Below are 144179 nucleotides of genomic sequence, written 5' to 3'. Positions count from 1 at the left end.
AATACTTTAACGTAATAAATATAACCACTTGTGTTTAAACATTGGACTTACAAATGATAAGGACACTGGGGGCAATTCTCAAAGGTAAATGTATACATGCAGATTAACTCCCATTTAAATGTACTACTAAATCTAAGAGTAACTTAACTACTTTTTGCTATTCACTATTCCCGAGGTGAAAATTAGCTTGTCTCCACCCTGGAGCCTCTTTCACCCGGATTTATATGTGTAAATTTACTACTCAGAATTTTTCACATGTCTGTGGAAGTCCCGAACACCACAGTGGAAATCTCTCTATGTTAAAGCATTAAAAAAATCAATAAAAAAATTGAAAAATACTAATATTTTTATATAAAATAAAAGAGTAAATTAACTTAAAACAATTATCACTAATCTAGAACTGAAATGCAAAATGTTACAACACATGATGTCATTAAATACATGTTTAACAAACAATAGAATACTTAAAATGCATTAATTTAATTTAAATGCGTTAGTGTATTTTTTAAAACGTACTTGTTATTTAATTTTAATGAATTATATTTTTTGACGTAAAGTGTTTTTTCAATTATTTTGCACAAAAAGTTAATATTAAAGTATTTAAGTTATAAAAAGTTTCTCATTTATAAATATATGTATATATAGATTTAAATGCAAAATAATTGTTTTCACTTAACATTAGTTCCTACCGGGTGTTATTTAAAGTCCCTATCTCCACTGTTTTCAATGGGAGTGTGTTGCAGTATCTGTATGTGGCCTTGTGTAGTTGCTTATTTCGAGGCTAGGCTGGAGCATTTTGTATTTTGTGAATAGTACTAGTGTAGTACTATTAAACGTACTACATAGTGCAGTTTATTAATAGGCCTTATTTAAATTACCCCCGCTCGATTTGCTGATTTCGGGGGTAAATCATCTTAAAAAGAGTGTATTCCCTGTATTTTATGCACTTGCACATAGACTTCACAGACTAGGCGTACTTACCTCTACCGACAGAGAAATGTCCAGATTTCTCATGGCACAATGACAAGTGGTTTCCTTAGTAACAAGAACAGACTTGTGGGAAAACAAGCTTTTACCGAATTGCTTTCTTTGCAGAACCTTGATTTCCTCTATGAGATTAAATGAATAATGCAGAGACACATAGAATGTATTACAAATGTGTGAATTCCCTGTCATATTCAATAGTTAGGGTAATCCGCTATTGTATGGTACAGGATGAATGATAAAGGAGCATGTTGATCAGCACTGTACATGACAGGAAGGGTTTGGAAAACGACATTCATAATTCTTTCTAGCCAGGCTTGTTATTTCCAGTTCTACGAGAAGCATCCCACTGTCTACCTTGCTTTCATTCGCTGTCTTATTTTTCCTTGTTTTCTTTTTTTTTGTGAATCAAAGGAATATCGTCCAGTGTTTTAGTTTCCATGTGCCTCTATTGGAATAGCTATTCTTTTATGGAGAATAAACGTACATTTCTCCTCATATTTTACATTTTGAGAAACGAAATCATGACAATCTTTTTCGAGAAAGATGATCTTACAATATATAACAAAAAAAAATCGGGTAACGTATTCCTACAGACACGCCCACTTTGGGAAGCAATATTTGTGTTTTTTTTGGTAAAATATCAGAGTGAAAAACAACACCTCAGACGTTAAGATCTCATTCACAAACACGGTTATGAGTTGTGTCCCGCTTGGAAAAAAAGTGTGGTTTAATCTTATATTTTTGGGAGCAATACCTAAGTCTACAGTATGGCACAGCAACTCACAGGGAATGCTTTGTGACTCAAGCCTCGATATTCATCTACATTTCACACGTAAGACGAGAATAAGGCGCAGCTACTTCATGGACGTCGATTAGGGGTCCCCAGGGGTCGCAGATGCGACCCCTGGCTTGCCCCTTTCGACCCCTGGCACTGACTTTGCGACCCCTAGCCTCAGAGGTGGCAAAATGACAGCCTAGATCACAAGGGCAGCTCTTCCTCTTGGAAGTCGGTTTGGGACCCACTTCCCTGATTTCCTGTCAATTTGTTACTACCCAAATAGTGAACAATAACATTCACTATTTGTGTATTAAAAAATGGAGTTTAATTAGCTGGAATAAGACCCTATCTGGCAGGTAAGTTAAGTAAAAAATGCTTTTAAATGTATCTTGTATGCATGCATGTGGGTGAGTGTTTTTATATGAAAGAGTGTGTGAATATGTGTGTATGGAAAGTATGTTCCAGTATGTGTGTGAGTCAAATTAAAGATAACATGGGATGGCGTGTGATCTCACTTCCGCTAACCCTGGCATTTTGGTGAATTGACTCCCATGAGCTACTTATAGAAAAATGAGTGACATACCTTACAATTAAGTTTCAACATATATTTTATGTAACGCTTCAGTAGGCAGAAGGGAAGAAGAACAAATGAATTAGCAATCTTCCTGTTAGTCTGTCATTGTTTGTTTTTTCAATTCTTTAAAAAAAACAAGGTCAATAAATAAGTTAATTCAAAACAGTTTTAACCAATTACCACACAGAGAGAATGAAACCGTTTGAAGAGTTCGGATACATTGCATATCGTCTCCTGGTCAGACGTTGATATTAAATGCCTTAACTCACACCTTTAAATGGAACTTTTTATTGAAAAGCACGTTTAAATAAATCGAGGCAACACTTTAAAATGATGTCCAAGTACAAGGATGGGTTTTCTTCTGGTGGAGGCCATGGGTAGTGGGGCACGCCTATAGCATTCACAAACAAGATGTTCTTTGAAAGGATAGATTGTGAACTAATTCTTTCCATTCTGAAAAGTTGGAAAGAAGGAATAATTCTGAACAGGATTTAGAATTTCTCAAATCCTCATCTGGGATGCATACCTCGGGAACGTTTGTAAGTAGTATAGAATGATACCTTTCATCACCATTCAATTTTGACAGGTGCTAGGCCCCCCGGAAGTGACGTAGGAGCCCGGCCCGGAAGTCCCTGCCCCGGAAGTCCCTGTCCCGGAAGTCCCTGCCCCGGAAGTTCCGGGCTAAGTGTGAGCAGAGACTTACGTGCCATGTTGGTTAGGCAAGTAGGGACATGTCTGGGCATGTTCAGCGAGTGGATAGTTGCGGCTATAGGCTGGTGTTGCTCCAGCAGTGGCGAGGTGCGACTGTGGAATGGGAGCCCTATAGGGGCCCTGGGGTCTTTTTGGAGGTAGACCAAGCCCCCTAGGAGGCGTGCCTAAGGCATATAGGTATAGGGCCTAGCCATAGCCAACCAAGGGCGGGAAGCCCAATACAGCAACTTTACTTCCTAATTTTAAAAGTCTTTTATATAAAGCTGCCTGACACTAATTATGAAAAAAGATAAAAATAAATAAATGTTAAGTCACACCGGGGGACTGGTAACATGCTCATACATAGTTCTGTAACAGGGTAAAGTGTGCTGCCCCAGCCCTAGACTGTAAGTTTGCTGGTGCAACATTTTTACCACCTAATTTTAAGGTCTCTCATGTAAAATGATAATGGTTATTAAATAAATAAATGAATAAATAAAAAAGACATGTGTTGTTTAACTGTGGTTTCTTTCTGTGTGGGAGTGATGGGTCAGGGCTGATAAACATGGCAGCTTTTGTAAAGTGCTCCGGGGGTCTGGTAACATGCCCATGCATCGTTCAGTAAAGGTAAAATGTGCTGCCACAGCCCAGAAAGGGCTGGAGGCGCAAGTTCCACATAAGAGGTGTCAAACCAAGCAGTCATAGTTTTGTAACTGGGTAAAGCCTGCTGCCGCAGCCCCAGAATGGGTAGGATGGACCAGGGCTCCATAAGAGGCGGCAGACTAAAATTCATGTAAAATAGTGCTAAGACACGACAAGGCTTCTACATAGGGAACAGGTGTCAGGGAGTGATATGCATGGACGTCTTGTAAAGAGTGGCGCCGAATACGCACATGGTGCTCTTATGCGGGGATAGTGTGTGTGAGTGTCAGTGAAAGTATGACATTTTTAAGGCACACTTTTTACACCTTGGGAGGGTGCAGAGAAAAAATGTAAGTGCAACACGTAAGCTCTTTCGCCACAAATTTCCCGCCTGTCTAGAGGGCGCCCCCAAGGCCTATTTATCACATTGTAACAGATGTGAAAGTGTAGGAGGCTGGCTTGGTTTGTAGTGGCTACCTTGGGTACTTAAACCTTATACCAGGTCCAGTTATCCCTTATTGGTGAAGTAGTAGTGTTCTAGCAGCTTAGGCTGATAGAGGTAGCTATAGCAGAGCAGCTTAGGCTGAACCAGGAGACATGCAAAGCTCATGCAATACCACTTATAGTCACACAGTACTTATTCAAAAGTAAAGACAATACTCAGTGTTAGCAAAAATAAAGGTATTCATTTGGGTGACACAGTACCAAAAATATGTTAGAGACAATACTCCTTCTGGAGGTAAGTATTATACACAATATATGCACTAGACACCAAAATTAGACAAGTAAATAGTCATAGAACAATGCAAACAGTAGGAAATACTATAGGATGCAATGGGAAAAAATAGGTCTAGAGGCAACACAAACCATATACTAAAAAAGTGGAATGTGAGTCACAAATTCCCCCCTAATCAAGTGTAGTGTGTGCAGAATTGCTGGGAGAGTAAGAATACAGTTACGGTAAGTAAATCACCCCGCACCAGAGGCCAGAAAAGCAGCAGTTAAGTACTGCAAGTTTCCTTAGGACACACTACACCTCGTTTTGGGGATTTTGCAGCAGCCAACCAAGTCTACAAAGAACAACTGCTGAATTATTGGACCTGGAGACCTGCAAAGGAAGGTGACCAAGTCCAGAAGTCGAAAGAAGTTCCAGGAAGGACAGGAGCCCGTGCCAACCCAGAAAAGGATGCAAAAGAAGAGTCCCTGGTTAGTTAAAGACTGCAGAAATGCACCCTAGGAAGATGCCAGTGGGTTCCAGTATGATGCAAAAGATGTCCCACGGCGTGAAGATTGTTGCAGATGAGATTTCATGTTGGAAGATGCTAACAGGCCTTGGCTACGACAAAAGTGAATTTTTCATCAAAATGGTGCTGGATGGACCCAGGAGGGACCTGGGCCCTCAACTCTGTGTGAAGAGGAAGAAGGGGCTCTCAGCACTTTAGAGAGCCCTCAGGATGCCAGCCAGCACCCCCAGAAACTGCAGGATCTAGGTTCAAAGGAAGTGCCAAATGCAGTTGATGCAGCACAACAAAAGAAAGTCCCACACCGCCGGTGAACAACTCAGTGAGTTGAGCATCACATGATGGAGTGCTGGGGACTTGGGCCAGGCTGTGCATGAAGGAATTTTGCAAAGAGTGCACAGAGGCCTCAGGAGACGAAGAAGACACGATACACAGGGGTACCGTTGTTCTCGGGGAAGGCAAAGTCTTACCTCCTCCAAATTACGTCAGCAGGACCTCAGGACATTCTATGATGATGATGTCCACCTCTGTGTCCTTAGGAGCATGCTTGTCACTGTGAGAGGAGTCCCAGGGTACCAGCCGTCATCTTGGAAGGTGCCTGCTTGGAGCATGGGAGTGACTCTGTCACTCCACAGGAGATTTCTTTGGTACTTCGGGTGCAGGATGAAGAGAGGGAGTCTCCAGAGCGTGCACACCATGAAAACTGTTGCAGTTGCTGACATGGAGCTGAGGTTGCTGAAGAAAAGTGTCACTTGCAGACACTTTGTTGCAGTTACAGCATTTCTTGGAGAAAGTTGCGGCTGATCCGAGGTCAGAAGAGTCTGAAGTTGTTGCAGAGGATTCCTGAAGGAAACTTGTAAGCAGAATCTGAAGAGAACCCAGAGGAGAGACCCTAAATAGCCTTGAGATGGGGATTGGCTACCTTATCAGGTATGGACCTATCAGGAGGGGTCTCTGACGTCACTTGCTGGTACTGGCCACTCAGAGCCCTCCAGAGTGCCCCCACACCTTGCAAAGCAAGATGGCTGAAGTCTGGGACACACTGGAGGAGGTTTGGGCACCATCCCTGGGGTGGTGATGGACCGGGGAGTGGTCACTCCCCTTTCCTTTGTCCAGTTTCCCACCAGAGCAGGGGACAAGGGGTCCCTGAACCGGTGTAGACCGGTTTATGCAAGGAGGGCACCATCTGTGCCCTTCAAAGCATTTCCAGAGTCTGGGGGAGGCTACCCCTCCCCTGCCTGTAACACCGATTTCCAAAGTGAGAGGGTGTAACACCCAGCTCTCAGAGGAAATGCTTTGTTCTGCCTTCCTGGGACTGGGCTGCCCAGACCCCAGGAGGGCAGAACCCTGTCTGTGAGGTGGCAGCAGCTGTAGCTGCAGTGCAAGCCTCAGAGAGTTGGTTTGGCAGTACTGGGGGTCCATGTTGGAGCTCCCAGGATGCATGGAATTGGCTCCCCAATACCAGATTTGGAATGGGGTACAATTCCATGATCTCAGACATGTTAAATGGCCATATTGGGAGTTACCATTGTTAAGCTACATATAGGTATTGACCTATATGTAGTGCACATGTGTAATGGTGTCCCCACACTCACAAAGTCCTGGGAAATGGCCCTGAACAATGTTGGGGCACCTTTGCTAGTGCAAGGGTGCACTCACACTTAGTAACTTTGCACCTAACCTTCAGCAAGTGAAGGTTAGACATATAGGTGACTTATAAGTTACTTAAGTGCAGTGAAAATGGCTGTGAAATAACATGTGTGTTATTTCACGCAGGCTGCAATAGCAGGCCTGTGTATGGGTTTGTCTGAGCTCCCTATGGGTGGCAAAAGAAATGCTGCAGTCCATATGGATGTCCTGGAACCCCAATGCCCTGGGAACCTAGGTACCATATACTAGGGACTTATAAGGGGTATCCGGTATGCCAATTGAAATTGGTAAATGAAGTCACTGGCTTACAGTGACAAATTTAAAAGCAGAGAGAGCATAAGCACTGAGGTTCTGGTTAGCAGAGCCTCAGTGACACCGTTAGGCACCTACACAGGCATACACATTAGGCCAAAAACTATGAGCACTGGGGTCCTGGCTACCAGGATCCCAGTGAGACAGGCAAAACACACTGACATATAGGTTTTTATCTATGAGCTCTGGGGTGCTGGCTAGCGGAACCCCAGTGACACAGTAAAAACACACTGACACACACTCACAACCAGGCCAAAAGTGGGGGTAACCATGCTAGAAAGAGGCTACTTTCTCACAGAAAGTATGGCATTTTTCAAGGTGCACTTTTTTATATTGGGAGGTTGCAGAGAAAAAAAAATGAATTGCAACACGTAAACTCTAAGGGTTTCCGCTTGTCTAGAGGACGACACCCATGCCCTTCATCAAATTGTAACAGGTATAAAAATAGGGACGTAACTTAAACACACATCTCCACTCTGAAAAGTTTCTGAAGCACCTAATTGCATCTTGGCGGGGTGAACAGGCTTTGGCAGAAGACTACAGAGTTGACATGGCGTAGAGGGGTAGCAGCCACGCTGATGAAACAAACTCTATACTTAATGAAAGTAGCTATGGATTTAAAAAAAAAAGAATTATAAGGCATTTCTGGTATTTGTTAAAAACTTCAGACAAGGAATAACTGTAAAATAAGCATGCATAAAGGGCTTAGTGTAGTACTATGTCATAGAGACCTAGCAGTATTAAGAGGGTAAACAATGGCAAGATAAAACAAGGCCTTTTATACACATACCTTAAGTGTTGGTGGTCTTCAGGATATGTCGGTGATAGCTTGGGCTCCCCAAAATCAGGCGTCTGCTGCATTACAAGGGGCCAGTTGTGATGGCTGCACTGGCTGGTGCTTTGCGCTGTCCAAAGCCCTGGTGTTTAAAAAAATATATACATATATATATATATATATATATATATATATATATATATATATATATATATATATATATATATATATATATATATATATATTCCCCTTTTGTGGGTCGCCTCCATCCCTGAGGGGTCCTAAAAAGAGATGGTGTGGGCTCAGAAGGCTGGCCCCCTGGGGTCTCCATTCAGGGGAGATGATGAGGGCTGTGAAGGCTGGCCCCCGGGGTCTCCATTCAGGGGAGATGATGAGGGCTGTGAAGGCTGGCCCCCGGGGTCTCCATTCAGGGGAGACAGTGAGGGCTTTGAAGGCTGGCCCCCAGGGATCTCAATCATGGGGATATGATGAGGGCTGTGAAGGCTGACCCCCAGGTTCCTAGCCGACCACGAGATTTGTTTTTTATAAAAAATATGCCCACAAGGGGGCTGTGGTGCAGGTGGGTCACCAGGGGGATGTTTTTAATGCCATTCCCGCCTGTCATACATGTTCTGTAGTGGGGGTGATGGGGGCTGACCCCCCTAGGCCCGTCGCCACCACAAATGTTGCGTCCGGCCACCAGCAGCCCCCGGGAGGGAGTCCATTAAGGACTGCTGGTGGCATGCTGAATCATCCGTGGGATACCATGTTATGAGGAGGGCGAGGCTCGGAAACGGCTTGAAAAGCTGTCCGAGCCTGGCCCCGTGACCTGGTAGCCATGATTGGGGCTAAAGCACTGTTTAAGCACTTCCGCCACTCTCAGCATGGCCGGGCTGTACACTTTTTTCCCGGGTGCAAGGATCTATTAAGCCCCGGCCATTATAATTAAAGTCAGGGCTTAATAGATCCTTGCACCGGGAAATGTGTACCGCGCCACTGTGCTGGCTATTCACCTTCCCCATGCAAAGGGTCTATTAAGCCTCGACTTTAATTATACTGGTCGGGGCTTAATAGACCCTTGCACCGGGAAGGGTGTACAGCAAGCAACTGTGCTGGTAATACATCTTTCCCGGTGCAAGGATCTATTAAGCCCCGGCCATTGTAATTAAAGTCGGGACTTAATAGACCCTTGCACAGGGAAGGGTGTACAGCGCAACAGTGCTGTACATCCTTTGTAACCCCTGACTTTAATTACACTGGCCTGGGGGGCCCGGCGTGCATATGGCACACCGGTCCCCCCAGGCCAGCGTAATTCAAGGCAGTGCAAGAGTATATTAAGCCCAAACTTTAATTACACAGGCCGTATTATTGTTATCATTTTTTTTTTAGGATTTTAAAATGTTGGGGTCTATTAAGCCCCAGGCTTTATTTATGTTGGCCGTGGTGCCCGGAGCGCCATATGCACGCCGTGCCCCCCTGGCTTTAATTACAATATAGGACTTAGAAATGTGCAGATAGATTTCTCATGAGGAGAAATGTAGCTGCATGATTAGAGTCGGCGCCGTAAATCCATTTTGTTCCCCAAGGGGTCCCAGACGTTAGTTCTGATCATGCAACTACATATTTCATGAGGAGAGGCTGTAGCTGCATGATCAGAGCTAACGCGTGAGACCCCTTGGGGGAACAAAATGGAGTCACGGCGCCGGCTCAATCACCCCATAGTTGTGAAAAACACCATCCTCTGATTATTGACACATCACTTAAGCTCTGGGCAGCTAAAAATGCTACTCTGTAACGAAATGGCTTTCATGAAAAAATATATATTTTTATTGAGTTTTTTTTGTTGTTTTTTTGTACGCAGGATCTCCAGGAGCTAACATTGTCTGATGAGGAAACTGCTGCATTTGAACAAGGTACATGTATAAGAGCCTTCACTTAAGAAACTTATAGAAAAAAAAAAGTTATGTGCCATAGTATAGGCATGTATATTTTTTTTTTTTTTCTTTTTTTTTACAGGTTTTTACAGACTATGACACGGAGATGCAATTAGCCTTCGACTCAATACAACAACAAATGGATACTGAGGAGGCAGAGAAGCGTCACTCTTATAATATGCCAATTATAGGTAAGTGTTTGTGTGTGTTTGCCTGTGTGTGTGTGCGTTGTGTGTGTGTATATATATATATATATATATATATATATATATATATTTTTTCTTGGCAGTTCCTATCGATGTCTACAAGGGTACTACAGAAAACGGTGTTAAAAGGAGAGCCCTGAAAAGGACAGCAGCAGCGCTTAAAAGAGGGTTGCCTTCTGAACAATGCACTCGACAAATGATGCCTGCGCATAAAAATGGCCCGTCCACCAAGAGAGGGGCTCTACAACAAATGTCAATGCTTAAAAGCGGACCCCCCCACCAAGAAAAGGGCTCTACAAGCACTGCCAGTGCTTAAAAGTGGACCGCCTACTAAGAAAGGGGCTCTACAAAACTAACAATCAGGTGAGCTTTTAACAGATGGGACTACGTTTTTTTTTTGTTTTAAATAAATTGAAAAAAAGGTCATAGTTACCTTACCCCTCAAGGGGGTCTAGTAGTCATTCCCGACGGTGTATTGAGAGGTAGTGTAAAAGTAGAAATGCAGAGAATTCACCATCGCTGTTTGTAAGAAACCTTACTATGGTTTATTGTTACTAGTTTATGCTTTTCTAGTTTTTAGCACACACACATATATATATATATATATATATATATATATATATATATATATATATATATTATTATTTTTTTGTTTACATTTGTAGAACCAGTACAAACGTTTGTAGGAAAAGAAGCGTTGTGCGAGGTGGGGCGAATGTCAGTACATCTAAAGGACATCACCAAGGCGGTGCAAAATGAACCAAAGTCCGCAACTGTTGAGAGTGGGGGTGCCCGGCGAGACACCATTTACCATGGTGTTAAAGACACGGGGTTCGTACATTTAACCGCACATCCGCAGCAGCAGATTTTTTGTAAACCTGTTGAAGAGACTGTTGGAAGTTGTAAAGCACCTAAAGTAACGCCTTCATATGTGAAATAGTTAAAGATGGATCTAGCAGCTGCCCACGATGTTCAAAATGGCCCCTTAGATTTATCTCTAAAAAAATGCTACACAGATGTCGAGGCCCCCCCTTTTTTTCACAGGTGCTTAAAAGTCTAGCTGCAGGGCAGATCCCAGTAGCAACACCTTCCAAGACCCATCCACACAGCTTTTGACATGTAATAAACAGAGGGTTAGAGGTGTGAACGCTAAACGTGACAAGAAGTCAGTGACAAACCAAGACCGGGGTAATCTACCAGCAGGTGATCAAGGATATAGGAACCCTCTAACAAGTAATGACCCTGGGTTCAGTGGGGAAGTTGTTGAAAGCAGTGAGGCCGAGCAGGCGCATGCAGATTGTATTCAGCTTCTTCAGGAGATGTCAGGGTTAACGGGCAGTTCTGAAATAACACCAACAGAGGCAGCCGACAGTCTTTCGAATGTAAACTTTGTGGAATACACAGTCCCATCCCCGTCCAATTGCATCTCATGCCATTGAGGCCCTGGATTACTATGATCAACATTTAAATTTTGTTCAGCAAGTGTTACCCTCTACACCCAATGAGGCCTATAACCCCAGTAGCCCCTCCTCATGTTTAATAATATTGCCACCATCCTCCCCAGACCTTGAAAATTTGTATTTTGAATTATCATCTAACCCCACTGCAGCCGCACCCGCCTGATCCCATAGGGAGACTCTTAACAATAATATTGAAAATCCCAGAACGGCTCTAACATCAGCAATAAGGGGTAATGCACAGGTGTGTTCTCTGGGGAACCCATCTTTAGAAGATAGCTGCACAGACACCCATAATAGATCTGTTAACAGTGATCAGGGAGCAAGCCTAATGAGCCCCAGCAGCAATATAAGCCCTAAACTAATGGGCCAACCTAACAACAGCGACAATTCTGAAATAGCTCTTAAAACAGCTTTACTAACAGACCTCAAAGAAATGCAACAGGCTACTAAACAAGTAAAAGCCAAGGTGAGCTCTATAATCTTTAAGCCGGGGAAAGCAAAAAACAAGAACAGGCCTTTAAATGACGTTCTGCCTGAAATAAATTGTAGGAAAGTACCATCTTGCCTGGCATGTTACCCACATTTTTACATGTATAAGTTTGTTTTTGCCTGTCTCACTGGGATCCTGCTAGCCAGGACACCAGTGCTCATAGTTTGTGGCCTGAATGTATGTACCTGTGTAGTGACTAACTGTGTCACTAAGGCACTGCTAACCAGAACCTCAGTGCTTATGCTCTCTCTGCCTTTTAAATTGTCACTATAGGCTAGTGACCATTTTTACCAATTCTAATTGTCACACTGGAACACCCTTATAATTCCCTAGTATATGGTACCTAGGTATCCAGGGTATTGGGGTTCCAGGAGATCCCTATGGGCTGCAGCATTTCTTTTGCCACCCATAGGGAGCTCAGAAAACCTTAAACAGGACTGCCACTGCAGCCTGAGTGAAATAACGCACATGTTATTTCACAGCCATTTTCACTGTACTTAAGTAACTTATAAGCCACCTATATGTCTAGCCTTCACTTGTTGAAGGTAAGTGCAAAGTTTCTAAGGGCGAGGGCACCCTTGCACTAGCAAAGGTACTCCCACATAGTTCAGGGCCATTTCCCCGGACTTTGTGAGTGTGGGGACACCATTACATGCGTGCACTAGACATAGGTCAATACCTATATGTAGCTTCACAATGGTAACTCTGAATATGGCCATGTAACATGTCTAAGGTCATGGAATTGTCCCCCATGCCAAATCTGGTATTCGGGTGCATATTCCATGCATCCCCAGGGCTCCACTCTGGACCCCGGGTACTGCCAAACCAGCTCTCTGGGGTTTTCTCTGCTGCCACTGCTGCAGCCACCCCACAGACAGTGTTCTGCCCTCCTGGGGTCAGCCCAGTCCCAGGAAGGCAGAACAAAGAATTTCCTCTGAGAGAGGGTGTTACACCCTCTCCCTTTGGAAATAGGTGTTAGGGGCTGTATAGGAGTAGCCTCCCCCAGCCTCTGGAAATGCTTTGAAGGGCACACATGGCGCCCTCCATGCATAAGCTAGTCTACACCGGTTCAGGGAACCTCCAGTCCCTGCTCTGGCACGAAACTGGAAAAAGGAAAGGGGAGTGACTACTCCCCTGTCCATCACCACCCCAGGGGTGGTGCCCAGAGCTCCTCCAGTGTGCCCCAGACCTCTGCCATCTTGGATCCAGAGGTGTGAGGGCATTCTGGAGGCCTCTGAGTGGCCAGTGCCAGCAGGTAACGACAGAGACCCCTCCTAATAGGTGCTTACCTGACTAGGTGGCCAATCTTCCTCTGAGGGCTATTTAGGGTCTCTCCAGTGGGCTATTCCTCAGATAACGATCTGCAAGAATTCATCAGAGTTCCTCTGCATCTCCCTCTTCGACTTATGCCAAGGATCGAACGATGACTGCTCCAGGACACCTGCAAAACTGCAACAAAGTAGCAAGAAGACAACCAGCGACATTGTAGCGCCTAATCCTGTCTTTCTTGACTGTTTTCTGGTGGTGCATGCTTTGGGTGCTGCCTGCCTTCATCCTGCACTAAAAGTCACAAAGAAATCTCCTGTGGGTCGATGGAATCTCCCCCCTGCTTTAGCAGGCACCAAACTTCAGCATCACCAGTTCTCTGGGACTTCTCTCATCCAGAGGAGCATGGCCCCTGGAACACAGGTGTTGGACCCAAGTGATTCAGACTGTCCAGTGATCCAACTGTCCAAAGTTGGAGAAGGTAAGTCCTTGCCTCCCATCTCCAGACAGTAATCCTGTGCACTGCGTGAACTTCAGCGGCTATGGCTTCTGTGCACCTTTCCAAGTAATCCTTCATGCACAGCCAAGCCCAGGTCCCCAGCACTCTGTTCTGCGCTGCTCAACTTCCTGAGTTGACCTCCAGCTTCGTGGGATCCTCTTTTGTAGTGTTGAGATGACGCCATGCTCAGTCTTCTTGAACCTGTGTTCAAGGATTTTTGCGGGTGCTACCTTCTTGTGCGTGGACTCTCTACATTGCTGAGGGTCCCCTCTGTCTCCTCTCCCAAGTGGCGATATCCTGGTCCTTCCTGGGCCGGGGCAGCACCCTTTTTCCTCAACTGCAACTCTTGCAGCTAGCAAGGCTTGTTTGTGGCCTTTTGCTAAAGAAACAACTCTGCATCCTCCAGCACTCTGTGGGACATCTTTTGCATGAAGGAGAAGTTCCTAGCTCCTTCGTTGTTACAGAATCTTTAGCTTCTTCCATCCAGAGGCAGCCATTTTGCACCTTCATCCAGGGTTTGTTGGGCTCCTGCCCTCCCTGGACACTTTCATAACTGTTGGACTTGGTCCTCTTCCTTTGCAGCTCCTCATGTCCAGGAATCTGTCTTCAGTGCCTTGCAGTCTGCTGTAGTCTTTGCAAAGTCCTCTATCGTGACTTTAGTGTGTTTCTGGGGAAATAGTAGTACTTTACTCATACTTTCCAGGGTCTTGGTGTGGGGTATCTTGGACACCCTTAGTGTTTTCTTTCACTCCCAGCGACCCTCTACACACTACACTAGCCTAGGGGTCCATTTGTGGTTCGCATTTCACTTCCTTAGTATATGGTTTGTGTTGCCCCTAGGCTTATTGCATCCTATTGTATTCTACAGTGTTTGCACTACTTTCTGAATGTTTTACTTACCTGATTTTGGTTTGTGTGTATATTTTGTGTATTACCTCCTAAGGGAGTATATCCTCTGAGATATTTTTGGCACATTGTCACTAAAATAAAGCACCTATATGATATAAGTGTTATAGTAGGAGCTTTGAATGTCTTCTACTTCAGCCTAATCTGGTCTGCTATAGCTACCTCTATCAGCCTAAGCTGCTAGAACACTACTAATCTACTAATGAGTGATAACTTAACCTGGCACAAGATGTAAGTACCATCAGGTGCCCACTATAAACCAGGCCAGCCTCCTACATAAATCAGGAATTGAAAAGTTGTAAAAGCTATGTTGTATCAGCCTGTGAATCAACAGTTACCAACCTAGGGCTTATACCGTTGTGACTAGGACTACAGACCGCTCAAAATATTAAAAAATTATTCATAAGATAGTTAATAAAGCTCTGCGATTCCTACGGAAGCTTAAGAACACAAGACAGTTAGAACAGCCCAGCACTGGTTTAACAACACCCGAGGTACAGGCAATAAAGTGTAAACGGGACCCTGATGAACCCGAAACCATATATTTAAAAGAGGGCCCTCTGAACCCTCCTGTATGTAGACACACTACATATGAAGTTGCGAAAAGTGGACAACCTCATCGCCCAAGAGGTACTGACAGGTTGTCTGTAGTGCAGGACAGTGAAGGAACAACCTTCACAGATACAAATGTTCCCATTCACTCAGGATGTGGAAGGATTCCTCAAGACACACGGGTTGATAACAAGCAAAAATGGTTAAAGAGCGCTAGGCTTCGCCGATGTTTAATAAGTAGCTTAAAAAAAGCCTGACGCTACGCCACAAGACGGTTTAAGAAAGTGTCTGCTCAAGACCCAAGACAGGCTGCCCCGGAGGCTTCCTATTTGAGATCTCCACCTAGCACCAGCCCCCGATCCAAAGACTTAGAGACGGTGTTTTTAGAGAGCATTAGAAAGTGCAAGCGCCCTGTAGAGAAATTTCACGCTACAGATCATGACGAGGAATTTGGATTTGTTAACCTCGAGCGCATAAACTCAGCAGATCAAGGCGTTTTAGCTATCCATTAAGCTATACAGACACTTATAGAGAGCTTGTTAGAAGAGGTGGGGCCTAATGATTTCTTTCAACTACGGTTCCAAGGACAAGGCCTCAATAATCCTTTATTCACAAGAAGAAAATCCCGGGATGTTTTTGATGCTGTAGATTTTTTTAGAAAACCTCTCTAGTCTTTTGCAGAGTAAGAACAAGATAATAGCTTACGGTACCTTTAGAATCACAGCTCTAGTTGTTGCAGGGGGTGGTTCCAGACCTTTAAAGACTATTCTTTTCAGTAAAATCATAGGGAAGAATGGCTGCTTGATTTTAACAACCCGACATCTAATACATGCCCGGCAGCTAGTATAGCAGGGCTATTGATGGACTGTGACACTACAAATGCTGTCATTTTGTCTAGAGCTAATGAAGCCCATACAGCTCTTTAAATTCCTACAGATAACCTGGTTGTTTTTGGGGACTTGGAGCTTTTTGAGAACTATTTTGACGTTACGGTGAAAATTCTGTACAAAATGGCACTTGGCGGTGCTTCACTACAAGGGAGCCGCCGAAAAACAAGACCGTTTATGTTCTCCACCATGAAAAGAAGTTTTATGGCATCCTGAACTTAAAAGGGTTTTTAGGAGCTAGATATGTGTGTCCATGCTGCGATCTTATTTAGAGCAATCAGATAACTGTGAAATGCATTGTAAAATGTGTCAGAGGGCTGGATGCAACGTTGTTGCAGAGCAAAAGGTTCGCTGTTGCACCTGTAATCTATTCTGTCGCCCACGAAAATGCCTGAGCATACATAACAGGGTTGTTAGGTGCATCGTTAAAACAGACTGCGTCGGTGTCGTCTTTTCAGGAGGGTACGGAACACATATGTTACATGCGTAAGGAAAATGAGCCTCCTAAAACAGAAGATTATATAATATTTGACATACAGTGCACCCAAGAAACATCTGTACACAAGCCCAATTATATCTATGCTCTTCATCTAAACTCGGATGAGAACTGGGAGTTGGAAGGCCGATCATGTGTGAATGATTTCCTAACCACCTTCATGGAACCCAAATATAAGGGGTATACTATGACGGCTCATAACTCAAAGGGGTATGACTCATTTTTTATTTTACAGAAGATGATTCATGAAAAGGTGACTGAGAAACGTATCACCCAGGGCTCAAAGCTGATGTTGGTAATGGCTCTACCCTTACAAATCTGTTTTATAGACATCTTATATTTTTTACCCACAAAGTTAAGTAAGCTACCAAAAGCTTTTGGGTTTCCTGGGTGTAAAGGTTGTTTCCCACATTTTTTTAACACCAGGGCTAATCAGAATTATAAGGGCCCCATGCCACCGCCGCACAGCTATTGCGTGGAGTATATGATGCCTGATGAGAAAAATTACTTTTTACAATGGTATGCTGAAAACCGTGACAAAAAGTTACATTTTCCAACCAAGTTAGAAGCCTACTGTCAGGCAGATGTCATGATATTGTGCAAGGCTTGTAGTCTTTTCAGAGACGCCATTGTAGACATGACTAAACAAGTGGAAGTGACCAACCCCAACACACCCCGGGTGACCGCATCTATAGAGTACATTGACCCTTTTCAAAACATTACGCTAGCTTCCATGTGTATGTTTATCCATAAACACATGGTTTTACAGCCTCAAAGCAAAGCTTTCATACCACCAGACCTCTTTAACCATAAACAAAAATGTTGTTCCATGCCCTCAATACAATGGCTCATGTACATTTCTAACAGAGAAAACATTTACATTCAACACGCCTTACAGGGTAGTGAATACTGTGTGTGTCCTTATTACCTAGACGGGTACACAGTAATCAAGGGCATGCCAACAGCCTTTGAATACAATGGTTGTTTTTACCATGGGTGCCCCCGGTGCTACAAGCTTCACGAGGTTAATGAACTGTTGGGCACCAAGTTTGAGCACCTTCATAGGCGCACACTGTTGAAAACAGGGGTTTCCTTATGAGAGCCCTCTGGGAACATGAGTGGATTGACATGCTAACATCAGACGCCAAGCTGGGTCCCTTCTTTAAGCGTCATCAGCTACCTGAACCACTTGAACCCCGCAACGCCTTGTTTGGGGGCCATACAAATGCAATACATCTGTACAGAGCAGTGGGTTTTGCGGAAAAAAACACTACTACACCTGGGTCAGGGCTGGTGTTAGGGGACCTGTGGGCCTATTTCCATGGTGGAACACCATGGAATAAGCCCGCAGTTGTCCTCCCCAGTCCCCAGGGGCACCCCCATCCACACCAGAGGAACTGTGGAGGATGAGGGACCCCATCCCAGGTAAGTACAGATAAGTACAGGTAAGTATTGCATTTTATTTTTTAAAGTGCCCTAGGGGGCCCTGTAATGTGCCCCCATACATGGCACAGGGTGCAATGGCTATGCCCAGGGGACCCTTGTCCCCTGTGCTTGCCATTGGGGTGGTGGGCATGACTCCTGCCTTTTCTAAGGCAGGAGTCATGTGGCATGGTAGGTTTAGCACCATAAATGACGCTGATATGGTTAGTCATTTTTTTTTTTTTATTCCAACCAGCCTAAAGTAATTTTTTTGTGCTAAACCCCCTTCTTCTATACCACCAGTCCCACCTGACTAATGTAAATTTTTTTTACTCTACCCTACCCTTTGCATCGGCTTGCAACATTCCATAAATATGGTGCCCGGCTGGTGCACAGAAATGGTGTAAGCCGGTGCTAAACTTTTTGGTGCAAAACTGCTTTAGTGTAGTTTTGCACCAAAAAGAATAAATAGGGGCCTACATTTTTAGACACATACTTTGGGTTAGTTAAATGTGAAATCTATCCACCCCAAGGACTTTACTTCCCAGTGTTACCCTACAGAGTCGATAGTAAGCTCATTTTTCCCCTCTGTTGAACCTGCACTGAAAGTAAAGAGACCACCTTATGCCTACATAATGAAACACAAAGGATGCTGCGGGGTACCTGGTGCAGTATAGAGGTTCAAGAGGCCCTAAAGAAAGGATACCGGCTCGGTAAAATATTGAAAATTTGGCAATTTGTAAGGACTACAACACAGCCTTTTTTCTCAGTATGTTAATTTATTTCTCAGAGACAAACAGGAGGCATCGGGTTTTCCAGAATGGTGCACTGATGCTGCCTCCAAGCAGCAGTACATCGATGAATACTATGCTCATGAGGGTAGAAACCTGAGAACCAATTTTATAGAGGTCAACCCTGCCAAATGGCAGTTGGCCAAGTTATGTCTCAACTCCTTATGGGGAAAATGTGCACAATGCACAAACTTGTCAAACACAACTATTGTTTTATTACCTTTTTGCACTCTTTATGATGTATCCAGCTAAGAGTTTATTAATGATGATACCGCCATGCTATGTTGGAAACATGCTAAGGAGTCCCCCACAACGTCTAACAAAATAAGCATCTTTATAGCTTGTTTAACACCCACACACTCTCGTTTAGAGCTTTACAGGTTGTTAGATAAACTACAGGAGAGGTGCTTGCATCATGACACAGACTCCGTTATTTTTGTGAGCAAAGTAGGGGACAAAGACCTGGGAGATTATTTGGGGGATTTAACTAGCGAACTAGAAAAGGATGAACACATAGTAGAGTTTGCTTCAACAGGCCCTAAGACCTACTGCTACAAGACTTCTAACAATAAAGTCTGTATGAAAGTCAAAGGAATAACATTGCATTTTGACAGTCTAAATAATCTAGTGAATGAGTATGCCACAAAGACCGATCGTTCAAATCAGCCTTCTATAGTAAGGACCAAAAAAAAATGGGAAATCACAACCCAGCCGCTGCATAAAAAACAGCGCGAGTGGTGTTCGATAAATGGGTCTTAATGTCAGCTACAAAACAATCCTATACGGATATTAAAGATGCATTAGTGTTGGGAACCTATATCAGCATGGATACTAGGTTGCAACATCCGTTTTCCTGTATTATAGCGGGTCAATCAATTGTGTGGAAAAGCTATTTTATAAAAAAACTATTAGAAAATGCTCCGGGCGTTTTATCCCAAACTCCTAACAATATTTTATGGCTTTATTCCTGCTAGCAAGAGTTCTATATACGGATCTCACACGCCAGTTCCCACACATTAGATTTATAGAAGGAATACCTAGTAGTCTTAACAACGACGATTTGTTACCCAAGGACCGTGTAAATATGGTAATTGTTGATGATCTTCTACAGGAAGGAGGGGACCATCCTGAGATAGAGAGAGCTTTTACCCAGTATTCCCACCATCGTAATCTAAGTATATGTTACATCATACAGAGCCTGTTTTACAAGAGTAAGTAAGAGTAAGTAATGCCTCTTACCTACTTTTATTTAAAAACCCCCGGGATAAACAGCAAATAGCCATTTTAGCTAAACAAATGTATCCTGGAAAAATTCATTTTTTTATGGAAACCTTTAACGATGCTACCACTAAACCCCAGGGCTACTTACTTATAGACTTAAAACCCCGTACTCTAGAAGACTACAGACTACGGGCTGATATTGCACCACCCGAGATACCTGTTACCTACACCCCTTAACCGAGACCCAAAGTTTATAAAACGAATTGCTAAAACGCATTGGACCCATTTACCAGCAAAAATTCATGCCATACGGTATTAAAAATGTCTGCCCGTTTATGCCGTAATATGGCTCACCTAAAAATGTTGGTTACACCTAGTCTGCTGCAAAGAAAAGCCATACTATGCGCTGCTTCGGATGACTTAGTTGATGCCATTTCAGAAATTGCTCTAAATACCCTAAAAGGTAATGTTCCTATATCAACGAGCCAGTACAGGGTGCTGAAGAAGAAGTGTCAACTCACCAAGAAGCTTAGTAATAAAAGGGTTTCCCTTACTCCTAAGAAGAAGCTGGTAAAACAGTTGGGGGGCTTTATAGGTTCACTGCTGTGTATAGCTATACCTCAAATTACAAGCCTCCTATCGACAAACTGATGGATTACGTGCAGAAACTGTATCTAGTACCACATCAGCAGCTTGAACAGCTGACACCTACTACAAGTGATGCATGGGACATAAGGAGGGCAGAAACACTCCGTCTGGATGCTGAAATTAAATATATTTTGACCCACACAGACTTAAAGCCTGAAGCTAAAGCAGGGCTTTACTCCCGCGCTCTTCAAAATTTCTTGCAATATTACAAGCAGAAAAAAACAAACTGACTTTATATACGGCCGATGATGAACAACCCCTGATAACCGCTGCAACACCTCAAGGACCCTCAGCGCTAGCTCAGCAGCTGGCACCCTCTGACGATTTTGTTGAAAGCTTGTTACATAACATAAGTCAGCGATATAGAGGGGCAGCGCAGATGCTATTAAGTAAAATGGCTGATTCTAAAGAACTAACATTGGGGAATGACCGTGGTGAGTTCATCTACAAAGGGCAGCCAATTGTTGGGTCACACATGTACAATTTGATGAAAAGTTTTACGCATCCCAAAACGCTTGCACGACAGACAGCACCTAGAGGGTGGGAGCAGTTTCTAAGTACAGCGGCTGAACTCAACATTCCATCGTCGCTTGTAGGTAGCACAGGCCACTGCTACCAACTTGAGCTTCTTAAACACCCTAGGGATGCCGGTTCTACATCCACCCCGCTACCAACGGCCTTTCACACCCCTTCAAAATTACCCACATCGCCTTTCTTTCCACAGTTAACCCCCTGAAGTAACCCTGAAGATGTGCCTCTTGAGGTTAAAAAGTCTCTATTTAAAATGAAGGGGTGGCTACCATATTATAAATGTTGCTTGTGTAATGTTACTCTTTGATTGTATATTATGTATACAAAAAAGGGTGTGCAGAGCTGTGTTTACCCTTACAGTCTTTACTATGTGCTGCTTTATTATCTCTGCAGTAGCTTTTATGTGTGTATGATTCCTTGAATATTTAAAAATGCTTGTAATAAACACTTATAACTTTTCAACACTCTGCTGGCTTTTTTTTCTCTTATCACTGAATAAAAAATGCGGAGTCAGGGTGAGTGCTTGATTAAAGGCTTGTATTTATTTATTTATTTTATTTTGAACATGAGCATTGCACAGCCATGCATTACAAAACTTAAAATTTTTGACAAATATTGTATTCGGTTGTAACGATAATGGGGATAGGCTTCAAGCCTTCTTTCATATAGCGGGTAACACGCCTATCATTGTTTACTTTATCACTTGAATACAGATTTAAAACATTTCTAAAAGTTAGACCCTCTGACTTTTTACAGATAAAGGGGGTCATTCCGACCCTGGCGGTAAATACCGCCAGGGCCGGGGACCGCGGGAGCACCGCCAACAGGCTGGCGGTGCTCCCTTGGGCATTCTGACCGCGGCGGTTCGGCCGCGGTCAGAAGAGGAAAACCGGCGGTCTCCCGCCGGTTTTCCGCTGCCCTGGGAATCCCCCATGGCGGCGCAGCATTCCGACCCCCTCACCGCCATCCTGTTCCTGGCGGTTCCGCCCGCCAGGAACAGGATGGCGGTGAGGGGTGTCGTGGGGCCCCCGTAAGAGGGCCCCACTTTGTATTTCAGTGTCTGCATTGCAGACACTGAAATACGCGATGGGTGCCACTGCACCCGTCGCACACCCTCCACTCCGCCGGCTCCATTCGGAGCCGGCATCCTCATGGAGGGCTGTTTCCCACTGGGCTGGCGGGCGGCCTTTTGGCGGTCACCAGCCAGCCCAGTGGGAAACCCAGAATGACCGCCGCGGTCTTTTGACAGCGGTACAGTCTTCTGGCGGTTCCCTCCAGGCGGGCGGCTCCCGCCGCCCGCCGGGGTCAGAATGACCCCCAAAGTATATACAACGTTCCCCACACTTAATAGATAGAGAATCTTTTACCGGCAACTTGTTATATTCCACCCTAAAAGCCACTTTTTTTTAAATACTTGAATATCAGCTTTGTATAGATGCTGTGCTCAGGAAATCCCGCAAACTCCAAAAACATAGCAGTCCAGTGTGTTCCTGCATTATGATGTGGATTGATGTTAAAGGCCAAAGACCGAGGCCTTTCATGACTGATTTCAGCCGGCAAACCGTCGCTCAGAAAAACACCTAAAAAGTATTTCTTAGCGTATTTATGCTGGTTTAAGAAATCTCATATTTGAATAGTGTCCATTTACATTTTTTTTTTTAAAGATAATCAAACAGAATCTGTTGTGTGTGATTAGCTTGTATTGCACTATCAAATACCCCAAATACCACCATGTTCACATTCACAGTCAGAGCGGCGCTAAAGCGGAATTCAGCTTTTAGATTTCCATTATGACCAGACTAGAGTGGTCACCATCTTCCATGTCAGGGGTTAGATCAAAGGCAAATATCCTTCACATGATACAATGACCCCTGAATCATGCAGGTGTTTCCCAGTTATCGATACTAAACCAAGATATTCTCTAATAAAATTTGCAGATCCAAAATTGGGTGTGTATGGTTTTGCAGGTATGACAGCTCCCTTGTGGATTAGAGCAGCGTAGTTGATACCGTAGTGCTTGAAATTAAAAGGGTTTGAGGTGTGTACCCTGCTGAAAGCTGCGCTGTCAACAGACCCTATAATAACAAGTTTCGGTAGCTGCAACAGAAATACATTTTGCTGTTGTGTAATCAGGTGCCGACTGGTATGCTGTAGACTTTCATAGAGACTCTTTCAATGGCATATTTAGCATTCATCAGTTGTAAAGCTTCAGCATGAGCAAATCTGACCGTTGGTTACAGATTCACTCTCTTTACATACAGGCTGGCAGACTGTATGAGCAGTTTATCCTGTTCAGCACCCTCAGCAATGAGGCAGAAGGCATCTTTGTTGTGGTTGAGTTTGATCTTCAGGTTGATGCCATTAACGATTAGTTTATCTTGGAAGAAAAGGTCTGAATGTATTTGCCCCAGGAGGTCAAACTCCCTACTTTCGGTGGTGAAGCTTGCTCTTTTTACCAAGCCCCTATTAGACCCACCTAGAGCAGTGTTTTCAAACTGAAAGTATCTTTGTAGAAAGGCCCAGCTGAAAGCTGTGTGTCCAAGGCTTTGCTGCTGTAGTTCAGAATACTTTCCATATACGCCCTGTAGGCGTACATGTTGTCATTTTGCGTGATGAGTCTGTCACCCAGGGTAATGTCTACCTGATTAAACATCGTCATGATGGGGTAAGCAATCATTACCACTCTAACCATCGCAGCAATATTGGATCCATCTGTGTTGTAATTTAGTAGTGATTAGATTAGATTAAGCATTAGCAGAAGACATCTTGTATATAGCAACTATTGTGAACATTTCGCGGAATCCATTTTGTATTCATGGCGGCCATTATCTCTGCCACATGCTGCCATGTGCTCGCCATGTGCTCTGTCCTCCCTTCCTGTTAAGTACTCTTGAAAATCTGTCTAGTGACAAGTTGTATTTAGCATCTCCACTTTACACATGCCCAGTAAGGTCTGCAGCTGTTAGTAATTAGTAACCGACAGTAATGTGTCTACTAGTCCTTGAAAACTGTTAGCCCCTCCTACCTGTCGACTGTGTATTTCCATATGACCTTATATGTATATAAGTCTTGCTTCTATAATCGTACCACCTTCTTTTAGCCCCTGCGTGGGTATTTAAGGACCATGCTCTCTTAGTTCAGTGTGCTACTTCAAACATTACCAAAGGGTGCTGTTTGAACTGTGGTACCACCTCATGAGGTTTAATAAACTTTGGGCCAGATGTAGCAAAGGTTTGCGACTCGCAAACGGGCAGAATCGCAATTTGCGACAGTGCAAAATCGGAAATGGGATGCAAAAAGCCCATTTCCGACTCGCAAAAAGCGATGGGACCCGTTTGCGAGTCGCATCCGTTGCGACCCCATTTAGCGACCCGCAAATAGCAAGTCGCAATTTGCGAGTCGCAAACCTTATGCAATTGCAACTCGCAAATTGCGACTAGTCGCAAAAAGCCCAGTTTGCATGTCCCATTTACCACTAACTCAGAGCAGGTGGTAACCATTACCAAAGTATAAAAGGGGACCCAGAAGCCATCTGGGTTACTCAAGATGGCAGAGATATACCTGATAGCAGTGAGGAGGAGAGTCTACGCAGCCCAGCAGAGGAGGAGGAGGGGCCACAGACAGGAGAAGATATATAGAACCAGGCAGACTCTTTTTCAGCAAACTGAAGAGGAGATCTATGACAAATACCGCCTTAGCAGCGCAGCCATTCTAGAATTAATAGATTTACTCAAACCACAGCTAGAACACCAGACTCTGCGTGGCTGCGCCATTCCTACGCATGTGCAAGTACTATGCTCACTGCACCTCTTGGCCTCAGGGAGCTATCAGGGGGTCATTGCTGTGGCAGGTGGGGTATCCCAAAGTGCAGTGTCAAGGTTCCTCAGGGCCTTCCTAGATGCCTTAGTCACGCACATGTCTCACTTCATATACTTACCAAGGAATGAGGCAGAAATTAACAGCACCAAGCTGGACTTTTACAGGATTGCCCACTTTCCCCATGTCATAGAGTGTGTAGATGGGACACACATTCAAATATGCCCCCCTGCAAATCTGGAACACATTTTCCGCAACAGAAAGTGTACCCACTCACTCAACATACAGGTTGTTTGTGATGCCCATTATGTCATCACGGACATCGTAGCTAAGTTTCCAGGCAGTACCCATGACTCATACATGTTTAGGCATAGTGGGATACATCAACGCCTGGAACGTGGGGAATTCGGAGATGGTTACCTCCTAGGTAGAGCTACAGACACTTGCAGACATACACACAGGTCACTGTGCACGACTATCTGGACTTCCTAACAGTGTACTTTTGTGCCCAACAGGTGACAGTGCCTATGCTCTCAGGCCTTGGATCATGACTCCGTTTTTAACACCCAGCACTGAATCAGAGAGGCAATACAACAGTGCGCATAAGAGGACCAGGAACCTGATAGAGCGCACCTTCGGACTCCTGAAGGCAAGATTCAGATGCCTCCACCGCAGTGGAGGCGCCCTCCAATACACCCCCATTACCGCATTCAAAATTGTGGTCGCATGCGCCATCCTCAACAACATAGCCACCCGACGTGGTCTACCTCTCACCCCTGCAGACCCAGATCCGGATGATGAAGAGCAAGAACAACCACATCGCCATCATGGGGATAGGAGTATAGCTAATCAAGGCAGACTGATACGGGACCACATTGCTACACAATATTTTGGACAGTACGTGTCAACTCCCACCATACCCACCTATTGACCAAAAACTCCATTTGTTAAGTGGAACAAAAATAACTGTTTTATTACTGTAATTAAGAAACTATATACAAGTCGAAATTGTCTATGGGCAGGAAAATGCCAACCAGTCATGTGGCACATTAACGCCATGTGCCACATTTAATGGTCCTGGGTGTTATCTATGATCTCCTGCCCCTCCTGCCAGCCTGGCTGGTCCCTGCTGCGTCCGTGGTGCTCTGCCTACCACTCCTGAGCACCCTGCTGTCAGTGGCAGATACACTGCTCACTGTTGAGCCCTCCTCACTGTCTTGGGGTGTTTCCCCTGTGGCCCTCGACATTTCCCGTGTCTCCATAAGTTCGATTATGTGGGTGAGACGTCCCAGGCCCCTGGCAACATCCCCAGCAAAATGGCCCATCTCTACTTGCAGCCCAACTGTCCTCCTCGACAGGCCTGTTGTATTAATGGCGAGCCTGACGATCGATGTGGCCATCCTGTCCAGTCGGTGCATTATCTGCCGATCTCTGCGCCGCCCAGCCTCTGCCTGGGCCAGCAGTCCTCCCACCAGTTCCCTAATGGCAAGGGCAAGGTCCCCAGTGTTCTGGCACATCATGTCCATGCGTCTGTTGAGGTGCTGCATGCTTGCATGGTTGTTTCGCACAAAGCGGTGCAGCACACCACTGATCCTGCCCAAAATTCTGTTCTGCAGGCGCTGACCACACAGCAGATGTGCCTCACTGGTGGTTGGAGGAAGTATCCCGGATGCAGACTGCAGCTCAGATGGTCTTGTCCTGCGACGCCTGCGCAGCGGTGGCTGCCCTGTGCTCCCACCTGTGTCCTCCCTGCCTGTTGCTGGGGCAGCTTCTGGCGTGATTGTTGCAGCAGGTGTAGCTACTGCAGGGATGCTGCTGACCGTGCAGGTGGGGGTGCTGGCGGGTCCTGGGGTGTCCTCCTGGGCCTGGGTGCTTGGGGTGTTGGGGGTGTCTTCCTGGAGACCTGTGGGACATGGGGAACAGACTGTCAGTGTCTACTATCTATTGCACACATCCTAATAAACATTTGCCTATGAACTGCCTATTTGACTACATTTCCCATAATGCATCATTCTGGCAATTTCTACCCTGCAATGGAGCTATTTTGGTTGTGCATGCACCTGTGTACATGGTGGGTGGGGGTATGGCATTGATAGGGATACAGGCTTATCACATGGTACTCACTGGTTGATGTGCCGGGCTCTGAGTTGTCCAGGTCCCCAAATCCACACACTGCCTCCTGGTCCAATTTTCCTTCCACCCTTTCTTCCAGGGGTGTGGGTGGTGTCACAGATGATGGTCCCCCTCCTGTGCCTCTCATCTCTCGGAGCCTTTCTGCCACCCTCTCCTTGGCCCGGGAGCGGAGGTCATACCACCTCTTCTTAATGTCCTCGATTGTCCTGTGGCTCACACCCAGGGAATTGATTTTATCCTGTATGTCCTGCCAGAGTAGTTTTTTTGTGGCCTCAGGGACATTGAGGGCTGCTCTCCCAAAAAGCTCATCATGGTGCTGACAGCATTCCTCTGTCAGCACCTCCAGCTCCCTCTCAGAAAATTTGAGCTTCCTCTTTCTTGGGGTTCCCTCCATGGCAGCTGCTGTTTGTTCTGTGTGAAGACTGGCAGTTATAAAAGGGTGTGGTCCTCCCTCCTCCCAGGTGTATTTCTAAACTTCCTGGCTGTGATGTCATCATTATGTGCCAGGAAGTGTTTCCAGAGTGTTCTGGTGTGGTTTCTGGAGTGTTCTGCTGCACCTGCAAGCAATTTTCAAGGAAATCGCAATTTGCGACACCTACTCGCTAATTGCGAGTTCGTTTTTTGCACACTCGCAAAAAGCGACCTCGCAATCTGCGGACTCGCACACTGCGTTGCGAGTCCGGCTGCGAGTTGCAAAATCGGATCGGTTTTTTTTCTGGCATTACATATTGCGACTTGCATTTTGCGAATCACATCAACTCGCAAAATGCGAGTCGCAATTTTTATTTTTGCTACATCTGGCCCTTTGTCTTTTATTTCAGTTTCTGTGCCAACTTCTTCCTATATGGTCTGAGGACTTTGTGCAGAGAAGGGCGAACCCCTTGCACTAGTAGGCCTTGCTGAGGCTTACTTCGACAAATTGGCGCCCGAACAGGGACTCCTCGGCGACTCGGACACCCGAAGGATTGGTCGCGACGAAGGATTGGGATCTCGCTGCAGACGATCAATGCCTGAGGAGACCCGAGTCTTGGCAACCACAGCGTTTTTCCCTTCTTTCTGATTTGACCATCCAGGTCGCGCCGGTCCTAGACTGAGATCCTTTTTGTTCATTCGTCGTGCAGTGACCATTTGGTTGATTTTAGAACTTGGCAGTTGGAACCTGGACACCCTGTGATTGGTAAGAGATGTTTTACGGCACTTGCTGTGGGTTTTGATGCCTTTTTTTCACCACTTACTGTGGCTCTGGTGTTTTGGGTGACTAGTCAATTTGTGTCCTTTGAATTGATATATAAATTGCAATTTATATAGGCTGGTAATGAGGAGAATTTTCTCCAATTTAGTTTTGATTTGAACAACACCTTAAGTGCTACTTTGATTATATTACTGCATATTCTGCACTATTTTTGGCATGCCTGTTTTTAGCGCACTTCGTAGGATGTGTTGCTTTTGTAATGGTACCAGTTTGAGACTGGAAGAATCGCAACCGGCACCCCCAGAGGGGACGCCCAATAGAGATATGTATGTTAAACATGGTCTTTCTTCTATAATGTACAGAACATTATGGAATAAATACACTTGTGCGGATCCTGAGTTACGTTGGCCTATGCATGGGTCATTTGATTTGCGAAAGATTGAGTATGTGGAACAATGTATGTGTAAGCGAAGGTCTAGGCAAGATATGTTTGACTGTGTACGAATGTGGGAGAAAGAAGTGCGTGGACGAGTGAAGCGTGAGCAAGCCTTGCTTGAGAGAGAGCAGCGGAAGAATGTATATGTGAAAGCATTGGAAATGAGAAATAAATAAATAAATGACTTAAAGGAGATAGAAGAGAAAGAACGTAAATTACAGGTAACTGGCCAATACACTGTTCGGCCACCTCTATATCCTATCCTTAATAAACCGCATGATGATTTTCTGTTACTAGATCGCCCTCCACCTCCGTATGTCGTTCCTTCTGCCCCTCATGAGTTAGCTGAGGTCTCCGGTACAGAGCAACAGAAGATACGAGACAGCCGCTCTATGTTGCCTGCTGACCGTGCGTCTGAGCTTAGATCTACTGCTCGTAAAACAATTTGTAGCTTTGTCTCTGCTTCTGAACTTTTAGACAACATGAAAGGGTGGACGGAAAAGGAGCAGCTATATTTTACTGAGGCATTTGGCACAGAAGTTATTGAACTATTTCGGAAATATTCTGATGAGTTAGAGCCCGATGATGTAGCAGCTGATCATAAGCAAATGCGTGATGGTCTTTTTGTTTTCTCCCAGGTGGCTGATGCAATCAGGCGTTTGGTGAAATTATGTGTTGCTGCAGTCCGTTTGCAAGAGGAGAAAAGGGCCGTGGACGTAGTTGCACGGAAATCTTAGACCGGCGGGATACAAGCTTCCATCTTCGGAACAGATAAGACTATGATAGTTCACGCGAAAACAATGAGGGAGGCCGCGCCTTTGTTTGTTCCTCCTAACGGATCGGGTACAAGTGATGATAAAACTTCTGTTGATGCTAAGGGTTATCTTATTTATAATTTGGTGTATACTCCTTGGAATAGGGCAGATGTAATGGCACTTAAAACAGCATTACCTGACCCGCTGAAAAATCCAGCCGCCTTTTATGAGGAAGTTGAGGGAGCAATTAGTTCTTGTTCTATGACTTTGGCTGACATTGATTTATTTTTCGGATTTATATTAGTGCCAGATATGTGGACAACTGTTCTTAAAGTTGATGATCATGTAGTTTTTGGGGCATCATGGAAAGAATTAGAACAGATGGACGTGGATAGGGAACCTGCAAAAAAGCCGTATCAGTTGATTCTAGATCTTCCCGCAGCCATATTAGTTAAGTTAAAAACGATTATTCCCCCTAAAAAGATAGATTGGACTGTTTTAGCGTCTTGTAAGCAAAAGGCAGATGAATCGCTCTCTGATTTCTATACACGCTTTGAAGAAGCATTTCATGATTTTAGCGGCCAGTTATTGTCAGATGATACGGGCAGACATTTGTTTGTCGATAAATATGTTGCAAATCTGTTACCAGGAATAGCTAGTCGTCTAAAAGCTAGTGAAAGTTCATGGACTACCTCTACTCCGGTTTCTCTTTTGACTATGGCTCAGTATTATGAACGTCAGGAATTAGAAGCAAATGGTAGCGAGGATAAAAAGATTAAAGAATTAAAGACGAAGGTTATGTTGGCTCAAGCTTATGGTCTGCCTTTTAGAGGTAGTGATAGAGGTGGACGTGGATCTTTGTCTGTTGATCAGTGTGCGTAATGTAAGAAATTTGGGCATTGGGCTGCCGATTGTCCAGCACTACGTGTTCAGCAGTGTTCATGTGGTCGGGGATAAATGAGAAATCGCTCAGGATATTAGGGGCCTAGAAGAAGCACGAATGATCATGCTAGGTTTGATGCTAATGTACGAAGGCAGGATGGGTTTAACACTTTTGATAGATGGAACCAATACCAGATGTCTAACTATGTGCAGCCTGATTTCCAAGATTCTGCTTATGCATAGGATTGCCTGGGATGGGGTAAGGAATCAGTTGAAGTTCCAGTAGATCAGAGTGGTCCCTATGTTACAGCACATGTTTTGGGTTCTACTGATCAGTTTCTGGTTGATACAGGAGCTACTCATAGCGCCTTGTCTTAACAATTGGTTCCAAGGGCTCCCCTGTCTGGCTTAACCATTACATCGATAGGTTTCGATGGAACACCTTCCCCTAGCCCATTGTCACAACCACTTGCATTCCATGTTGATAAATGTACTGCCCCATGTCCGTTTTTGCTTTCTCCAAATACACCAGACAATATTGTGGGTCTTGATATGCTCAAGTATTTCAGGGCTGCAATACAATGCTCTCCTACAGGGGTGCGTGTTATTTTGAATGATAATCATCCTGTGATGGAAAGAGTTTGTCTTGTTAAAGATGATATTGCATTGGCTTCACTCTCTAGTACTTTGTGGGCTACATCAGATACTGATGTGGGACAAATAATTATTCCACCGGTACATATTAGTGTCAAGGAGTGAGCTGTATTGCTACGTTTGCCTCAATACAAAATTTCACAGGAGGAGTTGTTTAGGAAGTTCCATATAATGTTTGTAACAGTCCGATACTTCCTATTCTGAAAAAGGATACTGATACTAGGATTTACCGATTCATTATTGATTTACGAGAAGTGAATAAGATTGTGGTACCACAATATCCTGTGGTATCTGACATCACGACACTCCTTACTTTGTTTCCCCCGACAGCAACTACGTTCTCTGTGATAGACTTGAAGAATGCTTTCTTTTGATCCCTATTCATCCTGACAGCCGATAGTTGTTTGGTTTTACTTTGAATAAACAATCATGTAGATTTTGCAGAGTTCCTCAAGGCTATCCTGAGAGTCCTAGTATTTATAGTCAAGCGTTAAAACAACAACTTGATTCTTTTGTTTTGCCTGAAGGTGTGGCTCTCATGCAATATCTACATATTTTGTTGGCAGCTGATACCCCCGAGCAATGTGAAAAGTGCACTTTTTCCTCACTTTCTTTTCTTGCTTTACACCATCATAAAGTGTCACGAAAGAAATTGCAATATTGTAGACCAAAGGTAATCTATTTAGATCACCTTTTGTCTAAGGAGGGCTGTGCACTTATATCAGATCGTATTCAAGCAATTTTAGACACACCAGTACCCTCTACTCAGAAAGATGTTTGTGCATTCCTTGGTCTTACTTCTTTTTGTAGGCAATGGATATTAGGGTTTTCACACATTGTCAAACCTTTGCTAGTACTTTTGACTAAAGATACTCCAACGTCCCTCCCATGGACAGATGAATGTGAGACTGCTCTCCGGCAGCTACGATAAGCGCTTTGTTCAGCACCAGTGTTAGGTACTCGAGATTACACTAAGCCTTTTCCACTTTACGTACATGAGAAAGATGGATATGCATTGTCAGTTTTAGTACAGACACATGGCGATAAGCAGCATCTCTGTGCATATTTTTTAGCAGTACTTGATCCTGTCACTCGAGCGTTGCCTGGGTGTTTTCGTTTAGTTGCGGCAACAGCTGTGTCAATACGTCAGAGTGAAGGGATACCTTTGTCACATAAGCTGTTGGTGTTAGTACCCCTTGTGGTTGATGCGCTTTTAAATCAAACAAAGACGCAACATTTACCTAGCACTTGCCTGACAGGATATGAATTGACATTGCTCTCTCCTCACATTACACTGAAGAGATGTGCAACACTAAATCCAGCCACTTTGTTGCCATATCCGGTGACTCAGCCTCAGTCACAAGAAACACATGATTGTATATTCCTTACCGAAGAACAGACAAAGGGTCGTATTGATTTGCAAGATACGCCCCTTCCAGATGTAGACGGGGAATTGTGGGTTGATGGGTCTTGTTTGAAGTTGCCAGACGGTACGACCTCAGCTGCATATGCAATCACCACAATACACACGGTAGTGGAGACAGCTCGTATACCACAGAAGTCAGCTCAAGCAGCTGAACTAATAGCTTTGACACGAGCATGTGAGCGTAGTACTGACATGTGTGAATATTTATACAGACAGCCGCTATGATTTTGGAGTGGCTCATGATTTTGGTTTGCTTTGGAAGGAGAGAGGCTTTCTCACATCCCATGGGATGCAGATAATGCACGGAGAATTAGTGCATAACTTCTTGACTACATTGACATATCCAAAGAAAATAGCTATTGTGAAATGTAGTGCACACAAGAGAGTGACCGATAAGACAGGGCAAGGTAATGCCCTTGCGGACCGCGTAGCACGTGAGACTGCGATGCAGCGAAGTACTACTTCTATGTATGTAGTGAAGTCATAAGCTGAACATTGGCATAATGCTAGACAAGACGTATTAGACAAATATAAATCTGCTTCTGTGAAAGAACGTGAGCAATGGTCTGAAGAAGGAGAATTGGATGATGTGGGCTGTTGGCGGAATAAGCAGATGGATAAATGGAAGTTGCCTATAGCTTTTGTACAACCTATGGTTCAGATGGCACATGGGCTGGCACATGTTGGAGCTTCAACAATAACGAAGTTGCTTACGCAAGTTTGGGAGCATCCAGAAATTTCCAGTACAGCTAAGAGAGTAATACAGTCTTGTTTGATCTGTTTACAATACAATCCTGGAAAAGGGACACAAACTCCTGCGGGAGGGTTTGCTACACCAACTGCACCTTTCGAACTTCTACAAATGGATTATATTCAGCTTGAATGCTGCAACAATTTAAACTATGTCTTGGTGGTAGTATGTGCCTTCAGTAAATGGATAGAGACGTACCCCACAAAGGATAATACTGCCATTACCACAGCGAAGGTGCTTTTGAAATCATTTTTCCCTAGGTTTGGTGTTTGCAGACTTTTATGGAATGATAATGGACCTCATTTTGTTGGGGGAAGTTATTAAGTATGTCCTGAAAAGATTAGGGATCAAACAGAAGTTCCATGCGGTTTTCCACAATCAGCAGGGTTGGTGGAAAGGTATAATGCTACTTTGAAGATGAAGTTAGCGAAGATACAGGCTTCCACATCTTTAACTTGGCCGAATGCATTACCGTTGGCATTATTGTCTATTAGGTCAGTGCCACGCTCTCGAACAGGCCTTACCCCGTATGAAATAGTATTTGGAAGGGCAATGAACATTCCTAAGCCAAATTCTGTATATGATGTACCTTGTGTCCTGATGAATGATTATTTGACACAGTTAACCGACAATTTGGTTTCTATTCATCAACAGGTTCAGGAAGCACTTCCTGACAGATCTATAGGTGAAGGCCATGAACTCCGACTTTGTGACCAGCTGATGATTAAGTCCTTTCAAAGATCAAGCAGCTTGGAACCAAGGTGGCGAGGCCCAGAGCAGGTGCGCCTTGCAAAAAGGACAGCAGTTCGAGTGACGAACCAAAAGAATTGGGTCCATAGTACTCATTGCAAGAGAGTGCTACCTACCTTGGTGGAACCTACTGTGCTAACCGATCATCGAGAGATCTTGACTATGGAGAAAGGCCGTGCTATATCACCTGACGAATCTGCGGAGTTCTTCCCGGACCATACGATTTCTGGAGTATCGCGATATAATTTGAGACCGAGGAAAGAATATGTAGTGCTGAAAAAAACTGGTTGAGCTACCGCCCTGGATTAGTGAAAAGGAGAGCCAATGTGGCAAGGGGGGGGGATCAGCCATGCATTAGAGTAGTGACACCCGTATTGGCCCGTGGTGAAGAAATCAGCGGCTGCCCAGGGATAAGAGCTCCAACGATTGTTTTTAATACATTTCTGGAAGGGTCGATTATCACTGTTGCTAAAATGAATAACAAAGTGATCATTAGTACTATGGGGTTTGTTGTTGTTTTGGTGGTTATAGCAATAATCACCTGGTTTGTTGAAAAGATGGCTCCTGCTTGTGAGTTTTTTGTTGCCACTACTCCAGTACCAGAGGTTCACTATTACTTTACGCTTCCCTATCAGGAGCAGAAGCACCGTCAATCGTACTTCAATAATACTTTCATTCAGATGTTGCATGATACTCATAATGCTACAAATACTACTAACTGTTGGGTATGTGGAATGATACCTGCGCATCAAAAGAAAGGAGGAACTCCTTTCATTCCTCTTCCTTTTTCACACAATGGTTCTTGTCAAGCTTGGTATATGCTTTTGTTTGCATCTGGAAAACGTACAGAGGGCGGACTTCTTTTTCACCTTAATAAAGTATGCTACCAAGACAAATATGGGTATCCCCAAGCCAAAGGAACTAAATGGGAATGGGAAGAGTATCAACCAGACAATGTTTCAATACCATTTATCTTCACAAATATAAGAGACTCTGACAAGAAAGAACAATTTGTGATTTCTGTTACCAAAACTAAAGCAGATTTATGTATGCGGAGCATTCGGCGAATTCCAGTGGGGATAAGCTATTGTACCTTGATTTTAACTATTGAGGGTGTAAATAATAGTAGTTTTACAGCTTCACATAATACATATTTTGTTTGTGGTAACTATGGATATTACCAACTACCTGTTGGGTGGTCAGGTGTGTGTTATGTATCTTTTCTATTACCCCCTGTGTTTTTGGCACCTGCATCATATCACCATGATTTTAAACTGTTCAATGACATCATTAAAAATAGATATAAAAGGACAATAAGTACAAATGAGGTAGACCAAATGGACACTAGCCTGCAACAATATGTTGATTTTAATTTAGGGTTGTTCTCCTTTGTGGGTGCTACGTTAAACAGTAGTAAAGTGAGACGATTGACTAGGGTTGTGGAAATGTTACCATTCAGGCAGCTCTGGCACTTGGGAATATTACTGAGGAGCTCCAAATTGTGAGGATTGTAGCGCTCCAAAATCGTATGGTACTAGATGTGATATTAGCTGATCGAGGTGGTGCATGTCGCATCATCGGTAATAGTTGCTGCGTTTTCATTCCAGATCACTCACCTTCAGTATATGATGCAATATCTAAATTGCATAAAATTGCTGCAGAAATTCACACAGAGACTGGTACCTGGACTTTTTCTGGATGGTTTTGGGCTCTTGTTTCCACTTGGGGCTGGAAACTACTGACTATTCTGTGTGTAATGATTGCAATATTTTTCACATGCTGTGTCTGTATTCAGTGTGGTCAAATGTTCTGCTCCAGGTGTATTACTGCTTGTATGCCTACCAAAAGAAATATTACAGAAATGAAAGCACAACACATGTTAGATAAGGAGATAGCTGAAATGATGAGCATAAATATACAAGATGAATATTTAGATTATCCCAGAAAGACGAATGTCTTCAGCTAATGCTGAAAGGGTCATCTGTTGTAATTTAGTAGCGATTATATTAAGCATTAGCAGAAGACATCTTGTATATAGCAACTATTGTGAACATTTCGCGGAATCCATGTTGTATTCATAGCAGCCATTATCTCTGCCACATGCTGCCATGTGCTCTCCATGTGCTCTGTCCTACCTTCCTGTTAACTACTCTTGAAAATCTGTCTAGTTACAAGTTATATTTAGCATCTCCCACTTTGCACATGCCCAGTAAGGTCTGCAGCTGTTAGTAATTAGTAACCGACAGAAATGTGTCTACTAGTCCTTGAAAACTGTTAGCCCCTCCTACCTGTTGACTGTGCATTTCCATATGACCCTATATGTATATAAGTCTTGCTTCTATAATTGTAACACCTTCTTTTAACCCCTGCGTGGGTATAAAAGGACCATGCTCTCTTAGTTTAGTGTGCTACTTCAAACATTACCGAAGGGTGCTGTTTGAACTGTGGTACCACCTCATGAGGTTTAATAAACTTTGTCTTTTATTTCAGTTTCTGTGCCAACTTCTTCCTATATGGTCTGAGGACTTTGTGCAGAGAAGGGCGAACCCCAAACACTAGTAGGCCTTGCTGAGGCTTACTTCGACATCTGCTTTTACAATTTTACAAACCAGATGCAGCAGAGTATTGTTGGGATCTAGATACATATCCGTGGACCCCGACATGTAAAACTCTATTGGGGCCAGGGGTGTCAGGGCTGCTAATGGCAATACTTCCATGAAAAAACTGTTTTCGATACTAGTCTGTGTAGGCTTTAGAGAAAACAAATCTAATTCTGACTTGGCGCATTCACCAGTGTACAAAAGCTATGTTTTAGGGTGACAAGCTTTTTAGAAAATGTTAACGTTAGATGTGATCTCTTCTTTGTAGCTCTCTTTCAGCTTAGGGATCTTCGTTTGTGAGCTCTTTTTGAAGAACACGTCCTTTTTTTATAGGGAGAAGGGGGTCGTCGGCGTCGCGAAGACCTCCTCTTCCTTTTAATACTTAGACATGGCTTGAACAACAGTCCTGACCCTTCTTGGAACTGGTTGTTCATGCGTTCAACGACTGCCGACTTCACAGAACCCACCACATCTAGGGCACTAATCTTGGCAGCTGTCTTTATGTGTGGTTTTGCAATTTCATAGCCTTTTCTCAAAAACAGCTTAGCCCTTCTGAACAAACTACGGAAAAAACCTCCAAGACCTGTCCCGTACATAACAGGAGATCCTTGAAAGTAGGGGGGCCCTCCATATCCCACCTGATGCCTGTAATACTGTCTATACATAGATGGGTTGCCATAGGATTTCATAGGTGCCATGACGACTTCTTAATAGTCCCTGTTGTGGCGAGGTCTGAAATGAAGCTTAACAATAACTTTCCCGTATTTAAAGGACACAGGTTAAGACTGATCATCAAAGACCATAAGTGTTAAACTGATTTTTAGAAATTGTTACTTAGTCAGGCTTAATATATTGAACATTAGCTGTTGTGTTGTTTTCACCCCTCACTTGAACCCATCTCAGCAAGGGAGCATAAGTATCTCCCACTCTCTGTGGCTCTATTACCTCCATATAGACATAGAGTGTATAGAACCCCCCATCAATATCAGGATACGTCAGATCTAGCTTCTGCTTGTTTTTTATATGTTGTACGGTTCCTAAAACCCTGTTCAACTTCCCTTTAGTGATAAACTGTGCATCCTGGCTGGGCGCTTAAATAAAAACCTTCCTTCTAACACTGTCTAGCGAATACCCATCAATGCCTGATATTGTCTTGTTAATGGCATCCACCACCGCATTTACGGTAGGGTAGTATCCGGGGGTAAAACCTGCAATGCAGAAAGGTTAAGTTTTGGACTTCTTTATACTGAATTTAACTTCAGACCTCTTAAACGTATTCCATATATGGGGGCATTGGATTTGTGTTAAGGTGACTTCCCAATCCCCTTTCAGATCCACAGGTTTAGCCTATTTGACCATATAATTTGTTATTTTATTATCAGGGAACATACCCATAGATGCATTAGAGGGTAGGTTAATATCAAAGGATAATGTCTCCATATTGTTTTTTTCTTTTTTAGAGCTATTGCTCTTCACACGTCATGCAGGGAGTTGGCCAGCATCCAACTGTTAAATTTCTCAGGTCATCCCAGCCATTTAACAAAGACCTGTTTTTTTGCCTCCCTCCCTTTCCACTTTAGAATCTTTTCAACCCTGTAAATCCTATTTACATTGTCTGGGACCTTTTGCAACTCTTCACTGTAAAAAACACCAATCACAGCTTTACTAGAGTAGTCCTTCAACCTATAAATGTACACACCTTCTTTAAGCTCCACCTTCTCAACTATAACTATCTCGTCCCTGAAAGTCTGTTGATAACCTTTCGTAAAGACCACTTTAAATTTTGAAACCCTGACATGGTCCCCTTTTTAAAAAACAGATTTCTTTACACTGGTGCCGAAGTAACTCCTGTATACTGTCCTCCAAACTGTGAGAAAGTAGGATCTTTCTAGCATGGTTACCCCTCACTTTTGGCCTATTTGTGAGTGTGTGTTAGTGTGTTTTTACTGTGTCACTGGGATCCTGCTAGCCAGGACCCCAGTGCTCATAGATAAAAACCTATATGTCAGTATGTTTTGCCTGTCACACTGGGATCATGCTAGCCAGGACCCCAGTGCTCATAGTTTTTTTGGTCTAAAGTGTATGGCTGTGTAGTGCCTAACTGTGTCACTGAGACTCTGCTAATCAGAAACTCAGTGCTTATGCTCTCTCTGCTTTACAATTTGTCACTGTAGGCCAGTGACTACATTTACCAATGAAGCGCGATAGTGACGCCGTAAGGAGGAGGGGCTGCCTAGTGCCCGGGAGACATCTAAAAGCAAGCCTCGGGCTCCCGCTCGCGGGAAGCGCAATAGTGACGCCGTAAGGAGGAGGGGCTGCCTAGTGCCCGGGAGACATCTAAAAGCAAGCCTGGCGCTCCCGCTCGCGGGAAGCGCGATAGTGACGCCGTAAGGAGGAGGGGCTGCCTAGTGCCCGGGAGACATCTAAAAGCAAGCCTTGCGCACCCGCTCGTGAAGCCCGGGTCAAGGGCGGGCCCGTCCTGTGCCCGTCAGAGACCGGAGGAGGCTGTGCTGGGCCCCCTCTCTTTCACCTACAGTAAGAGATCAGTTTGTTATTCAAGAGATCAGAGACCATTTAATATACATTAAACTGAGAAGTTGTATTTTTACTCAGTTCTACCAACACCAGACCTTCCTTTAAGTTCTCCTACTGCTACTGTTATTGGTGATTACAATTTGGAGGGCTTCACTCAACAAGTATATAGCCAACGAGTGGGACACTGCTAGCCTTCAGAAGAGGCTTGACAGGCAGGACCAGACTTTTTTGTGGCAGGACTTCTAATTTATAAAAAAATAAAAAAGCGCTTACCAGTATTAAAGGGGACCTTACATCCCAGTCTGCCTAGGGGCCTAGAGTCTTGTGTCTGGTACTCTAGGATATTTCAAATAGTACCATCGGACAAGAGCCTAGGGCCCTTGAACTACATCTAGTGGAGGTGAAGCATTAAACAGTTGATAAAAGGCATGGGGAAACGCAAGGCATCAGAACCCCCGCGGGGGAAGGAGAAATCCACAAAAAAACTTAGGAATGCAGGCGAGAATTGTACTATATCTGAAATTGATGATCTTATAGAGGAGGTAGAGTCACTACTAAGTAACAGAGCCACCCCTCGGGAGGGTCCTGATAAAAAGATAACCTCCTATTACACAAAGAAAGCAGAAATAGGGAAAGAGAAATCGATTGAGAGTGACAGCCAGCAAGAGGGAAATCTATCCCCCGTTATTAGGATAGCTAGGCCCAAAGATGATATAACACGAGCCACACATCCAACTATTGTGGAAGGCACTGGGAAGAAGGACTATGCGCAGAAGAGCGATATTGTGTGTTCTAACAAGTATGCAGTCTTGGCAGAACCCACTACCAATAAAGTACAGAAGTTACAGGAGGGGAAACCTGTAGATAAGCCAGACCAAACTATCCCCTTAGTACAGATAGCTACAGAGAAGACGTCACCAGCCAATCAAGATTAAAATGCAAAACAAGGAGTTTGACAGATCTTTACGATCTAATTCTTGGATTAATCCAGGAAGTCAGGGAGTTAAAACTTGAAGTAGTAACCTTATCAGCTCTTGTGAAAAAGGGGGGGGGACAGGGGAACCCATAGAGTTCAGAGTGTAGAGGAGACCTCAATAGTATTATTACACGTACAAGGTAGACCCATATACCCCCAATGTTCGAATGCCCAGCCTAATCCTACTTCAACTATAGCTAGGATTCCATACCCATTGCAAGGATGTGCGAGAGGGTAAAAGGAGGGTAATATTGGACCACACAATCACTCCATAGGTAAGGCTGGAGTGTTACGACAAGAATCTAGGAACTTCCTAAAGGAGTCCCGTCTGAAAATAGGGTCACAAAAAGAGAAGGTAGAATGTACATTGAATCTCTATACCCTGTCACATAATGACAGCATCGCTCCACTATACTGAGTAGACACTCTGAGGGAAAAATGAGTCCACCTAGGGCTGATGTTGTTTAATTGCTAAATGTTCTGAAATTGGCCCAAAATAGTATTGAAGATGAGGAGTCCCTGAAGAATAAACTTATACACTGGATCAGATACAAACGACACTGCTTATCCTTAATCCGCTCAGATATTACGAGGGCGGAAAGAATGCCAGGAGAGACTGGGAAGCAGGATGTTGTTGCACTGACACTAAGGGATGGAAGATTAACTGAAGGTCTGATTATTATGGAACAGAGAGCCAGTGCTCCCAAAAATAATGGTATGAGATTTAGCCCGGATCCATATACTTCCAATTTTACAGCGCAGAGGGGCAAAGACAGAAATGGGGGAGCGCAAATGAGAAAAGGAGATTCTGATCTTGAAACAATTGATTGACTAACCTAATTAGATCAGGTATATTTGGGACCGACTAGAGATCCAATAGCAGCTGAGTCCCATGAAGGAAATAACTACCAAGCTAGAGGGGTAGGGAGTACAGGGGAGCATTTGCCTTGTAGAAAAGAATCGATCATATCCCAGAGCCCCATTTCCAATTATACGACCTCAATTGGAAGGGGATTAGCCACTATGATCTCCTGGAATGTAGCAGGCCTAAAAAGCAAGCTTATAGACTCTGATTGGCATGATTATATTGAACAATTTCATGTTTGTCTCTTTCAAGAGACCTGGTTAAAGGATCCACCGTATAAACTGGGATATAAAACCTTTTTTATTAGTGCAACTACGGCAGCCAGAGGGAGGCTGTCTGGGGGGTTGGTTGTATGGGTAAAAATGTCCCTTAATACCGAGATATGTATACACGATACAGAGTCTGCGGATATTTTGCGGTTGGAATTAGGGGATAAAAATAAGGTGCTATCCCATTTGTTTAATGTGTATATAAGGCCTAGCAGATCAAACCAGGAGTCACTTGAAGTTGAAATATTAGATGGTTTGCTCAAAAAAAATTCCGGTAGGAGAGACAATTATGATAGGGGGGGATTTTATTTGCAACTACGAACCTATAATTGGCCTTGAACATCTAGCAGAAGACGAAGATTTAGCAAGAACAATCCCCCACCTATCAACTCAAGAGACTGTCCCCGGTACGGTGGCTGCTTTGCAACTCATGGGCCTCACACTAAAGCATGCATTGAGGGCATGTAACGGTAGAGTGGGCCAAGGTGGTCTTAACATGAATACTTTTCAGAGAGGTAATACAGCCTCAAAATTAGACTATATCATGCATAGTATGATTACATGAGAGAGAATAGTGACTTTCAAAATAGATAAGAGGAGGGAAAGTGATAATTTTCCACTAGTAATCGAACTTAGGGGTTACTTCTTAGACCTGGACCATATGGAAAAGGATAAGGTGGAGTTGCAACCCACTCTTTGCAATAATCGAAGGACAGTTAAATGGCCGGCAATACTGGGCAACCCGGGTGTCATGACAAATATCTATAACATATATATAGATCTCCTGGAACCCCATGCCCACAAAAATTGTATTGATATCCCTATTATGGTCATTCACCAATCAATGAGTACTGCACTAAGACCCTATCTCACCAAACAGACACAACAAAAGTACAAAAAGGGAAAGGAGCAAACCACTTCATCTAACCCCTGGTATACCACTGAATGTAGGGAGGGGAAAACATTATTGGTAGAGGCTCTAAAACAAAAAAAACCAGTAGCCGTGCAGCAGGCAAGGGCTGGCTACAAGAAAACACTGGCTATAGCACAAAAAACTGGGAGGACCAAAAATGGTATGACCTGCTAGAAGCAGCCAAACGCAATGACGTAATGGCTTTTTGGAAAATAGTTACTCATGGCAGTAAAGAGGGGACATACAATACCGAACATCACATAGATCCCAATGCGTGGGTTAACCATTTTACATACCTTTATTGTGATCCTCCCAATTTGGATTCATATCCTTCCCTGCACAAAGAACTACCCTCCTGGGGCATTTTATCTGATATGCAGTTTAGCTTGGAGGAAACGGTGACTGCCATTAAAGCGATTAAAATAGGCAAAGCCCCTGGTTTGGATAAGATCCCTGGGGACCTGTTCAAACATAGTATAGAAATCTGGGCACCTTACGTAAATTTACTCTGTAATGCCATAGCAAGGGGAGAGCCAGTTCCTGAGACATGGAAAGATGAGGAAATAATTCCAGTCTACAAAAAAGGATCTAGGGAAGACCCTGGGAATTACAGGCCAATCAGCCTTATTGATGTCATGCAAGAAATGTATGCTAGGCATCTGCTGAATAGAATAAGCTGCTGGATAGAAGAGAACAGTATTTTGACTATATATCAGGCAGGATTCAGACAGCAGAAAAGCACAATTGACCAGGCCTTCTGGTTACTAGCAATAATGTGGAAATACACAAAATTAATGAAGGGCCATCTTTACATTGCATTTGTGGATTTGCGTGCGGCCTTTGATCTGGTTCCAAGAGACTCTCTATGGGCTGCGTTAGGGAAACAGGGTATGCCAGATAAAGAGGTTGCACGAAAATACATACGCAAAGGTACGGTGGGGTCCAAATGGCGAGTTGACTGACCCAATACCTATCAAGAGGGGGGGGTGGCAGGGCTGTGTGCTTGCCCCAACCTTCTTTTCATTATATATTAACGATCTGGTAGAGTATCTTAAACGGAGTAACCATGACTCGCCAAGACTGAATGGAGACCCAGTTCCTGCTATCCTTTTTGCAGATGATACCATCTTATTATCCCAAACTCCCATGGGTCTACAAACCCTGTTAGGGATGTTTAGTGAATATTGTAGCTCGAAGGGGCTAGAAATAAATGCATATAAGACAAAATATCTGACTGTTAACCCCCATAAAGTACTTAAAAGAAGCATCCTGATCAAGGGGCAGGATTTGGAACGAGTACATTTTTAAAATTATTTAGGGATATTGTTGGACGCTAAGTTGTCCTGGACACCGCATGTCAATAAAGCTGCAACTTCCTTAGTCCAGAGCTCCACGGCAATTAGTAAAAATTACAAAAGTTCAAGAACCAGGATTGTTTCACCAGTGTTTGAGGTTTATAGATATAAAGCGCAGGATGCTGCCTTATATGGTGCTGAACTTTGGGGGATTGCAAACTTAACCCCACTGGCATCCCAAGAAAACAGCTTTTTGAGGGGGGTATTGGGATTGCCACCATCTACTCCACTGATCCCTCTTATTTATGACATAAACATGAAGCAAATAGGTAAATTGGCAGTCCTGAGGCCATTGCTCTATTGGTGTAGACTCTGGACAATTCCTGTATTGATTCATTATAGGCAAGTATTAATTGAGATAATGGACCTTGATAAACCTTCCTCCCTTCCGTGGCTACATCACATAAGGTATTGGTTTTATAACCTAGGGCTGAAATCTTATTGGGACGAACCGTACACACTTACATTACAATCTAAGACTCGATTAAAGCAAGTATATTGGGAGTTTTCTTTAACTAGCCCTTTCCGTAGTAAGGACCTGGGTAGACTGACCTCAAGTTTTTTGGATATTAAGCCAATACCAAGAGCTGAGGAATGGATAGATACAATCCAGCCTAGGCAAGAGAAAGCATTATTTATGAAGTTTCGATATGGGATTCTTCAGATTAAGGCATTCACTATTAAATGGGGCCCCCAGAGTGAGAGTAATCACGAGGCGAAATGTGGGTTGTGCAATATGGAGACCATTGAAACGGTGGATCATGTTTTGTTAATCTGCGAAGCCTATGACAAACCAAAGAAAAAATGGATTTGACCTATTTGTAGGAACGTAGGAATTAGAAACTATAACGAAGCGGCCAGACTGTTAAGATCTAGTACTATTCCATTTGTCATTTTTGGAATAAGCCCCTTTCTCCTAGCGATTTCATTTATTAGAGACAAGGCGGGCCTGAGGCTTTAGTTAGTCTAGCCTTAGCAAACACCTATAGACAAAACTTATGATGCCTGAAATGGCAAAAGGGTTTCCCTTCCTGCAAGTTAATAGACTCCGGGTAGTTATTATGTTTGGGATGTAATTCTAGCTAATTTATATATAGAGAGAATTTAGATGGCTATTTTTTTATCTCAGGAATACTAGTTCACACTTGTCAATTGTTTTATAAAATGGTTAAATGGGGGCGTGGCCGGGCCACGAAACAAGATGGCCGATTATAGCGAGTGCTCCGTGCCGTGACGATCTTGGAGGGGCGACAGGGGCGAGAAGACAGCCGGACAACACACTGGGTCCGGAGCCCCTCCACTCCCACAACAGCGGAGACGCGGAATCATGCCCGGGGACCCCGCAGGAGCGGGAAGTAAGGCAGGAAACTCACGACTCTCCCCAGGCTGATAAGGCCTGGCAAAATGGGCGGAGTCGCATCTTCGGAAGACCGGGGACAGCAGTGCCCGCAGCGGCAAGAAGCCAGCTGGGCAGGCCGCGGGGACTGCGGGAGCCGTGACGACCCGCATCCATCTCCTTACAATGCCAGCAAACATCTGCGGACCTTCGAGCTCCCACAGGGAGACACAGCAAAGGGGTGCAGACCCTTCGACAGCGGGGAAAGGAACCCGGCCAGAGAGGTAGGATCGAGGCTCTTCGAAATAGAACAGCATCACCGGAGGCAGAGGTACGACTTCTCCCCTCTTTTACACCACAGAGGGACAACAAAACCCTCCCATTGGGACATCCTAATAAGCCCTCGCCCCCCTCAAGACAGCTAACACTGAGGAGGGCGGAGGGGTACGACAGGAGGCACGTGGAGGTGAGCGACCGGAGAGGCCGCGGAGATGAGGGGAGCCAGAGGGAGCCAAGGGAACAGAGATACAGGAGAAGGGAGAGGAGAGGAGAAGAGACAAATGTACTGACGAGAAGATTATACCTCTCCCCCCCCCTCGGGTCATCCTGGCTCCAGTGTAAGAAATCAAAGCCCTCACCGCCCCCATACTTATACTTATACTTACCGCGGGACAGGGACAGCCGAAGAGCCACACATATCCCTGCTCAGATCAGTCAGATCAGACAGATGGCAAAAGACCTGGAGGAAAGTAAATCAGCCCCTCCCCCCCCCAGCTATTCAACGCAAACAACGTCAACCATTGAAGAACCAACCTTGGCAGACACAAGCCACAGCTTTTCAACAATAAGGGCCACAGTAGGCTCTACAACGACCCCATGGCAACTGACCGCTCCTTGAATATACCCTTCTCTGCCCCATAGACATTGACAGGCCTCTGCTATTCACAAAATTCGCTAGGAGGATACACTAAAGAGAATGAGGGCAAGAAGATACACGGAGAACAATAAATAAGTGGACGCGGAGACAGGAGGAGGGAAAGAGGGGGAAGTCAAGTCTACCACCAACAACCAAGGACCCCGAAAAACGAGAAGAGACAATATAAATACGAGATCAGGCTGGCACAGAATATCTATATCCTTATCGGAATTTCTGGAGGGAGATCCGGGCCCTACGTGGCCAGACTTTGCAGACAATTGAGGCGATGCCCGGCAACAAACCGAACCATAAACCCGTCAGCAAGCCTGCACGACAACTATTATTCTCAGAAGCGCTACAACACAAATGCCTAACCCCCACAAAGATAAATCCTCAAACATCGCCACCTTGAAACGAGTCCACCACAATGTCTGATAAAGATCAACCCACAACTATGGACAGGATACAACAAGAGATCACCACTGTCAGTCGCTGCATAGAGGGGATGGACGCCTCTATAACTTCATTGACACTAGAAACTAAATCCATGCGATCTGACATTGCAGGCTTTCAATCTAGAGTGACAGGGCTAGAGCAACGCATGGGATCACTAGAGATGCAGATCAATATGTCCCAGGAACGAGAACTTGACCTCCTCCACCTCAGGAGTAAATTAACGGACATGGAGGACAGGAGCGGGAGAGACAATATTCGCGTACTTGGGATCCCGGAAACGAAGAAGGCTCGGATATGCAGGCTTTTCTGACCTCCACTCTTCCAAAAATGATTTCGTTGGACTTTGATCCGCCGCTAGAATTCCAATGGGCACACAGGATAGGCCCAAAACGCTCTGACAACTCTTCAAGGCCCCGTCCAATCATCGCATGCTTGCTGCGGCATAATCAACCCCGCCAAATACTCCAAGTAGCACGCAACCACGGCCCTTTCCGAATAGACCAGCACGAGATCCGAATAACCGCTGATTACTCCAAGGAGACCAACGAACGTAGTATGGCTTTCCTAGACCTACGACCCTGGCTTCACAAACTAGAGATGAAATACGGCCTCTTTGACCCTGCAAGAATGTGGGTTACCAAAAATGGAGTATCCAAGGACTTTTATAACCCTGACGAACTGAGACTCTTCCTTGACTCTTTCCAAACTCAGCCTATGGACTCTCTCAACACAGACAGGGAGCATGACATTGTAGGAGGCAATGATAGGGTCGAAACTCCCCACTCGGGAATGGAAAAGACGAAGGCGGCTCTATACGACACCGGAGCCAGTCACAGAGGTAGAGACATGGAGAGACTAACCAGATCATATGACGACAGGGGTCAGATTTTACACGCAGTAGTAACCCACACCCAACTATCGGAGAGAGACAAATCCCGCTCCCCTTTAAAGCCTACAACTGGATCTTCTTGAGAAGGCAACGCAACAAGACGACATGTGGGACTATCGCTAGAGAGTCAAAAATAACAACTATAGACCCCGAGGAAGGATGAGTACCTTTCCAGATCATATGTGTATTACTATTGTAACTGTCTAAGACTGCTAGTATTAATGTTAAAACTAGATTCCTGAAAAATCCATGTTCTTCATGACTAGAGCCGAGGCCCTATAAAGGGAAACTACCAGTAAATCGTTATTTGCCCTCAGTATACGACAGATGATGATTACTAGAACAGGGACCAGACCCCATCATCTCCCTGTACGTTGAATAAGGGCCCAGTCCCGACCGTATAACCCTATAACAAGGTAACAGGGGCATTAAATAGATAACAAAAAACAAACAATAACTAACTATTATGGAACCTGCCCTATATTCCACACATTACAAAATATCGCACGGCAGTAAACAACAAAGTATGTGAAATCTTCCTAATACACACCACACTTGACCAGTGCTGACATTAGAACCGTCTAACCCCCATTATCACCCCAAGGGATGGGACTGGACCACGTAAAGATAAATTAATTCCAACACAGGGACACACAACACGATATAACCTGAGACATATTAACGATCCCATTACTTGACTTTACTTCATTCTACAATAAAAAAAAATAAAAAATAGAACACAAGGATATAATACAACATAATACCGCATAACAAACCAAAATAATATCATACCTTACACTGACACACTATATCACATTATAACATCACAATGTAAATTATAAACTATTAGCTATTCCCTCCCCCGGACATTCGTACCTACTCCCAGCCTAATCATTGTTACTATCCTAAACTATCATCTACAACAGAACGACTATGATGGTGGCACATACCAAGTAAGACCTTAGTAGGTCAGTATTATGATGTAATAATACATGGCAAGGAGTTTGTAATGGGGTGAGATACGCATTATCCTTGCGTAATCCGGGGCTCAGCAACACCCATTATCTATCCTACGATTAATAGTGAGACGCCTGGCATAATGGCTCTTAATATGTCACTGAAACGTTGTAAGGCGAGACGAGGTAGTGTTATAGTTGAAAAGAAATGTTCAGGAAGTATTATAGTATATTGTATATTGGTATCTTTATGTACCCTTACATACACGAGAACTGTAATACTCTGTCTGAGCTCTTTCCCCCCTCCTTCGCCCTGCTCCCCCCCTCGCCAACCGATCTCTGTCCTTCTATCTGCTGTGTCTCTACTTTAATTTACGACCCTATCTTATGAGCCCACAAACACCCTACGATACCATACAACATCAAGTATTAGGCACAACATCATAAACACCATGCCCCATCAACACTCGACACCCATTCCCTCCTCTCCAGGGTACTATAGTTATCAACCGACCATCACTTCTACCAAAATACACTTTAGTTATATAACTACTACACTAGCCATTAACCATCGATGAACAGACCCACTTCTCGATACATAAACATAAACACAGCTGTGTACCCCCCACCCCTCCTTACCACCGACATATTGACAACTGGCTGTCTGTTATCTCCCCCCTCACCCCCCCTGATAAAGATCGCCCGATGGCACGAGAGCTCCGAGAGAAATCGGACCCGCCGTTTACAGACCTAACGAACGAAGGAGGTTGGGCTCCTAACCTACCTCATTCCTATCCTCCTTCACTTCTCCCCCCCAATTGCACGTCCTCTTGCTATACTCTCAATTTCAACTTCAGCACACGCATCCATCCCTTCCCCCTCCTCTTCCCTCTTTTCTTCTTCCTCTCATTTCTCCTTGTCTTCTTTTTCCCTCATATCTCCCCTCCATTTGGCTCTCGTCCTACTTATATTGCCTCCCTTCCTTCACCCCCTCCTCTCTCTTCTCTTTCTTCTCCAGAGGACACCCTTGGCCTCCACCAGCCACTTACCCCCGTATAAAATACCGTATCATATCGAAACACAACCCCCACTCTAACAACTAAGTCAATATCCCCCCCTCCCCCCCCATCAACGCTAACCCCGGAACGAGGGTGTTTACTCACAATTATCCAAGATGTCGAAGACCCATCCTCAAGAGACGCGACCATTACGTATACTCTCTTGGAATGTACACGGTATGACAAGCTATGTTAAGCGGAAAAAGATACTGTCCTATCTCCAATCCAAAAAAACAGATATAGCTCTGATCCAAGAGACTCACCTTGACACCCTGGAATCCAGTAAACTTAAACAGGATTGGGTAGGGAGGGTTGCCTTCAGCTGCCATCCAGCGAGTCAGGAATCTGGAAGTAACTGGCCCGCAAATGTGGAGTGGCGATACTAGTACGTAAATCCCTCCCGGTCACTATCATTAAAACCTGGAATGATACAGAAGGAAGGTATATATTTGCTAAACTAAAACTAGGGGACACTGTTTTATGCGTGGGATCCATCTACGCACCAACCGGCCCAAAACGCCCATTCCTTCTGCAGCTAAATCGCCTCCTGACAGAAATCGGAACTACTCAATACGTAATCGGGGGAGACTGAAATCTCGCCCAAGACGCCATAATGGATAGGACAGGCCCTGTTGATATACAGTATGTAACAATCACGACAGAGCGCTTCTGACAGACCTGACCACCGACGTCGGCCTAGTGGACTGCTGGAGAATACAACACCCGAAAGATAAGAAATATGCTTTCCTATCCACCGTCCATCGCACCCAATTGCGTCTGGATTATTTCTTAGTATCACACACTGTAATCCCTCATATGTAAGACACCTGCATCCTAGATAGCGGGCTCTCAGATCACTCCCCAATACTAATCCGGATCCAGGTGGGACTATCCTTCTCTGATTGAAAACCATGGCGACTGGCTGTACACAGATACCGATCTCCACAAGGGAAGGAACAATTAAAAGCTCATGTAGCTACATACATGGCCGAGAATACAGGCACTGTATCCTCAAAAAGGATCCTATAGGCGGCGGCAAAAGCAACCCTGAGGGGGAATATGATGTGAGACGCAGCACTGGCCAATAAAGACAGAATAGCACGCCAAACCACCTTAGAGACCACGATACAGGACCTCACTAAACAATATACCGCCCAACCATCCCCTAGGCTGCAACGCACTTTAGAACAGGCCCGCATGGCACACAACGAACTCTATACTTCTCAGGCGGAATACGCACTGCAAAAATTGCGAGGCCGCCATTACGAACAAGGAGAAAAAGCAGGACGCCTCCTAGCGGCGCAGCTCCGACAAAGAGAGGCAGCCTCCGCCATTGCGGCCATAACATCTTCATCAGGAGCAGTGCTAACTCATCCACAAGACATTGTAAACGAGTTCGCCAAGTACTACCAACATTTGTACACTCCTGAAACAATGACAGATCAAACACAAATGGAGACATTCCTTACCGTGGCCAATCTACCTCGTCTGTCTGAAGCAGGCAGGGCCCTCTTAGACAGTAAGATAAGCAAAGAAGAGATAACTCCAGTTATAACAAGCCTCTCCTACCATAAATCTCCAGGAGAAGACGGATTCCCTGCGGAATTCTATAAATGGGCTCGGGAGGAGGCAACCACCGCAGTACATGAAGCACTGACGGAAGCATGTCAGGAAGGCTCCCTGGGAGCTCTATCCAATAAAGCCACGATTGTCGTCCTGCCTAAGCCAAGGAGGGACCCCCTTCTCTGTGGCAGTTACCGTCCTATCTCCCTTTTGAATGGGGATGTCAAACTCCTAGCCAGTGTTCTAGCAGCGCGGCTCCGCAAGGTTATACCATCATTGATTCACAATACCCAAGTAGGATTTGTACCGGGCCGTACCTCCAGAAATCATATGCGAACTCTTTGCCATACACTGTTAGAATCCATACAATTACCTGACGAAGCCCTAGCCCTGTCCCTAGACGCGGAGAAAGCATTCGACCGCATTGGGTGGTCCTACCTATTCACAACCATGAAGCATTTTGGCCTGGGGGAACAATTTATCTCTAAAGTACGTTTATTATATGACCACCCCACAGCACAGGTTAACTCTGGGGGCATCATGTCAGACCCATTCCCTATTGGAAGAGGCACACGCCAGGGATGCCCCCTGTCGCCACTTCTCTTTCTATTGGCCATGGAACCCCTAGCTGCCACCATACGAAATTCTCACCAAATAAAAGGGATCCACATCACCGGGGGCATATCCAAAATCTATCTCTACGCAGACGACATTGTGTTAACAATGTCCGATCTAGAAACCTCGCTCCCAGCACTACTTTCCACTATAGAAGACTTTGCATCCCTATCCGGATATCGGGTAAACTGGGATCAAAGCGAGGCACTACCATTATCCCGCATAACGACGAGGGCAGCGATACATGGCCTCCAATTCAAATGGACCCCGACCCGCCTTAAATATTTAGGAACGTTTATTAACCGAGGTCTTGAACATATGTTCAGGGACAACATAGACCCCCTTATATCTAAAATGAAACAAGACTTTGCCAAATGGTCTCTACTAGGCCTGTCCATGTGGGGCAGGACACAGGCAGTCAGAATGGTCACCTTACCACGTTTCACATACGTGCTAGGCATGCTCCCCCTACGGATAACTCTTTCCTCACTCCGACTAATAGACGCATCCATAAGGGCCTTTGTCTGGGGCTCCTCACGCCCAAGACTGAAACCTGCAACAATACTGGCACGACGGCCCTACGGAGGATTAGGACTACCCTTGGTAGAACAATACTCACTGGCCCTACAACTCTCACAGCTAATATACACACTCCCAGATATAGACGACCCACCACAATGGGTGATAACAGAGAAACTCCTATATGGACAGTATACGGAGATGGGAGGAATATACGCCAACCATGTTCCATCAGCTAACCCCATCCTCAAGGCTACAAACACAGCGTGGTGCAGAGCGCATCGACTAATAGGAGTACACCCCTCCCTGCATACTCAGGCTCCCATTGCAGGGAACAAAAGCATTAAAATAGGAGGGAATATTCTCAGATGGCCCCAATGGTCCGAGGCAGGTATCCACAATATATCTCACATAATAGATGGAGATAGCTTCTGCACATTCGCCTCCCTCAAGGAAGAGTTTGGTATCCATAGTAACCAGGAGTGGCGATATCTACAGCTCAAACACTGTATGCGTAGAACATTAGGAACCCCCGTGGATGCTCAAAACCTCACCCATCGTCACGTATCTCCAGAAATGGGGCCGACAAAAAGGTGTCACGGCTGGCCTCTATGCCGAATTAACTAACCACCTTTACTCGCAGCCTCTTCTTGAACGACTACGCTTAAAATGGCAGGACACACTAGAGACAACCTATACGGACGAAGAATGGCCAGACATACTAGAAGCCCTCGACAGGGGCGTACGTGAAGCACGCCTGAAATTTTGCCTATTCAAAATCCTTCAGGGGTGGTACTGGACCCCCGTTAAACTCCTCAGGGCAGGGTTGATACCACATGCGAACTGTTGGAGATGCACAGAGCCCTATTGTGACCAACTCCATATTCTATACCATTGTCCAATGGTACAGTCCCTATGGGACGCAGTACGCCTCGCCTTATCGGATTTCATACAGATACCAAAACCGACCCCGCCAGCACTTATCATTCTACATGACATTCGCCCGTATACCCTCCCTATCGCGGGCACATTAACGATTAATCCATACGGCGCTTGCCACAGCCAAAATATGCATACTCCGGCACTGGAGATCTAGCATTTCCCCTACACCTATAGAATGGATGACGGCCATGTATCAAACGGCCACCCATGAACGAGTGACTTAAAACCTACAGGACCAAGCAGAATTATTTGTGGAGGTCTGGCGCCCATTCTTGACAAGACCATGAAGCGGCTGGTGGATGACCAACAGATGACCAATGGCCAATGATCAATGATTAGGGAATATCAATTACCAATTACCCTCTGAGAATCCTAGACCCTGGAAACATATTTAATTTCCTACTGTCCCCTCTCTCTCTCTCTAGATACGCTCTCCTCTCCCCTTTCTCTCTTTCTTCTCTCTCTCCATCAACCCATAGGCCTCTAATTTTGACATATGCTCGAAACTACTCAACTTAACAATGCACGTCGCTCCCTAACACAAACAAGGACGGAGAAATCAACTCATAGTCATTCTTTAACCGACCTCACCATATCTAACATACACACTACCTACCCCTAGATAGTAACTTGCTACAGACGGAGAAGTACAGAACGATTTAATCCTCGGCCTGAACAAGTTAGTTTCAGGATACAAAGTCCCCCTGCCTACCCCTAGTCTCTTCATCTTACATCCTACCCCGATTACCCTTCCTCTTTCTTCTCCTCCCCTCCCATCCATCATTTCATAGGACAATTTCATCTCTCCCCTATACCAAGATCAACTCCCCCACACTACCCTATCCTCGCTCCCCTTTCCCTTACCCTCCCCCACCTGTCTCCTTTTTTTCTTCTAAAATAAGGGTACAAAACTCAACTATGCAACTAGGAATTTTTACTTGCCTGATAGTACATGCATATATGTCCACAATGGAAATAATTGTGGTAAAAGAACGAAAACAATGTTTTGAAAGCTAAACAGTTTATTTATATGCTGTATGTACCGCCTTATATATTCTTAATAAAACTTTTGAAACTTAAAAAAAAAAAAAGAAGCCAATGGAATAATGGTAACATATTGGGTAGGATATAAACCATAGAAATTCTTAACCTTTTAGTGTAAGAAATGATGATAATCGATTGTAATTTATTGATTTTAGGAGTACTATTTGTTGTCTATGTAATTATATGACTATTTATTATTTTATGATGATTCTTGTGATTGTATTATCCTTTCATGGCTGAGAGCCGAATAAAGGTGTGTTAAAAAAAAAAAAAACATTTACCAATTTCAATTGGCACACGGGACCCCCTTTATAAGTCCCTAATATATGGTACCTAGGTACCCAGGGCATTGGGGTTCCAGGAGATCCATATGGGCTGCAGCATTTCTTTTGCCACCCATAGGGAGCTCAGACAAACCCTTACATAGGACTGCCACTGCAGCCTGCGTGAAATAGTGCAAACACTATTTTACAGCCATTTTCCCTGCACTTAAGTAACTCATAAGTCACCTATATGTCTAACCTTCACTTGCTGAAGGTTAGTTGCAAAGTTACTAAGTGTGAGGGCACCCTTGCACTGGCAAAGGTGCCCTCACATAGTTCAGGGCCATCTCCCCGGAATTTGTGAGTGCGGGGACGCCATTACACGTGTGCACTACATATAGGTCAATACCTGTAGCTTCACAATTGTAACTCCGAATATGGCCATGTAACATGTCTAAGATCATGGCATTGTCCCCCCATTTCCAAATCTGGTATTGGGGAGCCAATTCCATGCATCTTGGGGCCTCCACCATGGACTTCCAGTCCTGCCAAACCAGCTCTCTGAGGCTTGTACTGCAGCAATAGCTGCTGCCACCTCACAGACAGGGTTCTGCCCTCCTGGGGTCTGGGCAGCCCGGTCCCAGGAAGGCAGAACAAAACATTTCCTCTGAGAACAGGGTGTTACATCCTCTCCCTTTGGAAATAGGTGTTACAGGCTGGGGAGGGGTAGCCAACCCCCAGCCTCTGGAAATGCTTTGAAGGGCACACATGGTGCCCACCTTGCATAAACCAGTCTACACTGGTTCAGGGAGCCCTACTCCCCTGCTCTGGTGGGAAACTGGACAAAGGAAAGGGGAGGGACCACTCCCCTGTCCATCACCACCCCAGGGGTGGTGCCCACAGCTCCTCCAGTGTGTCCCAGACTTTAGCTATCTTGCTTTGCAAGGTGTGGGGGCACTCTGGAGAGCTCTGAGTGGCCAGTGCCAGCAGGTGATGTCAAAGACCCCTCCTGATAGGTCCATACCTGATAACGTAGCCAATCCCCCTCTCATGGCTATTTACGGTCTTTCCTGTGGGTTCTCTTCAGATTATGCTTGCAAGTTTGCTTCAGGAATCCTCTGCAACAACCTCAGACTCTTCTAACCTCGGATCAAAAGCAGCCTGCTCCAAGAAACGCTGTAACTGCAACAAAGGGGGTCATTCCGACCCCGGCGGGCGGCGGGCGCTGCCCGCCGGGCGGAAACCGCCCAAAGACCGCACTGCGGTCAAATGACCGCGGAGGTCATTTCAACTTTCCCGCTGGGCCGGCGGGCGATCTCCAAAAGATCGCCCGCCGGCCCAGCGGGAAAGCCCCTGCAAAGAGGAAGCCGGCTCCGAATGGAGCCGGCGGATTTCCAGGGGTGCGACGGGTGCAGTGGCACCCGTCGCGATTTTCACTGTCTGCTAAGCAGACAGTGAAAATCTTTGTGGGGCCCTGTTAGGGGGCCCCTGCACTGCCCATGCCTGTGGCATGGGCAGTGCAGGGGCCCCCAGGGGCCCCACGACACCCGTTCCCGCCAGCCTCTTCCTGGCGGTGTAAACCGCCAGGAACAGGCTGGCGGGAAGGGGGTTGGAATCCCCATGGCGGTGCTGCAAGCAGCGCCGCCATGGAGGATTCCCTGGGCCAGGGGAAAACCGGCGGGAAACCGCCGGTTCCCCTTTTCTGACCGCGGCTTTACTGCCGCGGTCAGAATGGCCCGGGAAGCACCGCCAGCCTGTTGGCGGTGCTTCCTCTGCCCTCCACCCTGGCGGTTTGAAACCGCCAGGGTCGGAATGAGGGCCAAAGTGTCTACAAGAGACACTTTTCTTCAGCAACCTCAGCTCCAAGTCAGCAACTGCAACAGTTGCTATGTTGTGCATGCTCTGGGGACTCGCTGTCTTCATCCTGCACCAGAAGGACTGAAGAAATGTCCCGCGGAGTGACGGAGTCACTCCCCTGCTCCAAGCAGGCACCTTCCAAGGCGACGACCAGTACCCTTTGACTCCTCTCTCTGCAATGAGCGTGCTCCTAAGGACACAGAAGGTTGACATCGTCAACATAGACTGTCCTGAGGTCTTGCTGAGGCAATTTGGAAGAGGTAAGACCTTACCTTCCCAAAGAACAACAGTACCCCTGTGTATTGTGTCTTCTTCGCCTCCTGAGACCTCTGTGCACTCTTTGCAAAATTCCTTCATGCACTAACTGGCCCAGGTCCCCAGTACTCCACCCTGTGATGTTCAACTCGCTGAGTTGTTCTCCGGCGGCGTGAGACCTTCTTTTGTTGTGCTGCATCAACTGTCATTTGCATCTCCTTTGAACCTGGATCCTGCAGTTTCTGGGGGTGCTGATTGGCATCCTAAGGGTTCTCTATAGTGCTGCAAGCCTCTTCTTCCTCCTCACACAGTGTTGAGGCTCCCAGGTCCCTCCTGGGTCCATCCATCACCGATTTGATGAAAAATGCACTTTTGTTGTAGCCAAGGCTTGTTGGTGCCTTCGAACACGAAATCTCATCTGCAACAATCTTCATGCCGTGGGACATCTTTTGCATTATGCAGGAACCCACTGGCATCTTTTTAGGGTGCATTTATGCAGTCTTCAATCAAGCAGGGACTCTACTTTTGCACCCTCTTATGGGTGGCAGGGGCTCCTGTCCTTCCTGGAACTTCTTTTGACTTCTGGACTTGGTCCCCTTCCTTTGCAGGTCTTCAGGTCCAATAATCCAGTAGTTGTTCTTTACAGACTTGGTTGGCTGCTGTAAAATCCCAAAAACGAGGTGTAGTGTGTCCTAAGGAAACTTGCAGTACTTTACTCCTGCTTTTCTGGGCTCTGGGGTGGGGTAATTTACTTGTCATTACTGTATTCTTACTCTCCCAGTGATTCTGCACACACTACACTTGTCTAGGGGTGAATTTGTGATTCACATTACACTTTCTTAGTATGTGGTTTTATGTTGCCCTAGACCTATTTTCTCCCATTGCATTATATATCATGTCCTACTGTTTGCATTGTTCTATGACTATTTACTTGTTTAATTTTGGTGTCTAGTGTATATATTGTGTATAATACTTCCCTCCAGAAGGAGTATTGTCTCTAAGATATTTTTTGGTACTGTGTCACCCAAATAAATACCTTTATTTTTGGTAACACTGAGTATTGTCTTTACTTGTGTATAAGTACTGTGTAAATCTAAGTGGTATTGCATGAGCTTTGCATGTCTCCTAGTTCAGCCTAAGCTGCTCTGCTATAGCTACCTCTATCAGCCTAAGCTGCTAGAACACTACTGCTTCACTAATGAGGGATAACTGGACCTGGTATAAGGTGTAAGTACCCAAGGTACCCAATACAAACCAGGCCAGCCTCCTGCACACACAGATAGAGAATTACCAGTCGTTACCTTTACCAGAGCCATTTTGATAGTTCGATGATAGCTGGCATTATAAACAGCTAAAAAATCCTTTAGAACCGGTACGTATCCATAGATGTTTTAGGCCCTGAAGTATCTCCACATCTTTGATTTTAAGGTTCTGTTAAAGCACACTACAACCGCTGCTTTTACCTCTGTGTGCATTACAAAATGCTGAACCCCATACTGTTTTAAAATTTTCTGAAATGTTTTGTTTAAAAATTCTTTTCTGGATTCTGTTTGTAGCTTTTGTGGGGTTCGGCCTTTCCTAAAGATTACTCTAAAGGCCTTGGTGACGCTTGTTCCACTTTTATCATTTAGCGCTTTTGTAAAGGTGTATTCAGACAATACATCTATAACTGTTAAAATGTAACAGGCACCATTATTATGCATTGCCAGATCTTGAAGGCTTTTTATGTCAGCCTGCCATTGATATTATAACTGTGCATTAATGATAGTGGGCCTCCTCTTAAACCTTCTCCTCACTGGCTTGTGGAGTGAATACGCCTCTTCACCCGATTATCTGTGTTCTGCTTATCGGCTTATTTTCAGCTTTCTTAACCTTTCTAAACAATGCTTTGCCGCTTCCGAAGCTTGCAACATCCTTTGTATTGCAATAACGCTTCTTTAACACAGACCCCGACATGTTAAAACTTGTGAATCACAGAATGAAAAACATTTTTTTTGTGTATAGACATTTTATTACATGTAAATGGGATAACAAGAGATTATCATTCCATATTTTAGAAGTTTACACTGTTGGTGATACAAGCATTAAAAAAAAGTAGTATACAGGCTATTCAAGATGCATACATATTAGTGTCGTCGTAAAGTCACATATGTTGAGATTTTTAAAGATATATAGTCAATAGCACTGTATGGGATAGCCCTATCATCCCTCCAATAACTCTGTACGGCCAAGATACTGGCAGCGGTCAATAGTTCATACAATTCTCTCTCACGCATCAGGAAGCCTTTGCTTATAAAATAATCTTCAGTTAGAAGTTCAAAGGCTAAATTTAAGCTGCACATCCGGGGCAGGATTGAACCTTGCATATAGTTTATGTACGTGTTCCAGAATGCATCCTTTACTTGCATCCACATACTATCACAGCATTCGCATAAGCATCTAGGACTGCCATACCAGGTGGCCTCTAGCAAACAGACCATTTTTGAAAAGCATAACCTCGTTGGATGTATTTCAGCTATTCTTGCTTTAAGCAAATCATATAACACTTTAGCGATACACTGGTATCCCGGCGCTGGCTCAGAATCATCTGGGATCCCCCTCTCCTGCTCCATATCCTAAAAATAAGTATTAAACAGTCAAACAGTAGTTTATAACAGGCGCGTTTTTTGGTATCCTATAACATTCATAATCTTAATGCTCCGGCTCTTTGTAGCAAGTCGCTAAAATGAGTTGTTTATTTTAATTGAATCTTAAAACATTTTTCGAGGGGCCATACACCCCACCTGCTTTCTGCTTTTATAATAAACATCGGCACCATGCTTCTCTATAGATCTTTCTGCCCTCTTTCTAATAGCTGTCTGGCACTTTACCCGCATGTTAGAAAGTTTGCGTGAATATGATATGCATTTTGGATTTCTCTGAGTGCCTGTGACGAGACCCGAACCACAGCAGGTCTGACATGTTTTTCACCCGCTAGCTGGTACAACGACTTTAACAGTTTATATAACTTGCGGGGGTCTATCAGATGACAAATATAGCGGGTATTTTCAGACGTGTATGATGGAAATAGGCAGTCATGAGCTGTCTTTTGTGGATCATTAGTTTTATGACTATAACATCGAGAATAAAACTCTTGCTTGAGACAGGCGTACACAAAGTCCCTGCAAAACCCTTAACATCCTCTCTATCCATGCATGTTACACATGGGGCCTCCTTTTCAAGATCTATGGAATCATATGCTTTTTCACGGTCCTTACACAGTTCGTTGTTTTGGCTTGGGGAACTTTCAATCAGTTTTGAACAGCACAAGCAGTTCATAATGAAGGTCTTAGGAGCCTTAGAAGTTTCCTCAGTCTCATCGCATTTTTCTGTTGCTTTCTGCAGTTCAAAAAAGAAAGAAAGAGGCTATTAGTTAACAAAACCTAGCATCACATATGTTTAAAGTGTCTACATTAAGATAACACCAACCTCTACATTTTCACGGGCCTCCGCGGTTGCTCTGAAATCTTGTGAAGTGTCAGAATCCAGCTCCTCCTCATGACAATAGCGGTTCACAACAGGTTGCTGGCTTTCGACAACCTCTGACCCTACTTCATCCTTCAGAGATCTCAAATCTTCATATACCTGGTAGTAAGGGTGGATTATAGTTTCTTCTGAATCTTTCATACCTGTGAAACTATTTTCATCCCTTACTTCTTTACTTGATGTTTCACTGCCCCTTGTTTACCCCTCAATAGGTGATGTCAGCGGCGGTCGATCCTCAAGGCTGAGCGAGGCCATTTGTCCACACAGGTTCTCATGATAATCTGTAACTTTTGCATGCTCCTCATTAGGGACCTCCTGCAGCATCTGCTCATCCATTACCAAGGGGCGCAAGCAGCTGAAATATCTGTCAAGAGTGTTCAGGCCATAAGCAGGGGTATCCCTTCCTGTGAGATAGTTGTATCACTTCATGATAACATGGTTCTCACTTGCAGACTGGTTTAGCATTAGCTGTTAACGGGCTCCTTATATACTATGTATGGCCAGAAAAAGTGGTGTATCCTTCTACGTCACACCAGTCACCCCCTCAAACCGTCGTGACTTAACTTTTATGTATTTATTTATTTATTTTCATAACTAGTGTCAGACAGCTTTATATCAAAGACTTCTAAAACTAGGTGGTAAAATTTCTATAATGGGCTTCCCGCTGTTGGTTGGCTAGGCCCTCTACCTATATGCCTTAGGCATGCCTCCTAGGAGGCCTGGTCTACCTCCAATAAGACCACAGCACCACTCTAGGGCTCCCATTCCACAGTTGCACCTTGCCACTTCTGGAGCAACACCAACCTACAGGCCCAACTGTCTGCTGAACATGCCCAGACATGTCCCTACTTGCCCCACCAACATGGCACACACAGGTAAGTCTCTGCTCACGCTTAGCCCTAGGGTGGAAGGCATGGCACCTGCCACCTGCCCCACTTCCCGGGCGGGGCTTCTAGGGTGGGGATTTCGGGGCTGGACTTCCGGGGCTGAGACTTCCGGGGCGGGCCTTCTGGGGCTGGGACTTCTGGGGCGGGCTCCGACGTCACTTCCTGGGGGCCTAGCACCTGTCATAATTGAATGGTGATGAAAGGTATCATTCTATACTACTCTTGTATTCCAGACTCTTCATTTTTCTCACCTATTGATCTCCAGTCCAGCAATTCCATAGTCAGCCCTGCTATATTGGGTTTGCAGCCAGATAGTTTGCCATGTTGTAACTGTCTAAACAATAACTCATAAAACTGTAAAGCAGACTTGGGCCCAGAGGGAATGAGGATATAGTGCTGGTTGCTGATGTGTATTGCCAAGATGTTAATTAGAGTTTGTAAGAATTCAGTAGTTGATTGAAGGGAGTAGAAGCCTCACTGTGTCAACAACCACAATCCTCTTATTCTAAATCTAAAAGTCACTAAATATACTTCCCCTTAACTCAGCAGAAAACAGGCAGGCGTATTTTAGTGATAAACAGTAAAGGATTTGAGCAGCACACAAACATTAATAAAGTGAAAACACAACACAAGAAGGTTCCCAAACCAATTAGGAAAAATAGAGTGAATTTTAATAAACAAAATTATACCAGAACAATAAAAACCTAATCAGTAAAATTAGAGATGTGCAATTTCAGAATTTTGGAAAGATGTATCAGCTAAAACCAGAAAACACCACTTGCAGTCATCTGCCCATGACAGACCGAGGGAAAGTCACAAGTTCAGGCCAACTGTGATGGAGCTCAGAACTGGACACAGGGGCCATGTTATTTCAGTTAAAAAGGTTACCATCTTAAATTCTGAGTCAATAAGTTATCTTTGAGATGAAGCAGGCCGCAAGGAGAGCATCACAGATGGTTGTCTCTGTAGTGCGAACAGCAGGCCAACTTTGCAGGCTGTCATCCCTGTAGCATGAAGAGCCAATTAGTCATTTCTGGAGCTTCCCATTGTCATTCACTGCAGGCTGTTGTTGCTCTACTGCAAAGTGCAGATTTCATGTTGCTGATCATCTCTGGTAGTTGTTGCAACAGGAAGAGTCAGGTTCACTGGAGCTTCCTTTTGGTGGTCATCATGGGTGGCAGAATTTCATTATGAATGGGCCTTTTCCTGGTTACGGAAAGCCCAAAACTTCAGGATTTCACCTTCATTCACAGGAGGAGCAGAACCAATGGCAGCCAAGGGTCCGGAACCTGGGGAGGCACCTCTTAGGGATCAGGAACTTGATGCAAGAGAAGTAAGCAGGGCTCAGTCAGGTCCAATTGAATGTCCAGGTAGGTCCAGTGCAGCAGATCAGTTGGGAAGTTGCAGGGAGGCCTCCGGAGCTTGTTTTAACTCTTTAGCTCAGACAGGAGGTCAGCCAACTGACCCTTGAAGTCACTCAGATTAGCATAGAATGAAGGGAACAAGTACAGTGTTTCTTCCCAGCAAGCAAGGCAGTCCTCATGCAGCAGCAAGGTCCTCTGGGAGCCAGAGGGCAGTGCTCTGGGAGCAAGGCAGTCCATCTTTAGCAATGTCCAAAGGTCTAAGAGTGTATTTCAAAAGTTTGTCTCAGGGTCCTTTATTTTTACATGTTGCCAGCCTTTTATGTGAGGGATTCTCCATGATATCCCCACATCTGGCTCTGGAAAAAAAGTCTAGAGCTAGGTTCTTTTGTGAGACCTGGAGGCAAGCTTTAAAGTGTAAGTGGTACAGGGCACAGCTCAGCCCTCAGCCATCCGGTAGAATGTCCTGCCCATACCTAATTCCTATTGCCTCACTGTCTGGGAGGAATACACAAACCCCATCGCTACAACCATGCACAGTCATTTGACCAAGGGCTCTGGCAGAAGGAAAAATGTACACAACAAGAAACTGCCTACGTTCTGAAATTAGCATTTTTAGATTTGTTACTTTGACATTAAAGAGGGGTTTTAAATGCAATTAATTTGAGTGTAAACAGCAAATCTCTATCTGCTCCCATTCAAAAGTTATGCCTTATTAAATGTAGTAGAGCAACTTAGTGTTAGTAAATGGGAGAGATAGGCCTTAACATGAGTTTAGGAATTTTTCAATGACAAGGCATGTAAAACTAAAGTACATGTGTCCTACGTATTAAATACAATGCCCCCTTCCCTCTGAGCTTTGACAGACTATCTTAGGGGTGATTTATTTGTATTTTAAAGAGAGGTTAAGCCTGGAAAAAGGTTTACTTTGGCAGGTCAAAGGGAAGTATAAAACTGCACTACAAGTGCTGTGGCAGACCTGAGACATGTTCTAAAAGGCTAATTTAGACAATGGTACAATGGGTCCTTCAGACCCATTAGTACCATTTAATTTACAGGCTCTAAGTATATGTGGCACAATTTACTAAGAAGTTACAAGTAAAATGTACCAATCAGGTATTTTCCAAGTGTACCATGTTTTAGGGTTAGCAGGGGAAAAGTGCTCAGAGTCCTAAATCCAAAAAAAATGAATTCAGTAAAGCAGGTGGAGTAAAGGCAAAAGGCTTGGGGGAGACCTGGCTGAGAGGTCCAGGTCCAGCAGAGTTTGATTTCTTATGTGGTTGAAAGCTGGTGTCAGACTGAGGAGGACCAGACAGTGACATTTATGATCTGTATGGAAATTCATTTTCAATAAATTCATTAGGTAACTTTTAGTGATATTTACTCTCAGTTGGTTGTCTTCTAATTCCTCTGTCAAACAAAAGGCAACATATGAAAGGTAAGTAATGGTTGAGGTTATCAGAAAGGAGATTTGTTTTCTTTCTGTAGTAGAAGGATTTCCCCAATTGTGAGTTCCCTGGGGAAGTTGTCTCATCCAAAATTACATAACTATGATAAAGAGGCATGGGAAGAGGCATGGGTGGACATCTCCAGCTACAAATTAAAAAATTGTGAATGGTTGAATGTGGTCTTCATAAGTGGAAGCTTTGAGTGCCTTGAGAAGTCGGCGAGTCCAATTAGTGTAAATTTCTTAAAGGTCATCCAGTTAGGTATCTTGCAAGGAATGAAGGAATTGTCTTTTTGTAAGAGTTGATGTTATTGAAGTAAACTGCAAAGTATTAGTGAATGGCATATAATTTGTTGGATGAATGAAGGGTTGTAAGATTTGAAACTCACTGTAGTGTTGGATGGCTTTGAAATTGTTTTTCTGTTTGTAGTTTTATTTATTCTGCATCAGGAGCGCTTAATGAGCAGTTTTGGCTTGAATGATAACCTTTTTTTTTAAGTCTTGATATCCCATCCACCTTCGAAACATTAGACCATATAGATTGGCCATTATTAGATTTCCTTGCCTGGGTCTGGCATGCAAAGGTATATATTTTCTTGGCCCTGTGCACAGGATGACAACTCCATGCCCATCAGAGTTATTAAACTCGTGTTTGCAAGTTTATTCTTCAAAGACAAACAGTTTTGACAAGTGAGAACATCAAATATCTTTAGAAATGGTTCCACTTGCAGTCATTAAATTCTTGCTTGCCTGGTGGGGATCTATAAATATAGATGATAGCCCTCAGGGGGAACACTGCCATAGCCTCTACTGACATGGTATGCCAGTGAACCACCAAGCTAGAAATCCAACTCCTAAACCCCAAGCTCATCTGTGATGGAACTAGGCATCATTTTCTGTAGCTAGCACAATGTCTAGGAGTTGGGTTTAACATAGGGCTGAAAGGAGAAATTCCTTTCAATGCTGAAAGGAGAAATTCCAGTAGGAATATAATGCTTCCTATGAGTTGTTTGTGTTTGCCAAGGTGGTTATATTTGGTTTGATGGCATTACTAGATAAATTCTTGAAGAACAGCAGTGACAACAATGTCCAGTGTGTTGACTTTTAGGTGACTGGGTCTGCAATGAATGACCTATTATCCAGAAAAATTGTGTTTAGAAAAGTGTCAAGAAAGGTACATTGCTATGCTTGATATAGACATCTTCTGGGAGGTTAAGGTCACTGTCAAAGATTTTATAGAAATGGATGATAGTGAATTAGTGACACCTGTAGTCTCAATTACCATTGTGGTAGCTACTGGAGGTTGTCAGAACAGATGGAAAATGGAGCAGTGAGAGGCTGAGTGGCAAGAGTAGCATGAGGGGCATTCCATGGAGTTGAAGGTAGAGGGATCTTTAAGTGTGGATGGCTGTTAGACCTGGCATCCTTGACATGGTCTCCCCTGTCTTTTTTGCCTCTGTTTTTGATTGTGTGCTGGACTCTGTTTTTGCTGGTTTTGTTACTCTGGGCACTTTACTACTGGTGACCAGTGCTAAAGTGTAAGTGCTCTCTATGTAAAATGTCTTTGTAATTGGCTTTTTCATGATTAGCCCATTTGATTTACTAGTAAGTCCCTAGTAAAATGCACTAGAGTTGCCCATGGCCTGTAAATCAAAGGCTACTAGTGGGCCTGCAGCACTGGTTGTGCCACCCACACGAGTAGCCCTGTAAACATGGCTCAGACTTGCCACTGCAGTGTTCGTGTGTGCAGTTTTAAACTTCCAATTCGACCTGGTAAGTCTACCGACTTGCCGGGCCCAAATCTTCCCTTTTATACATGTAAGGAACCCATAAGGTAGGCCCTCGTAGCCCCGTGAGCAGGATGCAGTGTATGTTAAAGGTGGGACATGTACTGATGTATTGTACATGTCCTAACAGTGAAATACCGGCAAATTCGTTTTTCAGACTTGCAAGGCCTAGCTCTCTCATAGGTTAACATGGGGGCTGCCTTTATATATCTTTTAAAGAGCAGTTTCCCTTTGAGAGCAGATAGAAATTTGGAGTTTGAGATCTCTAAACTCACAGTTTAATAAAACATATTTTAGTGTAGGTGGTTTTTAGATTGTCAGTTTAGAAATGGCACTTTTAGAACTTGGGCATTTTCTTGCTTAAATCATTCTAGGACCCTGCCTGCTTGTGTATTCCCTATCTGTGTCAGACAGACAGTTGGGCTGTTTGTGAATCCCCTCTAGACAGTGACACAAAGGAAACAGGGTTATATTCTGCATCAACTGATGGGTCATCTGAGATAGAGTGGAGAGAGATGTGGTCACTTACACCGAATTGGGCTGTGCCTGCCCTCACACAATGCAGTCTCCAACCCCCTGATGAGAGTCTGGAGCCAGGCCTGGGCAAGGTAGGATCTTGTGAACAACAGAGACTTTCCTTTGAAGTTTGCCTACTTCAAAGGCAGAAAGGGGTATAACTAGTGGACCCAAAACTCCAGATTTTCTGAATACTTCTGGAACCAAGAGGAATCTCCGCCAAGGAGAAAAGCTGAAAAGCTGGAGGAGGAGTACTGCCCCTTTGCCTGTGACTGTGCTTTGCTGGGTTGGCCTGCAGTTGTTGCTTCCGCCTGAAAGAGGACAAAGACTGATCTTTGTGGTATACTCCTGCTTGTGAAGAATCTCCAAGGGCTTGGACTGAGCTTGCCTCCTGTTCTGAAGTCTCAGGGTCATCAAAGACTTCCTCTGCCAGCACCTGGACTCTCTGCTGAGACTCGTGCCCTGCCAAGTGGTGCCCTGTCCAGTCCCTGGGCCATTGAAAGGTGAACTAGTGGAACAAGGACTGAAATCCATGCACAGGCTGCCGTGCAGGGAAAATGTTGATGCACCACCTGCAATGCGGATGGAAAAATGACACGCCACCCACTTTGCGGCTTGATAAACAACACAACACCTGCTTGTGGCTGCTGAAAATGATGCAAACCCCACGCAGCACAGTTTTCCATCACTTCGTGCCCGGATTTCACTTGCATCATTGCTGGGCATCAAAATCATTGTGAACCTGCGCGGATCCGAGGTGCACCGTCCAGAAAATGATGCACAGTCTCATTGGCGAGTGAGAAAACAACGCATCGTTGACGTTTTTGAAGCACGCTCGGCTGGTCGGCTTTATTGTTTTTACGCAAACCACATACTTTGTGAAACAACAACGTTTCCATTGATTTCTATGGAGTAGGACTCTTTTTATTTTAAAAATTAATATCTTAACTTATATATGTTGTATTTTTGTCATTCTGGTCTTGTTTAATTTTGATAAATATTACTTTGTCAACTGTTGTGGTGTCCATTTTGTGGTGTTTTCACTGTATTACTGTGTGTTTTGGTACAAATACTTTACACATTGCGTTTGAGATAAGCCTGACTGAGTGTGCCCAGCTACCAAGGGGGTGAACATGGGATATCTAAGTGTGTATCTCCATTGCCCTGAATAGAGTGATGGTCCCTGATTGGACTGAGTGCAAGCTGACTGCCAACTAGAGATCCCATTTCTAACAATGGCTATGCTACATGCTGCACACTGTATGGCCTAAGGCTGACATGAATGTATGTGAAACCACTTTTTAGGGAATATATATGTTTTGCTCTGGGATCTGGTGATGTTCTCTGGTGATGTATGAATATTGACATTAAGCACCATGTACATTAGTGAGCACGAGGGGTACTGGCTGATTTGTGCATTTATTGTGTGTGATGGCTCCTATCTAGATCTCATATAGACTTATAGGAGATGACAGCCTTGTCTGCCTTTTATTTGAGGGTAAGAGCAAAGCAGCCGTTTGAGTCTTGCAGGTAAAGGTGCTTGCATTTGATGTTGCTGTGGCATAGGGTCACCCTGAACTTTACTGGCATTAACAGGGCTACACTTTAGAACTTTGCTTTTTTACATAGATTGGTTCCATTTTCAAGTCCTTCAGATGCTATGGTATTCCTTCCTGTACACAGATGTGGCATGGTTGCACCTGCCACCAGGTCCTTTAGTGTTTTTTTTTGGGGGTGTACAGCAAATGTCTTTATACTCTTCAAAAATCTTGAGCAAATCAAATTCACAAAATATATTCTTATAGTAATATGCATCACAGAGATTTTTCCTGATCAGCTTTAGTGTTCTAATAATCTAAATCCCTTATTTTCTAACTGTTGAAATGATAGCTACAATACAGTTTTTATGGTGAAAAGTATGTCTTCTAATGTTGGAAAAATGGCTTTTCATTACTTTTAAATGTGTGTTACACACAGAGACCTTCATTTGATTAATCCCCTCCCCATAATCTAATGCAATGCTTTGACACTAATAGCTATTATTTTTTTAATAATCAATAGCAATTATTTCCTATGAAGATCTATTCTTACATGCATGGTATTAACTCGAACCAATCGAAGTGAAATAAGTCCACTTTCTATTTAATTGTGTGGCAAATATGAACATGTCCAATAATCCAATAAAGTTGTTTTGCAGAAATCAATACATTACTAAAAACAGTATGTTGTCAATAGCCAACTCTCCAAGGTAATATCTATGTGAACGTTTTGTTCCTAATATGCTTGTCTGTTTGATAGCGCCCTGATGGTGGTCACTGTAATTATCTGTGACACAAAAACATAAGGCCAACATTGATAAAAGTCCTTGGTAATCAGAAACTGTTTGCATCCTCTGAACTTGGAAAATACAGTATGGGCTGTATTTATACTTTTTGGCGCACAACTGCGCCAACGCAGTTGTGCTTCAAAAAATTTAACGCCGGCTAACGCCATTCCAAAGCGCCATGCGGGCGCCTTATTTATGGAATGACGTTAGCCGGGGGAGCTGACTGGTGTGCGTAAAAAAAAATTACCCACACCAGGCAGCGCCGGCGTAGGGGAAAATGGAGCTTGGGGGTCAAAGAATGGGGCAAGTCGGTCTGAGGCAAAAAATCTGCCTCAACCCAATTTGCGCCATTTTTTTTTACTCCCACCCTCCATTGACAAGACTCCTGTCTTAGCAAAAAAAAAAGAACAAAAAATACTTACCTGAACTTACCTTAAGTTCCCTGGGATGGGTCCCTCCATCCTTGGGCGTCCTCCTGGGGTGGGCAAGGGTGGCAGGGGGTGTCCCTGGGGGCATGGGAGGGCACCTCTGGGCTCCTTCCGAGCCCACAGGTCCCTTAACGCCTGCCCTGACCAGGCATTAAAAATGACGCTAAAGCGGCTGGACTTCATTTTTTTTGACCCGCGCACTCCCGGGCGTCATTTTTGCCCGGGAGTATAAATACGGCGCACATGCCTCGGAGTCATTTTTTAGACGGGAACGCCTACCTTGCATATCATTAACGCAAGGAAGGTGTCCACGCTAAAAAATGACGCAAACTCCAAAATCTTTGGCGCTAGACGGGTCTAACGCCAAAGTATATATATGGAGTTAGTTTTGCGTCGGATTTGCGTAAAAAAAACGACGCAAATCCGGCACAAACAGAGTATAAATATGCCCCTATGTCTCTCACGTCAACTGAACCCATAACCTCCAATCCTCTGTTTTCTGATCAGATTGAGTGGACTTAGAGAACCATTTTTTTTAAACACATACTTCCAATATTCCAAGCAGGTATATGGTCTGAAAGTTTAAATTCTCTCTCAGCATAATTTACTCATACAGAAAAGTAGAAAACGGTGCACATGTGTGGAACAGTGAGTTGAGAGGCATACTATGCATGTGTTGCTTATATTTTTATATGCCACACATTCAAAGGACCTAATCTTATATTACAACAAAAATCACGTAACCAATATCTACTATAGGAAGCCTAACAGTTCTTCAGTGCTTTTTAGTAAACTTTAAAGACTGATCCCTTCAAAGAGGCATGTCAAATGAAGTGGGCCCAACACAGAGAATGTGATGTCATCACAGGACCTGGAAATGGAAAGAGGGAATGTGAGAATATAGCACTAACCAGAGTGTGGCGACCTACAGGCTAGATGTCATGCAATCCTCTTTGCAAGTTAACTGAAAGCAAGACTTTGGAGAAACTTAGGCCGATATTTATACTCTGTTTGCATCAAATCAGCGTCATTTTTTTACGCTAATTCTACACAAACCTAACTCCATATTTATACTTTGGCTATAGACCCATCTAGCGCCAATGTCACGGAGTTAGCATCATTCTTTTACTGTGAAAACCTACCTTGCGTCAATGAGATGCAAGGTAGGCATTCCTGGGCAAAAAATTACTCAAAGGCCCTAGTGCCTTATTTATCCTCCCGTTCAAAAATCACGCACAGGAGGAGGAGGGCCTTAAATAATGGCCCTAAGCCTGCTAAGCGCCATATTATAACGCCTGGGTCAGGGCAGGCGTTAGGGGACCTGTGGGCTCACTTCCATGTTCAGAGACCATGGCAGCCCACAGGTGCCCTTCCCTGCCTCCAGGGACACCCCCACCCACCCGCACCCACACCCACACCTGGAGGACACCTAAGGATGGGGGACCCAACCCAGGTAAGTTCCAGGTAAGTTTAAAAAAAAAAAAATTCTAAAGTGCCATATGGGGGCCTAAATTGGGCCCCCCTACATGGCACTGTGCTGGGGGGCATGGCTCTGCCCATGGTGGTTGAGCATCAAAAAAATGACGCTAGTCAGGTTAGAGTCATTATTTTGACTCTAACCTGACTAGCACCATTCTTTCCCGCCCAACCTCCAGTTTTCCCTACACTTCCCTTACCTGGTTAGCGTCAACATTTTTAACGCTACCTGGGCCTTAGCGCCAGGTAGCGTCATAGCTTAAATATGATGCCCGGCTGGCATCCAGGAATGTCGCTAGCCGGCGCTATACTTTTGCGCTAACGCAGGTTTGCATCAAAAAGTATAAATATGGGCCTTGTACACCAGTCCCAAGATTCTCAAATGTGTTTTAGCTCTGACTGAGTGCCAATGAAGTGCATTTCTCAACTGCAATACATAGCTTTACCGGCAAAGGCCAATTTTCAAGTTTATTGCAGTACTTCTGCCAACGCTTAAACTAGGCATTTGCTAGGTTGCCATATAAGACATTGCCATTGTTCAATTTAACATTTATCATTGCATGTGTTGCTAAATTCAGCAAGTCCTTAAGAAGAAAACTCCACGCCAAAATAAAAACATTTCCAAACGTCTCCTAACCCATGCGATGTGGGATTTATGAGTCATGTCGGCATCACAAATAAAACCTAAGCTTATGACTTGATCACAGAATCTGGAAGGGGGGCTCAAAAAGGTAGGAGGAGTTGGCCAAACTGAAGAAGCATGAAAGAGTTTCAGCAGCACCTCAGTCATTTCTGTATTTAGATTTAAACCATTGATCCTAACCAAACTTTAACCAAGCTGCATTCTTAGCCTCATTTTCATTCCTTTGAATTGAGATAGTGGGAACAATTACATGGCGGAACATGTGGGTGTCATTGCTATAGAGCTAAAACAGTAGCCCTGTTGGAATATCAGATGTGATAAAAGCCAATGTGTGCAAACCAATATTAGGTAGATGATAGACCCACACAATAATTGTTTTGGTGCACAACATAGAAGACCAGGTCAAACACACTCAGACCTCATCGTCGGGGAATAATTAAACTATACTATCACAGTGACCGAGGTGCCTTCCACAGTCAGCATGAATGGCTATGCTGAATGCTGCTGAGAGATTTACCATGACCAGCAAAGATACACCCTCTGGTCTCTAAGGGCCTCATTATGAGTTTGATGGATGGGATTACTCAATTACAAACATGACGGCTATCCCGTCCCCCGTGTTACAAGTTCCATAGGATAGTTGAACTTGTAATACGACAAACGGGTTATCCATCATGTTTTTTGATGGAGTAATCCCCTCTGCCAAACTTCAAATGAGGCCCTAAGTGACAGCAGATGAATCTATGCATCATCCAAAATAGCCTCTGTGTTTAAAACCCAGGTTATTGGGAGCCTTAACCATGAAACTTTATATGAGCTTAAAGTTGAAGGTGGGCCACTTTTATAGAAGCTTTGATAAACCTGAATGTCTTGCAGTGGGATGAATAGTGTTGTGTATTGCAAGATTCAGGCGGATGGGCCATATCGTTTTTAAATTAGAGCTTTGTTTAAGTGAATCCTGGACCAATGGCTAAGAACCGTTGGGTAATTGTGTTGCCATGGAGAAAGCATGGCTGGTACTGAAAGTGCTGGCAATGGGTTTTAGTTTTTTGACCTAGCATGATGCTAGAGTAGATTCAGGCATTCAGCCATAATAATTTACCAAAACTGCAAAACTGGATGAGTGAGCATTTGTAGCTGTCTCTGGGACCCGTGAGTGCTATTTAGAAGTGTCTGGAAGAGAGAGTTGTGCAGCTCATATTTTATTAATAAATAAAATGCATCAGCATGATTCTGCAATAGAGGGATGGCATCAGAAGTTGCATCATGTGACATAGGCCCTTATTGTGACTTTGGTTAACCGCCACACTGGCGATGGCGGTAGTACCGCCACCAGGCTGGCAGCAAAGACCACCATATCATGACCACGGCGGTGATCCCTCCCATATACAGCCAATGCATCATCTGAACTGCTAGTGCGGTCCGGACACTGACCACGGCGGATGTCATCTTCAGCCGTGAGGAACACCATTTGTCTCCCACCACATTAAGACATGGCAGAGTGCCAGGATTTCTAGGGCGGGACCACTGCCACGAAAAGCCTGGCAGAAGCGACCCATATAAAAGGAGACACTCACCTCCAGGGTCACAGAGGAGTCTGTGGCCGTCATAGAACCCGAACTGGAAGTAATGCCGATGCTGTTTCACGCAATGGGAGTCCAGGAGCAGTGATGCCAATGAAGACGATGATGGTGAGGACAGCGGCCTAGCACACAAGGGAGGGAGGGGAGAGTGACACACCCATATGCACAACACACACCATACACACCTACCACACACATGGGGAAAAATCTGCTGAAAAGTACAACAATATCATAAGACAGAAGAAAAGAAAGCCAGGACAAATACCTGCCACTGCATTCAGGTGGGAATAGAGACCAAAAAAAACAGGAACTATATACAAAGGGCCATTGGCCAGTCCAATTGTCCATGGCAGAATGTATGACAGAACAATGAAGGCTTGACCCACACATGCCTGAACACTGCAGTCGGAATAACAACTGCGTTGTTACCACAAATGCCTTTACCACGCATTGACCCCCCACCTGCCCTAAGGCCCAGAAGTACCCCACCTCTAATTCTAAAACTACTCCAATCCCCCACTTCCAAAAACCAAACTACCCTGATCTCCCACCCCTGAAAACAAAAGTACCTCGGTCACCCCACCCCTGCCCCCAAAAACCAAACTACCCAATCCCTCCACTTCTACCCAACCCATTAAAACCTAATTACCCTGATCCCCCACTCCCAAAAACCAAACTACCCCGATACTCCCACCCCCAAAAACAAAACTAATCTGACCCTCAACCCCAAAAACAAAACTACCCTGATCCCCCACCCTCCAAAAATGAAACTACCCCTAGCCCCCACCCCTCACTTCCTAAAAGCAAACTACCCCAATCCCCCACCCCCAAAAACCTAGCTACCCCAATCCCCACCCCAAAACAAAAGTACCCCGTCCCACCCCAAAAACAAAAGTACCCCGACCGCCCCACTCCCAAAAGCCCAACTACCCCGATCCCCCACGCCACCCCCAAAAAACAAACTACCCCAATCCCCCACCCCAAAATTCTAACTATCCTGATCACCCCACTCCCACTCCCAAAAGCCAAACTACCCCGCCGCCACCCACAAAAACAAAAGTACCCCAACCCCCAAAAGAAAATTACCCCAACCTCACCCCAAAAACAAAACTGTCCTGATCCCCACTCCTAAAAAACAGAACTACGCTGATCCCCCACCCTGCCTCCCAAAAAATCGAACTACCCCGATCCCCCACCCCGCCCCAAGCCCTTAATCCACCCCACCTCTAAAAACGACTCCCCAACCCTGCCCCAGCCCCACTTACCTAACCACGTCCTCTCCTGATGCACTCTCCCTTTTTCTCTGCCTTAACCACGCATGTGCATTGTTCAGCACACTCATGGTTAAGGCGGAGAAATTGGGAATCGTTGTTAACACAAGCGTGGTTCTGCTTGTGTTAACAATGTAATCGTTGTTCCGGAGTCATTGTTCTGGATGTTTCCTTCCATGGCAACCCACAGGGCAATGAAATAGGCCAGACTCCACTGGGCAGGTACATCAATGTTGAAGGCAGGCACCTCAGTGGGCACGGGGTGGGGGAGTTTCTTCTTGGAAGGGTCTCTTTGGGCTTTTGTTTGGGATGGGTGCGATTTTACTTCTCTGTCTAGGGGGCAGGAAGTGGGTCTGGAGCGGGGGTGGGAGTGGCTTCCCTGTGCTCTGTAGTGGGAGGTATTTTAGCACAGGAGGGGCATTTGCAACACTAGGGGGGCCATGAGAGGACTGGGAGCTGGAGTGACTGGGCTGGGGGATCGGGACCTTACGTTTCAGGACCACGCGAGGTGGGTCAGGAGGAGAGAAGACATCAAGGTGAAAAGGAAACTTTTTTTGGTACAGTGGGGCAGACTGTGGGAGGGGGTTTGGGATGGAGGTAGACAATGTGGTTGTAGGAGGTGTAGGTGTGCTGGACTGGGTTGTAGGTGTATGTAAAATGTACATGTGTGAGGTAGATGGCTGTTGAGTGTCTGAGTTGGAGCGTTTATGTGTTTTGGAAGGACAGGAGCCAGAGAAGGAGCGAGAGGAGAAGCAGGTAGTGTGCATGTATGTTGGGGTGGTATATGCAACTGAGGTGGGTGTGCTGCATGTGATTGTGATGGTGGTGACTGCACATGAGATGAATGGGTGCTAGTCTGGGTGTCTGCTGTTGTGGTGACTGCGAGCAGGTGACAGGATCTGGGACTGAGGATGCAGTGCTTGCAGGTTTGAGTGCTGATGTGACTCTGAGGGAGAAGGTGGGGAGGAGACGGTGGAGGCAGTGGCTGTTGTTGTGTGTGCTTCTGTGTGTTGGCTGTGTGAATGATTGTGGTGTGATCTGTGGTGCTTGTGCTTGTCTTTGCGAGTCCCTTCTGTTGTCTTGGGTGCATGCTTGTTTGACCGTGTGCTTGGGATGGGTGGGGAGAGAGGGCACTGAAACTGGGTACAGCTAGTTGGAGGGGAGACAGAAGAACTAGGGGCACTGACTGCCATCAAAGAGGAGGCCAGAGCTTGAAAAGATCTCTGTAGGGCAGCCAAGCCACTGTGAATGCCCTCCAGATAGGCATTGCATTGCTGCATCTGGGATGCCAGTCCCTGGATGACATCATTATGGTTGACTGCCCTACAAAGATGGATCTTAGGATGTCAATAGCCTCCTCAGTGAGGGCAGCAGGGTTGACTGTGGCAGGGGCTGAGGTCCCTGCGGTGAAGGAGACGCCCACCCTCCTGGGTGAGTGGGCACAGGCAACTGGGTGGGTGCTACTGGGAAGGCAGTGTTGGATCAGGGGGTGGCACAAGATGACAATGCCGGGGTGGTCCCAGAGGGATCTGCCACATCCCGGGAGCTCCCATCGGAGGAGTAATTAGTCAGTTGTTGTAGCTCCTGCCTTCCCCATGGTGCCCCCCTCACCCTCCAACCTACTGGTCCCCTCAGTGTCGGTGGACACTGCCTCCTGGGTCCCATGGGCTGCAGCTCCCCCACTCTCTGGTGCCCCTGCTCATTCACCAGATGATGCTAATGCACACAAGGATAGGAGAAGAAAAGGAGGGAGGGTGGGTGAGAAAGAGAGGGAGCACAGGGTTAATTAAAGCAATAACACCATATATGGCATACACATCACAATGACTCACTGGTAATTACACTAAGCAGTAACAACCACAATACCACACCATTCCCTGGGAACAACAGCTGAAATAAACTCTGCAGACACAACCATCTGCGTACCTACTGAGACACACAAATCAATGTCTGCCTGTTGACATAGGCACAGCGACACTACTGTGACATAGTGACTGCACAAAGTGCAATTGCCAGGTCATACCACTTAGGCAGTGGACATCAGAGCATCACTCCAACACTGGTAAGTCAGGATGTAGACCCTTACAGAAGCTGGAATACCAGCAAATGACCAATACCAATTGTACATACCACTCACCATAGCTATGCAGAACTTGACAACATAACCTACAGGGGCATACTGAGGTATACACTGACTATTATCATGCATCCAAAGACCATGCAAGGCATCAGGAAAGAAATGTACACAGCGTGTACTCCTCTCCTTGTGGCTGCTGTGCTGCCCTCAAGTGCTCATCCAACTCTGGATTCGCTGCCGTCAGTATGCAGGCCATTAGGGGGGCAGAGTCTGACGGGCATCCCTCCCTCATTGGGACGGCGTCCCCAGCTGGGCCTCTGTGGTATTCCGGGCCCAACGTCTCAGGTCCTCCCATCTCTTTCTGCAGTGGGTGCTCCACAGGCTAAGGACCCCCAGGGTCTGCATGTCCTGGGCGATGGCACCCCATATCCCTTTCTTCTGATGTGCTCTGACCTGCATAGGAGACACAGACAGAAGGACACCATTAACTGCACACTACATTATGTTACAGCAATGGACTACATACTACATTGATCCCACAATCATCTTACACATCACTCATACCTCCGTGTACATATTGCTTCCAGCAAACAACACTCCATAAAGAACACACTGCATACACACACATACATCTACATACAGCCATGTCGCATCCAAAATAGCTAAAAGGTGCTCGCCTGTTGATGTGGAGGCACATACAACTGTTCATACAAGGGTAGGACCCCATCCAGTAACTTGTTCAGTTCTTCGGATATGAAGGCTGGGGCCCTATCCTCTGTATCACGGGCCATTGTGGGTTCCAGACATAGGACACAGTAGCTCACGCAGTGGAGGTATTATTAGGGTGAATGTCAGGAGACAAGTGACATGGGCATCTGAAAATGGAGGTCATGTCCACGCCAGTAATCACTGTCACCGCCGGCAGTGATCATCATTGGCCCCTGTGCCCCATAGACTGCAATGTTAACCAATGAGGAGTTGCACTGTGGTTCGGACCGCCCTCCACCATGACGACAAATGCCGGTGGAGTGAGGTCACTTCCTCCTGTCTTCTGCATACAGGGAAGACGGGTGCCACATCCAGATGATAGTACTCATGGTAGTCAATTAAATGTGTTTCATAGGTACAGATGGCACACACTAAGCAATTTCCAACACATCTAGATTTTAGGTTTGGGGGGAGACTGGATCTTCAATGAAAGCTCATACCAGTGCACTGCTTGCAGTTGAGTAGTTGACAAAACATGTTAAATTTAATAGTACAAATCACTTCTCACGATTTTGACTACATCTGTTAGGCAGTATGGCAAATGAACCTCAATGTGTGGTTTCAGAAGTCCGTTCATAAGTAGAGTACACCAAAGCAGATTCCAATCATTGGTAGCATAAAATGTATGAGACCGCTGTGTTTACTGTGATGCTGTGTGTCTGTCCTTCCTGCTATCACACACTTGTGATGTTTGGTTTGTTTAGATTCCAAACACTGTGGAGCAGGAGGAGGAATTCACCCATGCACGGACTCCTAGTCGACTTGGCTACACTGGAGGAAAGCCATATTATTCTCACCTATCGTCTGGATAGGGCCACAATCATTGAACTGTGTGCACAATTGGAGCCAGATCTCATTACTGCTCTTCGTAATCCTATTGCAATACCTCTTATAGTACAGGTGCTGTTAGTGCTCCACTTCCTAGCCAGTGGATCACTTCAGGTGACTCTGGGCTTGGCTGCAGGTATGTCACAGCCAATCTTTCCTAATGTGCTTAGTAGAGTTTTGACTGCTTTGCTAAAACACATGAGCAGCTATATCTCATTCCCCTACAGTGATGATTTGCCCACTGTTAAGGCTGCTTTCTATGCAATGGGACACATTCCACATGTGATTAGGGCCATTGACGGGACCAATATTGCTTTGGTCCCTTCCGAAATAGAAAGAATTACCAGTCTATAAATGTGCAGATGGTGTGTCTTGCTGATCAGTATATTTTGCACGTTACTGCCAAGTTTCCAGGATCTGGTCATGATGCCTATGTAATGAGGAGCAGCAGTGTCCCACAGATGATAGCACAAATCCAGAGAGAGAGAGTCTCGCTCACTGGTGAGCATGATGTTAAACACCATGTATTTAACTGTATGTCACCTGGAGTTGTCCTCTCTGCTATTGTACACAAATAATGTGTGTTTCTCACTATTTCCAGGTGACTCCGGCTACCCAAACCTATCCTGGCTGTTGACACTTGTGAGGAATCCGAGGACAGGGTCAGAGAATTGATACAACGAGGCACATGGATGGACCAGAAGAGTCATCGAAAGAACATTTGAGCTACTGAAAGCCGGGTTTTAGTGCCCTCATATTTCTTGTGGATTCCTACTCTACTCCCCTGGAAAGGTCTGCCAGATAGTGGTGGCCTGCTGCATGCTTTACAGTTTGGCCCTCAGACGGCATATGCCATTCCTGCAGGAGGAAGGGGGAGACAATGCACTTGTGGCAGTAGAGGACACTCAAGACAGTGATAAAGATGGGGAGAAGTAGGATGTGGACAATGGGACACATCTGATACACCAGTACTCCCAATGAAACACTGTCCTTCTGTTCACACCACCATTTCAATGAAGAGCTGTATGGCAGCTATGATGTACCAAGCACAAATGTGTGCAATCTGTAACCTGACACAGTTCCATCTGTGGCCAGTCGTGCCAGTGGTATGATGAATGGGAAAAAGCTTTTATGCCTATGCAATGTATCACGAGTTTCACATACATGCCCACATCAAACTGTGTCCTCATTCCATACAGTACTTAGAATTTAGTTCTGGGAATGTGTGAGTTACAATGTGCTTTCACAACTGCTTTGTGACTTCATTGTCCCTGACAGTTTGGACTGGACTAGGTGGTCCAGAGGAGGGATTGGCATACTGACAATATGGCATAGCTAAAACTGTGGTATCTTATCTGAGGCCCTTACATAAGTTGTTCCCCTTCACTTCTGGTGTTTGGAGTTAATTGCAGTTGAAAATGTTGAGTTGATGTGAGCAGATGAATGTAGGCTGTTATGTTACAGGGCCTCATGTCGCTTTACTTCTTTTAACTTCTCATTTCAATGTCACTAATGGTTTCCCTTTTTACAGATGTTGGGATGGTCACAACTGTGAACTCATGTAATGCCTACAGACTGTTTTCACACCATTTTGTGGATGGTGACTTGTGGCATGCTCTTACACTGGTAATGTATACCCCAAGCTGACTGTGCATTGGATGGATTCACACTTTACAATACATTTGCACAGGATAATAAAGGTCAAGTCAGAGCATATTGATGAAGTCAAAGCACAAATCCTTCAGTTGTGTTTAAGTGTGTTAATTGAAATGACAAATAAGAAGGGATAGTGCAATAGAGTGGGGGTGATGGTGGGTGAAGTCTTTAGTGTAGTTGCCCAGTTAGTTTGTAGCACAGGTCCAGTATCCATGGGGCCAGAGGAAAAAGGAGCAATGGCAGTCCATAGTAAACAAAGTGTCTCAGTGACACACAAGGGAGACATGTAGGAGAGGCTCACTTCCTGGCAGTGATTTGGGTCTTGGCTACAGTTTCTGGTGGATGTTTGGATCTCAAGAAACGTTTGCGGGGTGGTTCTTCTGCTGCAGCGGGAGGTGTGCTGGTAGTCTGTGAGTCCTGTGGCAGGTCCTCTTGTCCACTGGCTGCATCAGATGTGAAGGGCTGGTCAGTACACTGGCTAGCGGAAGGGGTCCGCTGGTGTATTGTGTACTCACGCATGATGGAAGCCATATCCCTGAGCATCCTTGCAATGGAGACAATGGTGTCATTAAAGGCCTGCCACTGCTGCATGACCTCCTGGTGGTGTTCCCCCTGCAGCCTCTGGTTCTCCTGCAAGATGGTAAGTACCTGGCCCATCCTATCCTTGGATTTCTTGTATGCTCCCAGGACATGTGACAGTGCCTCCCCGGCAGTCGGATCCCTGGGTTGGCCCACCCCTTAGCGCACAGATATCCTCCCACTGGCCCTGGCCCCCTGTGTCCTCTGAACTGGGTACACACGGTACTCACTCCCACTGACACCAGGACCTTCTTTGTCTTGCCTGTGGGGTGTTGACTTGTGTCCCTGTACAGGTAGGCACACTGTTGATTGACGTGTCCTGGGGACAGAGGTTTGGGGATGTTGTGTGGCTGATGTGGTAGTAGAGTCCGATGTGGGGTGCTCTGGGGTGGACTGGGTGTTGCCTGTGGTGTCTGACTGACCAGTGGTACCAGATGGACCAGTGAGGTTTTCCAGATCCAGACATCCTGAGTTGCTGTAATCACTGGGGCCTTCTTCTGGTGGAGGACTGAGTTGACGTGGCACATGCTGCCGGCTGACATTGGCTAGGGTACTTTTTGACATTTATGATATTTCTTACTTTCATTCTCAGATACATATTCAGCATTAATGGGTTTCCCTATGGGATGGGTGTGGTTTTTGAGTAAATTGTTGAGGGTGGTTGCGGGGGAGGTTCTCAGTTTGGGACAGAGTAGGTTGAAAGGAGATAGGGTGACTGGGAGGCATGCCATGCAGGTGTACATGGTGGTGGAGATGTAATGGTGAGTGTCCAGCCCTCCAGTGATTCCAGTGAGGCCCTCGGGATGCAGGAGAGCCAAGACCTTCTCCTCATATGTTGTCAACTGTGGTGGAGGAGGTGGGGGTCCTTCGCCAGTCTTCATGAATGGCAATGTGGTGCCTGGATGTAATTGCATGCACCTTCCCCCGTAGGTTATTCCACCTCTTTCTAATGTTGTCCCTTGTGTGCGGACAGGTTCCCACAGAGTTCACCTTGTCCACGATTCTCCACCATAGCACCAACTTCCTGGCAATGGATATCTGCTGGACCTGTGCACCGAACAGCTGTGGCTCTACTCTATTTCATCTACCATGACCCGCAACTCCTCATCAGTGAAATGGGGTTTCTTCTGTGGGGACATGCCAATTATGTAGTGATTGTAGTGTGTGTGTTGTGCAGAGGGTGGAATTTTTGATGGGGGTGCAGGTTGTGTGAGTATGTGGGATGCTGTGAAGTGGTGATTGTGTGCAGTGTTGTGTGTGTTTGGTGTAGAGGTATGACGTGTGGTGTGTGATGCGTGAAGGGTGTATAGGTGGCTGTGTGTGTGCAGTTCTGGAGATGTGTGTGTAGTATACTTTTCTAATTTGCAAATAATTGTGGGTTGTGTGTGGGTGCGTTTTATATTTCTGTTGGTGGGTGTGTACGGTGTGTGTATGTGTGTCAGGTATGGGTTTTTCAATCTGGGCAATGTTGGCTTCTGTTGTTGTGGAGTGGCAAAATCGACCGCGGTGGTCCACACCGCCAATGGGTAACTGCCGTTGAGTGACCATTGTGGTGATTCGTGGGTCATGATTTGGAAGGCAGTTTGTTGTAGGCATGGATGGTAGGGCCGTGGGACTGTCTCTCTCCCGCCTTCGTTGGCTCTAGTAGGATTGTAATTTAGGCTTCTTTCTGGCAGTTTTGTGTTTGTGACTCATGATATGTCGGGCAGATCGCCACCTCTGCGGCGGGCTTTTAGCAGCTGTCTCCACGGCGGTCTTCAGTAAAGACTGTCAAAGTCATAATGAGGGCCATAGTGTTATGAATGATATTTAAGAGTACTGCTGATAGGAACTTAGGGGCTGATTAAGTTTTTAGCACACCGCCAATATGATGGTGAGGAAGTGGCCGCCAAACCGGCAGCCTTCCCACCACTGTATTACAATGATTCCGGCCTGGCCAGCGGAAACAGTGTGATGGCATCGGCCTCAGCTATCAGAGAGAGCCGAGGCCAATGCTGCCACACTCAGCACGCTCGGAGTGCACACTGTCTGTCATGGCAAATTCTGAGTGCGCTGACATGGGGGCCCCCAACTCTGCCCATGACATGGTCATGGGCTGTGCAGAGGCACCCTGGCACCCAACTCTGCCATTTCATCAGCCTTTTCATGGCACGGTCCCTGCCATGAAAAGACTGGTGGAAAGGAAAGTCATGATCAGCACGGTGGTGCCAAACTTGGCACCGCCATTGCTGACCACGATTTTTACCACTGTCGACCCATCAGGATTTCTGATCCTGGCGGTGGTGGTGGTGTTGTGGCAGTCCAACTACCAACACTGTAATCTGGCTGTTGGAACACCAGGGATGTGGTGGTCAGACTTCCACAGTGGGTACAGCAGTTCTATGGATTGGTGTACTTGTAATCAGGCCCTTAGCAGCAGAAAACATATTTTTGCTTCAGAGATAGAATGTGTGCAATGACTAGAGGTTGGTTGTCATTTCACCATGTTATCGTCAGTGTCATCTCATCTCTGGATGGTTTTAGGATAGCAACAAAAAAAATTCGAATTTCAGATTTGCAAGAATCCTTGGAGTATTTCTGATTTGCTTTTTTGTAGTGTAAGGAAATGCCCTTTTTTCATGGTCATCCCCTACTTTTTGATTGCCATCCTTACCTTAACTATCATTCACTAGGGTAATCAGTGTACCCAGGGACTGTAAATTAAATGTCAGTATTGGACTGCAGCACCTATTTTGCCACTAGTAAAGTGACATACTAAGCATGTCTTCGAGCCTGCTCCTGCAGCCTGAGTGTGCAGTTTTAAAACTGCAAATTCAATGTGGCTAAGCCACCCCTTTACACAGCCTATTTTTAGGACCGGCCTATAACAGCCAGCTTCCCCCTCTCCAATATTGTTTAAGTATGTTTAGTTGAAAGTTATCAGGGACAAGATGTGTCAACAGGGGGCAAGGTTTGATTCATTGATGTTTCAGTAATGAATGAACAATCAAGATCGAGATACAAAATAAGGTCTTCCATATGGATCACAAAATCAAGTACTCATATTTACTGAATGTGAAAGGAAAAATATGTTCATTTGACAGTAAAGGAAAACTTTAATGAATATGAATATGAGGGTGTTGATCATGTCAAAGTGAGGAAGTGTATGTATGGGACTGCGACAGCAGTGCTTCATGTTTGTGTCAATGAAGGGGAGATGTGTGAATGGACAAGAGATGGACAGAAGAGTGACAATATGAAGTGAGGGGAAACAAAAGTGTATGTGACAGTGAGGTTGTGCGTTTGGGACAGTAAGTGAGGTACTGGGTTTTTCAGAACCGGTACTGATCCGGTAACCCAGCGGTGCCAGGGTACACCCAAAGACCTCGGGTACTTTCCTGATTCAGACTACAGAAACTCAGAGTCTTCTAGGTGAAGTCAAAGATCGAATTTATTGGCTGCAACCAATTGACAAGCGTCCTAGAAGTACAACAGCACGATTTGTATGTTCTCAGGAGACTGTGTTTCAATGCAAAGTCAGGTTTCCTTATATACAGTTTTTTAAGCTTCAGGCAAACATTCTTGACATTTTGGTTGGTCATTCACATGTTTTTACTACAAAGGAAAAAACAGTGTCATGATGAAACCTTATATTTCATGTCATCCAACCCATAATAAATTACCTGTCAAGGCCTAGTATTTTACATCAGATAAGTGTGGACCCCCAATAAAAACTGGCACCTCCCCCTCGTAAAGTAAGAAGAAGAAAAGAGCAGGTGCAGGTGTGAGCAAGATTAGGCAGGGTGTGTGAGCGATAATAAGGGTTTTATGGCATGGTGTGCCTTGATGCTATCTGATTCGGCCACTGGGAGAGGGACTGACCAAACAGGTTTGGCCTGAGGCAATGGTTCCAGCTTGCCCAGGTCAGAGAAAAGTCAATCAAGGTGTACGTGTCCTTGGAATCAAATCTGACTGTATTATAAGCCTATGTGAGGGCAACTTTTAAAAATGGCTGCCGTGTATAAAATGGGAGCCACGAGTGCAGGACGAAAATGGCGATTTCGAGGTGAAAACGCTGCTGGAATTGAGCGAAAATGCTCATGCTTAGTGTACTAGTCATTATCGGTCTTTTGATACTAAAATCGTACTGCTGTGGCAAAGTAAATTACATGGGTCCAGAATTTTTAGAACCACAAACCCTCCTTTTGCCCTTACATAGGCAATAAACCTATTCTCATGCTAATCTGAGTCCAGGTCTATGTTTATAAGGCCATGGAGATGTTGCTGGAGCAAAATTCTAGTACTTGGTAACTCTCTCTGGACAGGTCTCCTTGAACATGAAGTAGCACAAAAGGCCACATATGGCAGGACAAAATAAGGAATACCTCTATCTGCAGTAGGTGGCATAAGATCACACACCCAACAATTAGTGATGTTCACTACTAACTAGTGTTGATGCAGAAGCTGTACAAAAGAATTGCTTACGAATTCTGATCTTCTAACCTGCTCATGTTCAGGAAAAGGGTGAAAAGAGTGCAAAGAAACAATAGTAGGAAAAGACATAGGTTGGGAAGTGGGTGCAGAAGTCAATTGAGTAGAGAAAAACAATCCTACCCATAAATGACAACGTCATGTTTAAAAGACACTAGAAAACACGTTATTAAGAACATATAGACAACGGGAGAAAGTAGTGACCACTATGAAATAATAATTTTTCACAACCCTAACCAAAAAGCAAATCCTAAAATTATCTAGTAACATTTTTAGGGCTCCTCAGCATTTCAGTAATTTTTGTATGTTCAGGTGGAACAGTGGTGACTCTCATCAATGCTCTAAGGTGAAAAGGGGGTACTCTTTCCACAGAAAATTGACTTTATTCTGCTTTTACTAAACAGAATAGTACTTTAAAACAATGCCAGCAAAACAATCAGTCTCCTAACACCTAGTCTATACAATCACACGGAAACCTCTTGTGAAACCAACTATGCCCAGAGTCCGTTCAAAAAGCCTCTCTGGCAGGCTTCTATTGTCCATCAAATTTTCTTTTGTTGTTTTCTTTCGCATGGGCCTCTCAATTCAGGCCTCTTCGTGAGAAAATACTGCTTAGTTGGAGTGCCCTCCTGGCAAACACCCACAGCTCACTCGAAAGTCTCAATGTCTTAAAGCAATGCACCAGTGTCTCTCCTCTGTGGCAGACACTACAAACAATGTGCTCTTCATTGATCAAGGGCACAAATCATCTCGTGCAGACCCAAGCACCATTAATTGGGAAATAGCTCAAGCTCAGCAGCACTTTCAGACTCCAACACTCATTATTTAGTGTCAGAGGACGCTCAAGCTGCTCTTTCATGGGCACCACAATGTAGTGCCTTTTTCCAAACTTGAAATCTCCGGTGCACTGCCCTTCTTCCGTTGGAGCAAAGAAAAGGGGGTGTGTGGCCAAAACTCAGGCCAAGGGGCTCAAGGGATTGCACACTGTCAGAGGTTACCAGCACATGACAGGTAGAGAAATGAAAGCTCAAAACAGCTCTGCCATCAACAACAGGAATCCTTCTCTTTAGCTCCTTTACACTGAAACTTTGGTTTTGTGATGTCCAACGCCGTCTGATGGAGCAAGTACGATACCATGCGCTGGCGATCGCTGTCCAGCTTTGCTACTTTCTGGGTGCTGAGACTGTAGGGCCAAGACGTCCGTCTTTCATCTGTAGCTGTCACTGATGGGAATTAGGCTTAAATCAATGTCCTGCAGGTTATTATGACTTGATACCCGCAGAATCTAGTGACGTAGGAAATGTGCCACAGTTGTTAGTTTCCTTCAATTTAGTAAAAAAAAAACAGTTCATGGTTTTTAACAAGGGGACTGCAAGCAGGTGGTCTGCAATCTTCAAAGGAGTAGCCATACACCATGGGCATAAAATACAAAGACAAAGGCAGAAGGGCAAAACAGGGTCTCTAGCATCTTTAATTGGGTTCTCTCCATTATTCTCTGCCATCTATAGCTACATGAGAATTCTATCTGAATGGATTTCCTCACACAGTGGCATTGTCTAATGGGGTAAACACATATTTGCCTCAATGATTAAGTCTAGGTGTTCCTCCTTACCTTAGAACATCTCAATAGAGAAATCACATGATACCGATTATCAGGGACATGTAGAAACCTTCCTTTAAAAACTGTGCATCAGGTGCACTATGCAATACACAGGCTAATAGTCAAATGTGCAAACAAAAAAACAAGAACTAGAGGGTCCTGATATTTGCATGATTAGGACACATCTGATCCCACCAAAAATTAAAGTAGCAGGAACAGAAGGGAACCGAAAACCAAATTAAAATAGACATTGAAAATTTGTCATGTTCAAAAAGGTAAACATAAGATATCTCCTATTGAAATGGAAAACTTGTCTTACTATAATATTGAGTCAGTTAACCAGTCTATCGCTACCCTGACAGTCAGGCTGGAAAACATTGAAGCAGGCCTAAGGCAAATTCTTGAAAACCAGTCTGGTCATACCAAAGGGAATTATACATAACATGGGGGTCCCTGGTACATCACTGCAGTATGGAAATGTGAACCTGAACAATACATCAATAATAATAAAAGGGCTGACTGGTGAAAGGAATTCGAAAAAGAGAAATGGGACTAGGACATAGCTAAAATCTCAATAACTAAGCATGATGCGACATTGGTCAGGGGAAGTAACAAAAGAACAAATCTATAGGAAGAACAAAAAAAAAAATGTGGGTGATAGTCAGGCATGTGACACAACACCGAGAGTACGGGTGATACACAAAGGCCAAAGTTACACAAATTTTAACTCTACCGTTGGTGACTACACCATATACGGTACTCCTAGCTAATGTTTCAGTTCCTTCTTCAGGAAAAAATGAAAACCTGGTTTTCTTTTAAGGAACGAAAGCCATATGCTACTTAGGAAACACAACATCATTAACTAATGTAATATAGAAATTAGGCCACCTTGAGTCACAGATCTATAATTTCATCCTTAGGTCCAATCAAGGCTACATAAATGCAGGGCTGCCTGTTCCTTTAAGGGGAGGGGCAGTAACGTGACTAACTGCAGGTGACACACTTTGATCCTATATACCTCTTTTTATTTTCCTTCAATACCATTATAGCCAAATAGACATTCACTGATGAAGTGTTGTCTTTTATGTTCACAGCATGAAATATCATTATCTGTGGAATTTAGTAACCAGAACAAGTTCAACCAACTGTTGCGTAGCGATGGGCATCGTCATGACCATCCCCTCACAACACAGGGGAGCTTGTAATAGTATCAAAAGCAGCAACAAACATGCAAAAAACAAATAAAAAATAATAAAAACGCACAAAACGTCAAGCCATCAGATATACTTGCTGTGTATCAAGCACAAAAAGCATAGACAAAACAATAGCATGTGTGAATAAGCGGTGACACACAACACCATGTCATGTACTTTATGCACTGTAAACCTGCAGCCCAAAACCCAATATTTGGGCCTGTTTAATTTGTCAGGTTTAAAATCCTTACCCTCCTTTTGACAGTAGATCACCAGGCAATGGAAATCTGCTGTCAAATATAACTTTACTGTTTCTCTTCTAACATACAGGACCAGCAAGAACAATTCATGATAGGACCAAATACACGAAAATAAATTTCCATTACTTAACTGTTACCCTCTTGTCAGTTACTTCGCAACATCAAGCCACCTTAGTTTTACCTTTCTAAAAGTAAAAATTGTTACACTGACACTCCATATTAATTTGGCACCTACAATTTCCACTGTGAAAAATAAGTCTTAATTAGCAAATCGTTCTCATTAAGGCATGTAGCCTTCAAAATTTGAGAAAAGGGCTGCATCTTATTTTCTGTCTAAGACTTAATGCAACACTTCGTTTTCTGTCAAATAAAAGCAACTAGCAGGCATCATTTTATTTTTTTAGAGCGGAGACACAAATGTATCAGTTCTGCAGAGAATTTAACATGATGTTGGGACTTTCGAAGAAACCCCCTTTTTTTTATATTTTCCCTTTGGAATTAAGTTCTTTAATTGTATTGATGTTCTTCTGGAGAAACCAGAAATCCCACTTTTAAAGGCGTAGGGTCATTCTGCATTTCACAGAGACAAGGCCCTAATTTAAAAGGTCACAAGTGTCAACATGACAGCCTCCTCCATTGTTTATGGGAAAACTAAAGATAGCATCTCAGCAGCGTGACTTGAGCCAGCCTCTGTAGCTCTCCTAGCTTCTGCCACTCTGAATCTGTCAAAGACAGTAGGCCTTCCTATTTTCCTTCTAACCTGCAATAATTCACTCTATTTAAAAAATATATTTTTTCCTTTTTAGGCGCTAAAAAAAACTATCTCTATTTCCAGATTATTAAACTACATTTACTGTGAATAATTCACAAACCTTAATAACACACATACCAGTTGTTAGAATAAATGCTTGTTGCAAGACCATGCAATGGTACATATTTCATCAACCTCGAATGAATGAACGTCTCAGTAGGCCCAGCTGAAGTTAGAACCTTCAACCTTGATATTAAAACAAGCCTTTGTACTGGCACATTGACTCATTGAATCATAAGAAGGCACAACCTGCAAATATATATCAAACCTAAATGTATGCATTTACTGAAGCCTGAGACACTTTAAAAAGTACTCTGAATGAAAGAAAATGCAGTTTAAACAGTGCTTTTGCCCAAAATCGACTTTGATATTTTAGGCATTAAAAAATCAATATCCTACAATTTTCTTGCATAATATGCATTACCAGAATGTCTATTACACAATCCATGAGTCAGCCATTGAAAATATTAACTTATACTTTATAGAAATGAGCTTGTTTGCTCCTGCGCCAAGGGAAAATTGCACATACAAATGTCATTTTAGCGGTGCAACATAACTTAAATTAAATTTTAATGTTAGGAGGTCATAGTATAGGTATTAAGCTTTATAAATATTAAAAAACGATTTTGAAAGGCACTTATTTTTTAAATAATTTTTCCATAATTAATAATTTTCTTTTTAAAAAAAAAATAAGAACCCAATTATTCTTTTTTTTTGGTGATAATTCCACATATAAAAGCAAGCTGCATCCCTTGCCTATTATTTGGGATACATTAACTCACAAGCCTAAGCGCATAAGCCTAACTTGAAATGCGTCACATTTTTGCGCCACTTTTATTTAAAAGGAAGGTTATGCAAAATTCCACCCATGTTTAACTGGGAAAGTTTTCTAATTTATTAAGCATTTAACGGCAGTTTTGTATATGTGCACAATTGCTCATTCTATAAATTAAAGAGCAACATATAGCTATGTTAGCACATCACATGGTTCATTTCTGGATTTTTTTAAGTTTCTACTTAATATTAATTAACCAACATTTTACTTAACAAACTGTAAACATCAAGAAGACCCACAAACACACATTGAGCTCATTTCAGATATAAACAGAAAACACTCAGGACACACAATACAGCGCACTTTAGCCATTTTTCATAAATAGCGCCGTCGCAATTTACTTACAGAACCGTTTGCAGATCCTAGTTGTAAGTCATATTTACAAGAAAAAAAAAGAAAACTTTTCTCAATTATTTCCAAGAATAGCGGACCCATACTTTATTAAACGTGATGGGGCCCACTCCGTGCTTCACATATAGTTCATAGGTTGGAGTTCCAATCGGAGGAACCGGACATGAGTCCTCCAACCGGGAGTCCCTTTTACAACCAAGACAAAACAAATTTCCAAGTCTGCTAAGACCAGGCATCTTCGCTCACTAGTCTAGCTTCAAACTTCAAAGGATTATCGTTTACGATAGTCTCGTGAATACACGAGTCCTTCGGCTTTGGTACTTGCAAGTTCCAAATCAAAGTGATCCCAAAGGGATACCAAACCAAATGTCCAACTTAAGGACCAAACCAAGTGTCCAACTAAGGACCAAACCAAGTGTCCAACTAAGGACCAAACCAAGTGTCCAACTAAGGACTGGGAGACGCTCCACTTATACTTAACTGAAAATATCAATGACGTCACCAGAAGACTCGTCTTATCGTTTCGCTCTACCAAAAATCAAGGGTCCAAATCAGGGCGATAGCCAGGGCAGCAGTCCTTCATAGCCGTCGGGAAGCGGGGAACCTCGTAACAAAGACTTTCGGACCACGTCGACATGCAGGGGTCGATGAAGTGGCGGCCTTCCTCCAGAATTTTCACACGAAGCTCCCCACGGACCTCAGGCTTGGACCGGTACCGCTGGTATCGCCCCACGTTTGGGCGCCAACTGAGGTACTGGGTTTTTCAGAACCGGTACTGATCCGGTAACTCAGCGGTGCCAGGGTACACCCAAAGACCTCGGGTACTTTCCTGATTCAGACTACAGAAACTCAGAGTCTTCTAGGTGAAGTCAAAGATCGAATTTATTGGCTGCAACCAATTGACAAGTGTCCTAGAAGTACAACAGCACGATTTGTATGTTCTCAGGAGACTGTGTTTCAATGCAAAGTCAGGTTTCCTTATATACAGTTTTTTAAGCTTCAGGCAAACATTCTTGACATTTTGGTTGGTCATTCACATGTTTTTACTACAAAGGAAAAAACAGTGTCATGATGAAACCTTATATTTCATGTCATCCAACCCATAATAAATTACCCGGCAAGGCCTAGTATTTTACATCAGATAAGTGTGGACCCCCAATAAAAACGGGCACCTCCCCCTCGTAAAGTAAGAAGAAGAAAAGAGCAGGTGCAGGTGTGAGCAAGATTAGGCAGGGTGTGTGAGCGATAATAAGGGTTTTATGGCATGGTGTGCCTTGATGCTATCTGATTCGGCCACTGGGAGAGGGACTGACCAAACAGGTTTGGCCTGAGGCAATGGTTCCAGCTTGCCCAGGTCAGAGAAAAGTCAATCAAGGTGTACGTGTCCTTGGAATCAAATCTGACTGCATTATAAGCCTATGTGAGGGCAACTTTTAAAAATGGCTGCCGTGTATAAAATGGGAGCCACGAGTGCAGGACGAAAATGCCGATTTCGAGGTGAAAACGCTGCTGGAATTGAGCGAAAATGCTCATGCTTAGTGTACTAGTCATTATCGGTCTTTTGATACTAAAATCGTACTGCTGTGGCAAAGTAAATTACATGGGTCCAGAATTTTTAGAACCACATAAGTGGGAATGGTGCTTGTAGAGTGTAGTGAGGAAGAGAGCTCTGTATATGAGGAAGAAATTAACAGTGGTATGCATCATCCATTTAGAGCTCTGGCATTGTGGATAAAGCTATGTCAGTACATTAGCTATGTTGCTATGAAAGTGAGAGGCAGGATCAGTGGCAGTGACGGTGACAGTGGGTGTCAGTTTATTTGACAGTGAAAGGAGAGTTGTGTACCTTAAACGATGAACTTAAGATGTGTGTCTGTTATGCATTGATGGAGAGGTATTTGGAAATAGAAAAAGAGAAGAAAGAGGGGTGTGTATGAATGGAGAAAATTACAAGATTTTGAGGTGTAACGTTATATGTGTGGAGATAAAATGCTGTTGTCGAGGTTGGTAGGCATCTTTCTTGGCGTCAGCATTACCGTGACACGTGGCTCTCAGGTAAGAGCCTGCTTCTGGTGAGGTGAGATGTTGTGCTGAGAGTCTTTGTGATCATGTATCTGAGAGGTGCTTCATGAATAGGAGGGCAGCCATGTTGAGGATCAAGGTGCACATATTATGTTTCTGAAACTGGTGGCTGCTCACTGAAGCATGCTACGATTTTGAAACATGGAAGAATGCCATGGATCTGATTCTGACAGGCAAACAATTGCAAAATGAAAGCAATTACATGACTAAAAGAAGAGGATGCAACATCACCTAAGGTAGGTTTGCTTCAACATAGAAACAGGACTGAGGCCTACAGCTAGTACTGGGGACCTAAAGTAAATTTAGAGAACATCAACACAAGCATACCCATGCTTTAAACAATGCAATACAAATCTTTTACCACTCACACACAAAGCTCCTAAATATGGACAACAGTCATACTACTCACTTAAAATGTCTATCAAGACTTCAAATTTACAGAAAAAACAACTACGATAAGCAGTAGACCATAGTATCACCCACAGCAATGAATCCAACAAAGACAGCTCATAAATTACACAACTTTAGCACACTGTTTGTACGACAATTTGCAAAGCCCACTACTGCCTATGGAACATACCAGTACAGCAAATCCTTACACTGGAAACAACACCACACTCCCTAAGTAAGTCCAAGGCTGCTATGTCGAGAACTCAGACACCCCTCCTCCATGGAAGACACTCCTGCAAAGCCAGCAATCGCAGACCCATTCGCAGACCCATGCTCCGCAACAAGAAGCTATGCGATTTCAAGTATCAGGAGAACATGAACAATAAAAAACAAAACTGTCATTACAGGAATCTATTATTAGTTCCTAGCAGAGGTTACATGTTTTCAATGGAAGGGTGCACTTCAGTAACATCTCCCTTGGGTGCAGGTCAGCTATAAAAGCGTTGCAGTGGAATTTTGTAGCTTTATGATTTTGAAAACCTAGCCTTCTTTCATCACTTTTTGTGATATCTGAAATGTACTATTTTGGACGACAAGTTATTAGAGTCTGACAATGTGACAACATATTAACCCAAACAAGTTAGTCGTTCATTCAAGTTTACCTTTGTAAAAATTATCAGATGAACAGACAGACAACTCTTGGAATACCAACCCCTCTCTTTCAGTAACGTTTCACCCGCAGAGAGGGTTCCGTTTGTAGTTCTAAGCCTGATTGCAGAGTCTCCATTTGATGTCAAGCCTCCAGCAAGTTTCCGAAATTAGATTGTCCATCTTGAGGGAAGATAGGCATGGTTTGGCAGGAACAGCGCTCAACAACCTCATATGTTAAAGACAAGAATCTACAGCAGCACAATAATTGAAAAACATAGAGCCTGAGATGAGAGCACAAATAGTGCACATAGAAATACAATGGCTCAGCCTTCCTAATCTCTTAGCGCCCTCGGGGAACCCGGTTTTCGGCGAATCAGCCGCATGGTAATTGTATTTGCACTTGGCTATCACATAAGGTGACACTTCTATTTCCCTTTCTAAAACATTACAGTTGATAAAAGTTGTATTATCTCTTTGATCGTGTTTATAGGAGGCAAGCAATTTCAACTTTCTCGCCACAATTGAAACCTGCCAACACTCCAAAAAATTCGTGTCCTTCTAAACAAGTGTTTTGAACGTCAAAAAAATCTCAAATTGTTGCTTGAGAGGTCTCATTTAGTTGTCAAGGTGCATTTACTAGAATATAAACTATGCCATACCCCACGGATTGTATGTGATGGCTGATGCCCCCTGCAGGACACTTCTTAAATGTAAAAAAATGTGCGTTGTGGTGATGACCATGCACATTCAGGGCTACGACAATAATGAACATTTATGAACAATATTGGGGAACGTGCTCTGTGTTGGTTTATGTCATCACCATAAAAGTAATCCCTGAGAAACGTGGGGATACCACAACGGGGTCACTTGTATTCAATGGAAGCATTTTGACACATTCAAATATCTTGCTTTAGAAGAGAAGAAATGTGGCTACGCGAAGCACACAGATAGAAATAAAATGAGGATCACATGATTTGGAACATCACTTATATGAAGTACCATCTGTTTATTGTTATGACGCCGTGATCAGCGTTTTATTCATCCCTACTTTCAAGACTGATCAGTGGTACGCGCAGGTGCACGTGCCACTCGAGAATCTAAAGTGAGAACACTGGGGGCACTTAGCAGCTAGTGATACAGACACAAAAAATGTAGCAGAAAGCTCTTCATAATAAATCTTCGAGGATGAGCAGTCAAGATCTAGCTCAAGGGAGGTAGTGTGTGACAAGTCTACAGTACAACACAAATATCACTGTTACGGTAGGGATGTTAATGCCTAGTCAGGGTATGGCCAGGTGGGCCTGGGGTGGGCCATAGTAGTCCTGATGACCACATTGTTTTTTTTCCTTGGGAGAAACTAGTATTGCAATTGCTTCCCTGAAATCCTCCAAAGCCCCATGACCTGCTAAAATACTGGTGATCTAGATCTGAGCCAAAAACCTGGTATAGTTACTTAATTATGTTATCCATTGCTATGGCAGCAGAGGGCCCTATCCCTGCTACCTGGAAGGGTGCTGAAATTATAGCTATCCACAAAAGGGAGAAGTGAGCTCCCCTGCTAACTATAGACCTATCAGACTTATTGATAATCTAGAAAGTTTTTTGGCAAAGCAGGTCTTGGATAGGCTTTTAGAGTGGGTAGATGATAATCATGTGTTGTCCCATCTTCAAGCGGGTTTTAGACCCAAAACTAGTACTGTGGACCAAGTCTTCCGGCTGGCACTTTTACATTGGAAATATGTAACACTTGCTGAACAAGTCTGTATGTTGTTTTCATGGACCAACCGTCCGCTTTTGATTTGGTTCCCAGACGGAGACTATGGGAGGTTTTAGACAAAGTGGGTATACCCAGGAACTTAATTCACCTCCTAGTGTGGCTCCATGAAGGTACATATGCCCAGATGAGATGGGGCAAACGGGGGTAATACACTGACCACATCCCCATACAGCGAGGGGTTCAGCAAGGTTGCGTTCTGGCACCCTTGCTATTTACTTTGTACATAAATGGGGTGGTTCAAGCCTTGTCTTCTTGCCAGAACGATGCCCCCACTATAAATGCTAAAAAAATTGCCATTATACTCCTTGCAGATGATTCCCTCCTCATTTCTAAAACTCCGAAAGGGCTACAGATCCTTATGGATAGGTTTACAGCTTTTTTTGTGGATCTTGGACTTGAATTGAATGTTAGCAAAACAAAATTGATGGTGCTTAGTCCCGGACCACCCAGGAGATGCACAATTTCTATGGATGGTGTCCCTTTAGACAGGGTTGGATCCATAGACTATCTTGGTGTCAGGATTTCAAATAATTTTAAATGGGAGGATCAGATAAGTAAGAGGGCTTTTATCCTGCAACATAGGTCAGGTGCTATTCTGACGTTGTGTAAGAGTACCAGTGAAAGAGCTGTATCCCAAACCTCGAGGATTTATACAGCAAAAGCACAGAACTCTGCTACCTACCTATGTTGCTGAGGTGTGGGGCTATTGTGAAGCTCATATATTGTGTGTGAGCGAGAAACATTTTGTCAGAGGATTACTTGCATGCCCACGCAGCACTCCTTTAGTTCCTATTTATCTTGATCTTGGTCTTTATCGGATTTTAGACACACTAGTTTTAAAACCTTTGCTATACTGGGTAAGGATGTGGACCACCGTGGAACGTGGCACTTATAGAAACTCACTTATTGCTTTCTTAAATGGACCTAATGTAGCTTCTATCCCATGGGTTTAGCATGTGTCAAATTAGTTCCGTATCTTGGGTCTTCGGAGTTTTGGGGAGAATCCTCAGGGATTAAGGGAATCCCAAAAGCTATCATTGAAATCAGCTTGCAGGGTTTATGCTAGGAAAAATCATCTTTTCATCACAACTCATAGGCGACTGACCAATCGATTTCCGACCTTAAGTGGTACCCCCGATACAAGCCCTTCCCCTTGCCAAGAGCTTATACATTTGTTTTTGCTATGGGTGTTTGCCACTAATGTCTTTGACAAGTAGCTGGAGGGCAGCATCTGTATTGAACACATACCTGGCTTGTGGTGCAGTCCCTGAGACCATTGAACATTTTTTGCTTCCTTGCACAGCTTATGTGCTCCCTCAACGTAAATGGGTAATACTTATTTGCCAGAACCTGGGCACTAGACAATATGCTACTGCTTTTTAGGATCTTAAAACGTGATACTTCTTCTGCTATGATGCTGGCAGTTGGCAAGTTCCTTGTGGCTGCATGGCATATACACACTCGTTTGTTAAAAGGCTGTAAATGATTTATGTTAAAAACTTGTGCTATTCCCTTATGTATGGTGCACACATGCTAGTTTTGTTTTTAATTTTAATTATTCATGCTATTAAGTACGGAATTATGTCTGATTCGCACCCTGGGCTTGGGGTCTGATATGGTTTTACTTCCCTTGCTCGTGTTTTATCCTGGTTTTTATTCACTGTATTTATTATTGTAAATTATGTGGTGCTTCTTGTTTTGTTGCTTTGATGGTTTAATGCCCGAAAGCTTGTATGATACTGAAAACAAATAGCAAATGCTTGTATGCATACACATATTACATATGAAAATATATTTGCTGTATAAATTGTAGAGCCAGAAAGTAGGCAATACACAACATACAAAACACAGGCCACAAAGCTAAAATGAACATTGTAATGCAAAAACATAGCACTAAAACAAAGGCTGCTCGACGTGGACGCTACATAAGATTTGTGAAGCTATAATGTTCACAAACTTCACATTTGTGAAGAAGGAACCACTATGAAGATTGGAATTTCTCAAGAATGGAAGACCCAACATCGTAACCCATGAATTCCATAAGGTTAAACTGTTTACAAACAGGCAATGCTTAGAAACAATGGTGGGCTCAATCAGGACCCTGAACTAAGTGAAAATACAATCTGCCTGCCAAAAGTGATCACTTGAAACTACTTAGTAACAATTAAGGTATGCAAAGATAGATATTTGGAAATGTCCAAATCAACACAGAAGTAAGCAATTGCAATAGAAATAGAGTTACAACTTACTTAATTCCCGATGGAACAAGACAGTGAGGGCTATATTTAAGAGTCTGTAGCACCATTAAAATGCCACATTAGCCTAATTTGTTTTACACTCATGTAGTGTTAGAAGGCCAAAAACGCTGCAGCATATTTACAAAGTGGCACAGTACATGCATTGCACCACTTTGTAAGCCTTTGCACTACATTATGCCTGCGCCAGGCATAATGTATGCAAAGGGGGCATTCCACTGTTAGGCGGGCCAAAAAAATGGTGCAAGGAAATCTCAGAGCAGGCGTAAAAAGGAGGCTTCTATTGGTTACAGAGTGCTTTGCATGATTAACTCCAGAATGCATGACTCTAGTCCTGCAAAGTGCTGGACTAGCGTAAAAAATTCTGATGCTAGTCACCTAACTACCAATATGGTGAGCCGTATTTTAAATAGGGCGCACCAATAGTGGGGTTAGGGGGTCACTTAAATATGCCCCTGAGTGTTCATTTGATCGTTCCAGAATGGTATGCCGAGCTCATGATATATGCTTAGGGTGTGTCAATTACTAGCAATTCCAGCATCAATGGCAAGAGAAGCAGACCCAGTCTAGTCCACAACAAAATTAGACAAAAGGGCAATGGGACCAAAAGGGTAATTGCTAGCTGAAGTCTGATATTCTTTTGGTACAGTATGGCAAATAGGAAGGAGATTGCTAGTTTGAAGTCTGGTATTCTTTTGTTACAATATGATGATGAGGAGATTGAATGACATTACAATGAATGTCATTACAATGCATGCTTTTACCACGCATCCATTACCATGCAATGCCTTTCTTTTACAACAAAATAGTAAATATATGCCAGGTAAGTGGAAACATCTATCTATCTATCTATCTATCTATCTATCTATCTATCTATCTATCTATCTATCTATCTATCTATCTATCTATCTATCTATCGATCTATCTTTTATCTATGTATTTGTGTATATAGCAAGTGTAGTTAGAGTTATTTCAAAGAACTAAAACTCACAACCTGAGGTAACTATAACTGACGCCCTCACCATGCACTGTTTTTCTTCATTAATTAAACTGCTAATGCTTCATTAATATTTTTAATTACTATAAAAGTTGTCATGATTGTTGTAATAACTGGGTAATTACCAGTGCATAGTGAGACCGCTAGTTATAGTTATTTGAAATAACTATAACTATAACTGCTGAATTTCTACTGTTCTGTACGAGTACATTCAGAACCTAATCATAAAATCCATGCAACCTTTGGTTTTTTAAGTGAATTTCTATTATTTTTAAATGTTGTTTCCAAAATAGAATGTCCCTGTAACCTTTATTTTTTTCAGTTAACTTCAATGGTTTTTTTGTGTAAAGTAATTTTAATTACTATACATTAATCCAACACCACCACACATGGTGTTCAGTTGTGCACAGCGGGGGATGGTCACTGGGCCTGCTGCCAACCTTCTATAACCACTCAACCCCATGCAGCACACGGCTGAAGGGTCTGTCTCTCTGGATTTGAGAATAGGTGTGAGAGGCTGCCTGTGGATGTGAGAGTGCCTGTCTAGATGTGAGAGTGGGTGCAGGAGGGTCTGAGTGGTTCTTTGAGTGAATGTTTGATGGTCTGTGTGGTCTGCGAGTGGGTGTGACAGTATCTGAGTGGGTCTGTGAGTGGGTGCATGAGTGTCTGAGTGGGTTTGTGAGAGGGTAGTTGAGGGTCTGAGTGGGTAGGTGAGTGAGTGTGTGAGTTTCTGAGTGAGTCTGTGAGTGGGTGCATGAGTCTCTGAGTAGTTTGTGATTGGGTGCATCAGTGTGTGAGTGGGTTTCTGAATAGGTGCATGACTTTCTAACGGTGTCTCTCAGTGTGTGCATCAGTACCTCTCTAGGTGTATGACTGGGTCAATGGGTGTCTATGAGTATGTGAATGTTAATTTTGGTGCTTTTTTCACCGTATTTGTGAATTTGTTGTAATGTTACACAGAAGGGTTGCGCAGGGTGTCACAACGACTTTGCGGATATCGAGTGCCGAGCAAAAAAACTGCATTCGTTAATGTTTTATGCCCATACGATGTCCAAATAAAACCCCTATATCCTACCCATGGGGTCAGGTAACATCCAACCTGACACCCTTACACTATATCCCTCTGTTTTTTTTTCCCCCGAGTACCATGTCTGAATGATAAAATGGTGGCCGCAACTTTCTGTTCAGGTTGCAGCCAGCCAATGACAGCACATCTATTTGTGCACGCATTTGTGAATAGTCATGAATTCCTCATGATTACTTCTCCACCTCAAATATCCAAATTTGGATTTCCTTCAATTTCTCCTAAAGTACTGAACAGGCTTAGGGGGTCATTCCAACCCTGGCGGTCGGTGTTAAAGCGGCGGCCAAACCGCAAACAGGCTGGCGGGAAAAAAAATGGAATTCCGACCCTGGCGGAAACCGCCAACAGCGACCGCCACATCAACACACCACCCGCCACGGCGGTACAAACAAACAGCGTGGCGGTCACCGCCAACAGACAGGCGGGAGACAATGTACCGCCCACTGTATCACAACCAACCAATCCGCCACCTTTTCCGGGGCGGTAGCCCCGCCGATAAAAACACAGCGGAAACAGCCATTTCGAAGGGAAAACGCTCACCTCCATACAGCCCACGAGGAATCAGGACAGCATGGAACCCGAACTCCACATACTCCCAGCGATAGTGTTCCTGCTCCTCCACCAGGAGCACGAACGCCGGCGCAGAAGACAACGGTGAGTACTGCACCTACGACACAGGGGAGGGGAAATTATTACGGGTACACATACGCGACACACCCACCCTCACCCTTACCCACTACAACACCCACATCAATGCATAGCAACACATCAGAGTGACACCCCCAAACCCCCCGGAAGAATGCAAATACAAAAGGAAATGATTCTAAACATTGGAATATATTGTATTACTGCCAAAAATATATATATACACATCAAAAACTCTTATATACATAAATGTACAAGTCCGAGCATTGTAGCAGGCATTGTTCGTGGACCACTGGGCCCAAATCACATGGGCAAAGCCCACACAGGATACCTGGTTCCAACGGAGAGAACACTGCAGGATCATCAGATACCAAAACTACAGGCACCTCAGGGGGAAGGGAAGGGGGGGTACCTCAGCCAGATGAGTGCACAATGCCAGATCCACGAGGGGCCTCCATGCCCACTATTCAATCCTGGGGAGTGCAAAGCCACAGTCTCACAAGTCCAGACAGTGGGTGGACTGCCCACTGTTCAATCCTGGGGAGTGCAAAGCCACAGTCTCACAAGTCCAGACAGTGGGTGGGCTGCCCACTGTTCAATCCTGGGGAGTGCAAAGCCACAGTCTCACAAGTCCAGACAGTGGGTGGGCTGCCCACTGTTACATCCTGGGGAGTGCAAAGCCACAGTCTCACAAGTGGATAACAGTCTCCACTGGTTCTGAAGGGGGCCTGGTGCCCAGAGTGCTTCGTGCAGCCCTGCCCGACACAGATGCGGGCCAGCCCCTGCCGCTCATGGGCCAGGGGTACTTGAGATGAAGGGCCCAGTGCAGCGGTGCTTGAGACGGCGGTGCCCAGTGCAGCGGTGCTTGAGATGAAGGGCCCAGTGCAGCGGTGCTTGAGACGGCGGTGCCCAGTGCAGCGGTACTTGAGACGGCGGTGCCCAGTGCAGCGGTACTTGAGATGAAGGGCCCAGTGCAGCGGTGCTTGAGACGGCGGTGCCCAGTGCAGCGGTACTTGAGATGAAGGGCCCAGTGCAGAGGTGCTTGAGACGCGGTGCCCAGTGCAGCGGTACTTGAGATGAAGGGCCCAGTGCAGCGGTGCTTGAGACGGCGGTGCCCAGTGCAGCGGTGCTCGAGATGAAGGGCCCAGTGCAGCGGTGCTTGAGACGGCGGTGCCCAGTGCATCGGTACTTGAGACGGAGGTGCCCAGTGCAGCGGTACTTGAGATGAAGGGCCCAGTGCAGCGGTACTTGAGACGGCGGTGCCCAGTGCAGCAGTGCTTGAGACGGCGGTGCCCAGTGCAGCGGTACTTGAGATGAAGGGCCCAGTGCAGCGGTGCTTGAGACGGCGGTGCCCAGTGCAGCGGTACTTGAGATGAAGGGCCCAGTGCAGAGGTGCTTGAGACGCGGTGCCCAGTGCAGCGGTACTTGAGATGAAGGGCCCAGTGCAGCGGTGCTTGAGACGGCGGTGCCCAGTGCAGCGGTGCTCGAGATGAAGGGCCCAGTGCAGCGGTGCTTGAGACGGCGGTGCCCAGTGCAGCGGTACTTGAGACGGAGGTGCCCAGTGCAGCGGTACTTGAGATGAAGGGCCCAGTGCAGCGGTACTTGAGACGGCGGTGCCCAGTGCAGCAGTGCTTGAGACGGCGGTGCCCAGTGCAGCGGTACTTGAGACGGCGGTGCCCAGTGCAGCGGTACTTGAGATGAAGGGCCCAGTGCAGCGGTGCTTGAGACGGCGGTGCCCAGTGCAGCAGTACTTGAGATGAAGGGCCCAGTGCAGCGGTACTTGAGATGAAGTGCCCAGTGCAGCGGTGCTTGAGACGGCGGTGCCCAGTGCAGCGGTACTTGAGACAGTGGTGCCCAGTGCAGCGGTACTTGAGATGAAGGGCCCAGTGCAGCGGTACTTGAGACGGCAGTGCCCAGTGCAGCGGTACTTGAGATGAAGGGCCCAGTGCAGCGGTACTTGAGACGGCGGTGCCCAGTGCAGCGGTACTTGAGATGAAGGGCCCAGTGCAGCGGTGCTTGAGATGGCGGTGCCCAGTGCAGCGGTGCCTGAGATGAAGGGCCCAGTGCAGCAGTACTTGAGATGAAGGGCCCAGTGCAGCGATGCTTGAGACGGCGGTGCCCAGTGCAGCGGTGCTTGAGATGAAGGGCCCAGTTCAGCGGATCCGGCCATGGCGGGGAGGTCATTTGCCACCTGTCCTGTGGCTGGCGGGCCCTCCTGCCCATCTGTCCTGTGGCTGGCGGGGCCCTCCTGGGCAGCTGTGCCGGGCCTGTTGGTGGCCTCCTGCCCACCTGGCATGGGGCTGGCGGGGCCCTCCTGGCCAGCTGGGCTGATGGCGGTGTTGTCGGGCGTGCTGCCCTTCCCAGCCTTCCCTGATCGCCTGTGGCCCTTCCCCACCTTGGGCGGTGTGCCAGCTGTCTCCACACTTCCTGCCGGAGCCATGGTAGGGGTTTTAGTCCCTGGTGTTTTCACCCTCTCGCGCCGGCCACTGCCTATCTTGGGATGTTTCTCCGGGGGTGGGCTGCCCGTGCCTTGGCTTCGTACCGAACTGGCTGCCCTGGAGGGTGGGGCACTCTACAGTCCATGGCAGACTGTGATGACAGGGGCCGGTTTTGTCGTGGCTGAGGTGCTGATTGTAGTCCTATGACATGGACGGGGTGGGGGAGTTGGGGGAAAGAGGTTGAGTTTGGACAGGAAAAGCTTTTTAGGAGCAGTCGGATGGGTAGGTGTAGTGGGTATGGGAGTGGAGGAAGAGGTTGTGGTTGTAGGAGTTGTAAGTTTGGTGTCTTTGGGTGCAGGTGCTTGGGCTGGAGGCTGTCGTGAGGTGGATGGCTGTTGGGTGGGTGGCTGCCTGCGTTTGTGTATCTTGGAAGAGGGGGTCACAGACACACTGGGAGAGGACACAGGGGAGGTGTAAATGGCAGTGGGGGTGGTGACTGCACGTGTGCGGGGGGTTCTGGTGTGTGTGCTGCTGAGGGAGTTAGTGGCTGAAGATGTTGTGCATGCAGGTGTGAGTGGAGACGTGACAGGGAGGGAGGAGGGAGACGAGGAGGAGGGGGACACAGTGGAGGCAGTGGGTGTTGGTATGTCTGTATGTGGATGTTGCTTGGGTGAATGCCAGTGTGATGTGTGGTGCTTATGTCTGGCTGAGCTTCCCTTGGGTGTTGAGGTGTGTGCAGGCTGGTCTGATGGTGTGTCTGGGATAGGCAGAGGTACAGGTGATAGGGTATGGGTGGAGGAAGTTGGAGGGGGGAGGCTAGAGACAGGGACAATGGCTGCCATCAGTGCTGAGGCCAGAGTCTGGAACGATCGCTGAAGGGCAGCCTGACCAGAATGAATGCCCTCCAGGTATGCATTACTCTGGTGCACCTCCCTTTCTTCACCCTGGATGGCATTCAAAATGGTAGACTGCCCAACAGTGAGCGTCCTCAGGAGGTCAATGACCTCCTCACTGAGGGCAGCAGGGGTGACTGGGGCAGGGCCTGAGGTGCCTGGGGCGAAGGAGATGCCCACCTTCCTGGGTGAGCGGGCACGGGGCAAACGCTGAGGGGCTGCTGGGAGGGCGGTGCTGGTGCGGTGGGTGGCGGCTGTACCTGTTGTTGCGGGGGACACAGATGTTGCCGCCACCACAAGGGAGCTCCCTTCAGAGGAAGAGTCGGTGTCACTGATGTCTGCCCGAGTCCCCGCTGTGGAGCTCCCCTCGCCCTCTGTCCCACTGGTGAATTCGGAGTCCGTTGCATGGCCCTCCATGGCCATGTGGGATGCAGCTCCCTCGTGCTCCGATGCCACTTCTCCTCCGCCTGATGATGCTAATGCACACATGAACAGTAAGACCACAAAAAAGGGGGGGGGAGAAAATAAAGACATGTTGAGTGCATGCATTGGCGACACCGTTGGCGGACAGGACAAACACAGAAGCCCCCTGCACTACGCCGCGCACTTGGGGTCGACTACTCAATCCGTGGGACATGGCCTACAAGCCTATGGACGACATCTGCACACATAGATGACACAGGGCCAAGAATAGCTGTACTTGGCACCCTACAGAGGTGGGGGGTCGGGGGGCACAGGGCCATGCCTTACGGAGGGGCCTAGCCTACAGAAATCACCCTGGTCTAGGGATACCCACAGCCCTCCTCTCCAACCCAGACACCTCCACTGCGCGCAAAGTCAACAGAATGAGAGTGTACTCACCCCCTTGTGTCTGCTGTGATGTCCTCACGCGCCTATCCAAATCGGGGTAGGCCACCGCCAGGATCCGGGACATCAAGGGGGTCAAAGTCCGACTGGCACCCCTCCCACGTTGGGAGGCCATCCCCAGCTGAGCCTCTGCCGTCTTCCTGCTCCAGCGGCGGATGTCCTCCCATCTCTTCCGGCAGTGGGTGCCCCGTCTGTGGTGGACCCCCAGGGTCCGGACGTCCTTGACGATGGCACGCCAAATATCGATCTTCTGGTGGGCGCTGACCTATGTGAAATGTACAGGGGGAGAAAAATAGTCATCACCTTCTGCATATTCAATGTGAGTGGCCCCCCATCCCTACCCTTGCCATGTGGCACATGCTCTCACCGTCGTTTGAAGCATGCCTCAATCGCTCCCCTCCCCACCATCTTTCATCCACCCCACTCAACACAGGCATTGCCCATAAAGCATGCTCCCAGTGTACTTACCTGTTGGTCTGGAGGACCGTAGAGTAGCGCATACTTGGGGAGGACCCCATCCACAAGTTTCTCCAACTCCTGAGCTGTGAAGGCAGGGGCCCTTTCCCCAGTCGCATGAGCCATTGTCTCTTCCAGACCGAGGTCACAGCAGCACTTGCAGTGTAGGTCCTCTCCTGTCGAAGATCAGGTATCGAGTGATTAAGCAGATAGAAAATGGCGGTCACGCCCGCGGCGGTGCGTACCGCGACCGCCGGCGCACATCGTCACTGGCTCATGAGACCCAAAGGGTTCAATGTTAACCAATGCTGCTTTGCGCCGCGGTCTTCGACCGCCTACCGCCACGGTGTGCCACGCCAGCGCATTTACCTCACATCCCATTGTCGCACTTCACAGGTCAGGCAGCCGCCATTTCAGGGGCCCACATGGCTTACTTTTTACTGCGTCACACATACCTAGGCCTTGCATCAACACTCATACAAACCATTCAATGGAGTGAGAATCGTGTTATGTGCAAGCTGTGGTTACGTACCTGTGGGTTGATTGACTCTGTGCTCGCTGTTGTCCTTCATAGGCACCGTCCGCTGGGACATGCGAGGAGATGGCAGAATCTTCCGGTGTACAGACCGCTTGTGGACCTGTCGACAATGGAGGAAAGACATGTCATACTGACATACAGGCTTGACCGAGCCACTATTCATGAACTGTATGCCCAGCTGGAGCCAGACCTGATGTCACCAATCCGCCAACCCACAGGGATCCCCCCTCTAGTGCAGGTGCTGTCAGTGCTCCATTTCCTTGCAAGTGGGTCATTTCAAACAACAGTGGCCATATCATCAGGGATGTCCCAGCCTATGTTTTCCAAGGTGTTGTCCAGAGTGTTGTCTGCCCTGCTGAAACATATGCACAGCTACATCGTTTTCCCTGAGGTGGGGGATTTGCCTACAGTGAAGGGTGATTTCTATGCCCTTGGACATATCCCCAACATCATAGGTGCCATTGATGGGACCCATGTGGCTTTGGTTCCCCCCCACAGGAGTGAACAGGTGTACAGAAACAGGAAGAGTTATCATTCGATGAATGTGCAGATGATGTGTTTGGCAGACCAGTACATCTCCCATGTTAATGCCAAGTTCCCTGGCTCAGTGCATGACGCGTACATCATGCGGAATAGCAGCATCCCTTACGTGATGGGTCAACTCCAGAGGCAACGTGTGTGGCTAATTGGTGACTCTGGTTACCCCAACCTGTCATGGCTACTGACCCCAGTGAGGAATCCCAGGACAAGGGCAGAGGAACGCTACAATGAGGCCCATGGGAGAACTAGGAAGTTGATCGAGCGGACCTTCGGCCTCCTGAAGGCCAGGTTCCGCTGCCTCCATATGACAGGTGGATCCCTATTCTACTCACCAAAGAAGGTGTGTCAGATCATCGTGGCCTGCTGTATGCTTCACAACCTGGCTTTGCGGCGACAGGTGCCTTTTCTGCAGGAGGATGGTCCAGATGGTGGTGTTGTAGCAGCTGTGGAGCCTGTGGAGAGTGAAGACGAGGAAGCCGAAGAAGACGACATAGACAACAGGAACACAGTAATACAGCAGTATTTCCAATGACACACAGGTAAGAATACACACCGGCATATTACATATACTTAAACACTACTACCTCTCTACTGTCTGTCCTTTTCCCCCAGTGTATGGTAACTGAGTTGTGACTTTCCCTTCCGATTTCAGAGCTGTGGGCCCGCACTGCGTGACATCTGGTTTGTTTCCCCATGAACTACAGCTGTGTGACATTGGTATGTTGGCATCACAATGTAAATAAGCATTTTGGCACGTTAATGTCTAATACATTTGTTCAAAATCACAGCCAGACTCCTGATTGTTTTGTGCAATAACTGTGTTTATTACAGTGCTCTATATTGGTGGGTGGTTGCAAATCGGTGAGGGGTGATGGTGGAGGATTGTCCATGGCAGAGTCCAGACTATTTGTATCACAGGTGCATTGTCCAAATGCCTGTGGAAAGTGGAGCAGGGGCAGTTTAAGGATGGACAGGGTGACAATGTGGGACAGTGAGATGACAATCAGGGAGGTATCCTTTCCTGGCGGGGGTCTTGGCATCTTACTCTGTCTTCTTCCTGGATCTCAGGGCCCGCTTGCGGGGTGGTTCTCCTTCTGCAGGGGGTGGGGTGCTGGTGGCCTGTTGGTCCTGTGGCGGGGCCTCCTGTCCACTAGCGCCGGCAGAGGTGGTAGGCAGTTCTTGGTCCATGCTAGTTTCAGGGGCCCTTTGTGGTGCCACAGTGCCCCACAATGTGGTGACTACCAGATTCAGAGCCCCTACAATGGTGCCCAGGGCGGAACTGATGGTTCATAGTTCCTCCCTGAACCCCAAATACTGTTCCTCCTGCAGAAGCTGGATCTCCTGAAACCTGGCCAGTACCGTCGCCATCGTCTCCTGGGAATGATGGTAGGCTCCCATGATGGAGGAGAGGGCCTCGTGGAGAGTGGGTTCCCTGGGCCTGTCCCCCCCCCTGTCGCACAGCAGCCCTCCCAGTTCCCCTGTTTCCCTGGGCCTCTGTCCCCTGGACCGTGTGCCCACTACCACTGCCCCCAGGTCCCTGTTGTTGTTGGGGTGGTGGGTTAACCTGGGTGCCCTGTAGTGGTGGACACACCGCTGATTGACGTGTCCTGGGGACAGAGGTATGGGCCCGCTGGGTGGGTGCTGTGCTGGTGTTCCCAGAGGGGGGAAGGTCTGCTGTGGCCTGTGCCTGTCTGAGGGGAACCGACTGTACCGAGGTCCCTGATGGGCCAGGCTGGTCATCTAGATCCAGGTCGACAGAGGTGCTGTCATCACTGTGGGACTCTTCTGGGGGTGGAGTGGACATTTGTGGACCCTCCTGCGCGGTAACGTGGCGTTCGGGTCCTGCAGGGGTATAAAGGGATGGTTACTGCATCTGTGTGTGCCATAGCGTGCAATGGGTGGGTGCCCGTGTACCCCAGTGCTTGCATTCCTGTGTGGGGGCTTTTGTGACGGTGGTTTGGGGGGGGATGGGGATGTGCAGTGGGCATGCTTTGGTGATGGGTGTCCATGCTTTGTGATCACATGCAGGGCTTGGGGTTGGGATGGGTGGGTTGTGATGGTGAGACATTTGCAAGGAGTAGGTGTGATGGGGGTGAGGGTGTGGGTGGGGGTATGAGTTGGCATGCTGGTGGGGTGGGGGGGATGAAGTAGTGAAGATGAGACTTACCAGAGTCCATTCCTCCAGATACTCCTGCGAGGCCCTCAGGATGCAGGATCGCCAAGACCTGCTCCTCCCATGTTGTAAATTCTGGGGGAGGAGGTGGTGGACTGCCGCCAGTCCGCTGAACCGTGATGTTGTGCCTGGATACCATTGAACGCACCTTCCCCCGTAGGTCGTTCCACCGCTTCCTGATGTCGTCCCTATTTCTTGGGTGCTGTCCCACAGCATTGACCCTGTCGACTATTCTGCTCCATAGCTCCATCTTCCTGGCAGTGGAGGTGTGCTGCACCTGTGTTCCGAAGAGGTGTGGCTCTACCCGTACGATTTCCTCCACCATGACCCTGAGTTCATCCTCAGAAAACCTGGGGTGTCTTTGCGGTGCCATGGGGTGGTGTGGGTGATGTGTGGGGTGGATTGTGTGGTGCTAAGTGTGGTGATGTGTATTGGTGTGTTGTGTGAAGTGCGTGGTAATATTGCTGGGTGAATGTAATATGCGCGTCTGGGTGCTCGGATATCTATTTCTCTGTGCGTGGTACAGATTCTCTAGGAGTGGAGGTTTGTGGGTGATGTGGGTGTGTGTTTTATATTTAATTGGGTGTGTGGGAGTGGTGTGTGTATGTGTATCAGGTGTGTGTATTTTGAATTGTCCAATGTGGCTGTGTTTTGTAAGAGTGTGTGTATTTTGAGCGCGGCGGTGTGTATTGCCAATGGAATACCGCGGTTGAAAGACCGCCACGTGGATTCGTGTGTCGTGATAGTGTGGGCGTATTTCTGTTGGCGTGACGGTGGAGGTTTGTTCATCGCCAGTTTCTCACTGGCCTTTGGTGTGGTGGACTTTTGTGAATGTCTGTATTTTGGCGGTTTGCCTGTTGTGGGTCAGAATGACCGTGGCGGTTTGCCGCGGCGGGATGTTGGCGGTCTTCTGACAGCGGTAAGCCGCTTTTACCGCCAAGGTTGGAATGACCCCCTTACTCCACATACAAAAAAAGGTTAATCTGCAAACCAATACCTACCTTTACCCCAAATTAGTTGTAATTCAGGTCAGCAGTTTGGGCTGTCAGCGTGTTTAAAGTGTCAATGAGAATTAACATGGAAAAGCACTTTTTTTTTACCCCCCTCTTTTTCTCAGCCCCTGCTTGATGGATCACCCCAAAACTTTCAGTGCGCAACAAGAATCACCGGCAAACGACACCAAATATAAAGGCAAGTAAAAAATTATTTTTCTATGGAAATATGGTCCTAACTATAACTACCTAGAAGAACCTGCCACCAGGTAATATATACTTTTTCCTCCGTAAGCGTCTATAAAGCTCATAAATCCATGGGGGATATCACTTCATTGTACTATATAAGATGGCTGCCATTTGAACATTAACTTCATATCTTGTTGACAATACAGTATATTTCTACCATCATGGCTGTGCAGTTTTTAAATGATTGTTCACATCCGAACATATATGCATGAGCTAGGCCGGCAGGCTGAAATATGTTGCAGGGATTGGGTTTCCTTTCACAGTAAAGGATTTGGTGTGCATTTGCCCTGCCTTTGTCATGTTTGCTTAACTTTGGAGCATCTGATGACCTATATATATGTGTGTGTGGATTTGTGAGTATATATATATATATATATATATATATATATATATATATATATATATATCATTATTAACTTCTAACCACTAAACTCACCCACCCGTATAACTTAAAAATACCCTTACCACACAAATACCTTAACCCATGCTAAAAATCACCTACCACCCAAATACCCTTACCCACCCTAAAGATACCTTTCCCTCCAAAATATCCTTATCCACCCTAAATCCTGAAAATACCCTTACCACCCAAATACCTTTAACCTCCCTCAAACCTAAAAATACCTTTTCCACCCATTGTAGGAAAGTACCATCTTTCTTGGCATGTTACCCCCAATTTCACATGTAAGTCAGTATGTTTTTGCCTGTCTCACTCGGATCCTGCTAGCCAGGACTCCAGTGCTCATAGTTTGTGGCCTAAATGTGTATGCCTGTATAGTGCCTAACTGTGTCACTGAGGCTCTGATAATCAGAACCTCAGTGCTCATGCTCTCTGCCTTTAAATGTGTCACTATAGGCTAATGACTAGCTTTACCAATTTCAATTGGCATACTGGACCTCCCTTATAAGTCCCTAGTATATGTTACCTAGGTATCCAGGCCATTGGGGTTCCAGGAGATCCATATGGGCTGCAGCATTTCTTTTGCTACCCATAGGGTGCTCAGACAAACCTTTACATAGGACTGCCATTGCAGCCTGAGTGAAATAATGCACACGTTATTTCACAGCCATTTTCACTGCACTTAAGTAACTTATAAGTCACCTATATGTCTAACCTTCACTTGCAGAAGGTTATGTGCAAATTTACTAAGTGTGAGGGCACCCTTGCACTATCAAAGGTGCCCCCACATAGTTGAGGGCCATTTCCCCACACTTTGTGAGTGTAGGGACACCATTACACGTGTGCACTACATATAGGTCAATACCGATATGTAGCTTCACAATGGTAACTCCGAATATGGCCATGTAACATGTCTAAGATCATGGAATTGTCCCCCCATTCCAAATCTGGTATTGGGGAGCCAATTCCATGCTTCCTGGGGGCTCCACTATGGACCCCCAGTACTGCCAAACCAGCTCTCTGGGGTTTTCTCTGCAGCTACAGTTGCTGCCACCCCACAGACAGGGTTGTGCACTCCTGAGGTCTGGGCAGCCCAGTCCCAGAAAGGCAGAACAAAGCATTTCCTCTGAGAGCAGGGTGTTACACCCCCTCTCTTTGGAAATAGGTGTTAAAGGCTGGGGAGGGGTAGCCTCTCCCAGCCTCCGGAAAGGCTTTGAAGGGCACAGATGGTGCCCTCCTTGCATAAGCCAGTTTACACTGGTTAAGGGAGCCCCCAGTCCCTGCTCTGGCACAAAACTGACAAAGGAAAGGGGAGTGACCCCTCCCCTGTCCATCACCACCCCAGGGGTGGTGCCCAGAGCTCCTCCAGTGTGTCTCAGACCTCTGCCATCTTGTTTCCAGAGGTGTGGGGGCACTCTGGAGGCCTCTGAGTGACCAGTGCCAGCAGGTGACATCAGTGACCCCTCCTGATAGGTACATACCTGACTAGGTGGCCAATCCTTCTCTGAGGGCTATATAGGGTCTCTCCAGTGGGCTTTTCCTCAGATTACAACTTGCATGAATTTATCAGGGTTCCTCTGCACTTCTCTCTTCGACTTCTGCCAAGGATCAACCGCTGTCTGCTCCAGGATGCCTGCAAAACTGCAACAAAGTAGCCAAAAGACTACCGATGACATTGCAGGGCCTAATCCTGCCGGCTTTCGCGACTCTTTCCTGGTGGTGCATACTCTGGGGGATGTCTGCCTTCACCCTGCACTGGAAGCCATGAAGAAATCTCCAGTGGGTCGACTGAATCTTATCCCTGCTTCAGCAGGCACCAAACATCAGCATCACTGGTACTCTGGGTCCCCTCTCATCCTGATGAGCATTGTCCCTGGAACACAAGTGGTGGAACCAAGTGACCCAGATTTTCCAGAGGACCAGCTGTTCAAATTTGGAGGAAGTAAGTCCTTGACTCCCCTCCCCAGACAGTAATCCTGTGCACCATGTGATCTGCTGCTACAAGGGCTTCTGTGCACATTTCCAAGAAATACTGCATGCACAGCTGAGCCTAGGTCCCCAGCAACACTGTCCTGCGATGCTCAGCTCCCTGAGTTGAACTCTGGTGTCATGGGATCTCTCTTTGCAGTGTTGAGACAACTGCCATGTTCAGTCTTCTTGAACCCGTGTTCAAGGACTTCTGTTGGTGCATCCTTCCTGTCCATGGGCTCTCCACATTGCTGAGGGCCCCCTCTGTCTCCTCTCCCAAGTGGTGATATTCTGGTCTTTCCTGGGCTCGGGCAGCACCCCTTTTCTCCAAACATGACTCTTGCAGGTAGCAAGGCTTGTTTGTGGTATTTTTCCAAGAAAACAACTCTGCATCCTCCAGCACACCGTGGGACATCTTCTGCATGAAGAAAAACTTCCTACCTCCTTTTGTTGTTGCAAAACCTGCAGCTTCTTCCAACCAGAGGCAGCCATTTGGCACCTTCATCCCGGGTTTAGTGGGCTCCATCCCCCCTGGACACTTCAACGACTCCTGGACTTGGTCCCCTTCCTTTGCTGGTCTTCAGGTCCAGGAATCCGTCTTCAGTGCTTTGCAGTCTGTTGGGGTCCTTGCCAAATCCTTTATCACGACTCAAGTGTGTTTTTGGGGAAATAGTAGTACTTTACTCCTACTTTACAGGGTGTTGGGGTGGGGTCTCCTTCACACCCTTAGGGGGTCATTACAACCCTGGCGGACGGTGTTAAAGCAGCGGTAATACCGCAAACAGGCCGGCAGAAAAAAAAAAGGAATTATGACCGTGGCGGAAACCGCCAACAAAGACAGCCACTTTAACACTCCGACCGCCATGGCGGTACAGACAAGCAGCGCGGCGGTTACCGCCAACAGACAGGTGGGAGACAATGTACCGCCCACACTATTACAACCCGCCAATCCGCCACCTTTTCCGGGGCGGAACCAAAGCGAACAAAAACACGGCGGAAACAGCTTTTGCTATGGGAAAACGCTCACCTGAACACATCCCACGAGAAAGGAGGACACCATGGAGCCCGAATTACAAATCCTACCTGCCCTTGTTTTTTTGCTCCTTTACGACCAACAGCTACGTAAGTGCAGTAGACGCGAGTAGTAGTGAGTACTGCACCTACGACATGGGGGAGGCAAAAGTTAGGGGAAAACCCAACAAACACCCCCACCCCCACCCTCGCATATCACAACATAGTAACAACCCACAATCCCCCCAGAAGAATGCAAAGACAATGCGAAATTCGGGCAAACATTGTAATGTGCCAATATACATGTCCTACAAAATCATACAGATATACATATCTCAAAATCACTCTTATTAACACATACAATCCGAGAAGTAGTGCAGATATGTACGCAACAATGTCCGTGCACCAACAGTCCAAAAATGCATGGGTGAGGCCCACAATAGATACCTGACCAAAATCGGAGAGAACACTGCCAGGGCATCAGATAGAAACACTACAGGCACCTCAGGGGGATGGGAAGGGGGGGCACCTCAGCCAGATGAATGCGAAGCCAGATCCACAACGGGGCTCCATGCCCATTGATGTATCCTGGGGAGTGCAAAGCCACAGTCTCTCAAGTCACTACAGTGGGTGGTTTGCCCACTGTGCCATCCTGGGGAGTGCAAATGCACAGTCTCTCAAGTCACTAAAGTGGGTGGTTTGCCCACTGTTCAATCCTGGGGAGTGCAAAGCCACAGTCTCTCAAGTCACTACAGTGGGTGGTTTTCCCACTGTGCCATCCTGGGGAGTGCAAAGCCACAGTCTCTCAAGTCACTACAGTGGGTGGTTTTCCCACTGTGCCATCCTGGGGAGTGCAAAGCCACAGTCTCTCAAGTCACTACAGTGGGTGGTTTGCCCACTGTTCAATCCTGGGGAGTGCAAAGCCACAGTCTCTCAAGTCACTACAGTGGGTGGTTTGCCCACTGTGCCACCCTGGGGAGTACAAAGCCACAGTCTCTCAAGTCACTACAGTGGGTGGTTTTCCCACTGTGCCATCCTGGGGAGTGCAAAGCCACAGTCTCTCAAGTCACTACAGTGGGTGGTTTTCCCACTGTGCCATCCTGGGGAGTGCAAAGCCACAGTCTCTCAAGTCCTACAGTGGGTGGTTTGCCCACTATTCAATCTTGGGGAGTGCAAAGCCACAGTTTCTCAAGTCACTACAGTGGGTGGTTTGCCCACTGTGCCACCCTGGGGAGTACAAAGCCACAGTCTCTCAAGTCACTACAGTGGGTGGTTTTCCCACTGTGCCATCCTGGGGAGTGCAAAGCCACAGTCTCTCAAGTCCTACAGTGGGTGGTTTGCCCACTGTTACATCCTGGGGAGTGCAAAGCCACAGTCTCTCAAGTCACTACAGTGGGTGGTTTGCCCACTGTTCAATCCTGGGGAGTGCAAAGCCACAGTCTCTCAAGTCACTACAGTGGGTGGTTTTCCCACTGTGCCATCCTGGGGAGTGCAAAGCCACAGTCTCTCAAGTCACTACAGTGGGTGGTTTTCCCACTGTGCCATCCTGGGGAGTGCAAAGCCACAGTCTCTCAAGTCCTACAGTGGGTGGTTTGCCCACTGTTCAATCCTGGGGAGTGCAAAGCCACAGTCTCTCAAGTCACTACAGTGGGTGGTTTTCCCACTGTGCCATCCTGGGGAGTGCAAAGCCACAGTCTCTCAAGTCACTACAGTGGGTGGTTTTCCCACTGTGCCATCCTGGGGAGTGCAAAGCCACAGTCTCTCAAGTCACTACAGTGGGTGGTTTGCCCACTGTTCCAATCCTGGGGAGTGCAAAGCCACAGTCTCCTAAGTCACTACAGTGGGTGGTATTCCAACTGTGCCATCCTGGGGAGTGCAAAGCCACAGTCTCTCAAGTCACTACAGTGGGTGGTTTTCCCACTGTGCCATCCTGGGGAGTGCAAAGCCACCGTCTCTCAAGTCCTACAGTGGGTGGTTTGCCCACTGTTCAATCCTGGGGAGTGCAAAGCCGCAGTCTCTCAAGTCACTACAGTGGGTGGTTTGCCCACTGTGCCATCCTGGGGAGTGCAAAGCCACAGTCTCTCAAGTCACTACAGTGGGTGGTTTTCCCACTGTGCCATCCTGGGGAGTGCAAAGCCACAGTCTCTCAAGTCCTACAGTGGGTGGTTTGCCCACTGTTACATCCTTGGGAGTGCAAAGCCACAGTCTCTCAAGTCACTGCAGTGGGTGGTTTGCCCACTGTGCCATCCTGGGGAGTGCAAAGCCACAGTCTCTCAAGTCACTACAGTGGGTGGTTTGCCCACTGTTACATCCTGGGGAGTGCAAAGCCACAGTCTCTCAAGTAGATGCAGGTCTCCACTGGTTGTGGAGGGGGACTGGTGCCCAGACTGGATCAGTCTCCACGTGAAAGTTCCTGTGCTGTCACTGTCCCAGCTGCACATGGGAGAAGGATGTCTGATGTGGCGGTCCATTCATTCCTACACGGTGCATGCCCTGTTCAGTGGTGCTTTGCCATGGCGGTCTTTGCCCTGTTCAGCAGTGCTTTGCCATGGTGTTTCAGGACTGTTCAGCGGTGCTTTGCCATGGCGGTCTTTGCCCTGTTCAGCGTTGCTTTGCCATGGCGTTTCAGGACTGTTCAGCGGTGCTTTGCCATGGCGGTCTTTGCCCTGTTCAGCGGTGTTTTGCAATGGCGGTCTTTTCCCTGTTCAGCGGTGCTTTGCCATGGTGTTTCAGGACTGTTCAGCGGTGCTTTGCCATGGCGGTCTTTGCCCTGTTCAGCGGTACTTTGACATGGCGGTTCTGATACGGACATTGGTGTGTGGCATGACGTTCCATCATTGCCCAGCGGGGCTGTGGCATCCTGGCCCCTCATGGGCTGTGACTTCTGCGATGGTCTCCTGACCAGTGACGATACTTGTGCCCTCCTGGGCTGTGACTCTGGCGGTGGTCTCTGGACCAGTGACGATACTTGTGCCCTCCTGGGCTGTGACTCTGGCGGTGGTCTCTGGACCAGTGACGATACTTGGGCCCTCCTGGGCAATGACTCTGGCGGTGGTCTCCTGACCAGTGACGATACTCGTGCCCTCCTGGGCTGTGACTCTGGCGGTGGTCTCTGGACCAGTGACGATACTTGTGCCCTCCTGCGCAATGACTCCGGCGGTGGTCTCCTGACCAGTGACGATACTCTTGCCCTCCTTGGCTGTGATTCTGGCAGTGGTCTCTGGACCAGTGACTATACTTGGGCCCTCCTAGGCCCTGACTCTGGGGGTGGTCTCCTGACCAGTGACAATACTTGGGCCCTCCTGGGCTGTGACTCTGGCGGTGGTCTCTGGACCAGTGACGATACTTGTGCCCTTCTGGGCAATGACTCCGGCGGTGGTCTCCTGACCAGTGACGATACTTGGGCCCTCCTGGGATGTGACTCTGGCGGTGGTCTCTGGACCAGTGACGATACTTGTGCCCTCCTGGGCAATGACTCCGGCGGTGGTCTCCTGACCAGTGACGATACTTGGGCCCTTCTGGGCTGTGACTCTGGCGGTGGTCTCTGGACCAGTGACGATACTTGTGCCCTCCTGGGCAATGACTCCGGCGGTGGTCTCCTGACCAGTGACGATACTCGTGCCCTCCTGGGCTGTGACTCTGGCGGTGGTCTCTGGACCAGTGACGACGGAGCTGGCGGTTGCTTCTGGACCACCGGATATGATGCCGCACTTCTCCGCCGTGACACTCACAACAGGCTGGGCAGACTTCCTCTGGACCTTCCCCACCTTTGGTGGAGTTACAGCTGACTCACCAATCGCCTTCGATCCCATGTCACTTGTCGTCCCACCAGGAGTCTTAAGACGGTCCAGTCGTCCACTGTCCATTTTCAGAGCCTTTACAGGGGGTGGGCTGCCACTGCCTTGGCTCCGGGTCCTACTGCCTGCCCTGGTGGCCGGTGCACTCCAAAAACCTGTAACACGCACCACTGGTACTGGAGGCTTTGGCTGAGGTGCTACGACGGGACTGATGAATTGGAGGGGTGGGGGTGGGGGCAAAAAGGTCAATTTGACAGAGGGACAGTTTCTGACGAACACTGGGATGGGTAGCTGGAGGGGGTCTGGGAGTGGAGGAAGAGGAGGTGGTTGTAGGAGGTGTCACTTTAGATGTTTTGGGTGCAGGTGCAGGTACTGGAGGCTGTCGTGAGGTGGATGGATGTTGAGTGAGTGATTGCCGGCGTTTGGGTACTTTGGGAGGGGGCGTCACAGACACATTGGGAGAGGACACAGGGGACGTGTAAATGGCAGTGGAGGTGGTGAGTGCAGGTGAGCAGCTTGTGGTGCTGGGTGTCCTGGTGCGAGTCCTAGTGCCTGTAGATGTGGTGCATGCAGGTGTGTGTGTAGATGAGACTGGGAGGGAGGACGGAGAAGAGGAGGAGGGGGACACAGTGGAGACAGTGGATATTGCTGTGTCTGTATGTTGGTGAGGCTTGCGTGAGTGCCTGTGGTGTGTGTGGTGCCTATGTTTGCTTGAGCTACTTGTGTGTGTTGACTTGTGTGCATGCTGGTCTGTAGGTGTGCTTGGGATGGGCTGGGGTAGAGGAGATTGGGTCTGGGTGGAAGAAGTTGGAGGGGGGAGGCTAGACACAGGGACAATGGCTGCCATCAGTGCTGAGGCCAGAGATTGCAGGGTTCGCTGAAGGAAAGCCTGACCAGAATGAATGCCCTCCAGGAATGCATTACCGTGTTGCAACTCCCTTTCTACACCCTGGATGGCATTCACAATGGTAGACTGCCCAACAGTGAGTGACCTGAGGAGGTCAATGGCCTCCTCACTGAGGGCAGCAGGGGTGACTGGGGCAGGGCCTGAGGTGCCTGGGGCGAAGGTGATGCCCACCCTCCTGGGTGAGCGGGCACGGGGCGAATGCTGAGGGGCTGCTGGGAGGGCGGTGCTGGTAGGGGGGGGTGGCGGCTGTACCTGTAGAAGTGGGGCGCACAGGTGGTGCCGCCACCACAAAGGAGCTCCCATCGGCGGACGAGTCCGAGTCGCTGGTTGGTAATCCGGTGGCCGACGTGAAGCTCCCCTCGCCCTCCGTCCCACTGGTGCATTCAGAGTCTGTGGTGTGGCCCTCCATGACCATGTGGGATGCAGCTCCCTTGTGCTCCGGTGCCACTGTACCTCCGCCTGATGATGCTGATGTACAAAAGGACAGGGAGAGCAGGAAAAGGGGGGGAGACAGAACAAAGAGAGTTTTAGTGCATGGCATACCGCTACTGTTGGCGGACAAGACAGACGCAGCAGCCCCCTGCATTACGCTGTGCTCCAGACCTCTGCACATGCAATTTCTGGGACATGGCCTACATGGCAATGGTGGGAATCTGCGCACATGGATGCCACAGGGGTAACTATACCTCAACTTGCCACTCTGCTGAGGTGGGGTTGAGTGTCACATGGCCTACATTACGGAGGGGCCTTGACTACCTAACTCGCCCTGGCCTAGGGACACCCACAGCCCACCTCCCCCACCCAGACCCCTCCACTGCACGCAAAGTGGGCTGAATGAGGTTGTACTCACCCCCTTGTGTCTGCTGTGATGTCCTCAAGCGCCCATCCAACTCCGGGTAGGCCACCGCCAGGATCCGGAACATCAGAGGGGTCAGGGTGCGATGGGCACCCCTCCCACGTTGGGAGGCCATCCCCAGCTGAGCCTCCGCCGTCTTCTTGCTGCAGCGGCGAATGTCCTCCCATCTCTTACTGCAGTGGGTGCCCCGTCTCTGGAGGGCCCCCATGGTCCGGACCTCCTTGGCGATGGCACGCCAAATGTCCCTCTTCTGGTGGGCGCTGACCTACATGACATGCACAAGGAAAGAGGAACAGTCATTACCAACTGCACCGTCAATGTGAGTGGCCCCCTCCCTACTCTGGCCATGTGGCCCATTCATTCCCATGCATAACTGTTCTATGGACTCTGCCCCCTTCCCTCTTCCACCCAGCCCTCTCCACCCAGGCCTAGCCCATACAATGTGCTTCCTGTGTACTAACCTGTTGGTCTGGAGGACCGTAGAGTAGTGTGTACTGGGGGAGGACCCAATCCACAAGTTTCTCCAACTCCTGTGCAGTGAAGGCAGGGGCCCTTTCCCCAGACGCAGCAGCCATCGTCGCTTGCAGACCGAGGTCAAAGCAGCACTAGCATTGTAGGTCCTCTCCTGTCGAAGGTGAGGTATCTAGTGAGTGAACAGATAAAAAATGGTGGTGATGTCCACGGCGGTGACGTCCGCGGCGGTGCGCATCATCCCCGCCGGCGCACCTGTTCATTGGCTCCTGGGACCCATAGGGTCCAATGTTAACCAATGCAGCATTGCGCCGCGGTCTACGACCGCCTGCGGCAATGGTGTGCAACGCCAGCGCAGTTACCCCACAATCCCATTGTCCCAGTTTAGAGGTCAGGCAGCCGCCATTTCAGGGGCCCACATGGCTTCATTTACTACTGCATCACGCATAGCTAGGCCTATACTCAACACTCATACAGGAAGGCTTTTTTGTCTGGTGTAGCCTTGTGTGTAACTGTGGGTACATACCTGTCGGAATAGTGACTGGTTCTTTGCTGTTGTCCTTCTTAGGCACCGTCAGCTGGGACATATGAGACGATGGTGGAATCCTCCGGTGTACCGACCGCTGGTGGACCTGTTGACAATGGAAGAAAGACATATCATCCTCACCTACCGGTTTGACCGTGCCACAATCCAGGAACTATGTACCCAGTTGGAGCTAGACCTGATGTCACCAATCCGCCATCCGACTGGAATCGCCCCTGACGTGCAGGTGCTGTCAGTCCTCCATTTCCTTGCAAGTGGGTCATTTCAGACAACAGTGGCCATGGCATCAGGATGTCAAGGAAGGTTGTAAAATGGGGATGGGTGATGGTGGAGGAATGCCCATGGCAGAGTCCAGTCTGGTCGTCTCACAGGTGCACTGCCCATCTGGGCATTGGAAGTGGAGCTGGGGCAGTTCCAATCTGGACAGGGTGACAAAGTGGGACAGTGGGGGGACAATCAGGGTGGTCTTATTTCCTGGCGGGGGTCTTGCCATCTTGCTCTGTCCTGTTCCTGGATCTCAGGGACCGCTTGCGTGGTGGTTGTCCGTCTGCAGGGGATGGGGTGCTGGTGTGGTGGTCCTGTGGCGGGGCGTCCTGTCCACTAGCGCCGGCGGAGGTGGTGGCCAGTTCATCGTCCTGGCTAGTGTCAGGGGCCCCTTGGAGTGCCACAGTGTCCCTCAAGGTCTTTTGCATGGTCTTCAGCACCCCTACGATGGTGCCCAGGGTGGAGCTGATGGTCCTGAGCTCCTCCCTGAACCCCAAATACAGTTCGTCCTGCAGATGCAGGGTCTCCTGCAACTTGTCCAGGACCGTGGCCGTCGTCTCCTGGGAGTGGTGGTATGCTCCCATGATGGAGGATAGGGCCTCGTGGAGAGTTGGTTCCCTTGGCCTGTCCTCCATCTGTCAGCAGCCCTCCCAGTTCCCCGGTGTTCCTGTGCCTCCGTCCCCTGGACTGTGTGCCCACTACCACTGCCCACAGGTCCCTGTTGTTGTTGGGGTGGTGGGTTAGCCTGGGTGCCCTGTAGTGGTGGACACACCGCTGATTGACCTGTCCTGGGTAGGGAGGTTTGGGCCCACTGGGTGGGTGCTGTGCTGGTGTTACCAGAGGGAGGCAGCTCGGTGTTGGGCTGTGGCTGGGCAAGGGGAACCGACTGTCCCGAGGCCCACAATGGTCCGGGCTGGTCATCCGGATCCAGTGGGGCAGAGATGCTGTCGTCACTGTGGGCCTCTTCTGGGGGTGGAGTGGTGTTGTCTGGACCCTCTGGTGTGGTGACGTTCCTTTGGATTCCGGCAGGGTTATGAGAACATGATTATTGCATCTGTGTGTGTAATGGTGTGCAATGGTTGGGTGTGCGTGATCCCCAGTGCAGGCATTCCTGTGTGGGGGCTTGTGTGGTGACGGTTGGGGGGGTGTTCTGGGTATGTGCAGTGGGCATGCTTTAGTGAGGGGGGACCATGCTTAGTTGTGTCATGCAGGGCTTGGTGTTGGGATGGGTGCTTGGTGTCATGGGTAGATTAGTGGGGATTAGTGGTGATAGGGGAGGGTGTGAGGGTGGGGGTGTGTGATAGCATGCAGGTAGGGTGAGGGGTGTGATAGTTAAGATTTGACTTACCAGTGTCCCATCCTCCACTGACTCCTGCGAGGCCCTCAGGATGCAAGATGGTTAGGACTTGCTCCTCCCATGTTGTTAGTTGTGGGGGAGGAGGTGGGGGTCTGCCGCCAGTCCGCTGCACTGCGATGTTGTGCCTGGAGACCGTTGAACGCACCTTCCCCCGTAGGTCGTTCCACCTCTTCCTGATGTCCTCCCTATTTCTTGGGTGCTGTCCCACGGCGTTGACCCTGTCCACTATTCTTTGCCATAGCTCCATCTTCCTGGCTATTGATGTGTGCTGTACCTGTGAGCCAAATAGCTGTGGCTCTACCCGTACGATTTCCTCCACCATGACCCTGAGCTCCTCCTCGGAGAAACGGGGGTGTCTTTGGCATGACATGGGGTGTTATGTGTGATGTGTGGGGTGGTGTATGTGTTAATGAGTGTGGTGAGTGTAGTGGTATGTGGTGTTTTGTGCGTGGATGTTGTGTGGGTGATGGTGTTGTGTGCCTCGGTGTGATGGGGTTGTAAATAGCTGTGCTGTCTCTCTGGCCTTCTCTCAGAATTTCTGGTTGTAGGGGTTTGTGGGTTATGTGGGTGTGTGCTTTATACTGTATTACGTGTGTGGGAGTGGTGTGTGTATGTGTATCAGGTGTGTGTATTTTGAATTGTCCAATGTGGAGGTGTTTTGTATATGTGTGTGTATTTTGAGCGCGGCGGTGTGTACCGCCAATGGAATACCGCGTTTGAAAGACCACCGCCTGGATTCGTGGGTCGTAATAGCATGGGCGTGTTTCTGTTGGCGTGGAGGTGGAGGATTTGTTTCCGCCAGTTTATCGCTGACCTTTGGTGTGGCGGTGTTGTGTGGGTGTCTGAATTTCGGCAGATTCCGTGATGTGTGTCATAATAGCTGTGGCGGTCTACCGCAGCCGCGGCGGTGTATTGGCGGTCTTCTGCACGGCGGTAAGCGCCTTATACCGCCAATGTTGTAATGACCCCCTTAGTGTTTTCTCACACTCCCAGTGACTCTCTGCACACTACACTTGCCTAGGGGTGCATTCCTGGTTCGCATTCAACTTTCTTAGTATATGGTTTGTGTTGCCTCTAGGCCTATTGCATCCTAATGTGTTTTACAGTGTTTGCACTACTTTCTGGCTGTTTTACTTACCTGATTTGGTTAGTTGTGTATATTTTGTGTATGTTACTTATCTCCTAAGGGAGTATATCCTCTGAGATATTTTTGGCACATTGTTACTAAAATAAAGTACCTTTATTTTTAGTAACTATGAGTATTGTCTTTCTTATGATATAATACCTATATGATATAAGTGGTATTGCATGAGCTTTGCATGTCTCCTGGTTCAGCCTTGGCTGCTCTGCTATAGCTACCTCTATCAGCCTAAGATGCTAGAACACTACTACACTCTACTAATAAGGGATGACTGGACCTGGCATAAGGTGTAAGTACCATTGGTACCCACTACAAGCCAGGCCAGCCTCCTACACTCATATACACTTACCCACTCTAAACCCTAAAAATATCCTTACCCTCCTTAAACCCTAAAAATACCACTACCTACAAAATATCCTTACCACTCAAAATCCTAAAATACCCATACGACCCAAATACCTTTACCCTCCCTAAAACCTAAAAATAGCTTTGCCACACATATACTGTTACCCGTTCTAAACCATAAAAATACATTTACCATTTAAATACCCTTACCCACCCCAAGTCCTCAAAAAACAGTATCACCCAATACCCTTCCCGCCCCTGAGCCATATTGTTGTAATTTCATTTATTTAACTGGCTAATTCATTGTTAGTTACTGTATTTTATTCCTGTCTTATTATAAGTATTTAGATGTGTTTAATAGTATGCTCCACCCCTTCCAGTTCTTAGGACTTAGTATGTTCCAAAACAGATAGAATGTGGACAGAAGCTCATGATAGAATGTTGAACTGTGAGGTGAGAGGCTGTTTGAAGATGGAGCAGTAGAGAAGGATAATAAAGGCTCCCTCTTGAAGAATATTGATTCCTTTTTTATTACAACACATATAAACACACTTAACATACGTATATAATAATATATATATATATTTATCCTTCTCTGTGTAACTGATTTTCAATGTATGCTTTCAATATACAGAGATTACTGCCTCACTCCTGAGTTGCTCCCAGCTTCCTGAATGAGATATTTTGGGCATGCAATGCAATTCCATAGTCAGCAGTATTTTCAATACGCCGTTCTATAATTGTATGTTTTCTCTGGTGCTGGATGCATTAGCATAACACTATTTACCATATGTGAAACACAGTGGCGTCTCTAGAAGAATTTATTTTGTGTATTATACACTGACGCACAGATCAAACTGTTGGGGCCACCCTCAAAGAGGAAATATAAGGAAAGTGTATTTCTGTGTATGTATAGTTATAGTTGGGACCTAGTTACCATAGGAAGAACTTATTTTGGTTTGTCAGTAACTTTAGCTCCTTTTGACAATCTCCATGAACATTTCCAAAAAATAGTTTATCCACCTCAGCTTCTGCCTCAAAAGTTTAGGGTCATCCATCTAGCCCAAGCCGGGAAAAAAGGGGTGTCCTGAAATGCACTTTCTGCATTCAATTACAACAGGGATCTTTGAACATCGCTACAGCTCCTTTTGACAATCTTCATGAACATTTCCAAAAAATAGTTCATCCACCTCAGCTTCTGCCTCAGAGGTTTAGGGTCGTCCATCTAGCCCGAGCCGAGAAAAAAGGGGTGTTCTGAAATGCAATTTCTGCATTCAATTACAACAGGGATCTTTAAGCATCGTTACAGCTCCATCAGCAGAATGCACTTACACCAAATTTGGCATAAAGCTGGATATTTACTGAGAAAGCATGCTTTTAAAGACTTTGGTAGTCATTATGAACATGGTGGTAAACACCGCACCGCTGGCGGTGGCGGTAACTACTGCCAACAGGCTAGTGGTCCAGACCGCCAAATAATGAAGCACATGAGAAACAATCAGCAGGCCATCCACCCACTGCCATTTTGGTAGTCCTGCAGACAATGGGGGAGGCCATCCTCAGCCTGGGCCCTACCTGCCCAACAAATAATGAAACATCACAATGCCATCAGTTCCGGGAAGGATCCACCCCCAGGTAAAGCTTGGCGGAAGCAACCCATATAAAGGGAAACACTCACGGGAGGCACACAGAACAGGCCGACGCCGACATGGAACGAGAGTTGGAAATAATGCCAGTGCTTCTCCTTGTCAAATTTCTGCAGGACCGTGACCGACGACGAAGGCAATGACGGTAAGTACTGCAGTCTAGTACACATGGGAAGAAAGCGCACAGTTACACATAAACACCACAACACACTCCCAACCCCTCCCACCATCTCAAGCCATACATACTATAACAAGATGTACTTACCAGACACAAGCCAACAAATACCTACACCAATGCACGCACTTGTGCACACCACACCCCCACAGTGAGTCATGTTTTGAAGGGGGGTTCTTGGCTTAGGTTTAGGAGGTGGTGGTGAAGAGAGTTTGGGATTGCCCTTGGAAGGAGGGGGAGTGGACCTGGACCAGGGAGTGGCAGAGGGACCTGGGGCCACACGGGGCTTCTTCCTCCCTGGGGAAGGGACACAGGAATGGGAAGGATGAACTGCTGAGGACTTTGAAGAGGAAGGACTGGACTGGGCTAGGGCATAGGAATGTTTAGTGACAATACAGGGTGGGCCAGCAGGTTCAAACAGGTCAACACAGGAGAGGAAAAACTTCTTAGGTGCAGTTGGAGGGGTTTTGGAGCCAGGTCTGGGAGTGGAGGTTGAGGGAGTGGTGGTACAAGGTGTAGGTGTGCAGGACTTGGATGCAGTTGCCTGTTTAGTCTGCTTATGTATGGTGGATTTGTGTGGTGGGGATGAGTGTGAGCATTTGAGTGTTTTGGGAGGAGGGGAAGAGGACACAGTGGGAGAAGACATACTGCCAGTGTATAGGGATGTTCTGTGGGTGTCTGCAGTTCTGCTGAGTGTGCTGCAAGTGTCTGTGAATGTAGTTGTGGTGAGTGCAGGTGAGGTGTCTGGGGTGCATGACTGGATGTTAGCTGATGTGGTGACTGCAAGAATGGGGGCAACAGAAGTGACTGAGGGTGCAGTGCATGTGGGTGTGCATGGTGAGGTGACAGACAGGAAGACAGAGGATGTTGACACAGTGGGGGAGGTGAATGTTTTTGTGTGTGCTTTGGTATGTTGGGTCTGTGCCTGCCTGTTGTGGGAAGTGTGGTGTTTGTTTTTCTCTGCGTGCTTCTTGTGTGTTGATCTGTGTGCATGGCTGTCTGTATGTGTGCTTGGGATGGGTGAAGAGAGTGGGGTGCTGGAAGGGGTAGAGGTGGTGAGGAAGGGACGGAAACACCAGGGACATGGGCTGCCGTCAAAGAGGAAGCCAGAGCCTGAAAAGATCTCTCTAGGCCAGGCATGGCACCATGAATGCCTTCCAGGTATGCATTGCATCGTTGCATCTGGGATGCTAGCCCTTGGATGGCATTCACAATGGTTGTCTGCCCTACAGAGATGTTTCTCAGGAGGTCAATAGCCTCCTCCGTGAGGGCAGCAGGGCTGACTGGGGAAGGGGATGAGGTGCCTGGGGCAAAGGAGATGCCCACCCTCCTGGGTGAGCGGGCACGGGCAACTCATTGGGGCACTACTGGGAGGACGTTGATTTTATGGGGGTGGCGGAAGATGGCAAAGAATGGGTGGGCCCAGTAAGGTCCGCCACTACCAGGGAGCTGCCATCGGAGGAGGTATCAGAGTCACTACCCCCAGTGGTAGTTGCCTCCGACGTCGTACTCTCCTCACCCTCCAACCCACTGGTCCCCTTGGTGTCAGTGGACTCTGCCACATGGGTCCCTTGGGGTGCAACTTCCCCACTCGCTGGTGCCTCAGCTCCCTCGCCAGATGATGCTAATGTACACAAGGACACAAGAGCATGGGGGGACAAAACAAGAAAAAAGTATGTAAATTCCATGAACTATGTGCATGTTGGTACACATACACTCCCTCCCAGCTCCGTCACTAACCCTCAGCAGACACAACACATGTTATGAATGTGCACCTGACTGGTAGGCACAGTACACTACATTCCCATCCTGCCCCACTACTCTGATACACTTTGTAAAGTGAACCAATAAGAGACCATGCCAAGTCAACACATGTGCAAGTCCATGAGGCTACATTGAATGCAATCGCCCAAACTGGGGACCACTCACAGGACTACAGACCCAGCCAAAACTACCTAGGACACTATCCCATGGACATGGAGGGGGGCAGGACTGCAGGGACACACCTGTCTATGTGTCTGGCACTACTACGCATGCACCCCTTAGCCCCTAACTACACTCATCATAGTGGCATCACAACAGTGTTGGTACTCACCCCCTTGTGGCTGCTGTGCTGCCTTCAAGCACCCATCCAAATATGGATAGGCCCCTGCCAGAATAAGGGCTATTGGGGGGGGGTCAGGGTCCCACGGCCACCACTCCCTTGTTGGGAGGCTATCCCCAGCTGGGCCTCTCCAGTCTTCCTGGCCCACCGCTTCCTGCAGTGGGTACTCCACTGGTTGTAGACCCCCAGGGTCCTCACTTCCTTGGCAATGGCTTGCCACAGTCCACTCTTCTGATGGGCGCTGACCTGCATGGGACACACAAAGTAAAGAAACAGACGTCAGTGTGGGTGCCCAATAGACAAATGCCATACCTGTTCAACCTGGCATGGCCTATGGAAACATACATATGGACGACTTCCAAGCCAAAAACTGCCAGAAACACTATGGGTGAGCATTCAAACAGCGAACAAAAACGCATACAGGCATCCGCCACATTCACACACATCTAAGGAGGACAAATAGCAACTCACCTGCTCTGCTGGTCACCCATACAGCTTGGTATAGAGTGGTAGGACCCCGTCTACCATCTTCTCTAGCTCCTCCGTGGTGAAGGCCGGGACTCGTTACCCTGTAACACATGCCATCTCAGGGACCAGAGTCAGGACACAGCAGCACACGCAGTGGAGTTCTTCCCTTGTCGTAGTGCAGGAGTCAAGTGTTGAGGGCCTGTCAAAATGGTGGTAGATACTGTGGCGGGGTGCACCATCCCCGCCAGCGGGGATCATGATTGGCTCAGCTTCCCCATTGGCAACCATGTTATCCAGTGATCAGGTGGACAGCGGTGTAACGCCAGCCGAATTAAGTCACTTCCACACTACACTACCTGTATGGCAGGAGGCTGCCATTTTGCATCCACCATGCCTCTATAGCCTGGCCGGGGCCCTCATCCATGGCTCCATTCCCTCTCCCCTTCATCGAGTACTGACATGAGTACTGGTCCTCTACATGTAATCATGGTGGGAAGTGTGTCTACACTGTGATGCCTTATGACTCAGATACCTCACTACACATTAGCCTGACAGGAGTACCTCATTCTTTGTGTTTGTGTGTGGTACATTTGTGTTGCATGTAAAACATGAATTCTGTCACCATGTGAAGCAAGTGTATGTCCAAACTCAATGTGTCTTACTTCCTCCCCCATAAGTACAGACCCATGTGGCGAGGGAGAGCCCCATCTGTTTACAAACCCCTGGTAGATCTAGCCACCATGGAGGAACATCACATCATCATAAATTACCACCTGAATTGAGCCACAATCCTTGAACTCTGTGCAGAAATTGAGCCTGTTCTGAAGCCAGCTGATAGGAATCACCATGCCATACCTACAACTGTGCAGGTACTATCTGTGCTCCATTTTTTGCCCACAGGCTCATTCCAAGTGACAGTGGGCATGGCTGCAGGAGTATCTCAGCCAATGTTCAGCCACATCCTGTCCAATTTCCTGAATGCATTCGTTCAACACTTACAAAGTTATGTCCAGTTTGCCCAAAGGGCTGAACTCACCACCATCAAATCAGGATTCTATGCCTTTGCAAATATCCCCCATGTGATAGGTGTCTTTGAAGGTACCCACAAAGCCCTCATACTCCCAAGAGTAAATGAACAGGTGTTTCAGAATCATAACAACTTTCACTCCATGAATGTCCAATTGGACTTTACTGCTGATCAGTACATTTCACATGTCAATGCAAGGTTCCCAGGATCAGTCCATGATTCATTTGTCCCGAGAAATAACAGTGTGCCACACATGATGGGACAGCTACAGGGGGACAGTGTTTGGCTCATAGTTGAGTGTGTATCACACTGGATCAGTTACATAGTTGACAGGCAGGCTGTATGCAAGTGGATAGTGTGTGTTTCAACCACCCTGTTTCGCCCACTTTTGCAGGGGATTCTGGCTACCCAAACATGCAATGGTTCCTGACACCTGTGAGGAATCCCAGGACAGATACAGAAAGGCATTATTATGAGGCACATGGTCGAACTAGGACTCCTGAAGGCAAGATTTTGTTGCCTGCATCTCTCTGGAGGATCCCTGTGCTATTTCCCTGACAAGGTGTGTAAGACAGTGGTGGCCTGCTGCATGCTGCACAACTTGACTGTGAGGAAAGCTATCCCACTTCTGGAAGAAGATGCTGTCCAACCAGCCCTGCCGCCTCAGAGGAGGGATGAGAGTGATGGTGAAGAAGACGGGGAAAACCTTCAACTCCAGGACCCAGCTAATCCGGCTACACTTCCATTGACTCTCAGGTACATTTCCCATTATGCGGATGGCTTCACTGCATTGTTTCGGAGTGACTCATGTAGTAAGTGCTGTGGTGTCCCTTCCCAGTGATATAGAACAATCATCACTGAAGTGGTAGATGTGAATGAATGCTATGGAATGTACAATGTGACATACTTCAGACACTACAGTCTGTTCGGCCCCCTCCTGCAATAAAAGTGGCATTGTGATGGTAACTGGCTAATGCATTCACATTCCTAATTGATTGCTTATATCGATTAAGGACAGATATTTTGAGTGCACAAGTGTATTTATTCAAAGTCAAATCATCCATGAGGGATGGGACAGTGGAAGGGAGTGGGCACATGGTGAACAACATACTCAGGTACATTTGCTCAGCTGTTGGTAGCACAGGGGTATAGTACATGGGGCCATTGTAAGATGGTGAGATGGCAGTGGCATGTCAATAAGGTAGCTCAGTGGCAACCAAGGGAGACAGTTCAGGGCAGAGTCACTTCCTGGCAGTGGGCTTGGTCTTGGCTGGTCTTTCAGTGGGATGTCTGGGTCTGAGGCCACATTTGCGAGGGGGAAGCTGGGCTGCAGGGAAAGGGGTGCTGGTGTCCTGTGATTCCTCTGGCAGTGCCAACAGTCCAATAACTGCTGCAGATGTAGATGGCAGGGCAGTGTCCTGGCTAGTGGAAGAGGCCTGTAGGTGGGTGGAGCACTGCAGCACCCCTGAAATGGAGGCTATGGTAGCACTGAGCTGTTTCCATTGCTCCACGGCCTACTGGAGGTGTGCTACCTGCAGCTTCTGATTCTGCTCCTACGTAGCTAGGATCTGGCCCATCCTGTCCTGGGAATGGTGGTATGCTCCCAGGACCTCAACAATGATCTCCTGGGCAGCAGCATCCCTCCTTGGGACACCCTTCTGGGCCACTGATACCCTCCCAGATTCCCTAGCCCCCCCTGCCTGTGTCCCCTGCACAGGTCTGGCATTCACACTTGCACTGGGCCCTTCATCATCCTGCCTGGTGGTGGGTGGAGACTTGGGCCTCTGTAAATGTGGGTAGCCAGTCAGTGGCCTGGAGACACTCGTGTGGGGGCGTTGGGCCAGAGGTGATGGTGGTGGCTGAGTGGTAGGGGTATCAGTGGTGTCCTCGGTGGTGCTTCTGGAGGGCGACTGTCCAGGGGTGTGGGATGGGCCAGGGATTTCCCCTGTGTCCAGACATCCCTCTGCACTCTCCAGAGTGGGGCCTTCGTCTTCAGGTGGAGGAATGGCACTCCTTGACGTCTCCAACCGGGTGGCGTGGGTGGTGGTGCCTGCGTGTGAGATAATAGAGATGTGGGTGTCCTGCACTTTCTTGTCAATTGCAGCACTGGTCAGCAGTAATTGATGGTTGAATTCCCATGTAGTGGCATGCAGGGTCCCTTTGTGTTCATTTGGATGCATTTATTGAGGGGGTGGTGCATTGTGGGTGTTGTAGTGCTCCTGCCATTACATACATGGGTTAGTGACTGTGCACAGGAGGCTGGATGGTGATTTGTATGGGGGAATTGTGGGCATGCAGGTGACATGGATATGAGTGTGTGGGTGAGGTGGGCTGGATAGGGGATGGGGGCATGGTGGTAGTGAGAGGGATGGGGTGATACATGCATTACAGGTGTGGTGACTGTTAAGGTAATGTAGTTGACATATTCGAGTACAGTCCTCCAGTGAGTCCAGGGAGGCCCTCTGGGTGCAGGATAGTAAGGACCTTCTCCTCCCAGTCAGTGTATTTGGAGGGAGTAGGCGGGGGACCACCACCGGTCTTCTGTATGGTGATATTGTGCTGGATGCTATGGAATGCACTTTTCTACACAGGTTGTTTCATCTCTTCCTGATGTCGTCCCTTGGGCGTGGATGGTTTCCCATAGCATTGCCCTTGTTGACTATCCTCTGCCTTAGCTCCATTTTCCTGGCCAAGGGCACCTGTGCCCCAAATAGGTGTGGCTACCATGGTCCTTAACTCCATATCTGTGAAGCAGGGGAGCTAAGGGGGTGCCATGGCGTGTGTTGTGGGTGGTGTGTTGTGTGTGTGTTTGTGAGGGTGCTGTTGTGTGGTTGAATGTGTGGCTTGTGATGGAGGTTGTGCAATGTATGAGTTTTGGTGGTGTTTTTGTGTGTGTGACATGTGTAATGGTTAATTTAGTGTATGCGTGTTGTGGTGTCAATATCTGTTGTGCTATTGGCATTGCAAAGGATTGTGGGGTGTGTATGTTTGTGTTTTAAAGTGTTGTGGATGTGTGCTTTTCGAACTTGCCAATGTGTGCATTTGTTGTTAGCGGGTCCCATTGTTGGCTGTGGCGGTCTGTACCGCCAATGGTTGTTCGACATTCACTGTCCACCGAGCTGATTTGTGCATCATTATTTGGTGGGTGTGGGATTTGTCTGTATGGCGGTGGTGGGGTGTGTTGTACTGCCTCTCTGCCGTCGTTGGCCCTGGCGGTGGGTGGAGGTTGAAAGATTTTTGGAGGTTTATCTTTTTGGCATCACTATACGGCGGTATGCAGTTCACCACCACTGGTGGTCTTTTGTTCACAGTCAGCACAGCAGTCAGCGGTGATTGCCGCCAAGTGTATAATGAGGGCCTTTGTATAGATTTTTGAGAAACCATGGTTCAGAGGTCTGTATGTCTATATGGCTGGGTTTGTTGGATTTCTCACGGGAGTCTCAGAGGCATGCAACTTTAAATAATAGAGCAATCTGTTTGTCATGGGGCCTCTTTTTCTGTTAGCTGCCTCACTTCTTTGGGAGAAAGAATCTCCTGTGAGTCTCATGAGAGCTCATGTTCTATTTGACTGGCCACAGTATGAGGAGAAATGTTGTGTCCCACATTTTAGGACACACGGACCACATATCATGAAAATTTAAAAAAGGTACAAGAGGGTAGGGTAGGGGTATCCTGATCACTGAACCTTCTGGGACAGTTCAACATGGATGCCCCTGGGGCCAATTAGTTATAAATAAAAAAAGATTTGGTGGCTGTGATCTCACTGGACTCTTGCAGGAATCAGCTGGACCCCCTGTTCCATAGAGAATCCCACAAGAGCATACATGTCACGCCTCTTCCAGGGAGAGACCTGTTAAATCTAAACCCATTTAAGAAAAGGGATGGCATGAAAGTATCTGGTGGGTTTGCTGCACAAGGGTAATGGACCCTGTCGCTAACAGAAACGGCACACAGTCAAAGACTGTGCTGTCCATGAGGGTTGGTCTCATCAGGGCATTGGCTGCCCATGGGGGTCAAAGGGGTGCTGGGTGAAGGCTGAGCATGGAGGTGGCTTGACAAGTGGTGTTATATTTAAGTATAGTAATATTATCCTACTTTGCATTATAGAAACACATATTCACTGAAAACTAGGGTTAAAGTAAAAGTTATTTCAAGTAGCTGTAGCTCTCAATCTTACCAAACTCTGCTTATGACCTCACAAATGACATCACTCTTGTCATGTTTTATGACATCATTCAGTGATTCACTTTGAAATCACATCATTAATGACAACAATATGGGTTGCTTGGGCACTAATGACAGTTACTTGAAATAATTATAACTGGTGAATTTTAATTATTTTACGTTTAAAATGCTATATTTAAATTGAAATTTTCACCTAACGGTATCACTGTAACACCACTTTAACCTTGATTTTTTCCAGTTGATGTAATAGTATGTGTCTATAAAAAATATATGTATTCACTGAAAAAAATCAAAGGTTACAGGAACATTATAGTTAGAATTACTCAAATTCAGTAGTCATAATTAGAGTTACTTCAAGTAACTATAACTCGTGCCCTAATGTAACTATAACTCACGCTCTCACCATGCTCATTTTTTCTTCAATAATTTAAGTAGTGATGTTTCATTTACATTTTTAATGATGTTATAGAAGTTGTTGTGAGTGTTCTAATATCTCGGGTAGTTAGCAGTGCATGGCGAGAGAGCAAGTTATAGTTACCTTAGGGCATAAGTCACCACTAGGTAATTATAGTTAGGATCTAGTTTCCATAGACAGAGAGTTTTTTGTTTTGCCTATAACTTTGACGCCTCTTGATGAATCTTCACAACATTTTCCAAACTTGGTCAGTGCACATGCTGTATTAAAAGTTTCAAGTGATCTGTTAAGAGGGGACCAACTAAAAGGTAAATCCCACTTCCACCATCGGCTATGCATCTTTGCAACAGAACGCCAGTGGTGCCTCTGCTGACCTATACCACCACGTCTAACACTCCTCACTCCTTCCAAATCAAAATAAGACAGGCACTCTATGCAGCAGGTGTAAAAAAACGTTATTCCACTGGGTAGAACAAAAGGGAGCAGGTACGAGTTTAGGCACTCACTGACATTCTCAACGTGAAGAGTAAAGTTTCTTTACACCTGCTGCATGGAGTGCCTGTAGTTTATAGTTAGGCTCACATTTCACACGTATAAAACCATAGAAATTCAGCATTTATAGTTACCTGCGCTAGCTATAACTTGCACTCATGTAATGCACTGTGTATGACCTCACATATTACATCACTCATGGCATGCTCAGTGACATCACTGATGTCATCACTTATGACATCATCCAGTGACTGTTAGGGGGTAGTATGGATGTGTTAGTGAGGTTATGGATGAGTGAGTGATTGAGTCATTTGTTGTATAGAGGAGTGACTGGATGTGTAAGTACCTGTTTGGGTGATGAACTGGCTATATGAGTGGATGCATTGGTTAGGTGACTGGATGTGTGAGTGGATGTGAGTGGATGTACAGGTGAGTGAGTGGGTGTGTCAGTGCCTTTAAAGGTGAGTTTCTGGATGTGTTAGTGAGTGTATCACTGAGTGAGTTGGTGAGTATTAGTGAAAAGGTGGGAGTATAATTACCTGTAAATACCTGTATGCAAGTGAGTTACTGTGTCAGTGATTGTATGAGAGTGAGTGGATGTGTAAATAGCTGTTTTTTTGAATTAGTGGGTGTGTGAGTGGCTGAATGGGTGAGTGCATTGTTGTCACTGAATATATACCTGAGTGAATGAGTGTGTAAGTTGTATGGATGAGTGAGTGGGTGTGTCAGTGGTTGTGTGGGTCTGTTAGTGGGTATGTTAGTGGTTGTGTGGATGTATGAGCGGATGTGTGAGTGGCTTTATGGGTCTGCGAATGGGTGTATCAGTAGTTGTATGAGTGTGTGAAAGGCTGAGTAGTACTGTATAAGTTGGTGAGAAGATGCATCAGTTGTGTGAGTGAGTGAGTGGGTATGACAGTACTTTTGTGGGTCTGTGAATGAGTATGTGAGTACGTGTGTGTGGTTGTACAAAAGTTTGTATGGGTGAGTGAGTACTTTTGTGGACGATGTCATCAGCGAGGTCATCAGTGATGTAATTTGAGATGTCATGTTTTTAAAAAGCTATCACCTAACTATAACATCCCTGTCACCTTTGTTTTTTTAGTAAAATTGTATGTTTTTTTATGTAAAATTTTTATTACTACAGATTAATCAAACCACTGCTGCCAAGCTCTGAGGCCATCTCCATTAACCATCCAACCCCACACATGGGGGATTGCCTAAATGTGTATCTTCAACTATATATAAGTGAGTAAGTGCAAGAGTAGTGTATAAGTAACTGAGTAAGTTTCTAACCGGTGTATGGGAGAGTGAGAGATTGACTGAGTGCATCAGTGCGTGTGTGGGTGAGTGAATGTGTCTGTAAATTGTGTAAGGATGACTCATTTAGGGGACAAATAACATATGGATAATTCTCTGAGTAAATGAGTGCATATATATATATATATATATATATATATATATATATATATAAATATATATATACATATATATATATATATATATATGAGTGAGTGTATGAGTGGTGTATGGGTGAGTGAATTTATCAGTGCTCTATAGATGACGTAATGAGTGTATGAGTATGTGTTTATGGAGCAAATGAATGCATGTGTGATGCATGGCTGAATCAATGAGTGAATAAGTACATGTATGGATAAGTGGCTAAGTGTATCTGTGCAGTTATGGGCGATTGAGTATATAAATGCATGTATGTGTAAGTGAGTGAATATATAGGAGTATGCATGAATGAGTGAGTGAGTGTATAAGTGGTGTATGGTTGAGGGAGGGAGGGTATGAGTGTGTGTATGGGTGACTGAGTGAATGCAAGAGTGATGTATGGGTGATCAAGTGAGTGTACAACTGCATATATGAGTAAAGTGTGACTTAGTTCATGTATGAGTCAGTGACTAAGTGCATGAGTGGTGTATGGGTGATTGACTGAGTGTATGAGTGTGTGTATGGGTGTGAGAGATAGTGTATGATTGGTGTATGGAAGACTGCCTCATTAGTGTTTGAGTGATTGATTGAGTACTTTAGTGGTGCACACAAAAAGGAACAAAGTAGTTGAGAGAATAAGGGTGAGAATTACAAAAAGAAAAGATAATAAGGTAACTAAAACAGTTAGAAAGTAATAATAATTTAAACATACATATATTTGCTATATTATTTTTTTAAGGTTTTAGAGGATCTGCGGATCAACTGCAGCCCAAAAATAGGGACCGCAGCACTGTTCTGATCACATGAGTGGGAGGGATCAGCGGATCTGAAGTGGAGCCGCTGATCCTGCTATTTTTGTTTTACAGTTGTTTTCACTGTATATGTAACCTCTATATTTTATATTGGTATTATGGTGCACCTATATGTTGATATATTTAAGTTACCCTCTGGTTGTATTACTATTAAAGAAGTGATTTTATGATTTAACAGAAACCTCAGATCCAAGAAGGAAACCACAGATCCACCCGATGTGAAATAGAAACCTTTCCTGTTCATTGGCTGCATTTGGACCACAGCCTGTATTTGTTTTAGCCACATCCTAGACAACTCATTTCTAGATAGATCTCTGTGGAGACAGCAGTCACATCCAGTGTGTCAGGTATATTACATGTTGTGGCAAGTGCTTCACAAGAGAAAGAGCAGCGAGATCATGGGATGGAAGAGGAACTGGGAACATCATGTGCAACAAGCAAGTAGGACATGTGGAAGTACTTTACCATAGCTCCAGGTGAGAAGAAAGTAATTTCAAAGTTCGGTACCTGCAATATTTGATAAAAGCATCTTTCTCGTGGCACATTGAAAAAATACTCTCACAGTACTAGCTGATGTGGAAACATCTTAACACAATCCATGAGAGAATCTACACCAGAATGATGAGGAAGAGGGAAATGAAGAAGGTGCTTCAACATCCCCTGGTAGAGGAGTAGAGACAAGAGCAACCATCACAATACCATCAGTGAGCCAAGAACTGGGAGGCACAGTCACTTACTGTGCAAGATGCCATGTGCTCATCTCTGCAAAAGTGTCATCTGTTGCACATTTTATGTAGCCATTCATAAGCATCATTGCTATTTTTTTTAATTTTTTATACGTTTCAATGCATGTTCGTTTTTGGACACTGAAGCACAATCCTTATTTGTTAGTTCTAAAGTACATTTCTTTTAGAGTTTGTTTTAAAAAACAAGTTTAGGTAATTAAAAAAAAAAAAATGTTCTTGTTAGAACCAATCCTTTTATTCAAAGAAAAGCTGTGTCTGTGTTTTTTCCCTAACAATAAGTGTGTAAATGTATACATTACAATGTGCCTGGTTATGTGACTGTGTACATTGATGTGTGCCTGGGTGTGTTACTGTGTGCATCAGTGTATGCCTACATGTGTTAGTGTATGTATTAGAGTGTCCTTGAGTGTGTCACTAAATGCATCAGGGTCTCTGTGGATGTCTCAGTGTATGTATTAGTATGTATCTGGATGTGTTACTTTGCATATAAGTGGATGCCTGGGTGTGTCATTGTATGTACCAGTGTGTGTCTGGGTATTTTAGTGTAAGCATGAGAGTGTTCCTGGATGTGTCAGTGTATGCATCAGTGTGTGTCTGGATGTCTCAGTGTATGCATCAGTGTGCGTGTGAGTGGCTCAGTGTATGTTTGAGTGTATGCCTGGGTGTGTCAGAGTATGTATCAATGTGTGTCTAGGTAGTTCAGTATATGTAAGAGTGTGTACCTGGGTGTGAAAGTAGGTCTGTGATTGTCTTTCTGGCTGTGACAATGTTTGTGAGTGAATGTCTGTCTTGATATGACAGTATGTGTGAGAGTGTCTTCCCAGGGTATGGCAGTGTGTGTGTGTGTGTGTGTGTGTAGGTGTGTGTGTGAGAATGTGTCTCTGTGTGTGAGAGGGTGTGAGAGTGCCTCTCTGCATGTGAGAGTGTCTCCCTGGCTGTGAGAGTGTATGGATGAGTCTATCTAGGTGAGAGAGTGAATGTGTAAGTGTCTGTCTGGATATGAGAGTCTCTCTCTGGATGTAAGAGAGAGTAGAAGAGTCTGTATTGGTGAGAGAGTGAATGTGTAAGTGTGTCTGGATATGAGGGTGGGTGTGAGAGTGTCCCTCTGGGTGTGACAGTGTATGTATGAGTGTATCTCTGGGTGTGACACTGGATGTGTGAGTGTCTGGCTCTGAAAGGGGTGTGGCAGTGTACGTGTTGATGTGAGAGTGGATGTGACAATGTGTGCCTGGGTGTGACAGTTAGTGTGAGAGTGTCTGTCTAGCTGTAAAAGTGGGTGTCACAGTGTATCTCTGCGTGTGAGAGTGAATGTGAGAGTGGCTGTGTGTATGAGTGGATTTGGTAGTGTCTCTCTGGGTGTGAGTGTAGATGTGAGGGTGTATGGGTGGTTGAGTAGGTTCATGAATATATATATATATATAGGAAATTTCTGTCGGTCCATTCCAAAAGCAAAGAAAAGAAGTCGCACCCAATGTGTCAGCTTCTCAAGCACAAAGCTTTATTTGAAATAACAATTCAAAAAAGCAATCTGATTCAAAAAAGTATATACTACTAAGATGGCAACGCGTTTCAACACAAAAGTGTCTTCATCATGGCCGAATTGAAAAAACCTGTGCACTTTCCCCTCTGACCTTATATACCCCTTGTTCATAGACATAAAGAAAATACTACCATAAACAGGGAAATCCCTAATAGACAACAAGGGGAAAAATAAATAAATAATTAGAATAAATTAAAACAAAACTAAAGAAACAATCTAGGGCATTTGATATATTACTCAAATGATATTTCCAGCATCACTCCCTCATAAGGACTTATATTCATATCATACATTCCTTACAATATTGGTTAACATCCCAGAGAACTACATTTCCTCCTTTATCGGAGGGTTTAATCACAATACAATGGTCATCAATTAAACTCTTCAAAGCTGTTTTTTGTTCATGATTGAGGTTCGACACACCATCACTCTGTTTGATAGTACACCACATTTCAAACAAATCACAAATGACAACTTCATGGAAAGTATCAATAGAGTCATGAATAGTAGACGGATATATATGAGAACAATACCTTAAAAATCATTAAGGCAACCAGCACTCCGTGAATGTGAAAATTAGGTTTAATTCAAACAAAACAGGAACGCATTTCGGCGTTACCTCCTTTCTCAACCTGCGGGCCGCCATTTTGGCCCCCTTTATATATCATGTGAGTTAGATTACAATTGGTTCACTTAAAGCAACACAGTAAATATAGGATTTGATATGTGAAAAAACGGCCTAACGGAAGCGCGCATCAAATCCAGGCACCATTGGCGTTCAGGTGCTGCGAGGGAAATGCTGAATCAAGTGCTGATACATATATATATGTATATGTATGTATATATATATGCAAAAAAAAGAATAGAGAACTCTGGGTAGTTCCCAAGTTTAGGTGGAGAGCAGCTCTAGTAGGCAGCACTCTGCAACACTAGCAACACTCTAAATTTGCTCACCTCAAATGTTTCTCTAGCAAAGTTTTTAAATATTGGATCAGTACAGTGCTATCCACGCTGAGCTAGATAGTGATAAAGTCTTTTGCCATTTATACAGCAAAGTCTTTAAGCATAGGTTTGGCACAGTGTCAACCTTGCCGAGCTGTAAAATGACAAAAGCCATTTACCACTCCAGGCACAGTATTACAGCTTTGGACTGGTAAAATACAGTCCAAACCAACCTGGAATGAGTAAAAGCAACCCCTGACACGTGTTTCACTCTCATTAGAGCTCATCAGAGAGGTTTAGCTTTGTCCAGACATAAGGGAGCACCCAGTATAAGGCAAAACAAATCCCTTTCAGGGTTAGCGTGACGCATAAATTATGCAAAAAAAAGAATAGAGAACTCTGGGTAGTTTCCAAGTTTAGGTGGAGAGCAGCTCTAGTAAGGAGCACTCTGCAACACCAGCGACACTCTAAATTTGCTCACCTCAAATGTCTGTTTCTCTAGCAAAGTTTTTAAGCATTGGATCAGTACAGTGCTATCCACGCTGAGCTAGATAGTGACAAAGTCTTTTGCCATTTATACAGCAAAGTCTTTAAGCATAGGTTTGGCACAGTGTCAACCTTGCCGAGCTGTAAAATGACAGAAGCCATTTACCACTCGAGGCACAATATTACAGCTTTGGACTGGTAAAATACCGTCCAAACCAACCTGGAATAAGTAAAAGCAACCCCTGACACGTGTTTCGCTCTCATTAGAGCTCGTCAGAGAGGTTTACCTTTGTCCAGACACAAGGGAGCACCCAGTATAAGTCAAAACAAATCCCTTTTTATATATATATATTTATGTTTCATGAGGACTTCTTTTTTACTTGCCTATATCTTTGAAACCAGTTGACGAATCTTCACAGAATTTCCCCAAAAGAAATCACTCACATCAGCTGCTGTCTGCAAAGTTTCAGGGTGATCCGTCAAGCAGGGACTACAAAAAAGAGGGGTCCCAAAATGCTTTTTCCCCATGCATTTTTCCATAGGGATTTTGAACAGCAATAGCGCCTGAACCACTGGACAAAATTACACCAAATTTAGCAGAAAAGTAAATCTTGGTCCAGACAGCGACCTTTTTAGATAGGGATGTGACAGTTTTGCAAACACTTCAGATCTCATGCTGAGATGTGATTGGCTGCCAACTCTTCAACAAGGACATGTTGCCAGCTATGTTGGGTCTCAACTTCAGCTTTTGTGATTTTCAGTGGGAGATGTGGAGGATTTGCAGAATCACCAAATGTTTAAAAACAAAAACAAAAACATACGCAGGCTTTTTTAAATGCAGACCCTGGGTGGGTCAGATCCCAGTTGCATTGAAATATTGAACTGCCTGGTCCCCCTACAGCCTCAGGGACCACTATCTCCCTGGAGCTTTAAGGAAATAGATTGTGGGGGTGCCCTGCAGACCCGGGGATGTGACCTCCCCAGGGCTTTAATGAAGTAGAGTGCCAGGGGACCACACCTCCCTGGGGCAAACATACAATTGTGAGCAGGCAGAGTGGATGACCCCCCTCTAACCCCAGGGACCTTCACCTCCCCACAGCTATAATAAAAGAATAAGGGGGGTCTGTTGTGGACCCCCTGAGCCCTGGAGACCAACACCTCCACAGGGCAAATAGAACCACTTACAATGAAAAATGTTCTGACAAATAAAAAAAAAATGTATTTGACAAGTGTTGGAAATGGCCCATTTTGCAGGGTCATCCCTAATCTTTTTGCTTCCTTCCTCCTATTTTTTCTGACCTGTTTGTGTTGGCTTTAGGACTCTGTGCACTTCAGCACTGTTAACCAGTACTAAAGTTTAAAAAAAAAGAAAATAGAAGACAAATCTGTGGATGGATTCCCTGATTTTTCTGAAATTTTAAAAAAAGGACCTAGTCTCCGGGCTCTTTTCTTTTGCCCCTGGGAGGGCCAGGTCCCGGGGGCATTGGGGTTTATAAAAGGAGGGGGAGCATGGGGCACCCCTCATATGACTTACTGAAGCCCCGGGATGCCAGCTCTCCAGGGAAAATTTGTGAAATTAATTTGGGGGCCCACACAGTCACTCAATATTATGTAATTGGCCAGCCCACCACCTCTCCTGGCAAATGATGCTAAAATAAGGTGGGGGACCCGTGTGCCCCAAAGCCCTGGGAACTGCTACCTCTCCAGGGCAAAGCATTTACAATTAATATGGGGGTGGCCCGTAAGGCCTTACCCCACAGTCTGGGGCCCACCTCCTCCCCAGGGCTAAAGATAAAATTAATGTGAGGGGCCCACATTGCCCCCCGGACCACCACCTTCCTGGGGCACTCAATAATATGTATGCAGGTGGGCAGGCTGGACCTGCCCTTGCCCCAGGGACCACCATCTCCCTGGGAGAAGGGTCTTGAAAGAGTGCAGGGGGGCCAGCAACGTCCCCATGTAGCCCTAGGACCACAGCCTCCCCACAGTAAAAGATCTTGGAAGAATGCTGGGGTCACACATGGTCCCCCACAGCCCCAGGGCCTGCCACCTCCCTTGGACAATTTAAATAATTAATAGGGGTTGAGCCCCCATGCACCCCAGGACCACCACCTCCCTGGGGCGGTTCAAACCATCTATGGTGAGGCAACACGGCCCACCAATACCCAGGGGATTGTCACCTCCCTGGGGCTGAAATAAAATAATGAAGGGGTACCAACATGCCTAGGGACCATGACCTTCCCAGGGGGAAATTAAACAATGGAACGGGCCCCACTCTTGAAGCCATAGGTGGCCTTTGGGACCACCAACCTCCAGGTCCAGCTCTTGCTACCTTTTAAGGTGTCCACCCTCAGGGGGTAGCTGTTTTATTTTGCTTGGGGGGAGCTGGAGCTGTCAAACAGCTCCTCCTCACAGAAAGCTGAGTTTTCATCTTTTTTTCCTGCATGCAAATATGCATGCTGAAAAGATTGCTACTGAATCAGGGAGCTGCTATTTAAAGCAGGTCCCTGCTTGAGGGATCAATGCCGGCTCCTGCAGAACGTGGGGAGCTGCTTATGACCACAGGCCTTGAGTCTCCCCCGCAATCCTGTCACTTTCTCTCTCTCTGTTTTGTATTTACACAGCAGGGGAAATAGTCACCTTTGTTTTAGTGGTTAAGGTCTCAGACCCCTACAACAATGTTTGAGGGTTCAAGTCTACATGTGTCAGTGGTAATGTTTCCCCTTTAATTTCTTTTCAACTTAAAATATTTAAGGTACTGTGAGAAGTTGGCCTGGTTTGTAGTGGGTACCCAAGGTACTTTCACCTTTTACCAGGTCCAGTGATCCACCTTAGTGAAATGTAGGCAGTGTCTAGCAGCTTAGGCTGTCTAGGGGTATGTGTAGCAGAGCAGCCAAGGCTGAACTAAGAGACATGCAAAGCCCTTGCAATACCACTTTAGTCACGCAGTACTGCTACACAAGAAAGACAATACTCGGTGTTACAAAAATAAAGGTACTTTATTTTAGTGACACAAGGCCAAAAATATCTTAGAGGCAATACTCCTACTGGAGGTAAGTATTATACATGCCAAATACACTAGTAACCAAAATCAGGAAAGTACTGAGTCAGAAAATAGTGCAAACAGTGAAAAACACAATAGATTGCAATGGACCTAGGGGCAACACAAACTATGCACTAAAATAGTGGAATGCGAATGTCGGTTCTCCCTAGGCAAGTGTAGTGTGTAGAGGGACGCTGGGAGTGTAGGGGATACCGCACCCCAGAGCCCAGGAAAGCAGGAGTAAAAGTACAGGACGTTTCCTCAGAATACACTAGGAGTAGTGGTAAAAGATTATGCAAAAACCAAGCAAGACAGCAAGAAATCAGCAATGGATTCCTGGACCTTTAGACCTGCAGAGAGGGGAGAACAAGTCCAGAATTCAATGAAGAGTCCAAGAAGAACAGGAGTCACTGTAACCTGGATGAAGGTGCAGAAATGGATTCTTCGTTTGGATGAAGAAGTCAGAAATGCACCAAAGAAGACAGCTGTGGGTTCCTGCTTGATGCAAGACATGTCACATGTCGAGTCATTGGATGCAGGCTGGTTGTCATTGTTGGATTCCGCAACAAGCTTTGGCTCACGCAAATGTCGCGGTTAATGGGAAAAGGCACTACCTGGCCCCAGGAGCGACCTGGATGCCTCAACTCAGACTGAGGAGGCAGAGGGTGTTCTCAGCACTTTAGAGATCCCTCAGAAAACCAGGAAAAACCAGCAGGAGTCCCAGAACATGGGGACATAGTAATTGCAGAATGCGGTCATCGCAGCACTACACACAAGGATCCAGTGCCTCCGGAGAACAACTCATGGAGCTGAGCGTCGCAGGATAGAGTGCTAGGGGCCTGGGCTACACTGTGCACAAAGGACTTTTAGAAGAAGTGCACAGAAGTTGAAGGAGCTGCAGAACACACGGTGCACAGGGGTACGGTCTGCACAGGGAAGAAACCCCTTACCTCCACCAAATGTGGCTAGTTGGACCTTTGGACAGTCAAGTCAAAAACCTGTGTTCCAGGGATCATGCTCTTCGACAGGAGAGGAGTCCCAGAGTACCGGTTGTCATTGCAGAGAGGTGCCTGCTGAAGCAGGAAAGTGACTCCATCACTCCACAGGAGATTCCTTCAGTCCTTCTGGTGCAGAATGAAGACAGGCAGGCCTCAGTGCGCTCACAACCTGAAAACTGTTCAGTTGTTGGCTGTAGCTGAAGTTGCAGGTTCACAGTAGCCGTCTTGGATAGTTTGTTGCAGTTACAGCAGATCTGGAGCAGTTTGTGGTTGATCCGACGGTCAGAAATTGAAGCAGTGGATGCAGAGGAACCCTTGGGGAGTCTTGCAAACTGAATCTGAGGAAACCCCAGAGGAGAGACCCTAACTAAACCTGAGAGGGGGATTGACTACCTAACCAGGTATGCACCTATCAGACGGGGTCTCTGATGTCACCTGCTGGCACTGGCCTCTCAGATGCTCCCAAAGGGTCCCCACACCTTGGAATCCAAGATGGCTAATACTGGGGACACTCTGGAGGAGATCTGGGAACCACCCTGGGGTGGTGATGGACAGAGGAGTGATGACTCCCCTTTCCTTTGTCCAGTTTTGCGCCAGAGCAGGGACTGGGGGTCCTGAACCGGTGTAGACTGGATTATGCAAGGAGGGTACCGTTTGTGCCCTTCAAAGCATTTCCAGAAGCTCTGGGAGGATACCCCTCCCATGCCTGTAATACCTATTTCCAATGGGTGAGGGTGTAACACCCCTCTCCTAAAGGAAATGCATTGTTCTTCCTTCCTGAGATTAAGCTGCTCAATCCCCAGGAAGGCAGAAACCTGTCCGTGAGGTGGCAGCAGGTGGGGCTGCAGTGGAAACCTCAGAGAGCTGGTTTGGCAGTACTAGGGGTCCTTGGTGGAGCCCCAGGGTGCATGAAATTGGCCCCCCAATACCAGAATTGGATTGGGGGGTACAATTTCTCAGTCTTTTAATTTTTTTTTGATAAAGAGAATTTATTAATTTTCCATGAAACAATGATGTATACACTTCAACATGATGCCAACGGGCATCAAACAATAATGGTCGAACCCTAGGTCTCCGCTACATGTTATTAATAAACATTACACACAGTCTAAAACTTAAAAGCCCGCTATGCCCTCCCACTTCCCCCATATCTTATTATGTTTGTGTAAGCAACCTCTGGCCTCATATATGAGTCTCTCTCGCTGCGCACACCAATCCACCCCCGTCTCCACTTAGTCAGTGTCGGTGCAAATCTGGCCTTCCAATCTGCCATTATATCTCTTTTGGCCACAAGGCAAGCCACCCCTAAGAAGGACCGATCTGCTCTTCGCAGCCCTGTATCTCCCATGACCCCTAGAAGGAGGGGCAACGGCAACCTCTTTACCTCTTCTTGTAAGACCCCAGAGATCTCCAGCACCACCGCTTCCCAATAAGCCGCTATGGTCGGGCATGCCCATACCATGTGGAAGAAATCAGCTGTGTGACTCCTGCAACGGGGGCATTCCGCCGAGGGGCGGAGGCCCGCTTTATGTAATATGGCGGGTGTGAGGTATGCGGTATGAAGAAAATAGGATTGTATTAACCGGAGGCGTGTGGCCATTGTAAGAGAGCGTGGGGCCATCAGTGCTTCTGTCCAGTCCATTTCCTCCATGGGTCCCACCCAACTTTCCCACCTTTGGCGAAGCTCTCTCAGGGGGCCCCCAGCAGTGGTGATCAGGGTGCGATAAATCTGGGAAACCCCTCCCCTGCCCAGGTCTCCCATCAATGCCTTGGCTTCCATGGGGCTATGCTCGGGTATGGTGTCCCTGTCTGTAGATGAACTAGTAGGGCGTGGCGTAACTGGAGATATCTGTGGAACTGTGTCTTGTTTAAGGAGTATTGTATCTGGAGGTCTTGAAAAGACCGTATGTGTGACCCTCCCCAGATATCACCCAGTGTGGAGATACCTATGTTGTCCCAGTTCTGAAAGCCCTCCAGACCTGCCACCTGTACCAGCTGCCTCCCATGCCATAGCGGGGTCTGTTGGGTGAGACGTCCCCACCACCCCGTCACTTTCTGGGCCGTTCGCCATCCCTGTAGCACCACTTTGGTCACGTCTGGGGTCTCTCGGGGGATCGGGCTCCCGTATAGTGTGCCAAAGATCCGCGGGTAGCCCATTGTCTGTAATTCTAGTTGGTATGTGGGATCTGTCCATCCGCCTCCCACCCAGTCATTGATTACGAGTGCGTGCATCGCTAGATAATAGTATTGGATTTTAGACATGCCCAAGCCACCTTCGTATACGTCCCTCTGACATGTTTTGAGCGACAACCGTGTGCGGGTGCCGCTCCATATGAATTGGCGCGCCAAGGAGTCCATCCCCCTGAACCATCTCACGGGGATGGGAAGTGGAAAGTTCTGTAGGAGGTATAAGAGCCGGGGAAGGATCATCATCTTGTACAGCGCTATTCTGCCAAGTAGATTCAGGAGGAGGGCCCTCCAACGCAGGAGATCGGACTTGATTTTCTTTGTTAGCGGTGTGACATTAAGTTCCCACGCCAACTCGGGCAGTAGTGAAATATGTATTCCAAGGTATTTGAAGTTGTTTTTCCGAATTGGGATGTTTCGTTGCCAGTCTATACAGTCGCGAGAGCGATGTAGGGGAATTAATAAGGATTTGGCTGGGTTCAGGATCAGTCCCGAGGCTTCCGCGAAAAGTCTCAGGATCTCTAGGACGCGTGGGCCACTTTTGGATGGGTTAGAGATATATAGGAGCACATCGTCTGCGTACAATGCCACTCGGTCCTCTGAACCAGAGGGCCAGCGCCAGCCCTCTATCAATGGATCACTTCTCAGTAATATCGCCAGTGGTTCTATTACTAGTGCAAAGAGCAGGGGGGATAGCGGGCATCCCTGTTGAGTTCCACGGCCAATGGGGATTGGGTCGGAGATTACTCCATTCACCCGGATTCGGGCAGTCGGTTAG

This window comes from Pleurodeles waltl, chromosome 5, assembly GCF_031143425.1.
Source record: "Pleurodeles waltl isolate 20211129_DDA chromosome 5, aPleWal1.hap1.20221129, whole genome shotgun sequence".
In the NCBI taxonomy this organism is placed as follows: Eukaryota; Metazoa; Chordata; class Amphibia; order Caudata; family Salamandridae; genus Pleurodeles; species Pleurodeles waltl.
This window is presented reverse-complemented; position numbering follows the sequence as displayed.